The 144,179-nt window shown below is 43.1% G+C and overlaps 2 protein-coding genes across 14 annotated transcripts; one reads left to right on the forward strand and one right to left on the reverse strand.

Moving 5' to 3' along the window:
* The first annotated feature begins 25,040 nt into the window (after positions 1–25,040).
* On the forward strand, positions 25,041–65,991 carry PRPF4B (pre-mRNA processing factor 4B). Of its 12 annotated transcripts, XR_003796663.1 has the most exons (21): positions 25,041–25,222; positions 32,453–33,652; positions 36,362–36,538; positions 44,848–45,003; positions 46,340–46,421; positions 47,733–47,943; positions 50,990–51,063; positions 52,287–52,377; positions 53,099–53,246; positions 54,951–55,088; positions 55,740–55,893; positions 58,479–58,593; positions 59,154–59,305; positions 60,610–60,696; positions 61,398–61,675; positions 62,005–62,136; positions 62,651–62,696; positions 63,214–63,300; positions 63,558–63,630; positions 64,083–64,127; positions 65,801–65,986. XR_003796663.1 is itself a non-coding variant. In XM_029242455.1 (15 exons), exons 1-15 carry the CDS (start codon positions 25,086–25,088, stop codon positions 61,599–61,601), a joined length of 3,126 nt encoding a protein of 1,041 aa, XP_029098288.1. In that variant the 5' UTR covers positions 25,041–25,085; the 3' UTR covers positions 61,602–62,902. The 12 variants fall into 12 exon arrangements, 2 of the variants coding, with proteins under 2 accessions (XP_029098288.1, XP_029098290.1); XR_003796664.1 differs by lacking the exon at positions 63,558–63,630 and having other exon boundaries at positions 65,801–65,991; XR_003796659.1 differs by lacking the exon at positions 63,558–63,630 and having other exon boundaries at positions 61,398–62,136; positions 65,801–65,991.
* An 18,711-nt stretch (positions 65,992–84,702) lies between these two features.
* Positions 84,703–105,132, reverse strand: ECI2 (enoyl-CoA delta isomerase 2). 2 transcript variants are annotated; one of them, XM_029243548.1, is made up of 10 exons: positions 105,064–105,132; positions 101,847–102,009; positions 99,625–99,723; positions 99,229–99,417; positions 96,625–96,694; positions 93,205–93,307; positions 92,335–92,455; positions 87,777–87,866; positions 86,034–86,177; positions 84,703–85,394 (listed from the first exon to the last, which is right to left on the reverse strand). In XM_029243548.1, the coding sequence occupies exons 1-10, from the start codon at positions 105,117–105,119 to the stop codon at positions 85,239–85,241; spliced, it is 1,191 nt and encodes a 396-aa protein (XP_029099381.1). In that variant the 5' UTR covers positions 105,120–105,132; the 3' UTR covers positions 84,703–85,238. The 2 variants fall into 2 exon arrangements, with proteins under 2 accessions (XP_029099381.1, XP_029099382.1); XM_029243549.1 differs by having other exon boundaries at positions 101,847–102,024; positions 105,064–105,109.
* Positions 105,133–144,179: the final 39,047 nt, after the last annotated feature.

Raw genomic sequence — 144,179 nt, forward strand, 5'->3', positions numbered from 1 at the left:
CAGAGGTGCTGCTGGGCAACGCAGGGCACCGAGTCTCCCATCTTCCTTTGAACTGAGAAGTCCTGGGACTTCCCTGGCGGTCCAAGGGTTAAGACTTCAGTGCAGGGGGTGTGGGTTCAATCCCTCCTCTGGGAGGTAAGATCCCACATGCCTCGGGGGCCAAAAAACATAAAACAGAAGCAATATTGTAACAAATGCAATAAAGACTTTAAAAACAGTCCACATCAAAAAAATCTTAAAAAAAAAAAAAAGGAAGAAATAGAGAAGTGTTAGAGAAGAGGCTGACTAGGCTCATATCCATTCCATGGGACTCTAAATTGGTACATCTTAGTCTGTTCAGGCTGCTGTAGCAGAATACCATAGACTGGGTGGCTTATCAGCAATGGAAATTGATTTCTTCTAGTTCTGGAGGCTGGGGACCCTAAGATCAGGATGTCAGCATGCTCGACTTCTGGCGAGAACCCTCTTCCAGGTTGCAGAAGGCGAGTGTATCCTCACAAGGCAGAGAGAGGAGAGAGTGTTCTAGAGTCCCTTTGACAAGGACACAAATTCCACACAAAAGAGGACCTAATCACCTCTTAACGGCCCCACCTCCTAAGACCGTCACACTGGAGGTTAGGATCTCAACATATGAATTTCAGGGGGACACAAACATTCGGTCTATTGCATACAACCACTTTGGAAAGTGCTTGGTGTTATTTGTTGAGCTAAACATTAACAGAAATTCTACCCTTTGGTTTAAGCCCCAAAGAAGTTATTGCTTAAGTACAATAAAAAGTAGGAAAAACCTTGAAACAACCTGTCTATCAATAGAAGAATGGAAAACAAGCTCTGGTATAAACATATAGTGGGATGGTGTCAGAAGACTCCATATAATTTTGAAAAATTCCATATAGTATGGATATAATTCTTTTCTTAGTTAAAAACAAGTGTATTAGATAATATTTTAAGGAAATATATAGATAAAGCCATGTAAAGCAAAGGACTAACAGGCAAAAAGACAAGGGAATGATAAATACCTCAAATGCAGGGAGACCCGGAACAAGAGGGGGGTGTACTACAGAGCTAGTTGTAGGTTAATATCAAGGTTCTGGCTGTTGAATTGGATGGCAGCTTTATGGATACTTAATCAATATTAAAAATAAGTAAAAAATAAATGAGGACCTTGCGTGGATCAGTAGTGAGAACATGTCATGAACCAGAAATTATTATTCATCTATTTCTGTGCACCATTTGAGGTCCATTTGAAAAGACACAAAATGAAACAAACAAAATAATAATATTCTCAGATTAAAACTTTAGATTATTTCTCAAAATATAGGCATGTCACAAGGGAGAAATGGAAAAAGAAATCAGGCTAAATGTCTTTTATTTGAAAGTTGGAGGTTAGATACTGATTAATTCTCAACATTGATAGAAAGATATTTCAAATACAGCTAGTAAAAATTTAAACACAAGAGATTAAAAAACAAAACCATCATCAATGAAGTTTTACTGGCAAAGGAGAAAAAAGAAATAATCAGGAAATCTTAACAAATGAAAGCCATTAAAAATGTCAGAAATAAGAAGAAACATAATTATTACAATAAATTTGTGAGAATTAGTGAGGACGAAACAAGCTCGGTGCCTCAAATCTTATTTTATTTACTTACTTAGAAGACAGAAAACTGGAGTTACCAAATTAAGATAGGCCATTTGAGAAATTTCACTGCTGGGGCCAGGTTTGATCCCTGGTCAGGGAACTAAGATCCCTGCAAGCTGCATGGAGCGGCCAGAAAAAAAAAAAAGATAAGCCATTTGAGATAGTGAAAGATTTTAACATAATATTCACATGCATTTAATTGGCTTTACAAGTTACATAAATATTATGTTCATTAATTTAAAAATATAAAAGTAGCTACCTCTGTAATGGCCTATACTTTCATTTTTCAGACCCTTAACAGGATTTTCTTTAGGTAAGTACTGCCAAGACAGTAGGCTATTGGGTTAGTCTTTTCTAGCTCTATCTTTTAATTGTTCTCAGCCTCTCCAGGATATAGAAATTCTCCTGTTTATTAAAACCAGGCGAAGGAGGCATTGCCATTCTACCCACCCCCTTTTTTTATTAGATGGGGAAACAGCCTCGGAAAGGTTAAGTAGTCTCTCCAGGCCACACAGCTGGGAAGTCATGCTTCCAGCATTCAGACCCCAGTGGCTGACACCACGGCCAGCATTCAATTACAAAGCTGTCACTGAAACCACAGGCCGCGTGTGATAATCCACTCTGCAGTATAAAAACCACATGAGACCATATAGAAGATAACCTAGAAACAAAGTGAAGCTATAACCATGCCCTCTGTTATCCCTTACTCTTGGAAGATTCCTGATATTTCAGTTTTCAATGTGTAAGGTCTAAGACTTCGTACATAAGAACAAAATGAGAATGGTCCTTTGCTGCCCTCTCATGGAAGACGTCCACAGACACACAAAAATCCCCAGCCAGTAACTGCAGTGTCACTTTGTCATAACTAAATTATTTCAGGTGTACCCAGCTTTAAATGATAGATGAGTTTCTAGTACGATGCAACTAGTACATAAGAGGTACCCGATGAATATTTGTGGAATTGAACTGAAAGTTTTATCCACTGAATCTCTGATATGTACTAGGAGTTAGATTTTATAAGAATCCTATGATAAATTATTTATTTAGTTAAGTGACTAAACACCTTCCAATATAATCTTTATGGTATACAGACTGGAATATATTATGTTTATTTAAAATTATAAAATTGCATCATGTAGCCAATTTATTCACAATAAATAAATAAAATCATAAAATTTACAAAATAAATAAAAATCATAATCTAAAAATATTTGTTTCAAGCACCTTTGCTTCCTTTCTTAAAATTGAAGTATATTTGATTTACATTATTAATTTTAGTTTATTGTAAAACACAGTGATTCAATATTTTTATAGATCATACCCCATTTAAAGTTATTATAAAACAATGGCTATATTCCCTGTTCTGTATAATACATCCTTGTTGCTTGTCTATTTTATATGTAGTATTTTTTCTTTTAATCCCCTGCTCCTAACTTGCCCCTCCCCCCTTTCCTCTTCCCGCTGGTAACCACTAGTTTGTTCTTATATCTGTAAGTCTGTTTCTGGTTTCGTTACATACATTTGTTTGTTTTATTTTTTAGATTCCACATATAAGTCATGATATAGAATATTTGTCTTTGTCTGACTTATTTCACTAAGCATAATAGTCTCTAGGTCCATCCATGTTTTTGCAAATGACAGAATTTCGTTATTTTTATGGCTGAGTAATATTCCATTGTATATATGTACCACATCTTCTTTATCCATTTGTCTGTTGATGGACACTTAGGTTGCTTCCATATCTCTGCAATTGTAAATCATGCTGCTATGAGCATTGGGGTGCATGTATCTTTTTGAATTAGTGTTTTTGCTTTCTTCAGATAAATAACCCGGAGTGAAATTGCTGAATCATGTGAATCATGGTAGTTCTATTTTTAGCTTTTCGAGGAAACTCCATACTGTTTTCCAGAGTGGCTGCACCACTTTAATGTCATTTGGAGAAGAGCCCTCTATGGAATTGACATTTAAGCCAACACCTGAAGGATAAATTGTAGTAGTCTAGGTGAAGAGTGAGAAAGGAGAAATCCAGGCAGAAGAAATAGCAAAAACCCTAAGCCTTAAGAAAGAGCATGGCATGCTTTAGGGTTAACATAAGGCCAGTGAGGCTCAGAGATGAGACTGGAAAATAGAGCCTAAATTATCAAGGCTTTACAGGCCATGTGAAGGAGTTTGATTTCATTCAAAGAACCACAGTACCATTGAATGGTTTGGAGCAGGAAAGCAATGAGAACCTAATTCACGCTTTTAAAAGCTTACTCCAGTTTCTGGTTAGAGGATGGTTTGGAGCACAGCAAAGGCAAGAGTGGAGAAATCACAGAGAAATAAAGGAGACAACTGCAGGAGTTCCAACAAGATGGAAGCTTGGACTAAGGTGGTGACAACAGAATTAGAAAGAACACAGAGAATTTAATACATGTTTTAAAGGTAAAATTAATAGAACTTGATGATGGACTAGATGTAGACTGGTTTGAATGGAGGTATCTCATATACTGAGGTAAGGAAGACCAAGGAGCCAGTTTAGGCGGGTGGGGGGAGATTTCTGAGAGATATCCAAGTAAATCTGTCAAGTAGCCAGTCCATAAATGACAAATAATGGAAATGGATGAGCTCACTTAAGCAGATAGTAGGGTGAGAAGAAAAGAGACTCAAGACTAAACCATAGGGGAGGATAAAGAGGAAGAGCCCCAAAGACCCAGAGAGGAGGAAAGTCTGGAGACTGCTATGCCACCTAACTTTAAGTTTAGTAATTGGAGCTGTTAAAAGAATATATGAATAGCAGGTTAGTCCATTTGACCAATTTCTTTTAAAAAAAAAATTTATTTGTTTTATTTATTTATTTTTGGCTGTGTTGGGTCTTCGTTGCTGCGCGCGGGCTTTCTCTAGTTGCCGCGAGCGGGGGCTGCTCTCCGTCACGGTGAGCAGACTTCTCATTGCAGTGGCTTTTCTTGTTGTGGAACACAGGCTCTAGGCACGCGGGCTTCAGTAGTTGTGGCACATGGGCTCAGTAGTTGTGGCTTGTGGGCTCTAAAGCGCAGGCTCAGTAGTTGTGGCGCATGGGCTTAGTTGCTCCACGACATGTGGGATCTTCCCAGACCAGAGCTCAAACCCGTGTCCCCTTCATTGGCAGTCGGATTCTTAACCACTGCACCACGAGGGAAGTCCAATTTGACCAATTGCTTACAAAGGTCTTATAGAAGAATTAAACGCTCAAAACCAGCATATTGTAGAAGTTCACCCCCTAGCATTGTGATCGCATCATAAAATGGGGTAAATGGTTTTCAGTGGGAACGTGGGCCTCCTTCCTGTATTTTGAACACATCAAATGTATTCCTATCTCAGGGTCTTCACACTTGCTGGTGTTTGGAACACTCTTCCCCCAATGGCTCCCCTTTCATATTATTCAAGTCTCAGTTCAAATGTCACTTCCTCAGAGAAGCTTTGATGACCATCCTCTAAGTAGTCTTCTTCTACCCTGTCATTCTGCTTTATTTTTTCACTGCACTTACTATTATATGTTTCCTACCTACAAGAATGTAAGAGTGAGGGCCTTATACATCCTGAGTTCACCATCATTTCCCCAACGCCTAGAATAGTGCTTAAAACACAGTAGGGACTCCACAAATGTGGGGAATAAAGAAAAGAAATATATAATAATTTTCCAGTAAGCCTAGGGAATCACTGCTATTCATGGCTTGGAAAATATAATATTAAAGATAGATCTGCATCAGATAAAAGCAATATGTATTCTAGAATTCTGAATCGTTGTTGGTGTCTTATCTTTCTTCTAGTCCTGAGGACACACTGAGCTTTCATGCTGCACTGCTACTTTCTTCCCTTAGGTCACACTTGGCAATATCACTCTTCTCCTAATGAGGAAGCCTAGCTCAATAAGTGAATGAATAAACTGTGGTACATTCAGACAAAGGAATTTTATTCAGCAACAAAAATAAATGAATTATCAAGCACCCCTCCCCCTAAAAAGACACATAGGAAATGTAAATACCTATTGCTAAACAAAAGAAGCAAATCTGAAAAGACTACAAACTGTATGATTCCACGTATATGATATTCAGAAAAGACAAAATTATGGAGACAGTAAAAAGATCAGTGGTTGTCAGGAATTCAGGGGGAGGAAAGGAGGGATGAATGGGTGGAGCACGGGAGATTTTTAGGGCAACGAAACTATTCTGTATGATACTGTAATAGTGGATACATGACATTATATTATACATTTGTCAAAACCCATAGAACTGTAAGATGCAAATAGTGAATCTTGGGACTTCCCTGATGGTCCAGTGGTTAAGACTTCCACTGCAGGGGGCATGGATTCAATCCCTGGTTGGGGAGCTAAGATCCCACATGACTTGTGGTGCAGCCAAAAAAACAAAAAAAGTGTATTTTAAAGAGTGAACCTTAATTGAACTATGGACCTCAGTTAATAATAATGTATCGATATTGATTTATTAATTATAACAGATGTACCACACTAATGCAAGATGTTAACAGCAGAAGTTGCAGGGGTGGAGGGAGGAGAAGAATATGGAAACCCTTTGTACTGCCTATTCAATTTTTCTGTAAATTTAAAACTGTTCTAAAAATTAACATCTATTGGATTTCCCTGGTGGTCCAATGGTTAAGACGCCATGCTTCCACTGCAGGGGCATGGGTTTGATCCCCGGTCAGTGAACTAAGATCATGCATGCCATGCAGCCAAAAGAAAAAGAAAAAAAAAGGCTAAGGGAAAATAACATGTATTAATTTTAAGAAATCATATGACTTGGAAAGGAAGAAGTTAAAGTGTCTTTATTTGCAAACAAGTGATTAATATATAAGAAATCTTAACAGATCTGCACAAAAACCACTAGAAATAATGAGTTTAACAAAGTTATGAGATACACAGTCAATATACAAAAATTATTTATATTCTATATATAGCAGTAAACAAATGACAATTGACATTGAACAGATACCATGGCACCAAGAAATGTGAAACATGTAAGGATAAATTTAACAAAATATGTGTTAAGACCTATATACTGAAAACTAGAAAATGCTGCTCAGAGAAATTTTTAAATATCTAAATAAATGGAGATGTATACAATGTTCATGGATCAAAAGACTCAATATTGTTAACATGTCAATTCTTTCTAAACTGAACTACAGATTCAGCACAAATGCCAATCAATATCATAGCAGGATCTTTTGAAAAATCAACAAGCACGCTTCTGTGGTTTCTGGGCTGACATGTAAAATGGTTTTACATTGTCACTTCCATTCTTACAAGAGAAAATCTAAACAAACTGAAAATCACTAATTCTTCTTTGACACATCAGAGAATTGAGGTCACAGGGAAAACTGCTGCCCCCAAAGCTGGGGAAACAGACAGGATACAAAGAATCTGAGATACAAAGAATCACAGCTTACTGGGAACAAATACCTAGGAGCACAAGCTGGCAGCTGGTGCCAGTAATGGAAAGAACACCTTAAACCGTAATTGACGAATTGCTGGAGGCTTAGTGTGCAGAAGCTTGAGAGTTAAAATATCCTAAGAGAGCCCATTCTTGGGGGGGGGATCCCATACTTACATGAGTTTTACCTCCTGGAATCCTACCACTGTAAAGGTCAGACAAAAATCCTTTTGTGCTTCCAGGAGGGGATTGGGAAATGAACCACATAAAAGTGCACCCAGAGTATTTTGTTCTTGTTAACAAGGGAAACTGTTTTACCAGAGCCTACTGGCTGGGGTTTTACCTTCGCCTAACTGGCCAAAGGGCAGGGAAACAGCTCCGTCCTCCTGTAGCCTTCAAAGTGGGCAAAGGCAAATATGGACAATAGATTGCTTCTCCTCCCACATACCTTACCACAAAATCAATAGAGCTCCTCTATAATCACAGGGGATTACAGCTAAATTAACAGCAAGCGTCAGAACTTATTTAAGGAGTCTCTAGGAATACCCGGAGACAATCGGGGACACAAAAACAAGGGCACTAGAGGAGATTTTAACCTCTGACACCACAGCTACAGCCAACAGTAAACACAGCCTAACTCTAAGCCAGATAAACATAAAATCTCATTAAAGGCATATCTACCTCATCTTATCATATATAGCTTTCAACAAAAAATTTTAAGCCATGCTGAAAGGAAACAATGCAGTCTCAGGAGGTAAAGCACACATCAGAAGCCAACTCAGATACGGCAGGAAATTTGGAATTATTAGATCAAGAATTTTAAATAACTATGATTCATACGCTAATAATGAGAAAAGCAGACAACATGTAAGGAATGGTAGTGGATGTGGGAAGATGGAAACACTAAGAAAGAATTAGAAAGAAAGTCTAGAAATCAAAAACACTGTAACAGAAGTGAAGAATGGATGGGCCTGTAGACAGAATGGACAAGGAAAGAATCAGAGGTTGAAAACCAATCAACAGAAATTTAAAAAACTAAAATGCAAGGAGAAAAAAGAATGAAAAAAATGAAATAGAATATCCACAAAATATGAGACCACTGCAAAAGGTATAACGTAGTGTAATGGAACTGCCAGGAAGAGAAGAAAGAGAAGAAGGAACAGAAGAAATATTGGAAGTCATAACCGCTGACACTTTTCCAAAATCAATGACATACACCAAACCACAGATCCAGGAATCGCAGACAACAGGAAGCAGGTTAAATACCAAAACACCTCGGCATATCATATTCAAACTGCAGAAGATCAAAGACAAAGAAAATATCTTGAAAGAAGCCAGAGAAAAAGAACACTTTACCCATAGCAAAATAAGGATATGAATTATATCAGATTTCTCACCATAAACCATGGAAGCATGAAAACAGTGGAATGAAATATTTTAAGTGTTGCAGGAAAAAAAGCACCAACCCAGAATGTAACTACCAGGGATGGTAATTACAAAGTTTCTTCTGGGTGAGGATTTTAGGAGACAGGAGCTGGGAAAGACAGAGAGAAAAGGGAGTGGCCCACATAATCAAGAAAGAGCAAATGAAATAATGTAACATGGAACCTACACCAGGCAGGAGAGGAGCAAAAAGAAAAGAGGAAACGGAGAAGTCAGTGGTTTCTCCCACTGATCACACTGAGACTGAAAATGCTCATAGCGGTTGTGGTTGGGAGAGGGTGTTTGAATTACTGAGTTTGGGAGAGAAGCAGGTCCAGTGCGTGCCCTTGGGTGTGGTTGCCAAGCTAAGTAAGTAAAAAGACACTGGAGAAGACAGAGCATTAAGGTTAGAATTTGGGGTGACAAGACCTTGTTTTGTTTTATTTTCCCTTTCTTCTTTTTTCCAAATTTCTTTAAATAGTTAGAAAAATTAAATTAGCTTATGTCCACTGTAATTACCCACCCTTTCAAACCTAAAATAATCTGACTTTTCTCTGTTCTATTTACTTTTATGCTAGAATTTAATTTTGCTTAATATGCCAAGTTATCCTACAACTAAGTGGAGTTTGCTAGGTTTAAACAAGAAAGACATGCAAGGGAATTCCCTGGAGGTCCAGTGGTTAGGACTCCGAGCTTCCACTGCAGGCGTCGCGGGTTCGATCCCAGATAGCCGGGGAACTAAGATCCCGCAAGCCTCAGAGAGAGAAAGGAAGGGAGGGAGGGAGGGCGGGAGAGAGAAAGAAAGAAAGACATGGGATACACTACCAAACGTAAAATAGATAGCTAGTGGGAAGCAGCCGCATAGCACAGGGAGATCAGCTCGGTGCTTTGTGACCACCTAGAGGGGTGGGATAGGGAGGGTGGGAGGGAGGAAGATGCAAGATGGAAGAGATATGGGAACATATGTATATGTATAACTGATTCTCTTTGTTATAAAGCAGAAACTAACACACCATTGTAAAGCAATTATACTCCAATAAAGATGTAAAAAGAATAAAATAAAATAAGAAGTACAGAATATAATAAATGATAGTATTTAAAATAGAATAAATCTAGCTTTAAGAAAAAAAAAGTGAAGGACGTGCTGCAACTAAGGAGTCTGCCTCTTGCAACTAAGATGCGGTGCTACCAAAAAAAAAAAAATGAAGGAAAAAGGTGCAGTCATTGTGGAAAATTGCTTGGCAGTTCCACAAAAAATTAAATATAGAATTACCATATGACCTAGGAATTCTGCTCCTAGGTATACAGTTGACCCTTGAACAACACAGGTTTGAACTGCAAGGGTCCACTTGTGGAGTATAATAAATTGAAATTTATTTTTTTCGATAAATACATACTACAGTACTACACGATCCATCGTTGGTCGAATTCAAGGATATAGAATCACTGATATGGAGAGCTGACTATAAAGTTAGAAGCTGGGACTTCCCTGGTGGTCCAGTGGTTAAGAATCCGCCTTCCAATGCAGGGGACGCAGGTTTGATCCCTGGTTGGGGAACTAAGATCCCACGTGCCGCTGGGCAACTAAGCCCGTGTGCTCTAGAGCCCGCGAGCCACAACTAGCGAGAAGCCCGCACGCCCCAACAAAGAGCCCGCATGTCGCAACTAAGACCCAACGCAGCCAAATAAATAAATAAATAAATAATTTTTTAAAAATAGATGGGAGGGGAGTCTGGGGGAGAATGGATACACATATATGTATGTCTGGGTCCCTTTGCTGTGCACCTGAAACTATCACAGCATTGTTAATCGGCTACACTCCAAAATAAAATAAAATATTAAAAAAATAATATATTGAAAAATATAAACTTTGCACCTATTTAAAAAAATAAAATAAAATAGAGTTAGATGCTGATTTTCAACTGTAGGAGGGTCAGCACCCCTAACTCCTGCATTCAAGGGTCAACTGTATATCCAAAACGATTGAAAGCAGGGATTTAAACAGGCATCTCCACACCCATGTTCACAGCAGCACTATTCTCAATGGTGGAAACAACCGCGTCCATCAATAAATGAATGGATAAACAAAGTGTGGTGTATATATTACACAAAGGGATACTATTCAGCCATAAAAAGGAATTAAATGCTTATATATGCTACAACATGGATGGACCTTGAAGATATCCATGAGGTCTCACTAAGTGATATAAGCCAGACACAGAAGGACAGATATTGTATGATTCCATTGAGACGAGGTAGCTAGAATAGGCCATTCACAGACACAGATCAGAAAAGAGGTTGCCGGGGGGGTGGGGAGGAGAAAAGGAGGAGTTGGTATTTCCTGGGAATAGAGTCTATGTTGGGGATGATGACAGAGTCTATATGTTGGGTGCAGATACTGGTGATGGGTACACAGCATTGTGGATGTAAGTGATGCCCCTGAATTTACACTTATGCATAGTTAAGATGATAAAAATTATGTATATTTTACCACAATTTTTAAAAACTATTTTAAAAAAGGGAAGGAGAAGTAAACAGTTTCTCAGACAAGTAAAAATTGACAGATTCTAAAATTTATGTGGGAGTGGAAATGGAAAGGACCTAGAATAGCCAAGCAATTTTGAAAAATAACAAAGTTGGACATCTTATACCACCTAATGTCAAAACTTGCTGCAAAGATACAGTAATTAAGGCAGTGCAGAATTGGTGTAGGAATAGAAACGTTGACTGATGGAAAAGAACAGGCAGTTCAAAACTATACCCATGCATATACGGCCATTTGATTTCTCAGCACAAAGACAAAGGTAACTTAATGGTGTTGGAACAACTGGAAATCCATGTGATAGACTTAAAAAAAAAAAAAAAGGACTCTTGACTCTTATCTCACACCATAATGAAAAAAATCACCCGGACAAGCTAAAACCACACAATGTCTAAAACAAAACATCAAAGAAAAAAACTGTTCCCTTTACTGAAAGTACATTTCCTATGCAAGAAATTGTTTTATAACAGATTTCAAGAAAAAATGCAATTAGTCGCATATAGTTAATATTGACTTTAGAAGGGCATTGAAATAAAAAATGTTTCAAAGCAGCCTGAACAGTTAAAATAAGATGCTCTCCTAAAAGCAGTCAGCTGTATTCAGTAATGCTTTTTAAGTTCTCAAAGCACTTCCTGATTAGATTTATTTTTATACAAAGTTTAGAAAAGTTAAATTATTATTTTAAAAGTCTCTACTAGATATGTATTTACCTAAAAACTATTATCAACCACCTTTCTAACCAAATATTATATCTTAAGTCACAGAGATAAAAGTAACAAACTTCCCACGAGTGATATTTAGATAGCAATTAGCTAAACATTTAAAAGAGCAGAAAAAAGATCGTTAAGGAGATTAGTGAGAAAAAAATCACATCACTAAGAAGATAAAAGTCTGTACCAGTTTTTTCCTCCATAAATTACCAACTCAAGGACAGTACAAATTAATTAAAGATGTGGGCAGTTGTATTCCCTCTTTCATGTTTTCTGAAATCTAATTCTATTAAAAAAATAGAGAGATGTGTATAATATCCTAACACAATGAAAAAGGGACAAAATTATAACTGTGCGGGATCATTTAGTAGGAATGGTATGTCCCTAAGTTTTTAAATTAAAGAAACAGAAATACATGTTCCCTTGGAAGAGCATTTCCCGGGACCCAAAATTTGCTCTAATTCACACAGACAAATTGGAAGTGATTCAAAGTTCATTATTCTTAAAATCTTTTTAATTAACATGGAATATTGGAGGCCAGTGCAAACAATCAGAAAGAAAAAAGAATTAAAGGTAATTTGTCTTTACTTGTTTTCAAATCCCGTCTCTGCCACTCACTAGCTATGTGAGCTTAGGAAAATTACCTAACCTCTCTGTTTGCAGATTTTTCATCTGTAGAATGAAGATACTATTGCCTACTGCATAGACTGATTATAAGATTAAATGAACTAATATGTGTAAAGCAGTCTTTACAGTGCCTGGCACACAGTAAGTATACATGTCAGCTACCATCATTGTAACATTGTAACATTGTAACATTACATTGTTATCATTCTCCTGAACTATGCTACAGAAAATAGATTCCTCAAAACTATTTACACAAACGGTCAGGAAGGTAGATTTGGCATACACAGTCTGATTCCAATTTCCATGTTTGACTACAGTGTCCAAGCCCCCCTCCCATATCCCTCCCCGTGCCCCACATCTGAGCAAGCTGATGAGAGCATCGAATGCTCCTACTTTGGTGCAAGTTCAAACCACACAAGCCCAGGCTGGGTCGTGGGAACCCTACGCCAAACCAAGGCAGTCGCCCTCCCCTGCTCTCTTGAGCCACTTTCAAACCAGGCTGGGAGCCAGCGGCTGCTCGCCCCAGAAAACCTGACTATGTAAATAAACTTTTTTTTAATTTATTTTTTACTGAAGTATAGTTACAATGTTGTGTTAATTACTGCTGTATAGCAAAGTGACTCAGTTATGCATATATATATACATTCTTTCTCATAGTCTTTTCCATTATGGTTTATCGCAGGATATTGAATATAGTTGCTTGTGCTATACAGTAGGACCGTGTTTATCCATTCTATATATACCAGTTTGCATCTGCTAATCCCAAACTCCCACTCCTACCCTCCCCCACCCCCTCCGCCTTGGCAACCACCAGTCTATTTTCTATGTCCCTGATTTTCTGTTTTATAGACAGTTTCAGTAAATAAGCTTTTCCATACTCACTTGGTGTGATGGTGGCGTCATCCGTCTCAACATCAGAACCAGTTTCTGGGTGGGGTCCATCCTCCTTCTATTGCAAGGTTTTCCAAAGAGAGGAGCTAATCCAAACAAAAAATTATACAGAAAGGGTTGAAGAATGTTATGAGAACACCAAGAAGTAAACTGAAAGCTTCTGTGAAAGACACATATTATGGTGTAAAATATGTTTATGAATACCTGAAAAACAACTATCATAGTATTTCAAAACCTTCTAAAATATGTTAGTAGCAATAAAGTGAAAAATAATTATAACCGTCCCTTGGTATCTACAGGGGATTGGTTCCAGGGCCCCCTCAGATACCAAAATCCATGGAAGCTCAAGTAACTTATATAAAATGGCATGATATTTGCATATAACCTATGCACATCCTCCAGTATACCTTAAATCGTCTCTAAATTACTTATAATACCTAATACAATGTAAAGGCTTTGTAAATAGTTGCCAATGTGCAGCAAATTCGAGTATGGCTTTTTGGAACATTCTGGAATTTTCCCCCCAAATATTGTTGAATCTTCATGGATGCAGAACCTGCAGACACAGAGGATCAACTGTAGCAGGGTCTGAGGTTCTGTATTTTCATACACCTCAGGATGTTGTCGGTATATTCATAAAATATACTGATTAAAAGGCAAGAAAGTATACGGTTGGGGGGAGTGTGGTTCTGTACTTCTATGTCTAAATTCAAGGTCTGTTTTCTAAATAGTAATACAGAATATTTTAATTAAAAAGTTTTAAAGCTTTTTTATTTCATCCATTAAGTTTTGCCCTCCTTCACTGGTTCTACCTAAATCTTAACTGACTAAAAATAACCTACGTGTCACTTTAGATCTAGAAAAACCCAAAAAACTGTTTTTAAGGAAAAAGCCAGAAAAAGAGGGACTGGAAGGAAATATCAAAATGTTAATATAGGGACTATTTCTTGGTGGTAGGATCATAGATAACTTATTTTTCACTTTATAGTTTTCCATGGTTTCTAGTTTACCTATTAACAGCAAGTCACTTGCATATTGATGCAATCTTGTTGCTGTCGTTATTTTGTTTTGTTTTCTTCACATTCATTGGACAAATGTGAGTAGCAATTGTGGGTATGGGCATTGAGATGCTTGGGAATCTCAGGCAAATTTTTATCTGTCAAAAAAAAAAGCTCAGGAATATATATAGTATAGTTAGATGATCTGTAATCTTCAAAATGATAATGAAGACCAATCAGAAATACTCATTTTAACTCTATGAATTGTAGTTAGTACAGATACAATATAAATCTGTACCTATATATTTACAGATTCATATATATCCTATCAAAACTAAGTCCTGTATGGATGAAAAAAGCACAAGAACCAAGTTACAGTTTATAAAAGGGAGCAACGCTGAAAGACGGAAATCCTGTCTTGAAGATCAAAGTCCCCTTGCATAGTCACATCACCCTCATGTCTGTGTGTTAGGCAGCCTCCTCTTTCTTGCAAGTGTTTTACCCTTGTTCTCATGTCTTCCTCTTTCTCTTATGTCTTCCTCTTTCCTCTCGTGTCTTCCTCTTACTTTATTACCTTCCAGTAACTATTATTTGTACATACACTTACAGATTGCAAAGTACTTTTCACATGACTTGTGTGTTTAGGGAAACCGCTCATGTTACCCAAATAAAATGAGTAAGGCACAGCAGAACGTTTCAGATAGTCTAGAGATGGTTTCTTGTCGCAGCAATATTTATAATCTGACATCTGTAAGTTTTGTCCCTGGCAAGATGAATGAACTTACGTGTAGTTAAAAATTAGAAATCATCTCGCTGGCACCTCTCCAGTGTATACCATTTCAGAGTTTACCAGCCATTCTTACACATTAGGACAGTTAATCCAAAGCAATTCAAATTCTCCCCAGAATACTACCTAGAACTTATAACTTGAGGCAGTGCCCACTGACCAGAGGAAACAGGTGGCTTCCTTCTAGCAGGGTACACCAGAGGTGCCCTCAAGAGAGGTGAGAACGTCCCTCCAGTGAAGTGAAAAGGGCGAGTCTAGTAGCCGTTGTCTCTTGCAAGAATGAGAAAAACACAGGAATACTCCCCATGTAGAAACAGTGGAGAAATAATCCCGTTCTGTAGCGGATCTCTCTGCCTTTTGCATTCTCTATGGATAAGCCTATCGACAACAGGAAGTCGGTCACCAGTTTAACAAGCACCCAAAGTAGGCAGGATTCAGCATTATTTACTCCAAATAGTTTGTGAAAGTGGCGAAAGGCTCTAAGTAGGCAGAAAATAAGAGGAGGGGGCAGTGACTGGAAGCGACGACATGCCCCCCAGATACGAAGATGGCATGAGTCCCGGAAGTTTTGATTTTATCCTTTCTTCAGTCTTGAGGACACCTGTAATAGGTAGCTATCCAGCACTTACTTACTACTTTGGATTGACTGCTAGTTGGTTATAATTTTTAAATGAGGCCTCATTTCCTCCACTATTAATTTTTAAAAGCAAACATCTATACGATTAATTTTTTTTTTTTTTGGTACGCGGGCCTCTCACTGCTGTGGCCGCTCCCGTTGCGGAGCACAGGCTCCGGACGCGCAGGCTCAGCGGCCATGGCTCACGGGCCCAGCCACTCCGCGGCATGTGGGATCCTCCCGGACCGGGGCACGAACTCACGTCCCCTGCATCGGCAGGCGGACTCTCAACCACTGTGCCACCAGGGAAGCCCACGATTAAATTTTATAATAATTTTCAAGTGAGAAAACATTACTGGAGCTGTGAGCCTTTCTCATTCTGCCCCCAGCTCCCTGTTCCTCAGGCTAAGTTCCAGGAGGATGCAGCCAAGAGGAGAGGACTTTCTTCTGCCCAGCTCCCGTTTGTGGACTGAAGGCTTTACACCTCAAGTGTGGCACCACTGAGAATACTGGGGCCCTGACTGCCTTTGCCATGGTCCCAAGGCAGAGGCACTGGGAGGAGAGGACCTGTGGCTACCGTTGTCCCCTTCCGCCGAGCGCCCAGCCCCTAACACAGTGTCACTCAGAGAGAGGCGTGTCACTGCCCCACTCCCAGCTCCAGAGTCCTGGATCAGAGACTTTGCCAGGAGGCTACAGGAGGCTGTAAAACAGACAGCTTCTCATCTCCTCCCAAAAGAACTGGCTTCATCTGCAACAGAGGAGAGGAAGTTCGAGCTTCCAGATGCTCTCAGAAACAGCGGAGGATGCGGGGAAAGACAACCCAGAGGAGACTGGTAGAATCATTGCATATGGAGGTTAAACTGTAGGCCAGCCGTTTGTAACAGAGAACCAGGGATAGAGACTGGTGGTAGGAACCCACCTTGAGTCAGATCTCAGTCAAATCTCAGACAGTGACCTTAGAAAGTATCCTGTTAAATGTCCCTGAATTTGATTGGTTTAGTCTGTGGACCAATTTATGCCCCAGGGTAATGTTGAAAACAATACAGCACTCAGCCAGCACCTAGTGGAGCTTAACACACCGGAGTATGGCCAGTACAAGAAACAGGCAAAGGGAACCTTTCCAAAACCACTGTCATCCCAGAGCGACTGTAGGAATCCACAAGGCTGCACTCCCTCAGGAGCAACACCAGAGACTTCACACAGCATGGGGTGAGGAAGGAATAGACTTCACTACAATAACTCAGTCACTAAACAAATGAACAAGCATATAATAATAACAAGACTGGAGAAGGGTGGAAACCAGTAACCAGAGTTGCTAAAACATGCCAACTTCCAGCAAAAGATTACAAGGCATGCAAACAAACAGGAAAGTATGACCCCACACCATGGGAAAAAAGCAGGCAATAGAAACCGCTTGTGAGAGTAACTAGATGTTGGACTTAACAACGGCTTTCAAAGTTGCCACTGTAAACATGTTCAAAGAACTAAAGGAAACGTGGTTAAAGAAGTAAGGTCTGATGACAATGTCACATCGAATACAGAATATCAATAAAGAGAAATTATTTTTAAAAAACAAGTGGGAATTCCGGAGTTGAAAAATACAATAATTGAAATGAAAACTTCATTAGAGGGGCTCAACAGTAGATTGGAACCGGCAGAAAAAAAAATTAGTAAACTTGACAATAGATCAATAGAAATTATGCAATCAGAAAACAGAGAGAAAAAAGAATTTTTGAAAGAATGAACAGAGCCTTAGGATTGTGTGACACTCTAAAGCACACCAACATACATGTAAGGAGATTGCCAGAGAGAGAAGAAAAAGGAGCAGAAAAATATTGGAAGAAATAATGGCTGGAAGCTTCCCAAATTTATTGAAAAGCCATAGAACAAAGAACTCCAAGTAGAATAAATGCAAAAGAGATCCACATATAAACACATCACAGTAAAATTGCTGAAAGCCAAACACAAGGAGAAAATCTTCAAAGCAGCAAGAGAAAAACAATTCATCATTTAAAGGGGACACTGGGACTTCCCTGGTGGTTCAGTGGTTAGGATTCCAAGCTTCCATTGCAGGGGGCACGGGTTTGATCCCTGGTTGGGGAACTAAGATGCAGTGTGGCCCAAAAAAAGTTAACCTCAATGAGATTAACAGCAGGTTTCTCAGCAGAAACAATGGAAGGCAGGAGGCAGAGTAATAACATATTCAAAAGGGTCAAACAGGCTTCCCTGGTGGTGCAGTGGTTAAGAATCCGCCTGCCAATGCAGGGGACACGGGTTCGAGCCCTGGTCCGGGAGGATCCCACATGCCACAGAGCAACTGGGCCTGTGCGTCACAACTACTAAGCCTGCGCTCTAGAGCCCACGAGCCCCAACTACTGAGCCTGCAAGCCACAACTACTGAGCCCAAGTGCCACAGCTATTGAGACCCGTGCGCCTAGAGCCCGTGCTCCGCAACGGCAGAGGCCACCACGGTGAGAAGCCTGCGCACTGCAATGAAGAGTAGCCCCCCTTCACCACAACTAGAGAAAGCCTGTGCGCAGCAACGAAGACCCAACACAGCCAAAAATAAAATAAACAAATTTAAAAAAAAAGGGTCAAATAAAAACCTGTCAACCAATAATAGTATATCTAAAAAGTTATCTTTCAAAAATGAAGATGAAATAAAGAAACTTCCAGATAAACAAGAACTGAGAATTTGCTGCTGGCAGTCCCACCCTACAAGAAATACTAAAGGAAGTTCTTTAGGCTAAGAGAAAGTGACCACAGACAGTAATCTGAATCAACACATAAAAACAAACAGCACTGGTAATTAGGTAATTACAAAAGACAGCATAAATGCATTTTTGTTTTTTCTCTTAAGAGATTTAAAAAACAATTGTATATATTCATACAATCGAATATTATTCCTCCATAGAAAGAAATGAAGTACTGATACATACTACAATGTGAATCAACCTCTAAAACAAGTAAAAGAAGACAGATACAACTGGTCACATAATATATTATTCCATATAGATAAAATATCCAAAATAGATGAATCCATAGCAACAGGATGCTGACTGGTGGTTGCCAGGGGCTGGGTGGATAGGGGAATGGGGACAAACAGCTTATTGGGGACAGGTTTTATTCTGGAGTGATGAAAATATTTGGGACTAGACAGAGGTAGTAGTTGTACAAAATTGAGAATGTACTATAAAATTGAAAAAAAAAATACAATGATTGCCGAGAAAAGACAAATCCATAGGGAAAGAAAGTATATTAATGGTCACTTGGGACCAGGGGTGGGAATGGCGAGTGACTGCCAGTGGGCATGAGGAGATATCACAGGGGTGATGAAAATGCTCTGAAACTGGCTTATGCTGATGGTTCACAATTATGTAAATTTGCTAAGAATCACTGAAGTGTGCACTTAAAATGGGTGACTTTATGATATGCAAATTATACCTCAATAAAGTTGTTTTTAAGATGCACACATGAAAAAAGCAATTGTATAAAACAATACATTTTATGTATATAAATAATAAAATGTATTGTTGGGTCTATAACATATAGAATAGAAATGTAACATATTTGCTCACAGCAGTACAAAGGAGGTGGGTAGAAGCAAGGCTGTACTGAGCTAAAGAAATTACTCCAGATGGTAACTTGGATCCACAAAAACAAGAAATAAAGAGAACCAGAAATGATAAATAAGAAGGTCATGCATAATGAAAGCTATACAGTCGACCCTTGAGCAATGTGGTGTTTAGGGCACTGACCCCCCTCGCAGTTGAAAACGTGTTATAACTTTACAGTTTGCCCTCCATATCCAAGGTTCTGCATCCATGAATTCAACCAAGCACGGATCATGTAGTACTGTAGTATTTATTGAAAACAATCCACGTATAAGTGGATCCACAGTGTTGTTCAAGGGTCAACTGTAAATATGTATTGCTTTCCTTTCTTCTCTCAGTTTCCTTAAAAGATATAAAGTAATCATCATAACAATGTACTGTTGGGTTTGTAACATTTATAGATACAATATATATATAATAATTATACCACAAAAAATAGGCAAATAGAACAAACCTATACTGGAGTAAGGTTTTTAATCTCATTGGAATTACGTTAGTACAAATTTGGAGCTAATTCTGGTAAGTTAAGATGTATGTGGTAAGCCCTAGAGCAACCACAAAGGAAATAACTAAAATAGCGGGGAAAAAAATCACTTAGAGATTAAACTGCTACATTAGAAAATATTCACTTGATTCAAAAGAAAACAGTAAAGGAGGGACAAAGGAACAATACGACATGAGACATACAGAAAAATAAAATCATAGACATAAATCCAACTATGTCAATAACATTGAATGTGAGTGGATTAAACAAGCTCTAATCAAAAGGCAGAGATTAGAATAGATTTTAAAAAACAAGACCCAACTACATGCTGTCTACAGAGATATACTTGATTTCATAGTAAAAATCATGCAAGCAGCAACCACAGAAAGTGGGAATGACTGTGCTAATGTCAGACAAAATACTACAGAAAAAGAGGGACATTTTGTAATGATAAAAGTGTCAATCCAATAGGATATAATGTTTATAAACATGCGTGAACCTAATAACAAAGAACCAAAATACATGTAGCAAAAACTGACAGAAATGAAGGGGAAAATGGACAACAATAATTGAAGTCTTTAAGACCCCACTTACAATTAGACATCTAATAGACTCTGAAATCATAATATGACTGAAACAGAACTCTTCATTTGCCCCCAATCCCCACCAATTAAATCCGCTGTAAGTGGCAATTGCATTATATCTGCTCAAGCCAAAATACCTTTAAGTCACCGTCTCTCACACCCCACATCCAATCGATCAGTGAATTCTACAGCTTGTCCTTTCAAAATATATCCAGAATCCAACCACTTTTTCCCACTTTCACCCTGTTCTAAGCCACCACCTCCACTCACCAGGATTACTGAGTTACACTCCTAACTGGATTCCACCTTTCCTCCCCAGGTCCCCGGCTGTCTAGCTCCTTGGAGCAGCCAAGAAAACATTCTAAAATAAATTATGCCATTCTTCAACCCTGCACTTACTCTGTCCAATAAATTTTAAGTGAAATCCAAATCCTACAAACTCCCTTTCCAGCTTTACTTCCTACTCCTGTAATCACTGCACTCTCTCCACACTGGCCTCTTCGCTATCCTTGGCCCGTTATGAGACTGCGTTCATAATGCAATTGCAGTTTTTAAAATGTCATTAATATACGAATACAAGTATAAAAAAGTGAGAAAGGCTAGGTAGCCCTATTATAAAATGTGAATAATAATTATCTACAGGGAGTAGGATTACAATTTTCATTCTTTCTTACTGCAAAAAGTGCTTCTAATTTATGTATTATTTATGTGTTAATTACGTAATAAAATTATGAAAAGCTGTGTATAAAACCCCTTACACCCAATGTAGCAATTGTATGTAACTACATACAAAATCTGGAACTAAACAAAAAAATCAGAACAAAAGAAACAAACTAAAAAAAAAAAAAACCTTGCCTATAGAAATAGCTAGTATTTATCAATACATGCTCCAGGGACTTTCACTCATTATTTCATTTAATTCTTGTAATAATCCGACATGATGGGAACTATTACCCTCACGTTACTGAGGTGTAAAGTGAGGCTCCAAAGGTTAAACACGTGGTGAAGCCCAGGTCTTCCTGACCTGAATGGTCACGTTCTGAACACCACTGGAGTCACTGCTTCATCAGAGTCACACACAACAGAGCAACACTGACCCTACTGGACACCCAGTAACAAAGGAAAGGGCCATCGTGTAGTTACGAAGACATTTACTAAAGCTAGAATTATGTAAAAATTGATAGGCATGGGGCTTCCCTGGTGGCGCAGTGGTTGAGAGTCCGCCTGCCGATGCAGGGGACGCGGGTTCGTGCCCCGGTCCGGGAAGATCCCACATGCCACGGAGCGGCTGGGCCCGTGAGCCATGGCCGCTGAGCTTGCGCGTCCGGAGCCTGTGCCCCACAACGGGAGAGGCCACAACAGTGAGAGGCCCGCCTACCGCAAAAAAAAAAAAAAAAAAATTGATAGGCATGTTACGTGGAAAAGCAAACTATCACATTCCATACAGGAGTACAAGAAATATTTCACGTGGAAATAGGCCCCAATAGGCCCATACATGAATTTTGGTTCAGTTTGGGTAATGGAACTCTGGATGGTTTTCGTTTCGTTTTCTTTTGCTCTCTTGTATTTTCCGGATATTCGTGAATGCGTTGGAGCTGCTTTAAAACAAAGAACAAAAAACTATTTTCATGGAACAAAGGGAAAAGTTTTTGTTTTGTAATAAAGGAAAAACTCAACCCAGTGTCTTCCCAAGCATCTACAAATCCCGTCTAGATCTAAACTGAGTCAAACCTTACGTGTTACCTAAAAGGTCGTCGACATTCTTTGAATTGACATCTGGGGAGTCTGCGCGGGCCAGTTTTCCTCAAAGGACTTAGGATAGCTGTTTGTTTGTCTGCTAACGAGCCACGCTATAACGAGCCTATGAAGAGCTTGGCGCGATCAAGAACTGGGTAGCTTAGAAGGTCCAAGTTTAATACATCGCTTGGCACGGGAGGAACGTCACGCTAAAGCACCGCACTATTTCGGGAAGGTGCGTCTTGCAGGAAACCACTAATACTTGGAAAACGGTAAGAAAAAGTCCAGTGTGCGAAAATGCGTGCGTGCTTGTCCCCCAAACCTTGTCCTCGGGCCGGAGAGTGTGTCCGGCATCCGGGCGCTGCGGTCCCCGAGATCCGTCAGCAGCACCGAGCAACCCTCACGGGTCCGCTCGCAGGCGCGAGGCTGGCTGGGCTCCGAAGGGCGGGGCGGGGCGGGGCGGGGCTGCAGCTCTCCTCAGCTCCGCCCACCCTTTCCCAGGCGCACGCACGCAAGGACGCACGCACGCACGCACGCGCCTCCCTGGGCCGAGAAACGCGCGCTCGCCGAGGCCCCGCCCCTCCAGGGACTTCCGGTGGGCGGGGTCACCCCCTGAGCTCGCTCCCGGCGCGGGATCGACCCAGCGGCAACTACTGCGGCTGCTTTCCGGTGCAAAGGTTCCCGAACTAGGACAGGAAAAAGTAGCGAGGGTGAGAGGATGGGCTTCAAGTTTAAAAATGAAAAGCTGGGCTTAAGTTTGTCGCCTAGTAAACGTTTGCTGAATGATTAAAGTAATAAGTGGATGTTTGCTTTAACTCCGCCTTCAAAGAACCCCGTTTTTCCCAAAACTTCAACGGCAGTATAGTTCGGACTGAGTCCTTGACAAATCCTGTCCTAGTGCACCCTCCGAGAGTAGTACCGAGCGAGAGAAATGTGTTTGCCAGCATCATTTTCTGAAACTTGATTTTTACTATGCTCTTGTTGAAAAACTTGAATGGTTTGTCCAAGTCTAAACTTGAGCCAGTCATAATTAAGCCTGATAATCAAGCCTTCAAGCCTGAACCTTACATCCTGTGTTCCCCACCTATCCTTCGCCACACTCGGTATGCTTAGTTTAATGTCCACATGAAAGCTGCTGCAAAGAAATGCGGAGCGGGGGCGGGGGGGAGGCGAGGGAGGTCAGGGAGATCACGTTATGACTGAGGAAAGATTGGTTTATGAGCGTTCCACGAATCAGCAACAAGGAAGAGACCACAGCTTACGGACAGAGAAAATAAGGAATTTCTGGGTGCCAATCCAGTGCTCTTTCCGTTACCTTTATTCGAAAGGAGTTTGAAAACCAAAGAGCTGTGTGGGTGGGTGCTCAATAAGGGGATGCTAAACCAATGACATTTCTGTGGGAAGCAGCACAGTAAGAAGGAAGAGCACAGACTTGAGAAATTTCAGTTCAAACCGTGTCTTGGCACCTAGGAACTGAGTCATCACAAGCAAGTCACCTTACCTCTGAGTGCCAGTTTGCTAGGCTTCTTTGCCTTAAAGTATATTATTCTACTTTATATCCAAGGTGAGATCTCTTACAGGCTTGCCCTCAATTCCAAGAAGAGATCTGTAATGTCTGTTACACTCTGTTTATTTTCATTTTAAAATTATTTATTTAAAAATAATGTACTAATTTTCTGTTATTTTAATAACATATTTGAGCTATTCTTAACACAATGACACATGGCCTTGCCTTCGTGGGACAGAGAATATAATAAACTGTAAATACAAGGCTGCCATATACAAAATACCTTTGAAAAGATATACAGGGATGAGAATCCAGAGGTAGGAACAATTAGTGGAACTCTGAAATCCCAACCTACACACTATTCGTACATAGATAAATATATGGTTGAAAATATAAACCATTCTTAACATATTTCTGAAAACTATTTCCTTTGAAAGAAGCCTTCTAAGTTATTATACCTGGATTTGATTATTAAGGAGAAAGAGAAATCCTTCATAAGGAAAACAATATAATTAAGGACCATATAAAGAAATGCAACAATGGGTATGTGTGGGGGGAACCCACAAAAATCAATAAATATCCAGGGATTGATTTAGTGTTCCATGTTAATAAAGTCTATGAGGGGAAAATGCTTAACATTTTAACACATTTGGAATTCCAGCCAACGAGGGACTTACTTTGTAAGAGTATTTGTAACTCTTCCTCTCTGAAAATCAAGATATATATATAAGAAGCTCAGATATTCCGAACTCAAATTTCTAGGTCAAACCCAAACTCAGTGGATTATAAGAATAAAAGTGATCATCACCCTGCTTTCAGGTTCCAGAGTATGGAGAAAGATATGTCTCTTTTGAGAGACAGAGAATGTAAAAACTTGCATGGTATTGAAAGCTCTCCAAGAGACAGTAAATGTTTTCTCATACAATGTTTCATTTAATCTCGTTACTGTAAATTCATTATAGAAAAACAAAGTTACAAAGTTAATTCGGACCAATTACAGAACCAGCGAAACTAAACAGGAGTAACGGATTCCTGAATCGTTACCCCTGTACTTAGCAAAAGCTGAAACAAAGTTCAAAAGTTTCAAAGAAATGTATTAATAAAAATAGTTCCCTATGTTCTAGGTACAGCCCTACGTTTCCAGTACTCCTGCCTTTCTACAGTTTCCTTTAATGCCGCTTCACATTGACTTATCTAGACAGTAAAAGGCATTTAAAAGCAGTCATCTTGTTTGCCCCAGTTTGAGAATTTTAACCCATCCGTGGGCCCCACAATGTAACCAGTTCTCGGAACCGCGCTCGCAAGGCGGACACCCCCTTTTTCCACCGGGGTCCTAGAACGTAACGTCGGCTCTAACCCAATCAACGCGCGCCATTAAAGCCCCAGCCCTCGCCGCCGCAGCCCCGCCCCGTCGCGGAAGTGCGTCATGACGCTAGTGCGCCCTGTCCCCGGATGCATTTTATATCCGGATTCTCCGAGCGGTTCTGAGTTCCACGGTTCCCGACGCTGTCGGCACATGCGCGACGGCCCTGCTCCCTCTTCCTCCTCCTCCAGTGGCTTCCACCGTCCGGGCAACCACCGCCACCGCCGCCCAGGAGTCAGGAAGTTCAAGATGGCCGCCGCAGAGGCTCAGTCGCTGCGGGAACAGCCAGAGTAAGTAGTCTAGGAGCGCGGAAGGCCGGCGCCCGGGGTCGGCCGAGGGGGAACGGGCGGAGAGCTGCCCGGGCGGGCGGGCGGGAAAGTTCGGGCCCTGGGGCCGTGGCCAAACTTTGCCTCCCGCGAGGCGTCGTGGGGCGCGGGCGGGCGGCCTGCGCGCTCTGCTCGCCGGGAGGCCGCGGCTGCTGGGTGGAGGGCGGCCGGGCCTGCCGCGTCGTTGCCCCGGGAGGCGTGGGCGCGAGCGGCCTCTACAGGTCCCGAGCGCGCGGCTCCAGCGGGGGCGCGCCTGCCCGCCTGCAGTCCGCGGGGACGAGCGGGGCTCCCGGCGGCCTCGGTGCTGGCCCCCGAGCAGCAGGGCGGCGCGGGCAAGCCCTGAGACCTTCCCTCCGCAGGCGGTTCCCCCGGTGCTTCTGCTGCCCTTGTCAGTCTTAGGACCTGAAAGCAGGGAGGAGAAGGGGTGCCGGGGCCATGCTCCTTGACCACCCCAGAGCTGTAGTTTGCGGCTGGCGGGGTGCTTTTTCCTGCCACCCTGTACTCTACTCCAGCATCCACCCGATATCCCCCCCCCCCCCCCGGCCTATTACTGCAATTTGCCAACTTGCAAACTTGAGACAAAGTAAGATCAAGTCCTCGGTTTTGAGGCCTAGCATTTTTGGCCTGAGTTTATAGTGCTTCTTTGGGAGTACGAGTGGAAGAAGTGGAAATTGTTAGCTACTTCCAAACCCAAGCACTTCATGTCTGTAATTAAGCTAATATAAGGATCGATGCGGCCGAGCGAAAACAGACTTGTACATGCTGCAAGGGTGACTGTTGCTTAACTAAAAGCAGTATCTTGTTTTTCGTGTGTTTGTTAGGAAAACTCAAGAACCTAGAAGAGAATGGATTTTAAAACAGTATTCCTATAGCGATCTTTTTTTTTTTGCATCCGCATTATCTGATTTGTTTCCTGACATCTTAGGAAAGAGGTAGATACATTCTCCCAGCAACTTTGGACTGAGAGAGAGGAGAAATCTTTGCCACCAGCCAGCCCATCGCTTCATTGCTGTGCGTCCAGTTTTGGACTGCTCAGTCATTTGTTTTACTCAGCTAGACAGAGATATTTACGAAGTTTTTCATTAAAGGCCTCTGAAAGCTGCTTTATTATCTTCACTTCAATTTGACTTAAAAGAGGGCAAATGGATTCCGAAGTTCTGGGTAGACTTTGCCTCTTTTTGTTTCTCCTCGAGTTCACAGTGAAGCCCAGTTCCAGTCTTCATGACAAGATGGTCCAAACCTTAGGCAACGCGGCTCATTTTTCTAGTAATCTGTTTAAAGTTCTATAGTATGTCCATTTATTTGATTTCAGGGACAGTTCAGATTCCTTTTGAGGAGTGGCTCAGCCATATTTATTTACATATTCAAATAACACTAGATTTAATAATAATACTTATTTTGGCCCCTGCAGTATGAATGACCCTGAGATAGTCTAATTCCACCTCCCCCCTCCTCGACACTTGTTTTGCATGGAATGTGTGGTCTGTGTGTGTCCCACTTTCACTTATCTGAAAATGTTTTGCCATAGAAAATGACAGTTTGCTAAGAAAGCAGGTACCCTGTTGGCTGCCCGCAGTGAATGCTGCAATGTAGTGTCTTAATAGTTTATTCTGAGGGCACACTGAGGAGTTCCCAGTTACATGGAGTCTATTCCAAGTGGAACATTTAGAAAAGGTAAACGTATAAAATAGTTTAAGCTCCCTGAAGGCCTTTTAGTGGCTTTTACATCTGTCAGTCTCTTTAGCTCAGCCTTTTTCAATGGTTTTAAGCATTTAAATTTTTATATGCACTGACTTACTTGCACTTACCAAGACCAGGTACTGAACAAATCTCACCTCAGTCAGTCCTTCTAACAACCCGACGGAGGTGGATACTGTTATTTCCCCCATTTTACAGATGAGGCAACGGAAGTATGGAGGAATTAAGTTAGCTTGCCCAAGGTCACACTAAGTGACAGATGCATGATTGAAACCCAGGCAGTCTAGTTCTAGAGCCCTGCTCCTGACTTTTGTACTGTGGTCCCTCGCTATACAGTGTGGCTCCTTTTAAAAATAGCCTTTAACCTTTGAAATCATTTTTATTTATTTCCAGTGTCCTAGAAAGGTCCATTTTCATGATATGACAGTTCTAACTCTTTGAAACTTAATATCCCACTTGGAAAAGGTGGGGGGCAGAGGAAGGTTCGTTTTAAGACTAGTTGGTCTTTTGAATCCATTTTTATTTTTACATCTACATAGTCAGAGAAACAGGCTTAATTATTTTCCTTATACAATGCAGGGGCATTCATTTTGCTCCCCCTTGCCCCCAACTGCAAAGCATGAATTGAATGCTTCCCGAATAAGATGTTATTAAGAATATTCTTTGAAAAAAATATGTGAAAGAGGAAGTTAAAATATCGCTAGAGGTTGGTAACTGGTCACTATTTTAAAGTTGTTCCATGGCTATTTTCATTGTGCCAGATGCCCCAAGACCCTGGGTTGTTTGAAGGGTGAAACTTGTACATGTATTTAACCAAACACGTGAATGAATACTGTTTAACACTTCCGTACTGTCTGCACTTTGAATTCAGCTTTGTTTCCAAGTGAGATTTGAAGGATGTTACTCAGCTCTCAGTAAGTACTGGTTTATGACAAACCTGTTGTAGACCAGTTTAGTGTAGACATATACCTGCTAAATGTGTAGTGTTAGGTTGCAAGATGTAAATGTTAAAGTATAAATTTATGTATATGGGATTTATATATGTGTGTTTATTGTTAATATGAACCATCCAGGAAGATGATCAGGTTTCTTTACAAGAAACCTTTCCCTAAAGCTTTAGAAGAACGTTGTTGATAATGAACCTAAATTAACTGACCTAGCACAAGCTCGTGCATTATATGTGATATGTTACGAGTGTCACTTACTCGTTGAGTTCAAGTTTCCCTGATTTACCTAGTCAGACTTCACTCGTTATTTTCTTTGAAATTTGCCTTGAGAGATCAACGGAAGAGGCTGAAGGTCTGCTCTCTGCCTAACCCCAGTATAGGAGAACTCTGGGGTTAGTTATTAAGGTTAACCTAGCTGGCCCTAAGGCACTGGTAGCGTATCATTAGCAGCCTAGTCATTATTTGTTGAATTACATTCATTAAGTTACAAGGAAAACTGGGGTCACTCAAACTGGGACCCAAAACTGGGAATGACTGTTCAGTAACATTGGGTACCGCGATGTCAGTCTTCATTCTCAGAGGCTTTAGGAGCTTGATTTTCTTTTGAAGGAAATTACTTCCTCTGTGGGTAAACTCTTTTTTTTTTTTTTTTTTTTTTTTTGCTGTATGCGGGCCTCTCACAGTTGTGGCCTCTCCCGTTGCGGAGCACAGGCTCCGGACGTGCAGGCTCAGTGGCCGTGGTTCACGGGCCCAGCCGCTCTGCGGCATGTGGGATCTTCCCGGACCGGGGCACGAACCCGTGTCCCCTGCATCGGCAGGCGGACTCTCAACCACTGCGCCACCAGGGAAGCCCCCTGTGGGTAAACTCTTAAGAATTTTGATTTGAAACTCCTTGGAAGACTTTAAATTATAGGAAGCATTGGAAAAGGGTTAAAAGAGCAGATTTTTCTGCGGGAGGTGGTTAAATTTAAATCGTTTGAGGGTATTGCCGTCAAGAACTAGGCATGTGCACTGTATGGGGCACTGGGGGTGTAAGTGAGCGAAAGAGTTCGCCGTCAGGAGCTGCGAGTGGGTGCAGACAGTGTAAACCAGCTGTAGCCAGTGATACCGTCTCTATATGTTACTCTGTGTAGATCGCTTCTTTGACACAACAAATACTTACTGAGTACCTGCTCTAGCTTAGATCATCTTATGGGCCTCAGGGATAGAGCATCGAGCTAAACAGATTCAGATCCTGCTTTCTTAGGGCTTGTGTTACAATAGGGAGAGATGAATAAGAATTCTATTAAGTGGAGGGCAGTTAAGCAGAGAAGGCGCATCTATGTGGGCTAGGGTGGGGTAGCAGTTAAAAGGAACTGGTCCCGAGGCCTGGCTGAGGAAGTGTAATTTGAGCAAAGGCCTGAGGTGGGCGAGGGGCAGCAGCGCTGTGTCTGGGGGAAGCGTGCCAGGCCCTTTGGTGGGAGAGCCCCTGCTGTGGGAGGAGAGCAGTGAGGGTGGGAGGGAACGAGGGGTTCAGGGTGGTGGACGGGTTGGGCTGATAGTATAGGACTCATAGAGAGTTTAAGTTTTTGCTCTGAATAAGGTAGGAAACAGTAGTCAGTTTTCACTCAGAGTGGTGACATGACCTGACATTTTAAAAGCATCTTTGAGCAAATGCAAGAGCTCTGACTTTGAATGTAATACCAGCCTTCTCACCAGCCTGAGATACATCTGCCCTTAGGCGAGTCCCGTCCACCTCCTTGAATGTGAAGTCTCATCTGTCCTGGGGCCATAGGCAGAGGCAGTACTTCTTGAGCACTTTGTGTGACAGTTTAATTTGTATGAACTCATTGCTGCGACTCATTGCTCCGACAAACCTGTGATTTGCCAGTACTGTTATGTCCCCCGTTTTTACAGTGGAGGAAACTGAGGCACAGGGGAGTAGCTTGTCTAAGGTCACATTAGAGGTGTCCCATTGCAGGTGGCATTGGAACAAGGCCGTTTGGCTCGAGGATCCTTGCTCCCGCCAGGATTCCTTAAAATAACATTCTTAGTGTCCGTCTGCAGCTGCACAGTATCCACAGTGGGGAGCACATTTATCCAGTGTCTGAACAATAAGAACAACTTACTTTTGGGGCCCTAGGGTTGTGCTAGGCCTCGCTATCCTTGATGTCTGTTAACCAGCACTTTGCTGTCCTTACTGCGTGCCTTGAGGTGGGTACTGCTCCTTTCTCCATCAAGCTTAAACTCACCTAAGGCCACACAGCTAGTAAGTAGTGAGACCAGGAACTGAGCCCAGGTAGTCTGGCTCTGGAGACTCTACCACCCAACTCTCCTTTTCCTTGAGGGTACTCAGAGGGTCTTCAGACGGTTTGAGTTTGGTTTTTGCTGTGCTCTGCAGCTTGTGGGAGTTTAGGCCCCCAGCCAGCGATTGAACCCTGGCCCTTGGCCGCGAGAGCATGGAGTCCTAACCACTGGACCACCAGGGAATTCCCTAGATCAGGGGTCCCCAGCTCCCCGGCTGCGGACCGTTACTGGTGCGCCGGTGTGTGGCCTGTTAGGAACCGGGCTGCACAGCAGGAGGTGAGCGAGCGAAGCTTCATCTGCTGCTCCCCATGGCTCCCCGTGGCTCCCCATCGCTTGTGTTTCTGCCTGAACCATCCCCCGCGACCCCGTCCGTGGAAAAACTGTCTTCCATGAAACCGGTCCCTGGTGCCAAAAAGGTTGGGGACCGCTGCCCTACATTGTTTGGGTTTTAGCTTATTGACTACAATTTTGTACTTCGGACACTGAGATTTTATATACCTGAAAACCCTTCCCGACCTTAAAAAGGTTCTCCGTACCTACTTCTGTATCTTGAATTAGCCTAGTTCTGTTTTTCTCAAGCTTTTCTCTCTGTAACTCAAGGTTCAGAAAAACCGACACATAGCTCACCTTCTAGACTGTGGGCTGGGAGATTCTAGGGAAGGGAGGTGGTTACCTGTATGAGGTTGTAGTCTATACAAGGATCAAAGTTGAAATGTCTTTGTATCTTCACCCTAAATCTGTGATTTTCCCCCCTCCTTGATAAAGCCATGTTGGTTTTTTCTTTTTTAAACACAAAAATTACACTTTCCTTTTCCAAATCTCTGAGAAAATTTGATGATCCCAGAACACTACTTCATCTATTCTGTGTCTTCTTATACCACATTTGAGAGAAGTCAGGCCAGACTAAAACCTGACTCAGCTGAAGACACGGCTTCCTCTGCAGCACTGTTTAATACTTTCTCCTTTCCCACAGTGCGTAGTGCCAGAAATGGACATTGGCAGTCTGGCGCCCCAAATTCAAAGTTCGTGCCATGTGGTAGTTGTATGTTCTCCATGTTCTCCACACCCCCTCATTGTTGTGAGCGAGTAACTTCACAAGCATGCTGTGCTGTGTTGTGCTGCTCGCCCCGCCCTTCATCCCCCAAGTGTATTGAAGACTGAGACCTGGCTGGAGGACCATAACAGCAGTATCATTACAGACCATCCATCCAGTAGCTTAACCTTGCAGTTCCTGAGCCTCTGACTGTCTCAGCCGTGTGCTTCCAGAATCCCATACTATATCTTTTCATCTGGAATTGGTCTGCTTGATATCTTAACCTCCGTTAGACCAGTCTCTTCCACAAGTTTGACGCCCCGGTAACACTGATCTTTTTTCCTATATCTAAAGTACCCCTTAACCCTTGTGGTTAATTTCTTACTCATTCTTTAGGACAGTGTTACTCACCCTTTTTTTTTTTTTTTTTTTTTTTTTTTGCGGTACGCAGGCCTCTCACTGCTGTGGCCTCTCCCGTTGCGGAGCACAGGCTCCAAACGCACAGGCTCAGCGGCCATGGCTCACGGGCCCAGCCGCTCCGCGGCATGTGGGATCTTCCCGGACCGGGGCACGAACCCGTGTCCCCTGCATCGGCAGGCGGACTCTCAACCACTGCGCCACCGGGGAAGCCCAACTTTGAAGTTTTTAACCCTCGGGATGTGTTTACAATATCAACATCAGCCATCAGCCGCCTGTGCACATGGAAGGGACTCCGCTGCTTTTGGGTGTAGCTCTGTATTGGCTCTAGAGACTTAAATATGTGTACACTCCTGAATCCAAGTGGAGAAGGAGATGCGTGTCCCAATATATGTCATTACTAATGTTTTACGGAGAAAGAAAACGGGAGGGGAGGTCCTTTGGTGTTGAGTTGTGTGGGAAATGCTGGTTTAAAAACCAAGTTACTTGAGTGACTGTTTAAGGAAGTCAGCATTAACAATTTGTTGCACCTGGTTTGGATTCCCTTCCTTATTCTATTCAGTATAATTATGTTAACCTCCCCCATTATGTATTTCCTGTAATACTCTTGGTATTTGAGTTCAGCCATTAGAAACAAATTAAAGTTACATGACTGTTCAACTCAGTTCTTGCCGTATCCCTTTGAAATGAAATATTTCAGTGACTAACTTCATGTGTCCCGTTGAGATGCATTTTATCAGTGCTGTTATTTTGTTATGATTCTGAATGCTTGATAAACGATGTGACTTTTAAATGTGTTTGATACATTTATAGGATGGAAGATGCTGATAATTCTGAAAAGAGTGTAAATGAAGAAAATGGAGAAGTATCAGAAGACCAATCTCAAAACAAGCACAGTCGTCACAAAAAAAAGAAGCATAAACACAGAAGTAAACATAAGAAACACAAACATTCTTCAGAAGAAGACAAGGATAAAAAACATAAACATAAGCATAAACATAAGAAACACAAAAGAAAAGAGGTTATTGATGCTTCTGACAAAGAAGGTATGTCTCCAGCAAAAAGAACTAAACTTGATGATTTAGCTTTGCTGGAAGACTTGGAGAAACAGAGGGCCTTGATTAAAGCTGAACTTGATAATGAGTTAATGGAAGGAAAGGTCCAGTCTGGCATGGGGCTCATATTACAAGGTTATGAGTCTGGCTCTGAAGAGGAGGGGGAGATTCATGAAAAGGCACGAAATGGAAATAGGTCTAGTACTAGATCTTCAAGTACGAAGGGGAAACTTGAACTTATGGACAATAAAAATAGTACAAAAAAACGAAGTAAAAGCAGATCCAAAGAACGGACTAGACATAGGTCTGATAAAAAGAAAAGTAAGGGAGGCGTTGAAATAGTTAAAGAGAAGGCGACGAGGAGCAAGTCAAAGGAGAGGAAAAAGTCCAAAAGTCCCTCCAAACGAAGCAAGTCTCAAGATCAGGCAAGAAAGTCCAAGTCTCCTACCCTTAGAAGGCGCTCTCAAGAGAAGATTGGGAAGGCCAGATCTCCTGCCGATGACAAGGTGAAAATTGAAGATAAAAGTAAGTCAAAAGATAGGAAAAAATCCCCAATTATAAATGAAAGTAGAAGTCGTGATCGAGGCAAAAAATCTAGATCCCCAATTGACTTGAGAGGTAAATCCAAAGACAGAAGGTCACGGTCCAAAGAGAGAAAATCGAAACGGTCTGAAACTGATAAAGAGAAGAAGCCAATTAAATCTCCCTCTAAAGATGCTTCCTCTGGGAAAGAAAATAGGTCACCCAGTAGAAGACCTGGTCGTAGTCCCAAAAGAAGAAGTTTGTCTCCGAAACAACGTGATAAGTCAAGAAGAAGTCGATCTCCACTCTTAAATGATAGAAGGTCTAAGCAAAGCAAGTCACCTTCTCGAACTCTGTCTCCTGGTAGGAGAGCCAAGAGCCGATCCTTGGAAAGAAAACGCAGGGAGCCTGAACGGAGACGCCTTTCTTCGCCAAGGTAACTTGACTGCAAAGCTGTATTGCAGCAGATTTCAGAGGAGAAACTAGAACTTGTGGACAATAAAAATGAGATGGTAATGAGTTTTATAGTGTTATGTATAACCCTGTCCACTAACTATATTAACGTTTGCACTTTTTTGTCAGTATCTTGACTCTAGGTGATTTTTAATTTTATTGACATTTTTAAAGTTCTTAATTTAGTATTTGATGTGCAGAATCACTCCTTTAAATCCAAGTAATTTGGCTGATGAGTCTATGTATGCCCATTTTATGGGAAAGGAGATTGTATAGTTCCAGAGTAGGGATTGTTCTTTGAACAGTATGGGCTGACAATTTAAAAAATGGAGGTATCAGTTTAAGGATTGTGATCTGTCCATTCTTTTGAATTGACATGGTTTTGAATTCTGACAATATGATTGGAACTACAGTTGTCTTTTTTGGTCCCCAAAATATAATTAAATTAAAACTGGAAGTTTTTTTCTGTTACTAATTCATATACTTGTAATCTCATTGAAAAAAATAAATAGTACCTCTTAAGTTTAGGAAGAATAGTGTAAGAAGTGATTTTATTTCTTATCAATAATAATGAAAATATTTCATATACATTTGGTCCATCAATTCTTTTCTCATAAGCTCTCATGATTGTCTCTCATGAAGTGGAGTGATCCTCATACTTAATTTTTTTTTGTCATCATTTTTTTTTCACATCTTTATTGGAGTATAATTGCTTTACAATGTTGTGTTAGTTTCTGGTGTACAACAAATTGAATCAACTATATGTATACATATATCCCCATATCCCCTCCCTCTTGAGCCTCCCTCCCACCCTCCCTATCCCACCCTTCTAGGTGGTCACAGAGCACCGAGCTGATCTCCCTGTGCTATGCGGCTGCTTCCCACTAGCTATCTATTTCACGTTTGGTAGTGTATATATGTCCATGCCACTCTCTCACTTCGTCCCAGCTTCCCCTTCCCCTTCCCCGAGTCCTCAAGGCCGTTCTCCACATCTGCGTCTTTATTCCTGTCCTGCCCCTAGGTTCATCAGTCCCGCTTTTTTAGTTTCCATGTATAGCTGTTAGCATACGGTATTCGTTTTTCTCTTTCTGACTTAATACAGAGTGAAGTAAGTCATACCTAATTTATAAATGAGCAGATAGATTGAGAGGTTATCTAACTTACCTAGGGCCATAGAACTGATGAGGAAAGGCACAGGAGGGATTTTGGCGGAGACGGGAGGGTGTTGTTTAGATTAGTCCAAAAGCTACTTTAGAAACTGACTTTTTAATGTCTTTATATTCAGTAATTAGACATGAGAAATTACCAACCAAGTTTCCCTTAAAAGAATGTCGGCTTATACCATGCAAAGATAACTCTGAATTCCTAGCCATCTACTGTTGCATGTTAATGTTTCCTGTGTATGGGTATAAATCTGAACTGGCCTTGAAGTTTAAATAAATCATCCTATGTTTTGAGAAGCTTCAAGAATGCTATTTTCAAAGTGCTGTATCTTAAGAGATCCTGTTGACTCTTCTAAGCAGTGTAATGAAATGGCTCTGCCTGCAGCTCTGTGGAGACAGTGTTGCTGGTGTTATCTGACGTCGTTCTTAAGGTCCTGTTCTCTTTCTGTTGCTTTCAGTTTGAAAAGGAAATTCTGAGGAGGAGTTTATCAAGGACTAGAGTTGAATATTTGAAACAAATTTTTATTTTTAGTTGCAGAAGAGATACATGCTAATTTAAGAGAAATTTAAATCGTGCTGGAAGCCTGTAAATTCACTTTTTCCATCCCTCCTCTGCTGCCACTCCAAAGAAGACTGTCTCTTTCTAGCCCCTTTACTATGCACATACAATTGTATGTATGCGCTTTTTCTTAAAAATAGGATTCATACTATTTATGTTAACAGTGATTTTCTTTTTTCATGAAACACTTCTGTGACAATACATAAGGATCGTTTTTAATTCTTCATATATCAATAATAGCAACATGGTATTTCACAGTGTAGATGTACCATAATATATTTAACCATCCCCTTGTTGAAACTGATGAAAGTTGAGGTTGGTTCCAGTTTTTCATGATTGTTTGCGAAGACATCCATTGGTTCTGTGTTAAGTTTCTTTTAGAATAGATTCACAGAAGTGGAATTGCAGTCTGAGATTATGTACATTTACATTTTAGAAAGTTAACTGCCACATTTCCTTCCACATAAGTTGTACCAATATTTACTTCGATGACTAGGTGGACTATCCTTTTCCCTAAACTCTTACCTGTATTTCCTCTTCTGAGGTTAATGTTGACTTTTAAGGGGGGTTTTATTCTTAATTGATACGTTAAAAATAAGGCTCTTAATTGCAAAAATGTCAAAAATTTAAAAAGAAAACAGTATTCAAACCAAGGGAATGGAATGTTATTACTCACTTGGGCAAGTTTTATTTGTTTATCTGAAATTAAAATCAGTGGCTTTAACAATATGAATAATCTTTAATAATGCTTCAAATTGTGAGACCAGAGGAAATAGACCTTCTATTGTGTGTCTGCCGTAACACCAGATGTCACTGTGATCATCTGAATTTTTGTTATAAAACTTATTAATCTGTGTTTACTACCTTTAGGTTAATGTGCCCTTTCTTCAAGTGTTCTTTACATGCAGAAGAAATTCATTTATTCTGATTTGATTTATTCTTCTTTGAACTTGTATTTGGTCCCCTTAAGAACACGACCTCGAGATGACATCCTCAGTAGGCGGGAAAGGTCAAAAGATGCCAGCCCAATCAGTAGGTGGTCTCCAGCCCGAAGAAGAGCCAGTAGATCTCCTGTTAGGAGGAGGTCCCGCTCCCCCCTCAGACGGAGCCGATCTCCCAGAAGAAGAAGCCGGTCTCCTCGGAGAAGGTAAAGATACCCGTTTGATCCATCAGACTCTGACTGTTTTTGAAGCTCAGTTGGTAGGTTTTCTTAACAAGCAGTTTTCTCTGAAAAATTGTAGCTGTGACGCCATATAGTTTTCTATTACCAACATGTGATATTTCACACACACTGATTTTTCTTTAATAGAGTTTTCCTTCAAATTTATGTAAATCCGTGTTCATTAAAAACACAATCTTTTTTTTTTTTTAAGTAGGACATTTTTTTTCCTCTGTTTTAAAGAGAGATAAATACTAAATGAGCTAGGCTTATGATTTTTCTTTTAACTAGCAGGCTAGATCACAGTAATAAATAAGTATCCTGTCATTCCATAGTTGCAGCTCTGTATTTATTTTTCTGTGAACTTGTATTTGGTCCTCTTAAGAACACGACTTGGAGACGATGTCCTCAGTAGACGTGAAAGACTCTTTGGGTGAAGATCTCTTTTAACTCACAGCAGTAGAAACCAGTCTTTATGTATGTATCTTTGAATGTTTTTTGTTTTTTTTTTGCGGTATGTGGTCCTCTCACTGTTGTGGCCTCCTCTGTTGCGGAGCACAGGCTCCGGACGCGCAGGCTCAACAGCCATGGCTCACAGGCCCAGCTGCTCCACGGCATGTGGGATCTTCCCGGACTGGGGCACGAACCCGCGTCCCCTGCATCGGCAGGTGTACTTTCAACCACTGCGCCACCAGGGAAGCCCTCTTTGAATGTTTTTGTGTACTAGATTCTCAGAAGTGGAAATGCCTTGATAGTGTGTTTGTCTAAATTTTTTTAAGTTATTGCCATAAGTTTTGGTTTCATTAGTTTTTTTTAATACTGTTCCTCACACTTTTCTGTTCTGCCCAGTTTCATCACATTTCTTGCAGATGGACATGGTCGAGGTTAATGTAATCATTGTGATCGTATACATACCGTTCATTCCAGAGCAAGCAGTCGGTGGGAGAGGGGAAGAGAGGACTCTCATGCTCCCAGCCTTCTGGCTCCAAGCTGACGGTAGTTTGTGTAGGATTTGCTTCCCTTTTCCAGAGTCCCTTGTTCTTCTCTGACGTTGTGATTCCGTTTCCTGTATCCAGTTTCTTGCTTTACCTCCTTGTTTGCTAATGCATCTCCAATAGCTTTTTGAGGAAAGTGAACAGAAAGGACAATTTTGGGGAACTGTGTCTCTAAAAAATGCCTATTATTCTCATTGCTGATTTATCAAGGAATAGAATTCTAGTTTGAGATCATTTTCTAAAGAATTTTTAAATTGTTATTCCACTGATTTCTAGCTTCCCGTATTGCTATTCAGAAGTCCTCCTCTGATAAGTGGGCGTTTCTTACAGGACTTGCTTTTTTCTCTCTCTTTTTATAAGAAATGTCCTGTGTTCCGAAATTTCACTGTAATAATGCCTTGATGAGCAGCTCCTTCTTTTCCATTTATTTTGCGGGGCACTAGATAGGCCCTTTAAAGCAGGGAGATTATGGCTGCCTGCACTGGGAAATTTTCTCGTGTTTTTGTTTGCTTTCTCCCCCATTATTTTCTGGATTTTTTCCAATTAGACCTTATAAATTGTTACACTGACTTCCCCCTCTCTCATCTTTTTTTTTAAAAATTAATTTTATTTTATTTTTATACAGCAGGTTCTTATATGTCATTCCCAAACTCCACCACCACTGCCCCCCACCGCTTCCCCCCCTTGGTGTCCATACGTTTGTTCTCTACATATGTGTCTCTGTTTCTGCCCTGCAGACCAGTTCATCTGTACCATTTTTCTAGGTTCCACATATATGCGTTAGTATACGATATTTGTTTATCTCTTTCTGACTTACTTCACTCTGTATGACAGTCTCTAGATCCATCCACGTCTCTACAGATGACCCAATTTCATTCTTTTTTATGGCTGAGTAATATTTCCATTGTATATATGTACCACATCTTCTTTATCCATTCGTCTGTTGATGGACATTTAGGTTGCTTCCATGACCTGGCTATTATTGTAGGTACTGCTGCAATGAACATTGGGGTGCACGTGTCTTTTTGAATTATGGTTTTCTTGGGTATATACCCAGTAGCTGGGTCATATGGTAATTCTATTTTTAGTTTTTTAAGGAACCTCCATGCTGTTCTCCATAGTGATTGTATTAATTTACATGCCCACCAACAGTGCAAGAGGGTTCCCTTTTCTCCACACCCTCTCCAGCATTTGTTGTTTGTAGATTTTCTGATGATGCCCATTCTAACTGGTGTGAGGTGATACCTCATTGTAGTTTTGATTTGCATTTCTCTAATAATTAGTGATGTTGAGCAGCTCTTCATGTGCTTCTTGGCCATCTGTATGTCTTTGGAGAAATGTCTATTTAGGTCTTCTGCCCATTTTTGGATTGGGTTGTTTGTTTTTTTAGTATTGAGCTGCATGAGCTTTTTATATATTTTGGAGATTAATCCTTTGTTGATCAGTTTGCAAATATATTCTCCCATTCTGAGGGTTGTCTTTTTGTTTTGTTTATGGTTTCCTTTGCTGTGCAAAAGCCTTGAAGTTTCATTAGGTCCCATTTGTTTATTTTTGTTTTTATTCCCATTACTCTAGGAGGTGGATCAAAAAAGATCTTGCTGTGATTTATGTCAAAGAGTGTTTTGCTTATGTTTTCCTCTAAGAGTTTTATAGTGTCTGGTCTTACATTTAGGTCTCTAATCCATTTTGAGTTTATTTTTGTGTATGGTGTTAGGGAGTGTTCTAATTTCATTCTTTTACATGTAGCTGTCCAGTTTTCCCAGCACCACTTATTGAAGAGACTGTCTTTTCTCCATTGTATATCCTTGCCTCCTTTGCCATTGATTAGTTCACCATAGGTGTGTCGGTTTATCTCTGGGCTTTATATCCTGTTCCATTGATCTATATTTCTGTTTCTGTGCCAGTACCATATTGTCTTGATTACTGTAGCTTTGTAATATAGTCTGATTCCTCCACCTCTGTGTTTTTCCCTCAAGACTGCTTTGGCTATTCGGGGTCTTTTGTGTCTCCATACAGATTTTAAGATTTTTTGTTCTAGTTCTGTAAAAAGTGCCACTGGTAATTGATAGGGATTGCATTGAATCTCTAGATTGCTTTGGGTAATGTAGAAATTTTCGCAATATTGATTCTTCCACCCAAGAACGTGGTATATGTTTCCATCTGTTTGTGTCATCTTTGATTTCTTTCATCAGTGTCTTATAGTTTTCTGAGTACAGGTCTTTTATCTCCTTAGGTAGGTTTATTCCTAGGTATTTTATTCTTTTTGTTGCAATGGTGAATGGAATTGTTTCCTTAATTTCTCTTTCTGATATTTCGTTGTTAGTGTATAGGAATGCAAGAGATTTCGGTGCATTAATTTTGTATCCTGCAACTTTACCAAATTCATTGATTAGCTCTAGTAGTTTTCTGGTGGCATCTTTAGGATTATCTATGTATAGTATCATGTCATCTGCAGACAGTGACAATTTTACTTCTTCTTTTCCAATTTGTATTCCTTTTATTTCTTTTTCTTCTCTGATTGCTGTGGCTAGGACTTCCAAAACTATGTTGAATAATAGTGGTGAGAGTGGACATCCTTGACTTCTTCCTGATCTTAGAGGAAATGCTTTCAGTTTTTCACCATTGAGAATGATGTTTGCTGTGGGTTTGTCATATATGGCCTTTATTATGTTGAGGTTCGTTGCCCACTTTCTACAGAGTTTTTATCATAAATGGGTGTTGAACTTTGTCAAAAGCTTTTTCTGCATCTATTGAGATGATCATATGGTTTTTCTCCTTCAGTTTGTTAGTATGGTGTATCACATTGATTGATTTGCGTATATTGAAGAATCCTTTCATCCCTGGGGTAAATCCCACTTGATCACGATGTATGATCCTTTTAATGTGTTGTTGGATTCCCTTTGCTAATATTTTGTTGAGGATTTTTGCATCTGTATTCATCAGTGATATTGGTCTGTAATTTTCTTTTTTTGTAGTTCCTTTGTCTGGTTTCGGTATCAGGGTGATGGTGGCCTCATAGAACGAGTTTGGGAGTGTTCCTTCCTCTGCAGTTTTTTGTAAGAGTTTGAGAAGGATGGGTGTTAGCTCTTCTCTAAATGTTTGATAGAATTCACCTGTGAAGCCATCTGGTCCTGGACTTTTGTTTGTTGGAAGATTTTTAATCACAATTTCAATCTCATTGTGGTTGGTTTGTTCATATTTTCTATTTCTTCCTAGTTCATTCTTAGAAGGTTATACCTTTCTAAGAATTTGCCCATTTCTTCCAGGTTGTCCATTTTATTGGCATAGAGTTGCTTGTAGTAGTCTCTTATGATGCTTTGTATTTCTGTGATGTCCATTGTAACTTCTCCTTTTCATTTCTAATTTTATTGATTTGAGTCCTCTTCCTCTTTTTCTTGATGAGTCTGGCTAAAGGTTTATCAATTTTGTTTATCTTCTCAAAGAACCAGCTTTTAGTTTTATTGATCTTTGCTATTGTTTTCTTTGTTTCTATTTCATTTATTTCTCCTCTGATCTTTATGATTTCTTTCCTTCTACTAACTTTGGGTTTTGTTTGTTCTTCTTTCTCTAGTTCCTTTAGGTGCAAGGTTAGATTGTTTATTTGAGATTTTTCTTGTTTCTTGAGGTAGGCTTGTATTGCTATAAATTTCCCTCTTAGAACTGCTTTTGCTGCATCCCATAGGTTTTGGATCGTCGTGTTTTCATTGTCATTAGTCTCCAGGTATTGTTACATTTCCTCTTTGATTTCTTCAGTGATCTCTTGGTTATTTAGTAGCGTATTGCTTACCCTCCATGTGTTTGTGTTTTTTACGTTTTTTTCCCTGTAATTGATTTCTAATCTCATAGCATTGTGGTCGGAAATGATGCTTGTTGTGATTTCAATTTTCTTAAATTTACTGAGGTTTGATTTGTGACCCAAGTTTTGATCAGTCCTGGAGAATGTTCTGTGTGCACTTGAGAAGAAAGTGTAATCTGCTGTTTTGGGATGGAATGTCCTTTAAATATCAATTAAATCTATCTGGCCTCTTGTGTCATTTAAAGTTTGTGTTTCCTTATTAATTTTCTGTCTGGATGATCTGATTGGTGTAAGTGAGGTGTTTAAGTCCCCCACTATTGCGTTACTGTCAGTTTCCTCTTTTATAGCTATTAACAGTTGTCTTATGTATTGAGGTGCTGCTATGTTGGGTGCGTGAATATTTATAATTGTTTTCTCGGAGTGATCCCTTGACCATTATGTAGTGTCCTTCCTTGTCTCTTGTAACATTCTTTATTTTAAAGTCTGTTTTATCTGGTACAAGTGTTGCTACTCCAGCTTTCGTTTGATTCCATTTGCATAGAGTATCTTTTTCCATCCCCTCACTTTCAGTCTGTTTGTGTCCCTAGGTCTGAAGTGGGTCTCTTGTAGACAGCATATATATATGGGTCTTGTTTTTGTATCCATTCAGCAAGCCTGTGTCTTTTGGTGGGAGCATTTAATCCATTCACGTTTAAGGTAATTATCGATATTTGTCTTCCTATTGCCATTTTCTTAATTGTTATGGGTTTGTTTTTGTAGGTCCTTTTCTTCTCTTGTGTTTCCCACTTAGAGAAGTTCCTTTAGCATTTGTTGTAGGGCTGGTTTGATAGGCTGAATTCTCTTAGCTTTTGCTTGTCTGTAAAGCTTTTGATTTCTCCATCGAATCTGAATGAGATCTTTGCTGGGTAGAGTAATATTGGTCGTAGGTTCTTCCCTTTCACCACTTTGAATATATTTTGCTACTCCCTTCTGGCTTGTGGAGTTTCTGCTGAGAAATCAGCTGTTAACCTTATGGGAGTTCCCTTGTATGTTATTTGTCATTTTTCCCTTGTTGATTTCAATAATGTTTGTTTCTCCTTGGGTTTATCCTGCCTGGGACTCTGTGCTTCCTGGACTTGGGTGGCTATTTCTTTTCCCATGTTAGGGAAGTTTTTGACTATAACCTCTTCAGATATTTTCTTGGGTCATTTCTCTCTCTCTTCTCCTTCTGGGACCCCTATAATGCAAATGTTGTTGTGTTTAATGTTATCCCAGAGGTCTCTTAGGCTGTCTTCATTTCTTTTCATTCTTTTTTCTTTATTCTGTTCCACAGCAGTGAATTCCTCCATTCTGCCTTCCTTGTCACTTATCCGTTGTTCTGCCTCAGTTATTCTGCTATTGATTCCTTCTAGTGTATTTTTCATTTCTGTTATTGTATTGTTCATCTCTGTTTGTTTGTTCTTTAATTCTTCTAGGCCTTTGTTAAACATTTCTTGCATCTTCTCGATCTTTGCCTCCATTCTTTTTCCAACGTCCTGGATCATCTTCACTATCATTATTCGAAATTCTTTTTCTGGATGGTTGCCTATCTCTCCTTCATTTAGTTGTTCTTCTGGGGTTTTATCTTGTTCCTTCATCTGGTACGAAGTCTCTGCCTTTTCATTTTGTCTCTCTTTCTGTGAATGTGTTTCTCGCTCATCTTTTATGTTTGTCCTTTTGTTCTACTTTCAGTCTTGAGAAGCTTTCTCAATCTGCCTTCTTACCTTTCTGTTGATTTTGTTTTTCTCCCTTCTGCACACTCATAATTTTTTAAATTTCCAAGACCTTGTTGGCTGTTTTTTAATAACATTTTACTCTCATTTTATGGAAGTAGCATCTTTATGTCATAGATGATAATGAGTCCATTTTGTGGAGCATTTCTTCTCTGTAGTCTCTCCTCTTCCCTGTGTATTGTTTCTACCCAGATTTCTTTGGCTGCTTGTTTGCCTTTTCATTTGAGGACTTTCCTCCACCAGGTGGGTCCTCCCTTGCTGCCTATTCTGATTCATCTGCCTATCCTCTCCATGAGAGTAGGATCTTAGGTCTCTGACCAGGGATGGAACCTGGTCCCCCTGACGTGGAAGTACAGAGTCCTAACCACTGGACTGCCAGGAGAGTCGCAAATGATTATCGATTATTTATTTATTTATTTATTTATTTTTCTATTCTGGTTTAGGACGCTAAACGGAAGCTTTCTTCCATTCTGACAGCCTGGAGCTTGTGGATTGGTGGCGGATTAGCGTATCAGTGACTGTAGATCTTTCCTTTTGGGCTTGTGAGTTTTCCAGAATCTCCTCATCTGCTGGAGAGTAAGACATGGCCGCCAGTAGAGTTCCGGTCCTAAATAATGTGGGTCCCCCCTTAACCCTTCTTTTCCCAGTGCGGTGCCCTCCGGTACCGTGGGCCAGTTTTCACAACCACCACTACCTCTCTGTAAAGTGAATATTAAGTTTCCTGCGGTAGTGTGGGGAGGGGCGGCCGGTGGCATTCTCCACTGAGTCGGAAAGGGGAATATACCAAGTCAAGCTGTTCCTAAAGGATTTCAACCAATTCTCTTTAGCTTTTCCCTTGTATTCCATCCTTCAGAGGATACAGTATCTCCAGATCTTGAGACTTTCTGGGGCTTTGTGGCAGGCACCGACTTGTTTCTTATTTACTTTGTGTGTCCCTATTGGACTAAGATTTAGACTTGATCTGCTGCTGCTTTTCTGTCCACTTTGCATGTTTCAAGCTTTTATTGGTATCTGTTGTCACATCTCTTCACATTGCCTTTGACTGAAGGTTTTATTTTGTCATTGTTCCTTTTAATGTTGTTTTAGTAAGTTTTCAGAAGAAATCTGAGATAAACATGGTCAGATGTGACATGAACATAGTTTATCAGCCCTTTGTAGACTCACAGCCTTCTCTGTTGGGAGTCCCACAGCACTTTCTCACACAGACTTCCACCTTCATACTTGAACTCTGAAGTCACTTTCTATTTAGTTAACAGGGCATTTATAACAATGTCTGAAGGCCATATTAATTAGACTTACAATTTCTGTCACCTTTGTCTTTCCCGTACTTTATTCAGCAATGATCTTTTTAAAAATCAAGTTTATCGAGATATATTATTTACATAAAGTAAAATTCACCTTTTTTGTTGTAAAGTTGTGAGTTTCGACAGATGTGTGGTTGCACAGCTGCCATCATCGAGGTACAGAGCCCCGACAGTTCCCTCGCGCCCCTTTGTAGTTGATAAGAAGAGTAGCTGTGGTTTAGTTGTTGTCAGTTAGGCTGGGTATCCATATCTTATTGATGGTGTGTTAATTTTGTTTAAAAATTTTAACTGTTTTTAAAGACTTGACTTTTAGAACGCTTTTGGATTCACAACAGAGCTGAGCTTTTGAAAGGTACAGAGAGTCCCTGTACTACCCCTACGCCCAGCAAACTCACAGCCTTCTCAACTTTAATTGACCTTTAAAGTATGTCTTCTTCTTCTCCTCAAACAGGGACAGAGGTCGAAGGAGCAGATCACGCCTGAGAAGGCGGTCTCGGTCACGGGGTGGTCGTAGACGTAGGAGCAGAAGCAAAGTAAAGGAAGATAAATTTAAAGGAAGTCTTTCTGAAGGAATGAAAGTTGAGCAGGAATCTTCATCTGATGATAAGTAAGAACGGAACTTTCCTTTAATTTCCTTTTTCCAAATCAGAGAAACACTGTTTGACTTGGAAATCTTTAATTTCCTTCTGAATATTTTAAGCAAATACATTAATTTGACCCTGAATTTAAGTTCATCTTCTGTGCAGGTTTTATAGGTTATGTGACAGAGGTCATGGTTGTCTGAATTTGGGTTTGGCTGGGGTGAATATGGGCCGTCACTTTATCACGAGCCTTTCCTTCTATATTTTCATTAGGAACCATAGAGGTATCCTGCCAATCTCAGTTACCAGTTTTGGTGGGGGGATTTTTTTTTACTAAGTTTAGACTTTGCATTTTGTGTAAACGATACACACTTGCTATGCCTGTTACAGTGTTGAAAATGCAGAAATATTCAGTGCCTAATAAAATAGTGGGGACATTTTTTTAAATGCAAACTTCGTTGTCTAAATGGCACATCTCAAAAATAAGTGAGATGAATTTAGAGCAGTGGTTCTCAGCGCGGGGAGATTTGCCTCCCTGGCATGTTTTGGCAATGTCTGAAGACCTGTTTAGTTGTCATCTAGTAGCGGGAGGCCAGGGACACTGTTCTGCATCCTCCGGTGCATAGGATATGCCCCACCGCACAGAACCGTCCTAGTGTTAGCAGCGCTTGAGCTGAGGAGCCCTGGTTGGAGCTGGGAGAGAAGAGGGCTGAGAGGAGGGAAAGTGTCCTGCGCAGACCTGGTACCTTCCAAGTGCAGGTCGCTTACACCTCTGCAGTGAACACCCAGCAGGTCGTAGAAAGGGCTGCGCTAGGAGCGATCGTGAAGAGTGTGGGGTTCTTGGGGGACCATCTGAACCGCTCGGGGCAGTGTTTGCAGGGAGAGCCACTTTCCCTTCAGATTGTGTGCAAATGTCTACCTGTGCATTTTGGGTGGGGAAAGGATCTATAGCTCTCAAAGGCTTCTGTGACCCAGAAAAGGTAGCAGTTTACTTGTGTATCCCAGCCCCCCTCTTGTTGTATAGGTGTGGAAACGAGGGCTGCGGAGATGAAATGACTTTACTACAAGGCACAGCTAGTGATGACTTTTAAACTTAGGCATCTTTCTTTTGTTCCCAGTCTTTGTGCTATGATACAGGTGAGGAGAAAAATGAGACGTAGAAGGTTAAGTTACTTGCCAGGATTCCAAACCAGGACAGTTCGAAAGCAAGGATAGAGTGGGGTGGCTTAAGATTTTTCCTCAATGTACTGATGACCTACATTTTCCAGCTTTTATTTTTTTAAATGTATAAACGTAATGCTTTTGGAGTCTCTAAGTATGTTTGAAGTTAATTACACTGATGTATGTGTAATTTTTTCTAAGCCTTGAAGACTTCGATGTTGAGGAGGAAGATGAAGAAGCCTTGATAGAACAGAGAAGAATACAAAGGCAGGCCATTGTTCAGGTGCGTGGTTTCAGGAACATGTTGATCAACACTCCTTCACCACTATTGTAACAAAATTAAGGATTTTTACTTTGACAATGCAGTGACAGTAGTAGCAATTGAATAGGTCTTGAAAGGAAGGTGGTTCCTTAATAAAATTGAAACAGTTAATCTTTTTTGTTATACATGGGATTCTGTTATAAACCTCTTTTATAAGACAAAATTTGGAGTTTGCTTTCTTTTTTTTCTTTAAGTTGATGAACAAGAAAACCCTCATAAGTGAGTATAAATTGGAGGAATTTCCTTTAGCTCAAACTTATAAATAGCCTGTTAATATGTGGGAAAGACTTTTTAATGCCTAATAAAATGGCACGTTTTCTAGTGCAGATGTGAACGTTTAAATGGAACATCTCAATAATTGTAAGACTCCTTGAGAGCCGAGCGATGCAGGGATTGGGTGGGAAAGGGTGTCAAACTCAGGCCTGATGGTAAGGTGAGCTGCCTGGGAAGGCTGCCGGTTCTCCCTGCCATCCTGAGATGAGGCCTGGCTACTCCAGCCTTGGAGGACGGTGGTCCCTGTAAAGCGCCTTCTCTCACCATCATGTGATGGGGGTGAGTGATGGAGCTGAGAGGAAGAATTCTGGAACATATGAAACATACTTGGGTGCTGTTAGGAGGACAGCAGACAAGGAAAGGACAGTCGTAGCAGCTTGTGTAAACAGAGAGAGCAACCACAGCATTTCAGAGTGAGGGAAAGAATTTGAATCACCTGAGTACATAGGGCATAACTAGAATTCCAGAGGAAACTTACCTTTGTGGGGCACTGATGAAACTGTTATTAAACTGATATCCCTAAAGACTTGGTTGAATCTTTTTTTGTTCTTACCCAGGTCCACAATCCCTTATCTCCAACCTTTGGGGCCAGATGTGCTTCAGAACTCAGAAATATGTGAATGTTAGAAAGGTAATATGGTGCATATATGTGTATCCCTTTGCCCCGTCAGTGGGGTCTAGCACGGCACCCCATTACCAGCCACTAGGAGAGTTTTGCAGTGCGTGAGGTGCATCATGTTCACACTGGGCAGGGCGAGACTGTTCAGGACGCCACATCTCTGCAGCACAGATTTCGCCACCTAATGAACGTGCACCAGACATAGCAACGCTTTCAGAGTTTTGTGGATTTGGAATTATATATAAGGGATTGTGGATCTAATTCAGCTAAGACTTCAATACCTTTAAAACTTTTTTAGCATTACTTGACACTTAACTCTTCAGTTCAGGCCCTCTTAGCACCAGATGTTGCGACAGTAACACTCTGTGTCGTTACCGCAGAAATACAAATACCTTGCTGAGGACAGCAACATGTCCGCGCCGTCTGAGCCCAGCAGCCCCCAGAGCAGCACCCGTACCCGCTCTCCCTCCCCGGAGGACGTCCTGGAACGCGTCGCTGCCGACGTCAAGGAGTATGAACGGGAGAACGTTGATACGTTTGAGGCCTCAGTCAAGGCCAAGCATAATCTCATGACAGTCGAACAGAATAATGGTGAGTCAGTTACAGTTTTGTTTCAGCCATGCTTTTCTCTGAATTTGCAGCCCTGTTACTTCCTAAGGAGGGAGGTTATTTGGGGATGGGGGTGGGATGGGGGACAAGGAATGCTGCTTCTGCAACAAACTGCAGAGGACGGCAGGGCCCTGGGCGCCTCAGTGACTGCTCCCTGTGAGCAAGCGTGACCTGAGTGTCGCCCTGAACCCCACGTGCGTGCTCACCGCCTTCGCTTTGGCTTGCTAGGCTATTTTCAGGCAAATCCCAGCCATGATTTGATTTCATCTGGGAATACTTCAGTTTGTATCTGCTAGATAAGGACCTTTTAAAAAACATTACTTACACTTGATAAAGTTGATAATTTTTAAATATCTGATGTCTAAAGTTGGTTGGTTTGAGTCAAAATCCAAATAAGATACACATTATGTTTGGGGTATACATCTCTGAAGTCTGTTTTTTAATAGTTTTCTCATTGTGGTGTGGTCTGTCCCCTGCCCCCCGACGCCCCCCTTTACTTGTGAAGGTGCTAGGGCCTGTGTCCTGTGAACTTTCCTACTCTGATTTTGTCTGGCCACGTTCTTGTGTCATTTATTTCCTCTCTCCTCCGTATTTCTTGAAAACTAGTAGTTAGTGTTAGAGACTTGAATAGGTGTCGATTTAACTTTTTTTGACAGGAATGCTTCATTAACTGGCGGTATGTACTTTTATATCACATCTGGTGGCACGTAGGTGTGGTGTGGCTGTCCCTGTTTTTATTGGCACTGAGGTTGTGTGTTTAGGTAAGAGATTCCACTGAAGTTTCTGTTCAGCTGTTTGCCTCACGCTTTTAGCAGCCATTGATGGTTCCTACTTAGATCCATTATTTCATCGGGGGTGGCAGGGTTTCCAAAGTGGTGATTTTTAAAATCTCTATCATTCCTTTTGAATTATTAGCTCTAATTCTGTAAAAGAAGAGGTTTCCATTCTTTGGTTACCCCAAAATATAGTTCGTACAGGAAAGGCAGGTTAAATGCTCGATTGTTTTCGCTTATTGACCAGTTTTTAGCATAGCGTAGAGTTGGTGCCCCAGCGCCCTCCAGAGGTGAGCAGTGAGGTTTTGGTTATTTTGTTGGGTTTTACTATTTGCTGTCATTATGCTCTTGTGTTTGGATCCACTGCTGCCATTTTCTTTTTGAAGCTTAGATTGTTCTCTCTTCACACGAGGAGGGAGCCCCTTTTAAATGGGTTTCTGGTGTCTTTTTGAGGCAAACCCTGCAGTATTTATTTAACATGGCTGTTTTACTTTCTGGGACAGGGGCTTTCTGTAAAATATCCAATATTTTAGGCTTTTGTAATTATTTTAGACTTTTTTCTCTGTTCCAACTACTGAGCTCTGCTCTCGTGGTGCAGAGCGGCTGGGCCAGCACAGATGGATGAGCATGGCCACGTTCCCAAAACACTTGATGGACTGAAGTTCACGAGGTGTTCACGTGTCAGGGCCATACAGGAACAAGCAAGGGGCCAAATTCGGCCCAGTCTGTAGTTTGCTGACTCCTGTTACAAGGCAGTAAGACATCATAGGCTCACCTTGTGTGTATCTTTCCCCAGAGCAGAATCAGTTATTATTCCAGGGATCCTTGGTTCCACTTAGTAGGAAATGCCACTTGGAGACTACAGGGCACTTAGGGATGCCCATTATTGGTGGGCCTTTTCAGTGGACCAAACTAGGAAAATACATACGTTTTTGGAAAGGAGGAGTTCATACTGATTTGCCAATTCAAATTCGAGATTACAGGGTTTTTATTAACTTTCTTGACTTTGTATTTCTCTCTTTTACAGTAGAAAAACTTGGTTCCTAATAAACACAGGTACTTAGGTTATTTTGAAACTTTCATATGCAGAGTTAACGCTGCGATTGTCAGTATTAAATGTACTGAATGCAGTTTGAAAATGTAATGGTTTTGTCCTTAGGATATATTTCAAGATGTATACAAACCTGTGTTGTTTTAAAGTTTTTTGAAATAGTTCTCCTCTGTACGGTTATACCACCAGTTTGATTTGGTTTAGGCTTATTTTCATTTGCTTTTGATTTTTAGGAATATTTTGAGTGTTTAAAAAATCACTAAAACATCTTTCATATATGCATGTGTTTATATTCTGTCTACACATGCACACAAAGTATTATACACACTCATCTGTATGAAATGACCTTCATTCCTTTGTACAGCTGCATATCACTCCAGTGTGATGAGTGCACCGTAGTTGATTCAGTTAGTCTTCTAACGGTAGATGTTTGGCTCTTGATTGGAGCATTAATGATAATAGCGTTGTGCGTTGAATCGTTTTTTTCTGCTTGTTACTGTGTCTTTGGAATGGTTTCATAGAAGTGGGATTTCTGGGTCTGAATGAATATGTCATTTTGCTATATACTTCCAGATTCCCCTCTGTAAAGGTTATACAGTTTTGCCATCCCACAAGCCATGTCTGAGGGCTTTTTATCCGGGGCCTTGTTAACAGAATGTTGTCATACTTTTAGATTTTTAGCCAGTCTCATGGGATGGTATTTCATTGTGATTTTAATTTGCGTTTGAGTTGGGCGTTTGAGATCGGGCATGTGTTCGTATGATTAAAGCTGTTGCATTCTTTTTTTCCTTACATTTATTTTTTTGCCCAGTGTTTTAATGGGGTCATTAGGCGTTTTAGGAGAGAAATACGTAGATCTGTATTCATAGTGCGGGGTGCTAACCTTCTGAGAGAAATTGCAGTTTAGAGAGGAGCGTCCCTTGTAATACCTAATCGTTGCTTAGTTATTAGCACATTAATTCAACGTTAGTGGAAGGACCGCTATTAGGTCTTTCGACTTTCTGAAGTGCACGCTCAGTAAAAAGTGGATAGCTGTGTACGTCTTAGTGTCACAAGGTGACTGGAAGCTGGATATTGGTGAAAAACGGATGTGCAAGAGGAAAAAGAAGTTAGAATTGCTGTTAGTGATTTTCCATTGATACATTATTTGTGTTTCAATTTGTATCTCTTCACTTTTCAAATATTAATGCTAATTTCCATTAAGGGTCATCTCAGAAGAAGCTGTTGGCGCCCGACATGTTCACAGAATCTGATGATATGTTTGCTGCGTATTTTGACGTGAGTAATTTTAAGTCATAAAAACACAACTGTTAATCAGAAAAGGGTATATCACAAATATGTGTTTCAGTGGTATATACATATATAGAGAGAGAAGGATAAAGCAAATTAATGCTAACATTTGGACAGTCTGGGTGAAGTGTATCTAGAATCTCTTTATACTAGTTTGGCAACTTTTCTCTGTCTGAAATTAAATCAAATTTTAAAACAAGTACAGCAGAACAATCTGAGGGCTTCATAAAAGTTAAATAGCAAATGACTTAAATGTGTAGTTATTTTCTTTTTAAACAACTTGCTTCTTGGATTTACAAGCCTCTGTGTATGTGTGCTGTAGTTAGGGGAGACCAGGTGATGTCAGTAATTTTCAGGCCTAGAGTCCACTTTGGGCCTCTGCATTGTAGGCGATTGGGAACTTAAGGATTTGGAGCCTAATAGAAGTCATGGAAGAGTTGGAAATGTTATAAGGAGTGGGTTGAGAAATTTTGTACCGTTAGCCACTTTATCAGTGGTTTTTCTTGAGAAGATTTTCTTGAAAAATGGTCTCAAAAGTAGCAGACCATTTCCATCATAAATTTAAAAGAACGTGAGAAATACAGAGGCTTTGGTGAAGGGAGGTGGGAGAGATAAACATGTAACAGGGAGATTAAAAATGGACTAGGATAAAGCAGTGATGTCCAGGACCCTGAAGACACCGGTGATTGGCTTAAGTAACGTGTCCCGTGTGTGGTGTGCTGCCACAGGAGCACGCAAAAAAGATGGGTTAAGAAAGCGTGAGATGATTTTGAGCCAGTTAAAGTATTGGCACCCATCATCCACCTGGATGATGTTGAAGGGCTTTCTGGGTGTCATGGAGAGTGATGTGACTGACGTGTAGTGAAGACACTTCAGAAGTACCAGATATTCTTAAACTCATCTTCTGACACAGCCAGTGACATTTCATCCATAGACGGGAGGAGACAGGGAGGGGGTGTTGCGTGACTAGGGCAGTAAAAGAAATGTGAAGATAACTTGTTACTTTTTTTCTTGAGCATTATTGTGATTCAAGAGACTTAGATAATCATGTTTCTGCTGTGTTGCATTTACACAAGTCATAGAGTTCATTTAAGTTGGCATAAAATGTTATCAAATTTTAGCTGGTTCTACCTGTTTTTCTTTTAAAGGAAGTGCTTTAAATGTCTGCCCGTTTGGTGGCTAAATAGCTCACGTTGCTGCCTTAATTTCAGAGTGCACGTCTGCGGGCTGCTGGCATTGGAAAAGATTTCAAAGAGAATCCCAACCTCAGGGACAACTGGACTGATGCAGAAGGCTATTATCGTAAGTTCACAGTTTTTGGTTTCTGTTTCTTTAACTTTTTATTTTCTATTGGAGTGTAGTTGTTAACCATGTGATAGTTTCAGGTGTATGGCGGAGTGACTCAGTTATACATGTATCTATCCTTTTTCAATACAGTTCTTATTAATTTTAGAGTTCACTGTAACATCTTGTAAAAGTGCGTGGCCTAATGCCTTCACACTTGGGAGGACTCTGAAAGTCACATCCCAGTGCCGTCACTTCAAAAGTGTGGCACGTCTAGCAGCTTCATGAACCCATGTTACAGCCCAGAAGCATCACAAATTGAAGTGAGCTGAAGACTTGATGTGCAGCTTAAATCTGTTCAGAGTTATTTTCAGCCATGAGATCATCCTCCAGAGGGAAGGGGTGCCAGCCACGCAGACTGCAGCTGGAGACCCTGCAGTGAGCACAGTTCTTCCTTCCTCGGCGTTAGGACCGTCAGCAGTTGCTAGGAGAGCAGAAAGTCTTCCTGCAGCGGTTGGCAGCCGGCAGCTTTAACCGCATTACGCAAGAGGGTCACGACGGGGGCGAGGCCTTGAGTCTCCATGGTGTCCAGGAAGCCAAGCACGCAGCAGAGATTTGACACAGTTTTTAAGTGACTGCACTGTGTATCCTACTTTTCGACTTTTCTGATGTGTAGCTCACAGTTTTGTGCAGTAGTCTATTATGGTCAGAATTCTAATCTTTTAGCTTACCTTTTCAGGTGTGAACATAGGTGAAGTCCTGGATAAGCGTTATAACGTGTATGGCTACACGGGTCAAGGCGTGTTCAGTAACGTGGTCCGAGCCAGGGATAATGCGAGGGCCAACCAGGAGGTGGCCGTGAAGATCATTCGGAACAACGAGCTCATGTAAGTTCAGGACACAGAACAAAACCTTCACGGACACCTTCACGGGTGTTCACAAGTAAGCCTGTTTTTACATAGTGACCGCAGTCTGTGTAGGACAGGTATTGGGCTTATAAAACGACAGAGCAGCTCTGGGCATTTAGTTGACAGTCACGTGTTGCTCTGTGAGAAGCACTCGAGCCGTAGGCTGATTGTATTTAATTCATTTCGGTGCATTTCAGCACTTGCTTTGTGCACTGATGTCAGCTCAGACTCCCTCCGTCTACCGCTTGCCTTACGACCATCCTTTGCTGTGAATAGCTTAAGCTCAAGACGAAAGGTGAGAAATCAAAAGGTCAGATTGATCAGGTGTCACTGAGCATATGGTGGCCTGCAAAAGGCGTAAAATCAGATCGTTCTGGGAATTATCTGTATCTTTGTCTGTCACCTCCTCTCTTCATGAGCAAGGAGGTGATGGCCGTACCCGTGTGCTTTAATGCACAATCTATGCCACACACTGAGCTGGCATTAAAGTCAACTTGGCGCTGGTTTGGAAACGCAAGAAAGAAGTGTTTAGGTTTATACTGAAGTCTTAGGTTGCCTAGGCTTAGAAAGTTTGTTTGATGGAAGTCTCCAACTTCCGTATTATAGACACTAATTTTAAACAGTAGCCTATTGACAAATTATAACTAGAATTTCAGAGGATAATATTTACATCAAGACATCTTGAGATAAAATGTGCAAGATTGATTTCCGTTCAAGCAAGGTGGGTTTATTCCTCTATGTTTCTGTTTTGTTCATTGATTATTGTGGAAATTAACTCCATGAAAACAATATTTGGCTAAGAGTAAAGTATTGTGTGAATGACATAGAGACTTGTGTTCCTCAACAGTTCTATTATTAGTACTTAAAAAAAAAAACAGACTAAACACATCACCAAATAAATCCATATTATTTAGTTTTCCTAAATTCTTTTTTTTTTTAATTGGGATATAGTTGCTTTACAGTGCTGTGTTAGTTTCTACCGTACAGCGAAGTGGAGTTCCCTGTGCTATACAGCAGGTTCTTATTAGTTATCTGTTTTATACATAGTAGGGCATATATGTCAATACCAATCGCCCAATTCATCCCACCCCACACACCCACCCTGGCTCTCCCCCCGGGTGTCCATACGTTTGTTCTCAATGTCTATTTCTGCCTTGCAAACCGGTTCATCTGTACCATTTTTCTAGATTCCACGTGTATGCGTTAACATATGATATTTGTTTTTCTCTTTCTGACTTTTTTCCCTCTGTATGACAGTCTCTGGGTTCATCCACGTCTCTACAAATAACTCCATTTCGTTTCTTTTTATGGCTGAGTAATGCTCTATTGTATTTATGTGCCACATCTTCTGTATCCATTCATCTGTCACTGGACATTTAGGTTGCTTCCATGACCTAGCTATTGTACATAGAGCTGCAGTGAACATTGGGGTGCATGTGTCCTTTTGAATTATGCTCTTCTCAGGGTATATGCCCAGTAGTGGGATTGCTGGGTCATATGGTAGGTTCTATTTTTAAAGGAACCTCCATACTGCTCTCCGTAGTGGCTGTATCAATTTACATTCCCACCAACAGTGCAAGAGGGTTCCCTTTCCTCCACACCCTCTCCAGCATTTATTGTTTGCATAGTTTTCCTAAATTCTTGATGTATCCAATTTTGACCTAATTTTCTTTTTCATTTCAGGCAAAAAACTGGTTTAAAAGAACTAGAATTCTTGAAAAAATTGAACGATGCTGATCCTGATGACAAATTTCATTGTTTGCGACTCTTCAGACACTTTTATCACAAACAGCATCTCTGCCTCGTGTTTGAGCCTCTGAGGTACAAGTGTCAAAACCTGTACATTACCCTGAAAACTCAGCTTCTTCACCTTTGCCAACCTCAGTTCAGATAAATGCCATGATAAATGTTCTGGGTATTTGATGTGTTTTTTTCCGTTGGCTCTGGGTTTTGTTTTTTAACTATTGGTGAAGACCTAGCTTCTTGACAGTTGTTAATGTGTAAACAGTGATTGGCTGTGTACTGTGTGTCACACGCTCACCTAGTGTGGCCTTCAGCTCAGCAGAGAGTTCTCTGAAAATTAAATACTTCAAGAAAGGATTAAGCCACAGTGAAAAGAAATGAGAATAGTGGAGTAGGAATATGACGTCCCCCTTCAGAATTGTGGCTTCATGTTTATGCTTTCAAGCAGAAGCCCATTCCAAATCAGTAGGAATTTTAGCACTGCATACCTTCCCTTCTCTTCATTTTGAAAATTGTGTTGTGTACACACAGTTTCATGTGCTCTCATTTCAACGTAGGATAATTTATCAAACGTTTGGGCCGTGGGAGGGGGTTCTTGAACAGAGTGTTTTCATTGTAGTTCATGCTTTGAACTTGATTTTACTTTATGCTTGAAAATGGTTTTGCCTTCCTTAATTTCCATTTTGCATTTTAACCCCTAATTTTATTTGTTTTTCTCTTTCCTAAAAGTATGAATTTACGAGAGGTGTTAAAAAAATATGGTAAGGATGTTGGCCTTCATATTAAGGCTGTACGATCCTATAGTCAGCAGTTGTTCTTGGCACTAAAACTCCTTAAAAGATGCAATATTCTCCATGCGGATATCAAGCCAGACAATATCTTGGTAAGTCAAGCGATCAGGCTGCCTTGTTACGTCCATATAACTCCTACTGTAACGTGCTTACCACTGTGTTCTAGAAAGGACACCTCTGAAGAATAATTCAGTGCATTACCCATTACAAATGACTTTGCCAGTTTTTACTCTTCTAGAAATTGGGCCATGAAATTTTATAGTAAAGTATGAAGAGAGAGGAAGTAGGCTGCTGTCCCAATTTTTTCCTGTTGATTGATGGATTTGATGAGTGCACACAGACCCCAAGAATGCTTTGTAGTAACGATGGGCTTCCTCGGGTACCTGGAGAAATGCTGCAGTGTTGCTGTTTTGAAATAAGGAGTGTTCACAGTCTTTTGTTCTCTAGTTTTATAGACTGACAGAGCGAGGGACGTTTAAGGGAGTTACCCTCTCTGAAGTAGATGCATGGAGTTGAGTTTAGGGTGTCCAGGAATAATTCTTTTTCACTTATTCTTCATGATGTAGAAGCTGTGGCTTCTGGCGGCCACACCCAGGAAAGCTCGGTTGTTCTTGGGCCTTGTATGGAAGGGAGCCTTTCCCAGTCTTGACCTGTCCTAGCTCGTGCCTTCTGGTGTGGTAGATGCAGATTTCCCAGTGCTTATGTTTTTGAAACTTAGAAACACATCTCATCACAGTGGAGTGATTGGTGTGTGCGCGCCCCTTCCCTCCCCAGCCCTTTCTCTGTCATGCTGTCAGAGTCGGGGCTGTTCACAGCTGGGGGATTCTAGCTCGTCTGCCCATAACATGTTCCACATGTTTTTAAGAAAGATACAATCCCGTTAAAGTTTGTTTTGGACTCCTTGTCAGTAACTTAGCTCTTAGTTCAGATTTCCCTTTCTCTTCTTTTTTAAAATCTTAAAATATCTCCTTCCAGACCACCACATTAATGAGGCGTTCCATTTTGTACGTTTGGTCTGAGTTTCAAAGGAAGGTGCTGCATCTCTGATGTTACTTGAGGTTAGAGTGGCTGAGTAATTCCAGTGAACTGGCGGCCACAGTGTCAGCTGTAGGCTGCACAGTCACTTCATAGTTGATCTTTACCTCAGTTTTTCTTTCTCTTTTTTGAATTGTGAAGTACACCATCCATATCAAAGAATGTATAAACTATAAGGTAAAGGTAACTATGCACGGAACATCTGTGTAACCACCATGGAGGTTAAGTAATAAGACATTTGTTAGCATCTTAGAAGCTCTTGTTTTTAAAACTTCATTTTTCTTTGAGTTAGTGCTAAACTAGTATAGGTTTTCACATGGGTTTCAGACAGTTTGGCCTTCTTCCTGAGAAAGGAACAGACATCCGCAACCACGCGGCGCTGTTTGTTAATGAAAATCCGAAGCTTTTAGCCCAGGATTTCAGCCGTCAGTCTGGCAGAAGTGCTGCGTTCCCCGCGGGCGAGTGGAGGGAAGTGCCCAAGTGTGGGTCCCTGCTGCTGAGGGCATTTCACCCAGCGCGAGCACTCCCCTGACAGGCTCAGGTTTTAAAGTGGCCCCGGGGTTTTCTCTGGTTACTGCAGCTGCACCCTTAAGCGGCTGAATGCAGTTTATATTTAAAAACTTTAAAAGTACTTTTCCTGTATTATCTTAATTCCGTGGATGTCGTCTGTAGTGGACCAGTCTGTAGCACTGACCAGGCTTTATGGTATCCCAGGAGAGACCGCCCAGGGCTGCTTGTTTAAAGTGTTAACGTTTCTTTGGGGTGGGAACAGTAGGCCAAGTTCAAGTCCCAACTCAGAATTTGTGTGTGTCTCTTTCGAAGGGGGGAAGGGACTCTGGAATGTGGATTACCTTCACTTGTTAACCCTGAACATGCTCCGACTCATGAGTGTGGCAGTAGCTATGGGAGCACCTCCAGCCTCTCTCAGAAGGTGCCACTGTCGCTGTGTATGTGGAAGTGTTGACAAAGGAGAAAAGAGACAAATGACCAATACAGTGTTCCTGTTTATCCGTCTTGCCAAATATATTTAACATTTTCCTGACTAATACTTCCTTTACATTTAAGGGATTTAATGTTTTTTAGGCTCGAAGGGAGTGCTAAATTTGGGATGGTCTAGCAGCTTCGGATGAAGACTTGTTTTTATTTTCTTTTTGTCCAAATTGAATCTGAATCATTCTTCTGCTTTCATTGCCATCGTAATTTTCTGGCAAACGAAAGTTAACTTAAGTCAGTTGTAAGTTAATCTAAATCTGATTTCTTCCCAGTGACCGTCTTCGTGTTCCTTTAGGCAGTAACTTGATTGGTTCGGGTTTCCTGGGGGTTTGTAGAAGATGCTTTGCTTCAGTGCCTTCTGTTACTATTCCACCCTTTCCTAAATAGCTTTGGTTAAATTTACTTGGCATTATCTCTTATTTCCTCACTGAAGAAAGTTCTTTTCCTAATTTATGATCAAATATTTGAGAGCTCTTAATTCTTCACAATTAGGAAGTTGAATTATAAAATAATTAGAAAAGGAATTTTCACGTGAGTGACTTTGTTCTCAGTATTGGGAATAACTTCTCAGAGCCATTTTTTTTTATCTGATCATGTGTCTTAATTTCTCCTGGCGTGAGTTAAACTTCAATTATAAAATGTTTTGCAGGTTAATGAATCAAAAACTATTTTAAAGCTCTGCGACTTCGGGTCGGCTTCACATGTTGCGGATAATGACATAACGCCTTACCTTGTCAGTAGATTTTATCGCGCTCCCGAAATCAGTAAGTCCCTTCCAGCGCTCTCGACCTGGGCCGTCGTGTGCAGTGGGAGCGGCGTGCTGACTGCCTAAGCAGTGTTTTCCATCGCTGCAGCAGCTGCTCGAGCCATTCGTGAGGAAGGGAACGTAGCCAGTTCATGCTCCTCAGGCGGGATGGCCGTGGTTGTGGCAGGTGTGGAAAGCCCTCGGCTCTGGGAGACTGCTCTTACTTGCTCAGGGCCTGACTGTCACATCTGTGGATTGTCTGGGACCTGTGTTTTTCCCCTTCTTTGGCCTTGGCTGAGGCTGGTTAGCCCCTCCACCAAAGGCGAAATGAAAAGATAGAAGAGATGCACCCTGTCTTCTGCCCCTTCAGTTCCTTCCCCACGCCCTCATTTTTTTAAGGTTTTTAAGCTGAAGAGTCCCTATTAAGAATTCGTGGGAAAGAATATGAAGCTGATGTGAAAGTGAGGTACTCAGGCTGTGGTTACATAGTCCGAGCTAAATTGATTCCCCTGTTAATGGAAGTAAACAGTAGTTGACTGTTTTTATCACCATACGTTAAAATTTGTATTATGTTTTCAGTTATAGGTAAAAGCTATGACTATGGTATAGATATGTGGTCCGTAGGCTGCACCTTGTATGAACTCTACACTGGAAAGATTTTATTTCCTGGCAAAACCAATAACCATATGTTGAAGCTCGCCATGGATCTCAAAGGAAAGATGCCAAATAAGGTAGGATGTTAGTGTGAGCTTGTTTCCGAGGTCTTAGTGGCGCCTCCGGCAGATTCGTGGTTGCTGACACTCATCTCTAGTGGTTATAAAACAGTTTCTGAGAGGTGGGTACGTGGCTACTCTGATTCCTTAGCTCTTCTCATTTCTGGTGTTTAAATTAGTGGTTCTAATCGGCCAAGAGCTATCAAGAGAGAATAAGAGGATCCCATTTTCCTTTTCTTGTCTAAAATCTGTCTTTGTGCTTTTCTTTACTCTCCTGAAGTAAGCAGAAGCGTAGGGCCTATAGTTTAAGGTAGAATTGGAACTGAGGTAGAGAGGATACATGTGACTGTTTTCACATCTCTGTCCCTCCCTTGTTCCACTGGTTGTCATTCAGTGATGGGCAGAGCAGCAGCAGGGTTCCTGGGAGCACACCTGTATTGGTAACAGCTGTAGTGAGAAAAGATGCAGGTCCAGGTAGGCAGATGGTGGAGGGAAGGACTCAGTCATCAGAGAATGAGCGGGGGACTTGGCGGCAGTCCGTTTATAGAGGTTGGAAGCTGCTGGGAGAGGAAGAAGGTACCGAGAAAACTCACGGCAAATGACATCTTTTTAACGTGAAACTCACCCTTAATGCTTGAGCTGTAATGTTAGTTTGTTTGATTAACACAAATCAAGAACTTTATAGGCATTTATAAAAATGTCTAAAGACCGTATCTTAGGCTTTTATGATTTCAGCTTATGTGCTGACTTTCTGAGAGATTTACAGATTTTTCTCCCTGTAGGTCAGAAGCCATTATGTTTTTTAAGTTCTGTCCAAATTCTGTTATGTTGGACTCGTTTAGACAGATACACAGAAATTAGCTATGTTGGTACTTGTTTTAACGAGGCCTGACCTGCTATCACTTTAGGGCTGTTAGAACATAATTTTTTAAATGTCCTTAGGTTTCTTAACTGCCAAGAGAGAAGGCTCCACTTGTGTAGTATTTTTCCTTAGAACCACTGATGTAAGTCTCTGCTCACTTAGTCTTCAGTGTTGAATAGTGAAAGCACAGCATGGTACTTACTGTAATTGGTTTAAGTCACTGCCCGGGAAAATATAACTCCCTGTTGTTAAGTAGTCTTAGGTACAGCATTTGCCTGAGCTTTTCCAAAGGCGTTATTCTCTCGAGAACAAGGAATCGGAGATCATTCTCAAATAAGGAAGCAAACCCAGAGACACTAAACAGGAACACTTGTGTGACTTGTGTATTGGGGTCATCGGTAGACCAGACTACCAGTGTTGTCTAAGAGCTCAAAATCCAACTGTTCTGTTTTATTGCCAGATGATTCGGAAAGGCGTATTTAAAGACCAACATTTTGATCAAAACCTCAACTTCATGTACATAGAAGTTGATAAAGTAACAGAGAGGGTAAGTGTCCTTTAGGTGTGCTACATTAGATGATGATCTCATTGTTAACGGATTGCGTGCCGGGTGGTTCTAGGAGATGCGAGTATTTTAAAACAATAAAAATAATTCCTGTTGCAGTTGGCCAATTCCTGAATAAGACACGTCAGGTTATGGAAAAGATTTTAACATGTTTGCCTAGTATAATGAGTTTATTTTTATCGTATTTAGGCCCTTTTCTCTCTCCTTGGGTCCCTTTCTTGGTCTGGCTTCCCATCCTGCTTCCATACTGCTGCCAGTGATCTTTTTGAAAACAAATCCGATCGTGTTACTCTCCCTGCTTAAAAATTCTTTCTTGGCGCCCTCTTACCTATAAGATAATGTATTTAACTCCTCAGAAAGACTGCCGTCCTCAGCGGTTCCCCCTCCTCACGACTCCATGGACCCCACCATCCCACACCTGGCAGTAGGCCAGCGGGCATGCTGCTTGTTCCAGACCTCCATGCCTTAGTTCACACCCCATCCTGACCTTAATCACTTAACTATGTTTTTGAATTCTCAGAATTCCTTTCTGTTGTCATTCTGATCTGTTCATAAAATTAAATTACAGAATGATGTTTAAACTATCATAGCTAACTTGGGGTTGACCTTTTTCATTCAAGTTTTTTAGGTTATGTATGTTTAGTAATTTATTTAGAGATACACATTTAAAAAATTATTTGTAGGAGAAAGTTACTGTCATGAGCACCATTAATCCAACTAAGGACCTGTTGGCTGACTTGATTGGGTGCCAGCGACTTCCTGAAGACCAACGTAAAAAAGTGCACCAGCTGAAGGACTTGTTGGACCAGATCCTAATGTTGGACCCAGCTAAACGGATTAGCATCAACCAGGCCCTACAGCATGCCTTCATCCAGGAGAAGATTTAAGCGAGATGAAGAAGCTCCAAGGGTTTGAGTAATTAAATACAAAGACTGAAGAAATTTCACAGCAGTTTATTAATGTATATAAACTTATAAATATTTCTCCTGCAAATTTGAGGAAGCATGATATATTTGAATTAACACCAAGGGTGATATTTCTTTTAGAAATGTTAGTTAATCTGTTCTGTGTCGTATGTGAAATTTCACTGTAGAAATGTTTCAATTGCCAAGACTGCACAGAATTACAATGCTAATGTAAGTGGTTGCAGTTCACGTAAAAGACAAAAGCATCTGTTATAAAATGAGCAGTAATACTGGGTGGTTGATTTATTTTTAGCAAACTTGGCTTCGTTTTGGTCTCCAGGTAAAAAGGCCAGCGTAAATGCTGTTTATATTCACGTTTTCCTAGGTGTGTGTGTGCAGGCCACAGCAGCATGCCCTGGGTAGTCAGTGCCGAAGGGGCCTGTTCCTTCTTGAGCCTGCCTGCAGGGATGGTCTCCTCTTTTAAAGCAGGTTGTGTACAACATTCAGTACACTGAAGGTAAGCTAAACCATCAACATCACTGGTGTTTTAAGATGTTATTTTATTGGAACAATTGACAAATGAGGGACAGTAGCTTTGTGGCGGAATTCCCTGCATGTGTGATAACTGATCTTGTTTTATTTTTTGGCATTGCAACTGTGGCATAGTTACAATTTCTGTTCTGTTCATCACATTTGAAATTTGAAGAGTATGCGCTTGATGGATAGAGCGCCTTCAGTGTACTGTTTCTTATTAACTTTAATTTTTTTTAAATCAACTTGCTATAGACTTTATATACATTTTGTTTAAATACAGTTCCTAGTGACATAGAAACAATGCGTAGTTTTCATTTACTAATAACAAATGTTGAGGCCTAATTCTGGAAGTCCTCATATTTAAAAGTTAGATAGACAACATAATGAAGTTTTTAACTATTTGTATGTCATTTTGAAAGTGTACTGCTTTATGGTAAAAGTGTTTTTCATTTGTTCATTGTTTTCATTATTTGTGATCATGTTGTCTTTCAATACAGGCATAAACCTTCCACTCTTGAGCAAAGCAGCTGCTTTTTAAAAGCGGTAATTGCTTCTTTACCTTTTCTTTCTTTTGTAAATGAAGCTTTTCTTTAAGGATGTGGCGTTAAGGTGTTGTCTATTGCATAAAACAGTTGACACTCACTTACTGTACAGTGAAGATTGTTCTACTGCATGTGGCGGCGGACCATGCAGATTTCTGTACGCTCTCAGTATGCATCACTAGGTAATAAAGTCTTTTGTGAACAAGGCATTTGTAGCCATTTTTAAAAGTTGTTGTCTTCAGTGCTGGTAAGTCAGGTAAACGATATAGCGTTAAAAGCAACCTTGCGTTTCTTCCTTTAAGTCTTTAACTGAAAGAATTATTTGTTAAAGATGTAAACCTAGCCAGAAGTTTATCATTTTATTAATAATTAGGATCCTAATTATTTCATCAAAAAATTCTACCAGTATTGTCAGCTTTCAGTGTAGTGAGGTAATTCCTGTAGGTTATGGGGTATAATTCAGGATTTAACTAATGTTTCTGCTATTTTCTCACTTTTCCTTCTGATGGTGCGGAAAGAGAAAAAGGAAAACGGGGCACAGGCCACTCACCGCCTTCTCCAAGGGGTCTGATTTGCTGAGACACCAGCTTCACCTTCCTAACAAGGTTATTTCTGACAGCATGTGTAGATAAACATTTAGCAACAATTTAAAACAAAATCATGTAAATCGGTTTGGTTTTGCAGCACGAAGAAATTAGTATTTTTTAACATGATAGCAGAGAATTTTCAGAAATGTATGTAATCTTTTCTGTTTGGGTGGTAAAATTAATGCTTGTCTCCCTGAGGAATGTGGAAAATCATCAGATTTTAGGGGTTTAAATAATATTTTTAAATTGTAAATGGGATTTTTTTATTCACCCAGGCACCTAATTACAACAAGCATGCACATTTTGGTGCATTCAAGAATGGAAAATCAGAGTAGCAGCATTCTTCTGGTGGGTTTTACTCCATTTAAAGGCATGAAATGCACTACAGCCAGGAAGGTGATAGATGATACGATAGGCCAGCTTTGACTCTGTACCCCCGTCTCCTCGTGGTTCAGACGTAAACTGACATAAACGCCAGGTGGTTCTCATCCTCAGGTGGTGACGCCTTGTAAACAAGGCGCCACAGGTGCAGCTTTCCTACCTGAATGAAGCGGGTAGCGATTTTCCCCCGCTCTTTACTTTGGTGACAGTATGCTGCATGGTCAGGTCTCTCCTAGTCATTTTCACTCAGAATGTTGACAGTTAGCGCTTGTATGTTTCTGGTGATTTTCATGGCTCCATTTTATATACTTATTTAAGTAAGTTAACTTCCACTTAGAGACAGTTCATCTTATGCCTTCAAAACTGTTACGTGTTCTTTAAAAAACAAAGTTGCTTGTTACTTGTTCTTTGTGTTTTAGGTGCAGCTCAGTGGAAGACGATGACACCAGAAGACATGAGCTAAGGTTTCTGTCCTATAAAAGATTAAAAAAAAAAAAGAATCCTCCATTTAATTTTTGTCTAGTTTTTAGTTTTCAGCATTATGATTTGGGGTGCATTACTGTTGGGGGCTTAGAGTGGCGCTCCTGGGTTCACTGTAAAGTTTTCGCTTTATCACGCTTCCTGCCTCTCCCCCGCTTCCCCCCCCCCCCCCGGATGAGAATAGTGGTCAGATCTAGTGATGTTGGCCGTGTGGGTGGTGAGGTTCCACATCACACGTGGTTGCCAAAATTGGTCCCTAAGGATTATTAGAAAGACAGTAGCCAGCGGAAGAGCATCCGTCTGAAGGTAGCCGCCCACGTGCGGTGCCACGTCTCCTTGGCTGGTGCAGATGGTCGGAAGGAGCCCTGAGAGCGCTGCTCAGCGCCTGGGGCGCCCTCTTCTCCAGCTCACCCGCAGTGTCTGTGTTCAGCCGGTGCTCCGGGCGCGGTCTTGAAGTAGACCAGATACCCAGAGCACTGCCAGCGTTCCTTCCTAAGGGAAATGGCGAGGGCACGTTCCGTAGATCTTTGAAATTCCCGAACTCAGCATTCCTTGATTTATCTACTTGAACCCTGTAAGCAGTGTTTATCCACACACACGTAATTGTATCGGAGTCTGTAATGTTCTAAGGCAGAGAGAGACGTGGAGCTCCGCAAGCCCTCTGCTAGGTGGGCCCAGGGCATGGACCGTCCTCCGCAGACGCGCGGTCAGCTGCTGTGTAGTTACTCTCACGAAGGTCTCGCTGTATTTCACTTTATGGCAAAAATGATGCCAAGTGATTGTGAGACTTCAGGGTCCAGAAGTCCTAGGACATAACCCACAAAGATGGCATCGTTCTCTCTGTAGTTGGGGGATAGTTGAGCTTACACATTTTAGACACCGTGCTCTGGGTAGACCTGTTCTCGAAGGTTATCAGAAATTAGGCTGCAATGTCAGGGTTTTGAAGGGAGTGTCTTGTCATAAATTTTAAGACCCTCCCAGCATTTGTATTCACCCTCACCTTCAAGTCCTTATTAATAGCGTCCTGTTTCTTGATTCCCCAGTGCCTGCTTCATTCCATTCTACTTTTTCTCAAAATAATTTTGTGTTTAAAAAAAAATTGTTTTTTGCCATTATAATTACCACTTTCTTTTCCTGACTAAAACAAATACTCAGGACATTTTTACAGTCACAGTGTTTTGGGTATGTGGTGGAGGCAGTGAGGTGCAAAGTTCTCAGGTTTGTCCCTTTTTGCATTCTTCCGCCTCCCCTTCACCTGGACTTCTGTAGCTGGCCGGGGAGAAGGAGAATCTCTGAAAACGGGCATCACATGTCTTCAGATTTAGGCCGAGCAGTTGAGGGAATCCCCTTTTAAATGTCGAGATAGGAAAGAAGCCAGATATCAAATGCGCAGTTACTTTGTGTTAGTTATCATGACATTGTCAGAAACTGGGCCTCGTGAAGTGTTTTCTTTTTCATAGAATCCTAGTTCAGGCGTATATTTAACGTGAATTTTATCATTCTTTTCTGAGATGAAATGTCCTTATAGAAATGTTCACTACAAATTCATGTGTTTTACACGTCAATTCGTGTACACTAAATTGACTTTTAAAATGCTTTCCAGTTATTTTGATAGATATCATCATGGTATCTTTAATTTTTCTTCTCCTATGTGTAGGGTAAGGGACTGTTCTTCTGAAGAATCTTTCCGTTTAGTGATCAAGATATGGAAGCTCATCTCTGAAAATACTTGACATGTACCCTAATTATTCCCAGTGTCATTTGAATTGTAAGTTGCATTTCAGCAGCAATGTTCCCAGTTGACTTATTAGGAAAATGTAATAAAATGTGCCTCTTGTTACCATACTGCCTCCTGAGTTTTCGTTGCTCGAGTTTGGTATCTTACATTTAGCTTTAGGTCAGAAACACTCTTTCTTACCTGATCTTCATAGATGTGCTTTGCGAAGTGTTTTGTGCTCAGATATGACTGGGAACCGCCAGGTTAGGGAAAGTTGTCGGAAGACATCCAACAGGCTTTGTGAGTCTCACGCAGGGGAGGGTGGGGAGGAGGTCCCGCCGAGCGAGCGGACCTGCGCTCAGAACCTGCAGCCCGGAGACAGCCTGCAAGCCGCTGAGCGCAGAACACACGCCAGAGGGTGCTGTGTTCTCGCTCCCGCTACACATGCTTGCTTCCCTTTTCCTAGGGAGAGAAACGATGCGTAACGGGATGACCCCTTCCTGTAATGACTTAGATCAGTCAGTTCATTGCAGGCAGGGAAGCCTGACGAGTATTGGACCCCTGTCCGCTTCTGCCCATTCTTTATTTTCTCCTAAGGAACTGTCTTCAGCTTTAAACAGAACAGTGATGAAATACTTAAGAGGAACAGGGAGGTCGTGTGAACCTTCAGCACACGCAAAACAGGACCGGAGGGCGGCGGGCAGAGGCCCAGACTGGCTTTGTAGAGCACGTACGTCCGACCCAGCTGGAGCCCCTGCCAGCGGTGGCTGGCCAGGCCGTCTGGTCAGGTCGTGGTGGTTGGAGCGATGGGCTGAGTGGCAGCGGCTCTGGAGAGCCTTCTTGTCAAAGCCCCGGGTGTGTTTCCTGTTCGGCCTGGTACAAGACTAAGGGCTACGTAGTCATCTATCCAAAGTGATGGGCAGGGGTCATGAGATCCTGTTTTTATTTAGGGGAAGTAGTATGCAGGGTGGACTTAGGTTGATGGCAACTTTCAGCACGGGCTTTCTTCTACGGATGAGAAACTCAGACTCTACCTCAGTTAAGACCCGGAAAGGAGCCAAGAAGAAGTGTCAGTGCTGGAGGCTAAACGTGGGATCCACGAGCAAGCCGGAAAGCCAGAGTTAACTAGAATTTCCTGAGCAGGATTACTTTGTACGTGTCTGTTGCAAACTTTGCCAAATGTTTCTGCAAAAACAGTGGTAGAAGTTGACTTCCAGCAGGTCTGGGAAGTAGCAAAATGTCTTGAATTTGTTGATAACTGCACATCAACCCCCCCCCCCCCACCGTGGTGAGTTTTTCTCCTCACCGGTTTGTATCTGTTGCCTGTTTTCCCCCATCGTACGCGGTGCCTCGTTCTAGGGCCTCGGTTTAAACACCGGAAAGAGAATCCCAGCAACTCTGTTTTAACCAAGTGCTCCAGACATGTTACATAATTACTAGTCCCTTTGCCTCATAATTGAAGTCTTAGCAGTGCTGCTAACAGCGTTTACATAACTACATTTAGAGCGATTTGGGACTCTTAACTGAAAGCTATCTGGTAGGTGTTTCAGTTGTTACTTTCTTTTTATTTTATTTTTTTAGGTCCAATGGCATCCTAAATAAAACAGTCTGGTTATGTTCCCAATGAGAAATTTGCCATTACCTACCTCTTAAGACATCAAAGCCCAGAATCCGTGTTCCCGCACCCCTCACTCCAAGAGACGAAATCCTTCAGCGCAGCATTCTCGTGGAGCCCCCGGCAGACACTCCGCGCACGCCTCCTGCTTCCCGCCCCCCACGCCCGGTCCCACTGCTGGTCTTTCCGGAAGCCAGGGTGTATGTGCCTCACTCCATACCAGGTCCCCAGTGCCCGGCACGTGCCTCCCGAGAAGTGGGACGCTGACGGTCTATCGTGAGCTGTCAATCCAGTGACAGTCCAGTGCCGGGGCAGCCCACCAACCGCTCTGCCCTCCTGTGCCCTTCCTACTCTCCCTGATGACGTGCCTGAGTTTGCCAGGCACTTCATTCACTTGATCTCACTTGATTATATGAGATAAAAGGTATCCTACTCGCTTTACAAATTGGGTAAGTGAAGAACAGAGAGGTTAGGGAATCTGCCTGGGGAGTTGGGGCTGTTAGCGGCGGCGGAGCCTGGGAGCCAGTGCTCGAAGCTGCTTTGCGAACGTCACAGCCCTCTGTGATGGGTGAAGTCCACTCCAGTCAAACGCCTTAAAGGATGTCTACCACCTACCAAGCAGTGACCAGGCTGCAGCAGTGGACAAAATGCATGTCCCTTCCTGAAGGATTTACAAGGAAAAATAAGCTCATTCCAGCTCTAAAGGTGAGGGGCTAAAAATCGAAACACGTAAAGAAAGAAGAAAATGAGAATGGATACAAAGGGCTTGGTACGTAAGGTTCAGGACTCAGAATTGTAGGCAGGAGTAAAGAGAGCTGGTGGAGGAAACGAGGAAGGTCATTGCAGGTTGGAACTGAGTGAAAGTACAAGTCCATGTCTGTATTACAGTCTGTGAATGGGATGTTACGCCATTTGGCTAAAGACACTAATTATATGGGATTTAGGTAAAAGTCTATTATAATAAGGGATCCTGAACAACTAAGTTTATTTGTTACTGCTGTTGATGAGGTTCCAGAACGTTCTTTGAAATTAACCTAAAAACTAAGCATACTCTGACCCCTGCCTCTAAATACTGTTTGAGCCTTGTTCTTTTCCTAACGATAGAATAGAGGAAACAAGCTACCTCTTGTTTCAAACAAGTTGCCTCTTCAACATTTATTTCAATTGTCCCTTAAATCATCTCACCCATCCCTAACTCGAATATTCCATCTTATTTAGGGGGATGATATACAGAAGCTTAATACTGACTGCCTTAGTGCCGGGGAGGAGTTTGGGGGTGGGAAGAAGCCTTTCCCTTTTGGTAATGTTTGAAGTTTTAATCATGTGTGTGTGTTTTTTAACGTTAAATAAAAACTAATTTGAACTCACTAACCATCCACCAAAACCAAAGCCCACTACCCACCAAAGTATCCAAACTCTGATCCATGCGTGTTACATCGGGTTTTCCCCTTTACAGTGTTTTTCAAGTATGTTGTTCCAAGAACCACCTGCAATAAAATCACCTGGGATGCCTTTTTCTGCAAAGTGGATCCCTGGGCCCGACTCCCAAAGATTCTGTTTCCGTAGGCCTCCGGGAGAAACCAGGACTCTCCTTTTTTGTTTCCCTCACATTACAGCCAGTTTCCACTGAAGGTTTTTTGAAATCCCTTAAAAAATGATTTATTTAATGAATGGTTGGTTGCCTAGAATTAAAATGCTATTAAAATGATAATGAATAAGAAACCCTATCGAAGACTAGCTAATGTTTGGTTCCCAATGGCATATGTGTATCTATCTGTAACAGAAACATGTTAATTTTCAAATATGCTCTAATTATATACAGCTATATACATTTTTTAAAGTACAGGTTAAAACAGTAACTGGGCATCCCTTTGTACATGCACAGGTGACTAGATCATTATACCTACAAATGGCTAACTGGCTATGAATGGCCACTAGGCTGAAAGTGTCTAATTATAGCTATTTGCCTATGATATATTGTACGTTCAACTATGATGCCTGAAAAGGAGGCTATCCAACTCAAATTGAAATTATAGTGAAATGTTTATTTACCCAGAATTAGATAAAAGGAAACTCTCAAAGAATGTAGTTAGGTTACTTAAGAAGGGCTTCTACTTTAGCCACTGTGGTTTTTTAAAACGTATTCTAACAAAAAAGGAAGCAAAACAATGTCTATCAAACAAAAATTATCCCAGATAGAGTCTATTGTAATTTTCATCTGATTGTGCTCTTTTATTTTAGGACTAATACTTCTAGGTATTATATTCAAATGAAAACTGCAAAAAAGCCAGGCCACAGAATACTGAGTTTACAGTTAGTATTTGTTTAAAGCTTACTAGAAATACTGCCATGGAAAGACCTGATGCGTTAATTGACATATTTATAGCCCCATTATCTTCCTGCTGCTTTTAAAGCCAATTTACACTAAAGACAACAAAGCAGTCTTGAAGGATTTTGAAAAGTACAGAAAATAATAAAAAAATTTTTATTTAGCTAATAAATACTACAGCTTTACTGACTTGCCTCTGAAAAATCACAGGAAAATCACCTTAAATCTATAACCGATAACAGACACAATCCATGTAGTACAGTTTAAAAAAAAAAAAGCATGGAATCTGGATGTGGAAGACCTAAGCTTGAACCGCTTTGCCACCAACGAGCAAAATGGAAATTATAACACCCAGCCTGGAGGTGGTGTGAGAGGCAGACAATCATATGAATGTACTTTGCAAACTGTTAAACACTAAATGAAAGCTGTGGTGACTTGTATTCTTTCCTTGTTGACAGCATATTGAGGAGAAACATCTCAGTAGTAAAATGTCTCACTGACCCCAAGCTTCCAACTCTGCACCATCACCAGGCCTCCCCAGTATCAATCACGAACACCCACCAAACGCGTGATTCTGTTTAGTCCTCACAACAGCCCCATGAGGTCGGCAGTTTCATTCTCTACCTTTGACAGATGAGGGAACTGAGGCCCAGACTGGCTGGGGTCGCTCATCTCATAGGTGGTGGAGCTGGGGTTAAACCCTGGCATTGGGTCCCACGTTCACGTCTCCAACCCCTGCGCTCTGCCGACTCATTTACATCCTCTCACGTCACTTGACCTCTTCCTTTGAGTTCCTTCTCTTAAAGCAGGCTTCCTCCCCCCATCACCACCCGTATCCCCAGGACATGAGTCACTACAATCCCCTTCGCGCCTCTTGGTTCTCCCCTCAATGTTAGCGCCAGGTGAGCTGTGTCCCGAGCCACACGGGGAGAATCCTCAGCCGAAGAGACCGCAGCTGTCAAGGGACCCAACCACACAGTTGTTAAAACTGTGTTGACAAAAGAGAGGAACGCAACTCAGCATCCCCATTAAATAATACGCTATGTAAAAGCAACACCCGGCGGTGCTCGATACATGTCAATTTCCCAATAACAGTAACCTGCGTTTTGAAGAAGGCTTCTAGCTGGTTCTCACGCACACCAAAGTTTAAGAAGCAAAAAGTAAGAATTCAAATCCCAGGAAGGGACTGAAGCAGGGAAGGGGGTGTGAGAGCGTGAACCAAGCCTTCACATTCTGGTTCAACCATCTGGTACCTGTCACCTGCTTCCATGTCCTCACCCGTAAAACAGGGACAATGACAACAGCACCTCCCTTGCAGGACTGTCCTGAGGGTTAAACGAGTTAATACGCGTAAGGAACGAAAATCATTCCTGGCACGTGAATTATTACTTTCCTATTACGGTTCCTTTTCACTCGAACGGGAAGTCCAAACTCTCTCCATCTAGACCCTCCTGGTAAAGGCCCAGTCACCTCTTCACCACATACTGTGCTGTCTGCCAGCCATGTCCTATTTTAGGGCGCGTCGCTATAACTTCCCACTACTTGCACACAATACTTTTTTTCTTCTGGTTGTTTTTTGGCCTCGTACTTCAGCTGAGCAGTTAACTCATCTGTACTTAGATTTATTTCAGTAATTTAGGGATTTACAAACATAAATATTCTCTCACCTGTTCTCCGTGGCACTTCCTTTGTTGAGAGGATAACTCCATAACTGGAATACCCCTTGTTTACTATTCTAAGAACAGGAAAACCATGGACAACATTTTAGTCAGTAACTGCATGTCTTTTTTAAAAAAAATAATACTTTCAGAGTGTGATGAATAAAACCCTACCTGTGTTCTTTTGGGAGCATGCTCTGACAAAGTAAGTTCCAGCATGAGTTGCTCTACTGGAATTTCCATGGTTCTATAAAGCAGCATGAGTTGCTCTACTGGAATTTCCATGGTTCTATAAAGCAGCAGAAGACTTTTAAACACATGACATCTCTGTTCCCGACTCTTGTTCTAAGAATGTATAGTTCTTGTTCTAACCAAGCAATATATAGTAAAGTTCTATAATACTCCCTCATATCCATATAAATGGTTTTTACTGACCTCAGTAGGAATTAGTATAATCTGTTTATAAACATCAACTAAACAGTGTTAACTAATAAGCCTTGACTATCATTAAGATTGTCTTTATTTTATTAAGTTAACTGTTTCATTTTTGATCAAAAAAAGTAAATGAAAGATTCATTTTTTTTCACTACTTCAAAACAAAATATAACCATTTCAGCTGCTTCAAGATATCTTAAGGGCTGAGACCACTTCCCTTTTGGCAGTGACCGGAAAGCATTAGCTTCGCTACAATGTTAATTTCCATTTATAACACAGTTATGTTGAAAAAAAGTAATATAGTAAGATATTTAATGACCAATTTGCAGCCTTGTAAAATAGTAAATAAAGGCTTTGACTTGTTTGAAGAACTCTATAGAAATAAAATTTTAAAGTTTAACTTTGAGGAAAGAAATTTTATTTAAGGAGCATACATGGTAATGTTAAAATAATGTTTTGTGAATTACTTAAAACCAAACACCTATCCTTACCTTGTTCATTTTGTCTGAAAGAATGTGTATGAAAAAAAAGACAATTAATAGGTACATAAAACTGGTGATATTCAAAACAAGCCCCCCTTTAATATGAGTGGTTGTTCATATTATAAATTAGAATATAAATTTTCATATATTTATAAGTATAAATATAAATAGACACATCGAGGATTTCTTACCACCTGTGGCACCATCCCTTCCAGGTGGGAGGTTTTTATTTTCAGGAATGGGTACTTCTGTATCCAAATTCCAGTGAGATAAGTTCTAAAACAGTATTTGTTTTAGGATAAACATAATGTAAGAAAATTTTAAAAGCTCAAATACATAATTTTACAAGTCCCTTGGTTAAAATATAACAAAAGGCACAAAGTTCCATGACCGGCCCCCTCCCTCCTGTAAAGGACACTCAGCATTTGTGAGGAGTGGGCAATGTCCTCATCAAACTGTCATCAGATGGATAGCACCTCTTAGGAAATGAAAGGCTTTTATAAGAATTTATGATTTCATTCACATTTTGTTAAAATAATGGCACACCAGTTTTCAAAACTTGTGATTTAAAAAGTATGATAAAATGTGCAGTTCACAATGGCACAGTCACCAGAGTTCATATGTCTGAGTACCAGATCTGAAAGAGTATAAAAATCTTTCCGTCAACCGAACAAGATTCTCACATACTCAACACTGACCAGCCCACCTCTCATTCTAGACTCCAGATGCTGAGAAACACTTAGGAAATATTTTTTAAGGCAAAAAATGAATAAGGATAGGTACAATATCCATTGAGGATTTATGTTCCAGACACTGTGCTGAGTGGTATGCGGGAGAAGCGTGGGGTGTGCGCAGGAGAGGGATGTGATCATTTATCCTGGAAAGGGAAAGTGAAGAGGTGAGCAGTTAATTTTAAAAAGTGATCTTTGAGGGATGAACTCAGTTTTTTTTTTTAAATCTCAAATGAGAAAATCCTTTGCAAACCAAACTCCAAGCGGGTAGTACTAGGTATTATCTCTGCGCTAAGGAGAAACAGGGACAAATAAGCTTAAGTACAAGACGAGGATTTAATGGATCCACAGGGAAGTTATCTCTCGACAGGAAGGAGAGTTGAACATGGGAATGTGGGCTGCAGATTATCTTTCTCTGGAGGTTTTCATGAAAAATAAAATTAATAAAATTCTCTGCTCTCTGAGATAACAGGCATTGGATCTAGTCTCTGCATGAGAATCACCAGGGGAGCTCTTTAAAAATAATAGTTGAAGAAAATGGCACAGATTCTGATTCAGTAAGATGAGGCCAGATATTTGTATTTTTAAAGCCTCCTGACAGATTCTCAAGCTTCTCTCAGCTCTGTAATCCTGGTTCCCTAAGGTACAAAATAACCTGTGAGAGAAATAGCCTTACCTTAACATGATAAAGGGGAGGTGATGAAAACCATGCTGTTGAGGTCATAGAATAAAAGTAACCAAATTCGTCAGCCAGTAAGGAAGGCTGTCAGTAGTCCATGAAGTCAGCCAGACTGCAAACTGCCTACAGGGTGGGCATTGGTTCTACTATTTGATATCCACCTGCCTTACCAATATTTTTCACAAAACACGTGTGAGAAAATTTAAAAGGTGAGCACTGCCCGACGGTTCAAGGTGGCATGTTTCACCAAATCCAACTGCAATTAGAAATGCTTGGAGGACTTCCCTGGTGGCGCAGTGATTAAGAATCCACCTGCCAATGCAGGGGACACAGGTTCGAGCCCTGGGCCGGGAAGATCCCACATGCCGCGGAGCAACTATGCCCATGTGCCACAACTACTGAACCCGTATGCCACAACTACTGAGCCCGTGTGCCACAACTACTGAAGCCTGAGCGCCTACAGCCCGTGCTCCGCAACAAGAGAAGCCACCGCAATGAGAAGCCCGCGCACCGCAACGAAGAGCAGCCCCCGCTCGCCATAACTAGAGAAAGCCCGCACGCAGCAACGAAGACCCAACGCAGCCAAAAGTAAATAAATCAATAAATTTTTTTTTTTTTAAAAAAGAGAAATGTTTGGAGATTTACAAAGAAGCTGGTTAGCTTTTCCTTTGTTAAAAGACATAAAAATTTTCAGGGAACTCTACTCAACACTCAGTAATAACATAAATGGGAAAAGAATTTGAAAAAGAATAGATGTTTATGTATAACTGAATCACTTTGCTGAAACTAACCTGAAACGAACACAACATTGTTAACCAACTATACTCCAATATAGGATAAAAATTTAAAAGAAAAAAAAAAAAGAAAAATTTCCATTCGTTATCCCCCGACGCTGCTTCCTGGGCAGCTGCCATACCTCTCAGGAGACGGACGCGCGCAGCCTGGGGCCGCTGTCCTCACCATTTCTTCCCCCCGTCCCGCTTCTCTGTTTCCTCACAATCTTGCACAGGTGTGGGACAGGCACGCTGAGGGTACTGATTTCAAAGAGCGCGTGAACTTGGGCTCCGCATCCAAAGGAGCTCAGGAGAAAGCTTGGAACGCGGGAGAGAGGGCGTGGGGTGAGGCGGGGTAGCAACAGGAAATTAACTGGAAGCCAGAGGCGATCAGACAAAAACGGGGGCACAGAAAAAGCAAGGTGGAAGGTCTAAATGACAAAAGAGGAGGAAGTGAAGGTCTGAAGTGAGAAGGGAGATATTTTCAGACAGGACGATAAAACACAAATTAGAAAAAGTATGGTGAATTATCTGGAATTAAAACACAGGGTCATGAACTCTGCTTTTAATGATTTAAGCCAGGTGCTCCGTTTGAAAGCAGGATTAACCTTACACACGGGCACAGCCGACACTCCCATATGCCTCAGAGGTACCAAAAGGCCCGCTCCTGTTTAAGGCATAAGTCTCCGAGAACTACAGTGTCATAAAACAAGTGAAGCAATCTTTAAGGCGTTGTTTAAACGGATTAAGGCATTGCTTAGGGCATGGGTATCTGCAAAAAACCACAAAGTGAAGCCACCGCAGTACTCAGTGTCTTTCCTAGTCGTTTACAACTGTTTGTCCCCTAGAGGAAGGGTGGGTCCTGAAGACGCAGAGAACGCAGCTCAGGGATGCTTGCTCTGCATCAGTAAGAACCGATCCACCTGCGCCGCGCCCGGGCGGAAGGATCGGGAGGGAGGCGCGCGCGGGCGCTGGAGATTCGGCGCCGCGGGGTGTGCGGGGTGAGTGCGCGGCCCGGCCTCTGTGACGGGGACCCGGGGCGGGGCCGGGGGGTGGGCGTCCGGCAGGTGCGGGCCGGGCCGCCTCTTACCGCTCGGCGCCGCTGGCCACCGGCTCGTCCCCGGCGGCGTCTCCGCGGGCGCTGCCGCCCCGAGGCCCCGGCCGCTCCGCGTGCACAGCCTCCGACTCGGCCCGCCTGCAGAGAGGACAGAGGGCGGCACGCGGCCAGCGGGGCCGCGACCCCGACCCCTGACCCCCGACCTCGACCCCACCCACGGCCCCGCCCCTAGCCCGTCCCCTGACCCCCCGCCCCTGGCCCCGCCCCCTCCCCCTCGCCGTACCCGGACCCTAGGCTTCGGCCCTGTCCCCGACCTTGAGCCCAACCTCGCCCCCGACCCCGGCCCTGACTACGCCGGGCCACGACCCTGATCCCGATTCCGCCCCCGCGCCACCAGGCCGGGCTGTGTATCCAGTGCTGTCCACGCTGCCAACATGCAGTGTCCCCATAACTGACGTGAGAGCAGGAAGGTGTCCCAGCTGAGTGCAAGCCCGCCTCTGGGCGGGTCCTCATGAGTCCAGATTCGATTATACGACAAAGCACTGACATTTGAGCCAGAAATGGTGGTGGTACTAATGCATTCTGTGCGTGTAACACCCAGCTCTGGACTCAACCCCCTAAAGCCTCATTAAGCAGCTAAATGCACTGGATCTTAATATCTGGGGGGGAGGGATCCTTGGAGAAAAATGCAGATGCACCAGATGCTCACCACCATTTCGAGGGTTTCTCAGATCTCTGACTCCCGCCTCCACCCCCAGCCCCTAAGTGTGTCCCCCATTTCCATTTTCCTCTCAGAAAAGCCTTCCCTGACTCCACTTTAAAGAAGCCCTTAAGCAGTGCTCTTCAAATTTATAAATATTTGAAATAAAATTATGTGGGTAAAACACACACAAAAATAAAGAAGCCCTTCCCATGCACTTTACTGCATTTCAGAACCCCCATCTTTCTTTCTTCCCTGGACTCCTCACCACCTTGTTTGCTTCTTTGTTGTCTGTCTCTTCCCAGCAGAATATGACTCCATGAGGGCAGGGGCCCTGCGCGTCTAGTTCACTGCTGTATCCCCGTCACTTTAAAACTGTGCTGGGCTTTTTTCCATCTTGCAAGATGGCGGGTGAAAAGGCTGAGAAGCCAGATACTAAGGAGAAAAAACCTGCAGCTAAGAAGGCTGATGCTGGTGGCAAGGTTAAAAAGATAAAGCAGGGGGCTTCCCTGGTGGCGCAGTGGTTGAGAGTCCGCCTGCCGATGCAGGGGACACGGGTTCGTGCCCCGGTCCGCGAAGATCCCACATGCCACGGAGCGGCTGGGCCCGTGAGCCATGGCCGCTGAGCCTGCGCGTCCGGAGCCTGTGCTCCGCTAACGGGAGAGGCCACAATACTGAAAGGCCCGTGTACCGCAAAAAAAAAAAAAAAAGAAAGTTGACATTAAAATATCTGTAAAACACACTACAGAGTTTTAATAAGCTGCAGAATAAGGAACAATGATTCCATTTTTGCCAAAAGAAGACTATGTATTTGTAAATGCAAATATGTATATAAATGCATAGAAAAGAGTTCCAGAAGGAGACACAGCAAATTCAGGGTGGTGCCTACCTCTGAGGAAGGATAGAGATGGGAGGGAGGAAGATGTTCCCTTTGCTGTTGACTTGAACCAAAAGGACCGCCTGGTATTTCTCCAGCAAAGACGGGTTTATTCAGGATCAGAAGAGAACCGCAATTTGGGGTCTGCAACCTTGGTGAACCACCGGCAAGTCTCCACATGGCATGGGAAGGATAACATCTTATAGAGAGGAAAAGAAGTTAGGAGGGCAACAAAAATAGTAAACGAAGAGTCTGTGGTTGAGTCCTAGCAGGAAAGAAGGGAATCTTTCTTCTTTCTGGTTGGGCTCAGCTCCGAATGCAGGGGTGAGAGCTCCCCCTGCTGGTCTCTCGGCTCTATTTAACTGAGGATTCTGTTCATTAATTTTTTACACTATGTATACTTCTTTGTTTGATTTTATTTATTCCAGTGGAAATCTTTTCATGTGTCTTTAATTTTTGTAACTAAAATGCAATTTTAAAATCGAAAATACAGTGAGCATTTATGTGAGGTTGGAGAATTGGGTTTTGATTTCCCAGTGATATTCCAGTTAAATGTTGATTTAGAGTTTGTTCTCTTAGCCTCCCAGTGTAGACACGAATATTGATACATCTTTAGCAATGTGTTTAGGTAGTGTTCCTGCCGTGTAGACTGCTGTCCATTTCATTAGATGTGAAGTTATGACAACCAAAGCAAACCCTATGCTCTTCCTATTGTTCGGGCAAGCCTGTGGGAGCTGCTGGGCGGCCCAGCTGTGTGGTCACTAAGCCTTCACCCACTGGGCAGGAGCTCCATATTCCAGGCCTGCTCTTGACTCACTTGGAGTGGTTTTTCTGGCCTCTAAGGATCAATCTATTCATCAAGTCATTAAACCATTTAGTCCGAATGCCAACCTATGGTCCCTTGAGCCAATTCTCTGTCCCTTAGGTCTCTGTCAATTACCCTACCTAGGAGGGACCTTCAGGGATTCAGCCTGAGAAATAATGGGGGCCGGACAAGCACTGATCTAATTCCTAATCCAGTGCAGGGTCCCCCTGAGTCTCTCTGAGGCTCAGCTTCTCTTCCTATGGTTAACAGCTTATTTTCTATGCACCCAAATGGATTGCAGAGATGCTCATAGCACAGCCTGCAAACTGGCTTCCGCTTCTCAAATTGTCACCAGTTGGCAAAGAGATAACAAGCTTACACTACAAGATAACTCAGCTATGTCACTAAACACCCTGCGTGGTTCAACTGACTCCCCTTCTCCTTCCCTCCCTCCCTCCCTCCTTCCCTTCCTATCTCCTTCTCTCTGTCTCCCTCTTTCTCCTTCCCTCCTTCCTTCCTTCTTTTTGGAGAAGATGGTTTTAATGAAGGAAGGAAGTAGAGTACTGGATTACATTCTGGCACAAGCTCTTTGGGTCACTACGGATGGGCGATTTGGTTAGGGGCCAACTGAGGTCAGTGTGAAGCAGTGGCAGAGTGTGGTTAATATCGCTGAAGATAAAAATAGTAGTCCAGTTACTTACCATTCGTTTGAGAATCATGCAGAGATTACACCAATGACCTTCAGTACCTGTGGTAGTACGAGCACACCTGCTTTGTTCGTTCATTCACTCATTTCTTGCTGTGCATCTATTAGATGTCTAGAACCAGGCTACGGTCTAAATGTTGCTCACTGATATTTTTGGAATGAAGAAACGGCAGAGACCTCAATAGCAATTAAGGGGCACAAACAGTCTTTCTCAAATTAATGGCATCTTACTCTTGCTGTGCAAAGATGGAAAGGAACATTGAATTGTATTAATGATTGTTCTACTACTAGGTGAGAATTCTGAATTCTCTGGCTTAGAAAGGATCTTAGAAAGACATCGATTTCCCAAACCAAGCAGTATGCCCCTGTGCAGAAGAAAAGTCAACAACAATGCAAATCAGGGGTGGAAGAAATGCCATTTGTGGAATAAAAACACAAAGGAGCCTCCAGTGTCAACCATAGTTGTCAGGTAGGTGCCTAATTTTTGTCCTATGCGGGCATATTTAGAGATGGATAGGGTGACCACAAACCCTCTTTATGCCTTAAAAAGCTAAAAAATGACTTAATGTTGTCTTTGGCATATACGGTGAGTGTGAAAACAAGCATTGCTCTGTATAAAAGCACATGAGTCCCGTTTGCACACCTCCCCGTGTCTGCAGGAGCCCTCATTGGGAGAAAACTCATGGAGACTGGAGCAGGTGCGTGGGTTCCCCACGGGCCATCGCATTCCAGGTCAGTGAGCAGAGACCTAGCAGGGCTGGAGAGGGATTCTTAGGGACCCAACCACCGAGCTGTAGGGCTTTTATGCTGCATGAGTTGGGAAGCACCAGCCCACCCCAAGCATGACCAGGACCTAGGATGATATCATATGAGTGGCAGAACTTCGGCTTTACACCTAGTCTACAAGATTTCTTCTTTTAAACGTAAGCACGTACAGCTATAAAATTTCCGCTTAGCACTGATTTGACTTTATCCCACAAGTTTTGGTATGTTGTGTTTTTATTTCATTTGTTTCACGATATATTCTAATTTCCCCTTTGACTCATTGGTGGTTTAAAGGTGTGTTGTTTAATTGCCGTATATTTGTGGATTTTCCAGTTTTCCTTCTGCTGTTGATTTCTAGTTTAATTCCATTGTAATTAGAAAAAGATATATGATTTTACTCTTTTTAAATTTAGGGCTTCCCTGGTGGTGCAGTGGTTGAGAGTCCGCCTGCCGATGCGGGGGACACGGGTTCGTGCCCCGGTCCGGGAAGATCCCACGTGCCGCGGAGCGGCTGGGCCCGTGAGCCATGGCCGCTGAGCCTGCGCGTCCGGAGCCTGTGCTCCACAACGGGAGAGGCCACAGCAGTGAGAGGCCCGCGTACCGCAAAAAAAAAAAAAAAAATATATTAACACTTGTTCTGTGGCCAAACATATGATCTTTCCTGGTTAATGTTCCATGTGCACTTGAGAAAAATGTGTATTCTGTTGTAGTTGGGTGGAGTGTTCTGTACACATTGGTTAGGTCCAAGGGATCTATGGTGTTGTCCAAGTTCTCTATTTCCTTATTGATCTTCTGTCTGGTTTTCTATCCACTATTGAAAGTGGGGTATTGAAGTCTCCTACTATTATTGTAGGCTGTTTCTCCCTTCAATTCTGTCAGTTTCCTTATATATATTGGAGATCTAATATTAGTGTGTAAATGTTTATAATTGCTATATCTTCTTGCTGTCTTGACCCTTTTATCATGATATTATGTCCGTATCTTATAACAGCTTTTGAGTCTATTTTGTCTAAAATAAGAGCCATCCTCCTCTCTTTTGGTTACTACTTGTATGGAATATCTTTTTTCATCCTTTCACTTTTAACTTACGCACGTCACTAGATCTAAAGTGAGACTCTTATAGGCAGCACATAGTTGAACCTTGATTTTTTAATCCTTTCTGTCAATCTGTGTTTTTTGATTGGAGAGTTTAATACATTTAATTATCAATAGGGAAGCACTTACTTTTGCCATCTTGTTTCCCGTATGTCTTATATCATTTTTTTGTCCCTCATTTCCTCCATTACTACTTTCCATTGAGTTGATATTTTTGTGTTGACACATTTTGATTCCCTCCTCATTTCTTTTTGGGTATTTTCTATGGATATTTTCTTTGTGGTTACCATGGGGGTTACAGATAACATCCTAAAATCATGATGATCTGTCTTAAATTTTTACCAACTTAACTGCATACAAAAACTACTGATTTACAGCTCTGCATCCCCATTTTTTTTTTTATTTTTTATTTTTTGCGGTACGCGGGCCTCTCACTGTTGTGGCCTCTCCCGCTGCGGAGCACAGGCTCCAGACGCGCAGGCTCAGCGGCCATGGCTCACGGGCCCAGCCGCTCCGCGGCATGCGGGATCCTCCTGGACCGGGGCACGAACCCGTGTCCCCTGCATCGGCAGGCGGACTCTCAACCACTGCGCCACCAGGGAAGCCCTCTCCATTTGTTATTGATGTCACAGATTACATCTTTATATATTATATACCCATTAACATAGATTTATATCTTAAGCATTTGTCTTTTAAATCCTGTAGAAAATAAAAAGTGAGGTTACAAAGCAAAATTACAATAATAGTTTTTTATTTGTGTGCATGTATTTACCTTTGCTGGAGAACTTTATATTTTCATGTGGCTTTGACTTACTATCTAGCATCCTTTCATTTCAACTTGGACTCCCTTTAGCATTTCTTGCAGGGCACATCTAGTGGTAATGAACTCCCCCAGATTTTGCATAGGAATGTCTTAAATTTCTCCCTCATTTTTGAAGAACACTATTTGCCAGATGTAGAGTTAGCAGGTGACAATTGTTTTTGTTCTTTCAGCACTTTCAATATATCATTCCATTGCTTTCTGGCTGCTGAGAAATCTGCTCATCTCATTGGCGATCCCTTGTGTATGATGAGTTGCTTTTCTCTTTCTGCTTTCAAGATTCATGCTTTGTCTTTGACAGGTTTGATTATAATGTGTCTCAGTGTAGGTCTCCTTGTGTTTATCCTGCTTATAGTTCATTGAGCTTTTTGCATTGTATATCATGTCTTTCCTCAAACTGTGTTAAGTTTTTAGCCATTATTTCTTCAAATATATTGCTCTGTCCCACTGTCTCTCCTCCTCCTGGAATTCCCATTGTGTGCAAACTGGTCACTTGATGGTGTCCCACAAGTCCCTTAGTCTCTGCTCACTTTTGTTCTTTCTTCTTTTTGCTCCTCAAACTCAATAATTTCAAATGTCTTTAAGTTTGCTGCTGCTTTCTTCTTCCTGTTTGAGTCTGCTGGTGAACCCCTCTAGTGAATTTTTCAATTCAGTTATTGTAATTTTCATCTTCAGAATTAATTAAAAAAATAATTTCCATCTTTGTTAATATTATGTCACACAGTGTTTTCCTGATTTCCTTTAGCTCTTTGCCCATGTTTTCCTTTAGCTCTTTTGAACATATTTGACAGTTGTTTTAAAGTCTTTTTCTAGTAAGTCTCATGCCTGTGTTTCTTCATGGACTATTTGTGGAGATTTTGTTCCTTTGAATGGGTCACATTTCCCTGTTTCTTTGCATGCCTTATGACCTTTTCTTGAAAACTGTGCATTTGAAAGAAGAGCCACCTCTCCCAGTGCTTGCACACCTCTGTGCAAGACCTTGAAATGGTGGGCCCACGAGTCTTGAGGCCAGCCCAGGCCTTTTCAGGTTTAACTGCGCATGATTCCTGTCTGAGCCTGTGTATAGGTTTAATTTTTGGTTTTGTTTTTTTTGATCCTGCCCCCCCACCCCCCAACTGCTTTTAAATGTCTTCCCAAAGAGTCTCATTCCAGCTTCTTCTCAGGGTCTTAAATGCTCTATTGTCTTCCTCTGCTTGTAATCTCTTTCTCTGCATCCACAGGTGTGCAATCAGTTTGTACTTTTCACGTGTTTCAGTGCCTTCTGTGGCTTCTAGCCTGGGACCCAAACTATGCCAATGTTTCCATCTGAACTTTGAGTCAGGCAAGACAGCAACCAATCCCTCAGGCAACCCAGACAGGCCAGCATGTTGCAAACAAGTTCCAGTCTGTTCCTTCCATCCCAAGAGGAGGAGGTGGGAAGTAGACTAATTCCTTCCAACCACATCATGCAGTGGAGTAGGTGGGGCAAGAGTGAGTAAAAATGTCACAAAATCTCCTATCATTTTTAATGTAACTTATTTCTTGATTGGACATTCACTTGTTTGCTGTAGATGTCTGACGGGTTTCTGTAGTTGATTATTTGATGTTTCTGTTGGGCGATGAGGACCTGAAACTTCCAACATCTTGCTGATGTCACTCTGATTATTTTTCCTAGTATTTTTTTCTCTCTGTACTTCACATTGCTTAGTTTCTGTTGATTTATCTTCTAGGTTCTTTGACTCCTTTGTCATCTACATTCCGCTAGAGTCCCTCCAGAGAATTTTTTTTTTTTTTTTGCCACATCATGCAGCTTGTGGGATCGAACCCAGGCCGCCACAGTGAAAGTGCTGAATACTAACCACTGGAATACCATGGGATTCCCTAGAGAATTATTTTTAAATTTCAGATTTTCAGTTCTAAATATTTTATTTGGTTCTTTTTTTTTGTAGCTTGTTTCTCTGATGAGAATTCATGTAGTTTTAATCATTTCAAGTGTGTTTTTCTTTACCTTGTGGAGCAGTTATGAGAACTGCTTCAAAGTCTTTGTGGGACAACTCCAACATCTAGGTCATCTCGGGATTGACATGTGTTGTCTTTTTTCACCTTAGTGCTCACATTTTCATGGTCTTTTGTATGCTGATAATTTTGGATTGTATCATGGACACTGTGAATATTATGTTGCCTGGACCCTGAGTTTTGTTGAATGATCTGGAGAATGTTGATCGTTTTGTTTTAGCAAGTAATCAACCGGCTTAGGTTGAGACTGCGAGCTGTCTTGATCTTGTGTTAGTGGTGCTTAAATTCCCAGTTTACTTCCCAAAGCCTTTACCATGTTGGTTTGAGCCTGTCCCACTTGTGAACCTAAGCTGTGTAGGTTTATACCTAGAATTAGGGGAGCATCTCACTCCTTCTCTGCTCTGGGATTCTCCTCTCCAGCCCCAGGGAATCCTTTTCCTGGTTAGAGAGATGTTCTTCTTGGCCTCAAATTTTCTTTTGCCAGTCACACCATGGCAACCACTGCACTGCTGCACAGTTGGGCCTGCCTTTGGGGCATATGTCCCGTGCTTAGGACAGAGATCCCAGCAATTGTTTCCTAACGTCCCACAATCTCAGAAACTCATGGGCAGATGCTTCTCCACATTTTGATGCCTTACCATAATCCATCTGCTTTTGTTTAATGTCAGCAACCTCAAGCCATTGTTTTTCACCTTTTTTCCAGAGATGTTAGTTGAAGTCAGTGGGAGGGATGGGTGGCTCACGGGGACACAGTGGGGCTGGGACTCTCTGACCCTTACTGGGACTCTGACTCTGGAAAAGCTACTTACATCTCCATGCCTTGGACTCCTTACTTGTAAATGGGTAGCAGCAACAGTTTACCTCATTTTAAATTTTGGGCATTGTTTTTTGAGGACATGTGCTTATGGGCATTAAGCACTGGAAACAAATAGTAAGTGCTCAGTAAACATGAATGGGTTATTACTATTAATGTATTTCCTATAAGAGTGAACACTTTGGATTCGGATTACTGGAATAAAAAAATTAAGAATTAAGAGGTCTGGTGGGTTGGCTATCTGGATGCTGATGCTTGAAGGAGGTTAAAAAGGAAGGAGGACATTTAGAAGAGCAAAATCTTCCATGCCAATCCTACAGCCACTGGAATTAAACTCGTCAAGTGATTCATATGGCAGCCATCGAAACAGAGAGTCACAAGGACAGTTAAGGCAGCTTTCAGGTGTGCTTTTTATAAAGTACCACATTAAACGAGAATGAAGACTATACGATAAATGAGGAAATAATCACTGATACAGAACATCACTTTCCAATGAAACAATCCAATCCCTTCATCCCTTTTTATCAAATTATAGGGGGGGGATGAAACTAAGATTCTAATTCATCCTCTAGTAATATTGCTCCCTCTGTTTGCTCCCCCTGCCAGAGGGCTGAAAAAGAACATGCGACCCACTGAAGATGTTGACTCGGTCATCCAGAGACTGTCGGTGTTTGGGCCGATCAAGTCAGTGAGCCTGTGTGGACGGCAAAGTGCAGTAGTGGTTTTCGAACACACGGTCTCAGCCTGCAGCACTGTGAATGCCTTTCAGAGCAGGACGCCGGGCACAATGTTTCAGTGTGCCTGGCAACAGCGATTCATAGCGAAAGACGTAAGACTCCCCACTACCAAAAACCTACGTAAATTCTCAAAGCTGGTTTCACGTCGTTTGTTTTTCATCAGGGCTCTAGTGAAGTATAATTATCATAACTGGTATTTTAGCACTGAAAAAAGGCACAGAGAGGTTTACTTGGTTCAGGAATTGGAAAGCAGAAATAGTAGCACATCCCTTCCTTGGAAACGTTTAGCTTTGATGTGATGGCCATCACAGCTTTGCTTTTTTGGACAGGAAGCTCACGACGGCATTCATGCACTCATCTGACAGCCACCTCTCCCGCAGGATGTTGCTTTCTTCAGCATTAATTGCGTGCAACTTTTCTTTCTCCGTATTTCTGATGACCTGTTTTGAAATTCTCATGGCCTGAAAAAACAAAACCAACAGTGAGGTTAAGAGGCATTCTAAGAGGAGTGAGATTATTCTAGAATTCTGATGCTTGTTTCTCTGTCGTTCATTTGATCCTGTGACACCTTAAGAAATATGTGTAGATAAGACACTGTTCCTCAAACGTTCGTGTGTGCACACATCCTCCCAGGAGGTGTGGGGCAGGGCTTGTGATCACACATTTCTAAGAAGCTGTAGATAGAAACCAAAGCTTCTGGCTCCAGGACATTTTGAGCAGTGAGAACATGAGAAAATCAGTCACCAGCTATCACATATAAAAACGAAGGTGCTGTGTGGTCAGAATCTCCTCAAAGTTAACCTGTCTGGCTGCTCACCTGGATTCAAGGATGAAAGTGCTGGCAAAGGCTGCCTATCAACCTCCTCAAAGTGGTGCCCAGAGAGAACCGTCCCTCGGTCTCCACAGCAATGGAATGCCTATTTGATAAGTTTTGTAAAAATCAGTATTTCTAACATTATTATGCTTGCTTTTAATCTCAGATTTAGATGTGCTCAGAGCCAGCTGTCTTGTTTTTTAAACTGCTTATTCTCTTAAGGCAAACAGATGATTTCCATGGTTCTTACAAGCAAAACAAAACAAACAAGAAAACGAATACTAACATTTGGGGGGAGCTTTGAATATGCTTTCAGCCTGACCCAAACTTCTTTCTGAAAAGTGCTGTCGGGAAAAACTTCAGTAACAAGTCCTTGGGTACATGCTTCCCGGGCTGTTAACTTCTTCCCAAAAACGAGCATCTCTGTTGCCTGCAACGAAAAGCGGGATTGAGACGTTAACGCAGTGAAACAAGGCTCAGCTAACTTCAGAATGAACTGCTTTCAGTAGACACAGGGACATCTCCTTCTGGCCTCTGAGGCTGCCAATATTTCTCATTAAGGGAGAAACTGATGGCGCCACAGGCAATGGTTTGCCAACTTTGGGCTGAGACCATTGGGCTTTCTGGACAGTTTGTAGAGGTTGCTGCTTCTGTGTTTGTCTACGATGTGGAGCAAAAAGAGCTGGGAGCCTGGGGCAGAAAGGCTGTGAGGCAGGTGTTGATTCTACGACACACAGCAGCAATGAGTTCCTGTTTTATACACTATAAACAATTATAAAACAAAAAGAAAAATCACCATCATAGGAAATGCCAACCAACATTTAGGCACACCAACTGTCAAAATTCCCTTCCCCGGGGAATTCCCTGGTGGTCCAGTGGGTAAGACTCCACGCTCCCAATGCAGGGGGTCTGGGTTTGATCCCTGGTTGGGGAACTAGATCCCGCGCGCCTCAATTAAGAGTCTGCATGCTGCAACTAAAGATCCCACGTGCTGCAACTGAGACGCGGCGCAGCCAAAATAAATAAATAAATAAATAAATAAATAAATAAATATATATATATATATATATTTTTTTTTTTAAGTTCCTTTCCCTGGAAATTCACACAGTGGTCTGGCTCTGACAGTTTTCTTTACCTGCCCAGGTACTCCAATGAGCTCCACTTAACTGAAGGAAAGTGAGGGAGACTGATGTTCAGTTTCTAACAATACTGGGGGCACCAAGTGGATATCCTTTCCCATGTTTGCAATTTCTCTTCCAGAAAAGGAAAGACGGTTTCAGAGTCAAATGTTCTAAGCCTTAGGGTCGGGTCTGCCCAAATTTTCAAAGTTCAAAGCTGTATAAGAATTCAGGGCACGTGACTGAAGAAAGAGATTTAAAAAGGGAATTCCTTGGTGGCCTAATGGTTAGGATTTCAGGCTCTCACTGCCGTGGCCGGGGTCGTTCAATCCCCAGTCGGGGAACTGAGATCCTGCAAGCTGCATGGCATGTCCAGAAACAAAAGAAAAGAGATTTTAAAAATATACATTTTTTTCAATGAAAACCTAATAGCAACGAACAGAGGCTCAATTCCCACTCCCCCCCTTTCAGATCCCGAAGGATGTTTGCTAAGCCTCTCCCTACCCCCGGCTCTCGGTCTTGTCATGATCCCCTTGGGGTCCTGCCCATCAAGGGTGGGCACCTAGGTTTCCATAACTGCAGGGACAGACCTGAGCAGCCACTGGGCCCCTTGGAGCCTTGCTGCCCTGTGGGACAGTCTGGAGGAAAGGCTGTGGGGGCCGGGAACGGCGCTGGGAGCACGGGGCACCCAGCTGAGAGTCACCCCCAGTTTGGGGACAGAGCGTCTAAATTTCCCTGCGGACCAGACGCTTCCCACAGCCTGGTTCCTCTATGTTTAAAACTCTTGGAGTTGGGGAGCAAATAATTCGCTTCCGTCTGCTGCCTCTACTATAGAGGGAAAGAACAGAGTGTGGGGTTACTTTTGGAATGGAGATGACATTACCTTTCATTTTAAGGTTTCCAAAAATTACCTTGCTTGGGCCCATTATCTTCGGAAAAGTGTAAGAGGAGCATCCTTCTGGACTCTGGCCTAGGTGACTGAATGGAGTATGAAATGTTGCCTTTTTGAAAAGCGAGAAAAAAAAAAAAGAAAATCATCTCTTCACATGTGATTTCAAAAAATTCACTATTTGTTTCTATCCTCCTTACAATACTTAACTGAAGAACTTTAAAAAAAATTATGGTTATTGTATTATTATACAGGCAGACCTCCTTTTATTGTGCTTTGCTTTATTGTGCTTCGCAGATACCACATTTTTATTTTTTTTTTTACAAATGGAAGGTTTGGGGCAACCCTAAGTCGAGCAAGTCTGCTGGTGCCATTTTCCCAACAGCGTTATTTTTAAATTAAAGCTGTTTTAAAATGTCTGATTGTTTTCTTAGACATAATGCTATTGCATGCTTAATAGGCTACAGTATAATGTAAACATAACATTTATATGTACTGGGAAACCAAAAAAGTCCCGTGGCTCACTTTATTGTGATATCTGCTTTATTGCGGTGGTCTGGAACCAAACCCACAATCTCTCTGAGGTCTGCCTGTATACAAAATCCACTCTTAACGTATGCGGTTTGATGAGTTTTAAACAAATGTATACAGTTATGTAGCCACTACCATGACCAAGATATAGAATAGTTCTATCACCCCCCCCCACGCCAAAGTTTCCTCACGCCGCTTCTGCAGTCTGTCTCTCACCCTCAAGCAACCACTGATGTTTTGTTCCTACAGTTTTGCCTTTTCTAGAATGCATATAAATGGAATCATACGTTCTGTAGCCTCTTCTCCTTTTGTGGGCTTCTGTCCTTAGCAGCAGGCTCTTGAGTCACCACGTTGTTACTGCACATATTAAGGTCTGTTCCTTCTTATTTCTGGAAGTATTCCATTGTACGGATGTGTCATAATTCGCTTATCCATTCACCAGTTGGAGCCACTGTGGTATTTCCAGTATTCCGGATATTATGAATAAGGTTATGATGAAGGTGTATTTTCAACTCTCTTGGGTAAATGCCCAGGCATGCAATTGCTGGGCTGTGTGGTTCACGTGTGGTGTAACTTTCTGAGACGTTGCCAGACTATTTTCCGAGGTGCAGCAGGGAGTTCCAACCACTCCGCGTTCTCCCTAAACCTGTCGTTATCCTTAGTCTTTTCAATTTTACCCACTCTAGTAGGTGTGTTGTGGTGTCTCGGTGTGTTTTTTTTTTTTTTTTTTTTTTTGCGGTACGTGGGCCTCTCACTGTTGTGGCCTCTCCCGTTGCAGAGCACAGGCTCCGGACGCGCAGGCTCAGCGGCCATGGCTCACGGGCCCAGCCACTCCGCGGCATGTGGGATCTTCCGGGACCGGGGCACGAACCCGTGTCCCCCGCATCGGCAGGTGGACTCTCAACCACTGTGCCACCAGGGAAGCCCTTGGTGTGGTTTTAATCTGCTGTTCCCTGATGACTAATGATGTTGAGCATCTTTTCGTGTGTTTATCAGCCATTTGCATACCTTCTTTGGTGAAGTAGCTTGCAATACTTTGCCCACTATTTTTAAGTTGGATTGGTTGTCTATTTTTAAAAAATTAATTAATTTATGGCTGCATTGGGTCTTCATTGCTGCACACGGGCTTTCTCTAGTTGCAGCGAGCAGAGGTTACTCTTCTTTGCAATGTGCGGGCTTCTCATTGCCGTGGCTTCCCTTGTTGTGGAGCATGGGCTCTAGGCACACGGGCTTCAGTAGTTGTGGCATGAGGGCTCAGTAGTTGTGGCTCGCGGGCTCTAGAGCGCAGGCTCAGTAGTTGTGGTACACAGGCTTAGTTGCTCCTCGGCATGTGGGATCTTCCTAGACCACGGCTCGAACCCGTGTCCCCTGCATCGGCAGGCAGATTCTTAACCCCTGCACCACCAGGGAAGTCCCTACAAGTCCTTTTCTTAATGGTGTCTTTCTCACGTGGTTTTTAAGAGCCATTTATACTTCCTTTTCTGTGAGCTATTTATTCCTCTCTGTCGTGTATTTTTATATTAATTTGTTGATCCATCACTTTATAGACACATTTTAAAAAATACATTAGAAAGGTTAGCCTCTATTGTGAGTTGAAAAATTACTTCTTCAATCTGCCATTTGTCTTGATTTTGCCCCGGAGGTTTTTTGATTGGTTTTAAATACCAGAAACTACTTTAATATTGGTTATTTAGACTACAGAGTCATTTGTAGTATTTTTCTAGATGTCAGAAATAGTTTTGTGTGTTTCTTGATGAATGAAAAGTTCTTATGAAAGGAAATTAACTTATAATCAACAATTCCGTAAACAGCATATTTAGACTTCATTTCCCATAATCAGGTATGGTGGGGTTTTTTTAAATGAATATTGCTAGAAGATATAAACATATAATGTACAAAGCATACAAATCAAAATAATAAAAGTATAAAGTAAACAGTTATTAATGTCACCTGTCTTCTCTTTCCCCCCCTAAAAGAAAGCGTATTGGAGAAAATGTGCTGAGAAGTCACAGCCTAAAGAACATGACCAGAAAACTGAAAGAAGAAGCCAACCTTGGTAAGAGCCACAAACAGGTGCGTGGAAAGCTGATAATAAGCAGCATTTAATTCACTTATAAACATTATTATAAGCAATGGAGCAGTAGATGTAGTTAAGGGTTAGATGCTGGCGTCAGGCTGCCTGGTGACCCTGGAGCTTCTTAACTTCTCTGTGCCACGGTTTTCTCATCTGTAAAATGGGGTGAGAGCACCTGCCTCGCAGGGCAGTTAACATGGGCATTTACTGAACACATATAATTGCATCAGCAGAGTGCCTCCTAGATACTGAGCGCTCAAAGATCTATTACTGTTATGATTTCTGCCTTTTTATTAACTCAAAGAGGAAATGTACTGTTTGCTGACAGAGAAGCTAATAGGCAGAGGCACTACTTATTGCCCATAATAAAGAATAACTTGGTTATATGGGTTAAATGTTAACCCACATTTAATATGGTATCTATTCATGAAGCCAGAAATGAGAAACCCTGTAAAATGAATTCCTCTCCACAGCTTCTTTCTTCTGTGTCTTTGCCTGATTTTAAATTGAACCTTGGTTTAATTCAGTTGGGTGAACTCTTAGCAGTGGTCACTATTTGTCAAATATTTTACTTTGGGCCCAATCTTTTAGCATACATAATATATATGCATTTCCCTCTGATTTCAATTTTAATTCAAATTGTATCGTAAGATGGGAGTCCTAGAAATCTTTAAAAAGATGATGTACATGACAATCATTTGGAATCCAGTGGGAGAATCGGGACAAGATTCAAATATGATGATACTGGCCTCCAAGTACTGAAGAATGAGACCCCCAAGGTCAGGTCAGGAACTCCTGATCCCACCCTGCTCAAAGCAGGTCAATTAATTGGTCATTTAACACACAGAATGTGACCGAAGACTGTTAATTTCTGCCTTTGAGCAGAGACTTCCACCTACAAAGGTTAGGTAGCCTAGCATCTAGACTTCCATTTGCTATTTTTATGGGAAAATTATTAGTAAAAATTAGATCCGACAATATGCCCAACCTCATTGAAAGGAATCCAGTAAAAGGTGAGCCACAGAGTTAAGGACCCTCATATACGGCCCCATCAGTGGAGAAAACACCTCCAAACAAAGCCAGGAATCTCTTCAGCGGTAAAAACCAAGTGTTCCCGGCAAGGCTGTATGTACATTAGCAAATTGTACTGCCACAAAAGCAAAAGTCACTCCAAGAATCTGATAACCCTAAGAGGTGGTTATTAGTTCTACAGTAAACGTTCTAAGACAAACGTTCATCACATTTTTGTTTATAAGGATAAAAACTGGAAATATTCTAGGGTTCCAGTGTCAGGGACTGGTTAAATTAGATAAGTTAAATAACCCAAATGTTAGCACTGCTTATCTGAGTGGTGAGATAAGGAGTGACTTTTAAATTAACTCTTTTCTTTGTACTTCTCCATATTTTCCAAAATTTTATTTTCTACTATGACATATATTATGACTGTAGTAGGAAGAAAAATTAAAATCTATATAATTCAATGGTGAACACGACTTCTCTGAGCTTTGGTTTTCTTATCTGCAAAGGAGGGAGTGAAAGTAGAATAACGCCTGAAAGTTCTTCCTTATTCTGGATTTATAAATTCCACGATTCATTTACTTGGAAAAACTGATCAAATAACTCACTTGCATAACCTCCAAAGCAGCTATTTTTTGCCCCCTGCTAACAAGCTTTGAAGGTTCCTGACTGTTTTAGAGTAAAAATGAACAAGTGTTGTGTAACGGGATTAGAGCACAGAACCAAAAGAGCTGGGGCAAAAATGTTCACAACAATATTCGTGTTTAGGAAAATTCAAGTTAATAGTAAAGGAAAAAAAAAAGCGTCATATTAGACTAATTCTTTGGGAAAAATTTAAATTCGGTCCATTCTACCATAAACCATATGTAATCTGTTTACTACTAGCAACAATAAAGGAGAATTCAGAGGATCTCTTTTTAACTTGTATAACTTCATACATTTCTGGGAGCTGACTTACCCTGTCGGTCGCATACACGATATCAAATAGCCCGAGAATGGTGACGGAGATTCCTACAGCTGGTCCATTTACCACTGCAACCAGAGGCTTCGGAAAATCTATAAAACGGTCGACAAAATCCCTACAGACGTGGAAATATAAAAGCATGTTTAAATATGCCAAAGTAGCATCACTGAAGTATGCAGGCGAGACAGGGTGAGTCTGGAACGTGCTTTTCTGGCCAGGCTGGTGGATTTCCCATCGCCCAGCAGTGCCTCTCTGCCCTGCCACCTCCCCGGCCTCTCGCACCAGGTTCCTCCCATCTGAACGGCACTTGAGGGAAACTCGCAGAGTCCCACAGGTCAGCCTTGGTTCAAATCTTGTGTTCTAGGCATTCGGTCAGGGACGGAAGCCAGCTGTAGACTCAGAGGCGAGGGTGGCTGCCAGCACGTGCTGCAGTATCACAGCTCAGTGGGCACCAGAGATGCAGCGGGGACTAACGAGGCGGGAGGAGACGCCTTCACGCCCTCTGCGTCTTCCCAGACCATTTCAAGTCTCCTATGAGCAGCGATCATGGCAGTCACGCCTTCCTCTGGCCAGAGGAGAAGTTGCTAAACTCCTCTGCCTCAATATGGGAGAATTTAATTGGTAGCGGTAGTTGACTTGTATGCTTTCCAATCAAATGTGGTGTAGGGAGGCCAGGAGAACGGGTAACAGAAGTTACAGTGATGGAGCAAATGCCCCCTACTGATAGAAGCTTGGAGAAATATGCTTGCCTAAAGTCACAGCCGATTACACGGAACCTAAGAAGTATTTATTTTACTTTGGCGCAGCTGAAGACCCCACACCGATAAGGATAAGCCCCCCGGGATGAGACAAACGTGCTCTCACCTCAGTAAAACGGCCCCGCTTCTGGCTTTCTCCTCCACTCCACCAGGGGGAATATCCGTGAAGTTGGTCAGATCATTCCCACTACAATAATAGTCCCCATTGCCTGTAAACAAAATCCATGGATCCAGCACTCACTCACTCTGCAGTAGTCACTGGGCATCTTGTATGTGCCAGGCTCTGTACCAAGCTCTGGAAATACACTGGTGGACCAGCTGGGGTCCTGCCCTAATTGACAGACCAGGGAGTCAGCTGGACCTTGATTTAAAGACACATGAATAACTGTAGGCAATGCAACTATGATGATGCAAACGGACACGAGGACAGGAGAGCAGGCAATGGGGCTCTGCTCTCGCCTGGGGGTTCAGGGAGGGACTTTGCTAAGGCGGGAATGACTGGACTGAGATCTGAAGGACACGGGCAGGGGTAGATGGAAAGAGGGTGGGGGGAATACTCTCCAGCGGTGACAGCATGTGCAAAGGCTCTGGGGAGGGGGGGACCCAGCGTAGCATGGGCTGAGAGAAACAGATGCCTTTAATTTTCTTTTTTCAGTCCAGACAGATAAATTAGAAAACAGAATTTAGGAAATCTATATAACATGAATTAGAGAGGCAAGTCTAATTGATATAATTGTAACTCTATACCTTAAAAATCAAGAATGAACTTATAATTTTTAAAAATTTTTTTTATTTAAAATATTTTTTCATTACTATTATTTTTTGGCTGCACCGTGTGGCATGTGGGATCTTAGTTCCCCGACCAGGGATCGAACCGGTGCCCCCTGCACTGGGGACATGGAATCTTAGCCACTGGACCACCAAGGAAGTCCCTGAACTTACTTTTTAAGTGTCCCTGGATGATATAAAATATTGGCCATTTTGTTGATTCTTAATCTTCAAGGCAGAGATTTCAATATATAGCTAATATACACGAAATTTTAATAGATTCTAAAAAAAGTAGAATTAGTAAAACCAATCATTTCTGATTATTATACAATAAACTAGGAATTGATAACAGAAATGGAAAACCAAAAAAAAAAAAAAATCCTTTCTGGAAATTAAAGGACCTACTATTACAACGTTGAGATCAAACAGGAACTAGAAAACGAACGTGAAGGATATACAGAAAATCACCACAGGAAAAGTGCTATTTATCAAAACCTAACCTTTCGGTTTCCTCACCTGTAAGATACGAGTAATAATAGGGCCTAATCTCACGGGGTTATTGCAAGAAAGCTTAGAAAAGTGAAGAATCAAAACGCTATCAGATGAATTAAAATGCTTAGACCAGTGTCAGCAAACAGGAAGTATGATAAAAACGTTAGCCGGTATTACCATTATTATGAAACCCAGCAACTTCACTTCTAAGAACATAGCCTTTGAATTTTGCGCATTCACTGCAAGACATGTGTCCAAGGATACCCTTGCAGCATGATTTTAATAGCAAAAGACTAAGTACAGTCTACCCATTCAGCAATACAGGAATGATGAAATAAATTATGGAATCCCAAAACTTTCGTACTTTGTAGTCCTGCAGAGAAAAACTTAGATGTATACATGCTGACAGAGAACCATTTTCCGGGATATGCTGTTAGGAGAAGGTGGGTATAGCGTGTATGTACTATATGCTTCCTTTTCTGTTTACAAGAGGTGGAGTACACACACATACACACGTAGGCAGTTTCTGGAAGGCTCAAGAAAAGCTGAGTTTTTCTAGGAAGCAAGACTGGGGTTCCAAGGAGAGTGAGATTTAGTTTTGCTATACGCCATTTCACAATCTCTGGATTTTCTAAAAAACCATGTGCCTGTATTATACTTTTAGTTAAAAAATTTTTTATGTATATGTATAGCTGATTGACTTCGTTATAGAACAGAAACTAACACACCATTGTAAAGCAATTATACTCCAATAAAGATGTTAAAAAAATTTTTAATTAAAAAACCAGAAAACATTCTTCTCCTGTATCAAGCCAACGCCACCTCTAGACTGATTTTGTTGCCTCCGTTCTCCGAGGTGTATTTGTGAAACACAAGGGCCATGCTCAACTCTTCCCTTTCCTTCACCCCCCCTCATCAGCTGTTAGGTATCTCTCTTTCTCCTCATCTCCCTTTTTTACTGAAAGATCTCTGATATCTCTATATAATATTATATATTTTACAAATTTTAATGAAAATTAAAAGAAAATAAAATCACTCTGGGAATTCCCTGGTGGTCTAGTGGTTAGGACTCTGCACTTTCACTGCCAAGGGTGCAGGTTCAATCCCTAGTTGGGGAACTAAGATCCCGCAAGCTGCACGGCGTGGCCAAAAAAGAAAATAAATAAAATAAAATAAAATCAGTCCTGCTTCCACTGCGTCAACAAACGGTAACAGCTCCCGTCTCCCAAGTACCTGCTGTGAGCCCTGCCCTGCACTGTCTCGTGCCACCACCTCGACCATTCTGTGGGGTTAGGAAGACACTGTCTTCTCCATTCAGGAAGCAGAGGTCGCCCACAGGTAGTGAGGAATGAAGCCCGGATTTAAACACCAGTTGATCCGAGTCCTGACCCTCAGCTTGTACCACTACACGCAGTGCCCCTTCCAGGTTCAATGACTTCCATTCTCTGAGTTCTCATCAGCCCAGGCCCAGAAGCATCCATCATATTTTCCACTTATTATCACAGTGCTGATATAATTGCTAATGCTTTTTATTATATCTTAAACGTTTGCTATACTGTCGGTTTTTAGAGTTGTAATTTTTAATACTTGTACAGTATATAGTCTACTGGATGTTCTATAATGTGCTTTATTATTCTGTCACGCAGCATATTTACAATGTTTTAACATTTTCACAATTATAAGTAATGCTGCAAAGATTATCTTTCTTGCATGAGACCTTTCCTTTTTCTTGGATAATTTCCCTAAAATAAATTCCCATAAGTGGGATCCCTGTATCAAAGTATATGAACATTTTACATACTGTCAAATGCCCTTTCCTTAGCTACTTACACTTTTTATAGCCATCACGCTGCTGTCAGCAAGGGAGTAGAGGCATTTATTCTTCCATAACCTTGTCAAAATTGGGTATAACAGGAAATTTTGCTAATTCAGGTAAGTATAAAGTGGTATCTCATCATTTTGATTTCTGTTTATTAATCTGGTTGCATTTTCCTTGTTTCTTTTATGCCTGTACTTTCTCATATAAATTATCTGTTCATTTTACTCACCCGATTATCTAATAGGTCTTAGTACTTTTCTTACCAATTTGTATCTGCTTTTTACGTGATAAAGATATCAATCCTGTGTCTATCGTATTTTTTATGTATTTAAGAAGTAGAGTATCTTAGCACTAGGAAAGATATTAGAGCCTATTTACTCAATTTCCTACTTAGATGAAAATCCCCCCAAATAGAAATTTAACTAGAAATCTAAGAAAATGTCTCACCTGTTAAAACAGTTATGGCTGAATCATCCTTGCTTGCAGCCTCAAGTGCAAGCATGATGTCGTGATACATCTGTGTGAAAGGGGGAAGACGAGGAAAAGAAAAAAACTCTGAAAATGGTAACCATCACCCAGGGTCTTCACTAAACATCAGTCTGCAAAGCCCACCCTCTGCAAAGTGCCAAACACTTACGCTGGCTGTATTTATAGAGCCAGAACGAAACACTGAAAGGACTTCCATTCCTTCTATGATTACGTGGTGCGTATTCTGTACCAAGTGCTATGTAGAAGATGCTGGGGAACATATCCACGTTTTTCCCCCAAAATGAACAAGTAAGACACAGTCCTTGAGCTTTTGGAATTAATAGACGGGGAGGGACAGTTCTAAAATGGGTGGAAAGTACAAAGCAGCAGAAAGCTCAGAGGAGCTGCCGGTCCTTTTCTAGGGTGGGTAGGACGGGGCGGGGAGCAGAGAAAGATTTCCAGGAAGCAGTTTTTTATTTGGGACGTCAAGACAGCATGAGTGTGGCAGGCAGCCTGGGAGTGTTATGGAGGGTGAGAGGCTGGACTCCGTCAAGAACAGTGGGCCCAATATTTCAAATCAGCAACGTCTCTGAAAATCTTGGACGTGTAGCTCTCATAGCTTTCAAGGCATTTAAAACAGGTGCAGTTTCTACCTTAGATGAGGGAGAGAATGGTGAAGAGCGCTGACGTTTACAGATACACATCCTTTACTGAAAAAACAGACGCATGGACTTTACATAACGTATGAATGGAGGTGAAATCATTTCTACTGAGGGAGGGAATGAGGAAGTAGTTCCACCATGACTACCGGGATGATGATGAAGCATGACAGGGTATCTGGGAAGAGCCAGGCTTAAGGGATGGAGAGATCGTGGCTTCAACTTAGATCTTCCTGGTTATTAGTCATGTGAGTTGGAGCAAATAAGTACTTAACCTAATTATTTTATTGTTAGGTAGCATTAGTGGTCGGCTCCTTGTGGGAATTAAACCTCTGTGTGGAAAGTATCGACACACACGCGCCACTCTGTAAAGAGTAGTTATTACTATTACTATCATGGATATATAAAAACGAGTCAGTGGGCTTCCGTGGTGGCGCAGTGGTTGAGAGTCCGCCTGCCGATGCAGGGGACGCGGGTTCGTGCCCCGGTCCGGGAAGATCCCACACGCCGTGGAGCGGCTGGGCCCGTGAGCCATGGCCGCTGAGCCTGCGCGTCTGGAGCCTGTGCTCCGCAACGGGAGAGGCCACAACAGTGAGAGGCCCGCGTACCGCAAAAAAAAAAAAAAAAGAGTCAGGAGAAAAGGAAAATGTTTTGAGACTCGAATGCTTTGTTAACTGCATAGTGCATATCCAACTTCATGGAATCCTTATTTAAGACTATTTTAAGGTAGTGTGCTTTTTCTACTACAATAGAGGTGATACGTCCAATGAAAAGGGGTTACAGCCCTTTTGAATTTTACTCCCAGTTCAGCACCAAGTATCCAATTAATTCTCTACTTTTTTTGTCAAGGGGAAAGGGCTGAAGTGGCTATTTTTTCCTTAAACTTCGGTTTATTTTTTTTTTAAATGATACATATGTTTGTTTCGGGTGTATAACATAATGATTTAATATTTGTATACATTGTAAAATGACTGCAATAAGCCAATGTCCATCACCACACATTGTTACAATGTTTTTTCTTTGTGATAAGAAATTTTAAGATTTATTGTCTTAGCAACTTTTAGACACGGAAAACAGTATCATAGTCGCTGCGCTGTGCAGTATATCCCTGTGACATTTTCATTTTATAACTGCAAGTTTGTACATTTTGACCCCCTTCACCCCACACCTCTGACGACCACCAATCTGCTGTTCTCTGTATTTGTAAGTGAGGTCATACGGTATTTGCCTTTCTCTAAGCTATTTCGCTTAGCATAATGCCCTCAAGGCCATCCACGTTGTCACAAATGGCAAGATTTCACAACTTTTTATGGCTGAACAGTATTCCACTGTGTATATGTACCATGTTTTCTTTGTCCATCATCCATTGATGGATGCTTAGGCTGTGGAAGGGGTTATTTCTATTATTGTTCTAGTTCAATGACCGATTCAAAGACTAACAGTGCCCTTGTGAAGCAGCTCATTTCAAGCAGAGCTGGGTTATGATCTATTTAAGTTCTTCTCTCCTTTTTCCCTCTACTTGTACAAAATAAAGCTCCATGCAAGTAGATTAGTACTCACTCTCAAGTCTAAGTGACATGAAGATATGTCCAGGGAGCGTCTACGCCAACCTTAGAGAAGCCCTCTGCATCTTCTCTTACTGTGACATGTGTTTCATTTATATTCACATCATTTATCTGAGTTTCCATCATCAGAAAAGTTGCAGTGCCTTCTGGGCATGCAGAACCTACCCGAAGCCCACGAATTCTAAATAACGAATGTCCCACTCTGCTGTATGAAGTAGCCACAATCATTAATCTTCTGTACAAATCAAACATGAGCTCTCACAGAAACAGGAAGGATGCTGACACACTATAGTTTTTGAGTGAAACAGGCAGAGGAAGAAAAGAAAAGCAAGACGGACTCTTAGGGCAGGTCGTGTTACCTGAGTGGTGAGTGCATTTTTTTTGTCGGGCCGGTTCAATGTGATGGTGGTGATGCCATCTTGGGAGGTCACCACCAGGGCGTCACTTCCTGGTTGCTTCCTGTCTGCTGCAGGTGTCACCTGGATGGAGGACTCAGATGAAGCACTCAAACTGGACACCAAGTCCACGTAGTTATGCCTGGCGGTTTCCTGAAGAGAGATGACAATTTCAGCCCACGGTCAGTGAACAAGCATTCTGAGAAACTTCCTGGCAATGAAGAAAGAACAGAGATTCTGGTTCGGTAGAGGGGTCTCAAGATCTAGAAGGCTCATCTGTAAAGGCTTAATAATCAGAAGCAACCCCTTCCTTTAGGAGCACAGCAAATGGAATAAAAGCAGAATGATAAGTAAATGTACCTTGGGCAGACTGCCAAGAGCATTCCAAGCATCCCACTTGGCCTTATTGATAAAGTCAAGCACACCTGGTTTGGGCACATTACAAGGTCCTTCAGTGGCCTGTGAAAAGGAGAGGGGCAATTATTGGTCAAACGCCCATGCAAACTGGAGCCTTAAATAGTTAAGACCCATAAGATGCACGCTAGCGTGAACGCACCTTTCCCTCCCAAGGTACATAGATTTATTTGAATTTTCTTCTCCCTTTGATGCTGTTGCTAAAAATGCACAAGCAAGAGAAAAAAGACTGGAGGGACAAAATATGCCATTGGCTATCAGTCCCTAAAATAAGTTATAACTGCCTGTGCATGAAAATAACGCAAGATTAGGGTTTGGGGAAAGTATTGAATACTTTTTAAAAAATCATCATCGTTCATTAGTTTTAGCGATGGTCACATTCTTCATACATGATCAAAATCTTCAAGCAAACAATCTTCAAAGGTAACTCGCCCACAAACATTTTGAACACACAGTGTATTCTGAAAGCCCATTCAAAAGGAACACCCTCCCCAACCCAGTTCCATGGCAGATATCTGATAACTGAGCAACACAGCTGCAGCTGCGTACGAGGCGGCAGGGGTGGGGTCATCAGAGCCGCTGGCCCTTAGGACACTTAACTGAAGGACACGCAAGCAGAAACCAAAAAGCAACTAAAGTTTACTTGTTTGAGGGGAGGCGCACTGAGTGTTTTGAGATGAAAAAAATACGCACTCAGTTATTTTCAGAGATGGCGATTTAAAACTCCATTTAATAACCATGCTTTTCAACTTTGTAATATAACTAGCTGAAAGAGGAAAGAAGAAAGAGGCTTTGAAAAACAAGGGCAGCAAAGGAGGCTAAGACTCTCCAAAGAAAGAGAGATAAGACTCACCTCGCAAGAGTTAGCCATCTGAGAAATTAGAGGCAACGCAGGCCGTAAGACTGCCCCCCTCCACTTCTGACACCAAGTGCGAGACTGGGGGGCTCCCGAAACCACCCTCGGGTTCAATAATCTGCTAGAATGACTCACAGAATGTACTGAAAGCTGCTGTACTCTTGGTTACTGGTTATTAGGGGGAAAGGATACGGATTAAGGTCAGCAAGGGAGGATGCAGAGGGTGGAATCTGGGGAAGGTGTGTGTGTGACACCCCAGGCCGCCGCCAACCGGCCACTGCGGAGTCAGGACAGCGTACTCTTCCAGTCCCAGACTAATGAGTGACAACACACAGAGTACTGCCCACGAGCGAAGCTCATTCAAGCCTCAGTGTTCAGAGTTTTCACTGGGGCTCCACCACCTCGGCATGATTAAAGTGTAATCGCAGCCCCTACTCGAAATACCACTGTTAGGCTCTACAGGCGAACAAAGACACTGCTATCGCGCTTGGCATTTCAAGGGCTTAGAAATTACCTCCCAGAAGCCAAGGGCGAAGGTCAGACCTCTTTGGGGGCAAAGTTAAGTTCTTTACTATACACACCAGTATGAAAGTAAGAGAGGCTCACATGCGTCACAGGAAGAGAAAAATAGAAAACACACAGGAACCCAGAGGGGCTGGCTTCCCAGGACATTTTTCAGACATTGTAACTTAAAAACTTGAGTCTTAAAATTTTGTAATAAAAAATTTCAAACATATACAAAAGTAGAATACTGTCATGAACTCCCAATCTTCGTCACCCAAACTCAGTAATGCTCATTTTTGCCATACTTGCTTCATCCACCCTTTTCTTTCCTTTTTCGCTTCATTATTTGAGAGAATGCCAAACACCATACTATTTTACCCCTAGGTACTCAGTATGCATTCCTAAAAAAACAAAAACAAAAACAAAACATTTTCTTATACAACCATGATGCCATTAAGAATAATTCCTAGGTAACACCTAATACTCAGTTTCTAATCAAATTTCCCCAATTGTCTCAAGAGCACTTCTTCAGCTGATTTATTTTAATTAGTGGCCAAATAAGATCTACACCTTTGGTTGTTATATCTTTTAAGTCTCTTTTACTCTGGAGTGGTCCTGAGGAGTTACTTTTTGCCTTAATAATATTTTGAAGTCTAATATAATAAACTCTCACGTATACACTCTTGGTAGGAAAGGCAGCAACACAATCCCTAAAAGCATTAAGGCTGCATTTTAGTACAACACACAGCACGTCTGTCTGAGGACCTATCCGCTCAAAATGCCTTTATATCGCACCTTAGGCATTTACCTGCTTATACAGTGCATACAGTTTTAGCTTCACTTCATTTCCTGGATCCTTCTTCAAGAGTTTCACCTGATTCGTGGCATTTTCAAAGTCCTTCTGGCTGGCTCTCATTGCTGGGCCACACAAGTGCAGCTGAAGTGCCGGGAAACGAGTGACCTGCAGAGGACTGCAAACAGGCAGGCTGACTGCTAATCATTCCCAGCCCTTACACGCCAAAATGCTACGTTTCTCCAGAAATAGTTTCCCTATACTTCCCCAGCCACCTGGCTGTGAATGGTTAGTGGTTTCCAAAACTGTCCCGAGATAAGAAATCAGTACAGAAGCTAACGGCAGTCATGTAGCCTTCAAATCAAACAGAGAGAAAGCAGCCAGAAGCCGGGGAGCCGTGGAATTGTGCCACGGGCAGGAAGTCAGTAGAGGCCTGTGGGATGGAGGAGACCCGGAGTGCTGCGCGGGGTGTGAAGATTGCAGAGCCACTTGCGTACAACTGAAGTGAAAGCAAAAACCCAAAAAGTTGTTTTTAGAAGTGAAGGGGTTTTGATATAAGAATGATGTGAGCTGTGTCAGGTTGACATCTCATCTTCCTGGCTGGTAGCCGCTCGGAGCTCAGCGTCTGAGGGGTCCTGCAGGGGATGTACTTGTAAGAGCAGATGAAGTGACTATATGCAGAGGGGTCACTGAGACTATAAATCCCCAGAGTTTGTGAGGACCGTCCGAGAGTGTCAGTCTGGGCAAGGCTCCCCTCTGCTGATCCAAACAGCTCTCCAAGACCTTGGGGCACTAGCTCCTGCCATGGTAAAGGGGACTCTTCGATCAGCAGTGGTGAAAGCCATGTAGCGGCCACCGAAGAATCAGCCTGCCTGGCCACATCAGCAACCTGCTCCAGCATCAAGGGACTTTTACTTGGGGGCTGGCAGCTGGACATCAGCTCTTGGATGGCAAAGTCAAAACTCTTTACTGCCTTATGAAGAGGCATTATCCTGTATGCTACTGGCTTGTGAAATTATTACTATTCCCACAGTGAACCTGGGTTAAATAAAACAGTGGCAAAGACAATCTCAGTCTCTGAGTTTAATATGCCTGCCCCACCCCCAGACAAAATATAAAGATACTGAGACCAAGGGGGTAAAGTACAAAGAATTCAGTCATTTGGGCCCCAAGGTCCAGAAACAGCCTCTGCAGTTGAAACTGAGCCCCCCTAAAACCGAGTTTCCTTACCGAGTTTGTGAGTCATCCCTCTGTCCAAAACTTTATTCCCTTTCTTGTCTCCTCTGACCTCAATCCTGGGCTAACTGAGCACTAATCAACCAGAGTCAGATGACTAAAATTGCTGCTGTCAATAACATCGTTTTTGTACTAAAACTGCTATTATAGACATCATTGTTAACGTGCAGACTCAGGTTGTTTCTGCAGAGCCGGACGAACTCACAGACCCCTGTGCCATGGACCACCTGGCCAGAGAGTTATAAACCAGAGACACGCAATGATTAATAAATGTCACAAGAGGATAATTAATTTCAGCTTCTTTGTTCTTCCCCTCAAAAAAAAAAAAAAAGCCTGTAACACAAAGATCAATTTGGAGTGGACCTGAGGCTTGTCCTCCCACTGCCTTGCTTAGTGCCCTGCAATAAATCCTTACTTTGCTGCAAACTCCTGCTGTCAGAATTTGGTTTTCTGCCCCTCAGGCACATAAGCCCTTTGCTCAGTCACATAGTCACTGATCAACAAAGTATAAACTTTTATCAGGTCAATTCCTTACTCTGCTCAGCAAACATGTGTGTCCCAGCACACACACAGGTGAAAGGAGGGGAAAATGAAGATGTAAGAAATGTTCAGAGGAGGGCTTCCCTGGTGGCGCAGTGGTTGAGAGTCCCCCTGCTGATGCAGGGGACACGGGTTCGTGCCCCGGTCCGGGAAGATCCCACATGCCGCGGAGCGGCTGGGCCCGTGAGCCATGGCCGCTGAGCCTGTGCATCCGGAGCCTGTGCTCCGCAACGGGAGAGGCCACAGCAGTGAGGGGCCCGCGTACCGCAAAAAAAAAAAAAAAAAAAAAAAAAAAGAAATGTTCAGAGCAGAGATGAGCAGTTGCTGGCATTCCAGATAGAGAGCACTTCTTTCTTAGGGAGGTGAAAGACCTACCTGGGGGAAATCTACCTGCCTTGGATGCTAGGCTGTGAAGCCTGCTGAGCAGACATACTCACCCCTAACCCAGAGATGTCTAATGAGCCAGGTGCAGAGCAGAGACAGCAAGTGCTACCAGGTAACTAGCTTTTTAAGCACACACAGTAAGCAGAGGGGAGGGGAAAGCATCAATGCACAGCAGTGAGGTCACAAACAAACAACACTGTTGTTTCACAACAAATGACCCTGAGTAATAAAGTTAAAGGCATCAAAGATGATTAAAATAATAGTTACAAATAAAGCCCAAACCTAACAAATGTATCACCTCCTCTGCAATAATGTAACTTTCAAAGAGTAGGTTCAAACCTTGAATTAGCCTCATTCAGTAAAATTAGCCTTCTATGAGTTTTACATTAAATAATTGAATCCGTTTTTTTTTTTTTTCCAAATAGGGAAAAAACTGCATCTTACATGAATTTGGCACCTGGCAAGTTACAAGCAGAAAATGAAAGGAAAACTTAAAATGTACATAAAGGGCGAAATGTGCAAGTTCTCACAAAATATGGTGCAAACTTATTTATTTTAAAATAGAGTTTTTAAAAAATTACAAAACACGACCGCTTAATATATAAAATCGGAAAAATCATAACTCCACCCCCGAAGGCAACCGGCACGTTCCAAGGTTTTCCCCTTGCCGGTGCACAGCCCGGTTCTGGTTTCCACGTGGCCCGGCTGTGCATCCCGCCACCATCACTAGGCAGGACGTTCTCCACGAAGCAGACGGGTCACCCCCACCTGATCTGGGGGCACGCTCCCACGGCGGGCACGAGCCCGCACGGCCGCTCACGCGACCCCCCCAATTCAGCAAAGCATCTCGGAGCCCGGCGGCGGGGGCGGGCGGGGACGCGCGCGACGAGACCCAGCTCGGCAGTCCTGACCCTGCGGCCCAGAGGAGGGCGAGCGGGAGAGGGACACCTGACGTCACGCTCTGCTGGAAGCCCGCAAACCCTGCTGCTACCGAGATGCGATAACAGACAGCGCGCCCCCCGCAAGCACAGCGGCGTCCGAGGGCGACCTTGGGCCCGGGCTCGGCACTTACCTGCTGAGAGCGCCCGAGCACCACAGCCGCGCCAGCCTTCCGGCCACTCCAGCCATGGCTGTTCCAGGGCGTGGGCGGGACTGAGGGCGGGGTGTGGGGGTGGGGACTGACTCCCGGACGGGGCCGGGACACCATAGATCTGAGCGGGGCCGGGGCGGGGCGGGGCCTGAACGCGATAGGTTGGAGCGGGGCCAGGGGCGGGGCCGGAGCCCGGGGAGGGCGGGCTGGGGCGGGGCCTGAAGGCGACAGGTGGCGGCGGGGCCGGGGGCGGGGCCCGAGCGGGGGGAGGGGCCGGGAGTGATAGGTTGGGTCGGGTCAGCGGCCGGGGCGGGGCCGGGGCGGGGCCGGGGGCGGGAGGCGCGTGGCTCTGCCCTAGGGCCCTGCGGGGTTGGCGGGAGCACCGGCTGACCCGGCTTTAGAGGCCGGAGGCGGGGAGGCAGCCGAGGGCGTGTGAAAGGCACGTGTTCGCTCCGCAAGGTGAACTACTCGAAGACCCGGTAGAGTGGGGGCGTCAGACGTTCTCTGTCGAACAGTTTAAATCCAGCATTTCACGTCAGTCACCGTCTCAGGGTGTTTTTGAGTTCTGCCAAAGCATTTAACAAACTTTTTATGGGGAAGAAACCCTGAGAGTTGGAGGGGCCTTTGTCGCCTCGTCCAGGTCCCGTAGGAAAAAATTCCGATTTTTAGATGAAGGGAGTTGACACCTGCGGACCAGCTAGAGTGAGCCAGGCTCGTTGTTATCCTCTGAGCAGCCCTGCAGGGAATATGCTGTCGCCCTCTTTTGCTAATGTGTAACGTGAGGGCCGCGAAGATTAATTAGGTGACTTCCCCGAGGACCTGAGACTTGCAAGTGGTCAAAGTCCCAAGCAATTTTATTATTTGTGCTTCATCATAGGTGGGGGGCAAGACTGAAGGCCGTGTAGAACAGTTTGGACTTATTCTGAACCCTTTCTCCAGATGTTACAAGATGATGGTTGGTAGGCTGAGCTGAGCCTCTCAAAGACCTGAGACCCTCTCTCAGGCTGACTTAAGTAACCCTCGGAGGTAATGGAAATGCCTGAGAAGAGATTGAGATACTGGAAGACTCACTGGGCTCCGGAAGGTGAAACACCGCTCACAGAAATATTAATTAAAAAAAAATTCCTTACTGGTAAGCATATTTGGATGGTGAGACTTTTCGTAAGACAAGTGAAGTCTTCTCAGGCTTATGCCTACTATATTTTACACAGAAAAGTGGGGTATGGGAAATTTGCTGTTTTTGTCAAAGTATCATTTTAAAAATATAGGAGCATGTGTCAAAGATTTACCTAACCCATTAATTAGGGAACCAGCAGGATGATAAAAAAGAATTTGAAACACTGGTTTATAGAGTCAGTGTAAAAACGTGAGCCATGGCCGCAGAGCCTGTGCATCCGGAGCCTGTGCTCTGCAACGGGAGAGGCCACAACAGTGAGAGGCCCGCGTACCGCAAAAAAAAAAAGATAAAAAGAAAAAAAAAGAGAAACGCGGAAGCCCAGCCAAGACCTCACCTAAAGCTGTAACCATCCTGTAATATGAGCAGGTTCCCCCAGTGCTTATGAAGGCTTTGGGAGGGGGACGTCCCATCTGGTTAGACCTTAGAGTATTGATTGCAGGGGAGGCGTCTGCCTAGGAGGGGAGTTGATCCTGTTCTGCATGCAGAGAATCCCGGATACCCCCTCGTGGCCGCAGGTTCCCCGGGAGGAGCTGTCCGCAGCTGTAATGAGTCTTAGGGGCACAGTGTTTTGCTCAGTGTTGGAGCTAAATGTTTACTTTTTAACATTACAGAGTAGAACCTACCATGTTTGACACTCCTGCAGTCGTAGTATTATTTTAATTTCCGATCTTTAAACCATCAGGTGCTGTTATAATGATGTGTGAAAAGCCTGTCGTGCTCAGTCACGAGGGACATTCTGACATCGTTGTTTAGTTAACCATGCAGACCGGGAGCCGGAAGCACCCGGGCTCCCTCTGTCTCACTGACACATCACTTCTGTTGATTGCTATGTCCTGGTGATCCTGCCTCCTAAGTATTTTTTCACTTCCCGCCCTTTTCCCCTACCACTGTCTTACCTCAGGCACTTATCATGTTTGGGTTACTGTTGCTTAGATTACTGGCTTCCTATAACAGCCACTGACCGGTTTTGCTGATCTCAGCCCTGCATCTGCAATCCACTCTCTTCCTGCTTCCTGACTGATCTCCCTACCTTGTAAACCTGACACGATACTCATAATTCTCCCCTAATCATCCCCCGCTTGGCTGAAAATCTCACAGTGGGACCCCTTCGCCTCCGAACAAATCCAAACTTCTTAGCCTGACGTATACGGTCCTCAAGACTTGGCCCTAGCCTACGGCCCCGTTTATCTCTCACCAGCCCCACACTTGAACCTTTTCGTTTCCGGTGAACTTGGGATGCTCAGTTTCTCTCTCTGTATTTGCATGTTCTCTCATTCCAGGCACTATCTTACCTAGGAAGTCTCCCCTGACCCTCCACTGGGTGTGTCCCCTCCTTCTGTGATTTCACAGGAGATCTCCGGTGATCTTCTCAGGCTTCTCTTTCTCAAAGTAGCTGTCACTATGTTATGTGTGTGGTGAGTCATTTGTCTTATTACTCACCCAAGGGACACCCGGGGAAGTCTCCTACCCTTACGGTAAACCCCACTGCCCTTCTCCTGACACACTCCATGACACAAAATACCCTGTGAATGTGTGTTAAAAGTTCTTATCTCCGCCATATTTTTCCATGTTTGATAATATGTTGTGAGTAAATTGCTACCTTTTTATTAAGTTGTCAGAAGGAATTAACATCAGTGTTTTTGTGCTTTGAAATATTTCTTTTTCAGTGAGTGGTAGCTCACGGAGAAAGAATTTGACTATTGCTAGGTTCCTGCAGTAAAACAAGCTAGAAAAAGTGGTACCAAGGAAACTATGGTATTATTAACTCTATAAATTTCTGGGGGGAAAATATGTTATGTCTTCCGTTAGTCGTTAAAGATCGTTAGTCACGTTCTGTGTTCTGTATCGCTACTGTTTCCTGCAATGACATTGCTTGAGATCAGTTAAACCTATGCTGCTATGATGCTTTCTTTTCCAAATTAATGCTCTTTTTTTTTTTTCCTAGTTAGGCTTTGTGTCATCTTCCTACACAGCCTTGTATGTTCATGTCAGAGATATTAATGGTAGTCTTCTGGAATCTTATATGCATTTGAGTGTTCTTTCCTAGTCCCAATAGTTGTGATTTAGAGAAGAAAGACATTTCAGAAGTCAACATTTGACCCACTGTTCTACCCCTGCTGTAGTTCTCATCACCTGTGGGATGTGTTCATTCACCCAAGGCTGGTTTTATCCACTTTTTGGGGGTGTTTGTGCAAACATTAAACCAGCCTCGGGCTCTAGGATTACTTTTCAACTGGCAAAGAAATCTCCCTCAGGCATCCCCGTCTGAGAATGATTGGAACGGATAGATATTATTGTGTAAGAAATGGCAGGTTTTTTCCCAGGGTCCCCCCAGTTCTTCATGTTTACACCAAAGCTTAACTTATAACCGGTCCAAATGCATAGAAAAGAACAAGAACAATGGCCACAATAAAAAGTCAGCTGAAAAGAGCCACAAAAAAACCATAAGCTCTGTATTCAGCACAGTGTTATATAGTATACGTTGGTTCCAGGGTTTTGAAAGAGAGCATCCCTGTTTGGTGGAACAGAGGGCATCCTTGCTGACCAGCAAAGGTGACCCAGACTCTCCTTTCTGTATAAGAAAGTTTAAAGTTCTATTCATAAATCACCACTTTAAGACTTTAAAAAAAGATTGAAAAGACACAGTCCATCCTCACTATTCTCAGATTCTGTATTTGAGAATTCACCTAACTTGTGAAAATTTATTCGTAACCTCAAAATCAGTACCCCCTGGGCTTCCTCTGTTATTTGCAGACACGTACAGACTTGAGTCTCCCTGCACGCGTGTTCCCAGCTGAGACTGATCAAGGAGACCTCTGCCTTCTTGTTCTATCCCACACTGTAAATACATGTCCTTTTTGCGGTCTATTTAGTATAATGTTTTCCACATTTTTGTTTTTTGTTGTTGGTAGTGGTGGTGCTGGGGGTGATTCTGCTGTTTAAATGGTCCCCAAGTCTAGTGCGAAGTGCTGTCCAGTGTCCCTAAGAGCAAGAAGGCTGTGACATGCCTTACGGGGAAAATACATCATTCAGGCATGAGCTACAGTGCTGCTGGCATGAGTTTGATCCTAATGAATCAACAATATATATTAAATAAGATGTCTTTAAACAAAAATACATATCAAACAAGGTTCTGTGTTGACCAGTTGATGAAAATGTTTTGACCAGAGGCTCACAGGAACCTGGCCCGGTGTTTTTCCTAGGAGCCATGGGTCGGTATCCGCTAATTCAGTATTCACTAACTACATTGACTTTGGAGAATCTAACTTCCATGAATAACAAGAATTAACTGTCTATGCAGTAGTCAGAGCTTGGGTTCTCCTAGAAGCAGACCCCAAGAAAGGAGTTTGTTTGGGAAATGATCCCAGGAAACATTGGTGTGAGGTAGGAAAGTAAGACAGGAGAGCAGAGGCAGCCAGTAAAGGGTGAATTATCAAGCAAATTACTTCCATAGGCAACTGATGGTCAACGCAGGCAGCTCTGGGAGCCAGTGAAGAACATGTGCCTTGGAGTTTAATTCCCTTATGGTCCAAGAACAGAGTTTGTATGAATTCAGTTCCTTTAGATTTGCTCAAGTTTGTTTAGCAAACCATACGTTGAGAGCATATGGTCTATCTTGGTGACGTTTCCACGTACCTTAGAAAAGAATGGGTATTCTATCACGGTCCGATGGGTATTCTCTAAATGTCACCTACTGATTTTCTGTCCGCTTGTTTTGAAGATTTCTGAGAGAGGGATGTTGATGTTTCCAAGTACAATTGTGAATTTACCTATTTCTCCATTCAGTTCTATCAGTTTCGGCTTCATGATCTGTTGTTAGGTGCATACAAATTGATGATTGTATGTCTTCTTGATGAATTGACTGTTCTATCATTATGTATTGTCCCTTTTAATCTCTGATAAATAATTTTCCTTGATATGAAGCATAATTTATTTGATATTAATATAGACAATACAGCTTTCTTTTCTTTGGGATTTATGTGGTTTATCTGTTTCCAAACTTTTAATGTATGTATTGGATTGGCCAAAAAGTTTGTTCGGGTTTTTCTGTACCAGCTTATGGGAAAACCCGAACGAACTTTTTGGTCAACCCAATATATCATCATATTTAAAGTCGGTTTCTTGTAGACAGTATATAGGTTTCTTTGGTTTAAATCCAATCTCACCACCTTTGTTTTTGAAATGGTGTGATGTAATGTGTTTATCCATGTAGTTGAATTAGTCCCACCATTTTGTGATTTTCTGTTTGTTTCCTCCACTTTTCCTTCTTCTGTTCCCCCTTTCTGCCTTCCTTTGAGTATTTTTTTAGTATTCTATTTTAATATATCAGTTAGTTTTTTGGCTGTATCCCTTTGTGTTTTTTTTAGTGGTTGCTCTAGGGATTATAATACACAGGTCTAAGTTTTTACAGTCTAGCTAGAGTTAATTTTTTGTTTTACAGCTTCAGGAAAAACCTAGAAGGCTTGCAACCACATAGGTCTCTTTACCCTCCCCCTTTATCTTACGGTGTCACATGTATCGTATTTACATACACTGACAGCTTCCCAGACAATGTTAAATTGTTGCTTTCAGCCTTCATACATATTTTAGAGAACTTAAAAAGAGAAAAATATCACTTAACCAGACATTTATCATTTTTATTGTGCTTCCTTCATTCCTGAAGTTCCAAGTTTCCCTCTGGGAACATCTTCCTCCAGCGGAAACTTCCTTTAGCAATTTCTCTTAGAGCAAACATACCCGCAGTGAATTCTTTTGTTTTCCTTCACCTGAGAATACCCTTATTTTACCTTCACCCCTGAAGGATGTTTTCACTGCATATAGAATTCTGCGTTGGTATTTCTTTCAGCCCTTTAAAGATTTCACTCCACCGCTTTTATGAATTCTGACAAGGAATCCTTTGTATTCTCTAGCATCTGTGGTATTTGATTATTATCCCCCTACACATAATGTATCATTTTGCTATGGCTGCTTTCAAGACCTTATCTTTGGTTTTTAGCAGTTTAATTTTGATGTGTATATGCATGGGTTTATTTATTTTTTTGAGTTTACCTTGTTTGGGGCTCACTGAACTTCTTGAATCTCAAAATTTATGTCTTTCACTAAATTTGAGGAGTTTTTAGTCATTATTTCTTCAAATATTTTGACTGTCACATCTTTCTCCTCTTCTTAGGGACTCCAGTGATATGGGTGTTGTCCCACAGGTCCCTGTGACTGTTTATGTTTCAGCCCTTTTTCTGTCTGTTCTTCAGATTGGATCATTCCTATGGATCCATCTTCAAGTTCAGGGAACTTTTTCTGTCATCTCCATTCTGCTCTTGTGCCTCCCAAGTGCCTTGTTTCTTTCAGACATTCTGTTTTTCAGTTCTAAAATTTCCATTTGGCCCTTTCTTATAGTTTCCCTTTTTCTGCTGACAGTTTATCTTTATTTTCGTTTTAGAAGTGCTCACACTTGCCTCGTGGAGGAAGGTTGTAATGGCTGCTTCCTGTTGGTTTTATTTTACATTGCGTCATTCTGTTTGGTCTCTTGCATTTGGCCCCTTGGATTTTCTGTTTCTGATGCGCCTGCTTTGGGCTGCCCGTCCCTCACTGCCCAGTACTGCATTGGGCAGTGCTGCCCTTGGTGATGCCATATCTTGGGTTCTCAGCTAGGCTATTAGATCTCTGCTGATTAGAGTAGGACCATTGATTCTCCTTCTTCAACAGTGTCTTTGATCCCGCTGAACAATTTGAAGTAAGCGGATTCATTGTAGAAAATTCACAAGGCCAACCCAGCCACTGTAATACTTTATTACAATATGATTATTATCTTGAATAACTCTTTTCGTTCTAAGCATCTGTGGGATTTCATGGGAAAGAAATATGGTGCACATTCCCTACCACCCAGCATTTTCAGCCCAATTAAAACTGCAGGCAGCCTTCATGAATATCATTGTGTGCTTTACAGAGACTCCACAGGTACCCAGCCCAGATGGAATTAACCCATTAGTGTTGCTGTCAATCACAGGAAGTTGAGACAAAGTGTTTATTAACATTATTGACCTAAAAGGAAGGATCTGCCGTTCATCTGCCATGGTCACCTGCTTCATTAACTTATTGGTAGCATTTAGCAAGGCTGGAAAATTGACTGGTTGATTCATTCATTCATTCCCTCCTTCAGCAGACATTTTTGTTTTTTTTCTTTTTGCCATGCTGTGCAGCAGGCAGGATCTTAGTTCCCTGACCAGGGATGGAACCTGCGCCCCATGAAGTGGAAGCGCGTAGTCTTAACCACTAGACTGCTGGGGAAGTCCCAGCAGACATCTTTTTTTTTTTTGCGGTAGGCGGGCCTCTCACTGTTGTGGCCTTTCCCGTTGCGGAGCACAGGCTCCGGATGCGCAGGCTCAGCGGCCATGGCTCATGGGCCCAGCCACTCCGCGGCATGTGGCATCTTCCCGGACCGGGGCACGAACCCGCGTCCCCCGCATCGGCAGGCGGACTCTCAACCACTGCGCCACCAGGGAAGCCCCTAGCAGACATATTTTGATCGTTCATTATGTGTCAGGCGGCAGCAGCAGAGGATTCTGCTGGAGTGCAGCTGAGCCCTGGGTGCCCACGGAGTGATGAGTTTGTTGAGGAGAAGCTGTGGAACGGCAGGTCTCCACTCTTTCTGCTGAGGCAGAGAAGGGAGAGTGAGGCTCCAGTAGAACTGGTCCAGGAAGCCACAGGGGAGGGAGGGTCTTAGGACCCATATTTGCTATAACAACATCAGTAGGAGTTCAGTAACTCTTAAGTTCAATACCTTAAGTTGAGCGATATGGGAAAGCCGCAACGTGCCACACGTATCATCCAGCGTTACCAGAGAGGTCGGTACAGCTCTGTTTGTTATTTAACAGATCAAGAAATTGAAGCACAGAGAGCCTAAAGAGCTTGCCCAGCGTCTCCCAGTTACTAAGTGGATGATCTGCTCTGGAAGCTCAGACGCTGAACCACAGTGTTTTCTCTGTGTGATCAGAGAACCAAGGACATGGATTATGGTGAAAACATACATACAGAGTTTCTGGTAAGCAATACTTTTTTTAAAGTCAGAAAATACAAATATTGTGTCAAAAAAATCAAACACCTTATTATTTTAATCCAAGTGAGTCTACTCTGTGTTAAATTGAATTCAGATAAATGAATTTGATATAAATGGAAAAGGATTACAGATTAGAGAGGTTTGATGGAAAACTCCCAGGAAAATATGTTTATGGGTTTAAGACCATCTGACATTAATATGTGGAGATTTTTATTAAAGGAAAAGGATGAAATTAATGAATTGTAATTATTGCTGATTGTTTTTTTAAATTGTGCCAAAATACACATAACATAAAATTTACCTTTTTAAAGCCTTTTAAGTATACAATCCAGCTGCTTCAAGTACAGTGACAACACTGTGCATCCAGTTGCCAAAAGTTTTCATGTAGCCAAAATGAAACTCCGTACCCATTAAACAACAACTCCCTATTCTTTCCTCTCCCAATCACTTCTCTACTTTCTGTCTGCGAATTTGACTGCTCTAGGGACCTCATATGAGTAAAAGCATACAATATTTGTCTTTTGCAATGGGAATATTTCACTTACCATGATGTCTTCAAGGTTCATCCACATTGTAGCCTGAGGTGTCAGAATTTCCTTCCTTTTAAAGGCTGAACAATATTCCACTGTATCTGTAGATGACATTTTGTTTATCCATCCACCTGTTGATGGACGCTGCTTCCACCTTTTGGCTGTTGTGAATAATGTTGTGTGAACTTAGGTGTACGCTACTTTTAGTTCTTCTGGATATATGCCCAGTTGTTGATTATTTTTAACCAAGGTTCTCCAAATAGTTCTGAGTCTCTTTCCCAACAGATAAGCTATCTGTTATGATAAATAGGGAGAATAGGTAATTTCTGCAAATTTTCTGGGGGGGGGGAATCCTCTCTTGGTTTACAAATTGTATGACTTAGCTTTCCATTTTCCTTTATTTTTTTCACTTTTTTTCTTATTGAAGTATAGTTGGTATACGATATGAGCTTTCCGTTTTCTACTAGAAAAGTAAGACTAGAAAATAATTGTCCTTCATTGAACCAATTGAGTTAAGAGAGTTGTGATTAACTATTAACTCGGGCCCATAATTTCTGCCCCAGAGCAAGTTGAAAGGCTCTGAGAACCTCCTCGCTTTGGAGGATGTCCCACCAGAGTGAAGACATTCAGATGGAAAAGACTGCTGCCTTGGTCGTCACCTGTCAATTAAATACAGAGCGCCATCCAGACCCCCTTCAGGCAGAGGGCTGGAAGCAGTGCGGGCATTAGCTGCCTTGGTGTGGGAATGAAGGGACCATGAAAACCCTTTGGGCCAGTCTCTGACCTCTGATATCCTTCAGTTTCCATTCCTCTTCAGTGAAAAGAATCAGATTGGTCTGAGAGGAGAGACCACCTTCTTGTTTTGCAGGTCTTAGGAGAGTTGAGGAATCTTTTTTTTTTTCCCAGCCTTAATCCACGTGGCACATGTGTATTTGGATGAGAAAGGGTGCCTCAGCCGGGCATATGCAGCCCCATGAGAACCTGGCTTGGCGAACTCAGCTGGCTTGACTTCAGCCCTGCCTTTTGTCCCTTCGTCCAGGTGCCCTGAGATAACACGCACCCGTGCACACCTGTGCTTGTTTCACGGCCCTCTGGTGGCCCTGATGTCAGGTGCGTTATGAGACAGTAAATGTTTTGTTCATTATGCAGAGTGCCTGGTTGTTTGGCCCAGTGAAGAGTACGGAACTCTTCCGACAGGCAGACTCGGGAGAGCTGGAGATGGGAGCTGCCACTGTGGTCCGGGGTGGGCAGGGGAGGCCTTGGGGCTGTGGAGAGATGTGGGTATGTGGCAAGTGGGGAAAGATGCTCTATCTTCAGAAGATATTTTATCCGATTCCTGTTGTGAGCCAAAGCCCATACTACCCAGTACAGAGCAGGCCTTTAGATCAGCAGTAGGCACTGTTGTAGGGTAGACACTATAGTATGCTTTTTTGATCTTCTTTGGGAATGCCATAGAAGGTAGAGAGCTCTAAAATTATGTGTCTTTCAGAGGATTCTACTCTTTAATATATTCAAGGGAATAAGGACTCAGTGGAAGTGTATATTTTCAAAGAGAAATAGTAGATAAAACTTGAGATGACCCATGGGCTGTTTCACCTTTTCTGTCACTAATGCTGGGTATTTAAAGGCAATAAATTCCTTCCTAACTCAAATAAAGTAATGGCAGATACACCAAAGGCCATAAATCTTTTTAATGTAGCTGGGGTTAATTCGCTTAATTGTATATTCCTAAGCAACGATTTCTTAAAACTTTGTACTCAATTGATTTTCAGAAGCTAGGATCAACTCTGTCGCTGCTCTACCTTTTTGAATTCATATTGAGTACTAATTGCAGATCTCAAGCTCATCAAGAAATGATTACATTGAATCTGGATAACTATATTCCTTTCCATTGAAATTTTCCACAGGAAAATGTTTACTTTTTCTGATAAATTACAGATATTGAAAATTGCAGTTCATTCCTCAGCGTCTTCGGGAGGTGCTTATGAGTGGTTGCCGTGAGCCAGGTGTGTCCTAAACACGAGGAAGATGGTGGTGAACCAGAGCCTTGCTTCCAGGGAGCTCACATTCTGCTGCAAGGAGGTGAAAAATAGTAGACAAATAAAATAATTTCAATATTAAATATCGTGTAGAAAATACACCAGGGTCCTGATTTTAAAAGGTGCTGGCTGGGGCTTTGTCAAGAAAGACTTCTCAGAGGAGGTCGGGTTTGAGTTGAAAGCCAGATGATGGCAAGAAGCTACACATACGAATGTCTGAGGGGAGAAGGTGCCCAGCAGAGGGAACCAGTGCCAAAGCCCTGCACCAGGAAGAAGCTTGGGAGTTCAAGGAACAGAGGAGAGACTGCTGAGGCTTTAATCTAGCAAGAGATGGGGAGGAAGGACAAAGCCAAGGAGGAAGAGTAGGAAATGACCATATCATTTAGGACCTTGTAGGTTATGTTCAAAGGTTGGATTTTATCCTGAGATTAAAGAGAAATTATTGGAAAAGTTTAAGTAGGAAGATGTCTTGAAAAGGCCAGTCTGGAGGCAGAGTTGGAAATGGATGGAGGAGCGAAACAGCAGTCAGGGGTCAATTTAATTCAGATAAGAGATGAATTTGAACCAAGGTGGAGCAGTGAAGATGGAGAGAAGGAAGTCGACTTGGCATGTGTTTTGGACAGAGAGCCTTCAGGACCTTAGGACGAATGGATGGCTGTGGGGTATGAAAGAAGGATATGCGTTAAGGATAACTTCTAGACATTGGCTTGAAGGTATGTGGTGGTGCTATTTAGACAAAATTGAAGACTAGGAGAAGGACAGTGGAATGAAGTGGGAGTGAAGGATTCATCTTGACGTGCTACCATAAGATGCATCCCAGAGCAGTGTTAGGGGATAATTAGAATAGATCATGATGCCGCTGTTATAAGAAATGCACTTCTGACTTCCAAGTGGAGGAGTTAAGTTGCAGTTAAGATACTTAAGTTCAGCCATAGTTCTTGTGCTTGATGCTGAGAGGGACCAAAGTGAAGCAGACAGCATCTCTGCCCTCAGCAGCTTTTCGTGTACTGTGGGATTCAGATAACTAGGTAAGTTAACAGGAAACTTTAACGTGTAGGAATTTTAACTGCTAGAAGCTGCCCTGGGAGCCCCATGGCCTGTAGAAATGTGCCGGAGAGGTATGCGCCTCCTGAGGGCGGCTGGGAAGATGGCTGGCTGGCCTCAGGCTGAGCCGCACGGCTGGGCTGCAGCAGAGTCACTCACACTGGCCTCGCCAGGCTGCCTCGGATCTTATCTGCATCTCAGCAGTGTCTCTGGTTTTAAGGTTTCCAGTGAGCTCAGAGCCATGGGGAGGTGAGGTCTGAGCAGGGCCCAGGGGGATGGGAAAGTCCTATTAGGATCTCCACTGCTACATCGGCATCCTACAGATTTTGATATGTTGTATTTTCATTTCCATTGTGTTAAAAATACTTTCTAACTTTCCTTCTGATTTACTTTTTATTATTTTTTAATTGAAGTATAGTTGATTTACAGTTTTGTATTAATTTCTGCTGGACAGCAAAGTGACTCAGTTATACATATATATATATATATATATATATATACATTCTTTTTAATATTCCTTTCCATTATGATTTATCCCAGGACATTGAATCTAGTTCCCTGTGCTGTACAGTAGGACCTTGTTGTCCAACCATCCTATATGTAATAGTATGCACCTTTTGATTTATTTTTGACCCATGGATTGTTTAGAAGTATACTATTTAGTTTCCAAATATTTGAGGATTTTTTTTTCAGAGATCTTTCTACTATTGATTATTAACTGTGGTCACAGAATGTACTTTATATGACTTGCATCCTTTAAAATATGTTGAGGCTTGTTTTACGGCCCAGAATATGGTCTGTCTGGTAAATGTTCTGTGTGCACTTAAAAACGTGTATTTTACGATTGCTGCATGCAGTATTCTATAAACGAATTCAATTCGGTTGATTTGGCTGATGGTATTGTTCAAGTCTTTTGTAGCCTGTTGGTTTTCTGTTTATTTTTTCTACCGCTTGTTGGGAGAGGGCTATTGAAGTCTCTCACTATTAGCGTGACTTCTTCTGTTAATCTTTGTAGTTCTATCAGCCTTTTCTTCTATATTTTAAAGGTTCCTTATTACATGTGTAAACATTTAGGATTGTTATATTCTCTTAATCATTATCTTGACACCTTTATCATTATAAAATAATCCTTTTTATCTCTGATAATATTTGTTGCTCTGACACCTACTTTGTCTGATGTTAACATAGGCGCTTCGGCTTTCTTTTGATTACAGTGAGCATGATGTATCTTTATCCATCCTTTTACTTTTAACTTATTTATGTCTCTTTACTTACAGTGAGTTTCTTGAAGGCAGCGTGTAGTTGAGCAGTTTTTATCTTTTAATTCAGTACAGCAGTCTCTGCCTTTTAATTGGGGTGTTAGACCACATACACTTATTGTGATTATTGATATGGTTGGGTATAAATCCACCATCTTGCTGTTTGTTTCCTATTTTTTCCATCTGTTTTTGTTTGTTTGTTCCTTTGTTCCTCTCTTTTCTGCCTTTTTTGGCAGAAAAGATTGATTTTATTTTATCTCATTTTTATTATATATTATCCCTTTTGTTGGCTCATTAGCTATTACTAGCTGTAAGCTTTTGTTATCTCAGTGGTTGCTTTAGGGTTGACAGTATGCATCTCGAACTTTTATCACGGTGTATCTTCACATGATACTGCACCGCTTCACATATAGTATCAGAACCTGAAACTGTACACTTCCATGTATTTTCCCCCTTTGACTTTTGTGCTATTGTCACATCTTTCACGTCTGTGTATGTTATAAATGCCACAATACACGTTTATTGTTAATTATCTTTTAAAGAGATATAAATAATAGGAAAAGAGTCTTTGTATTTACCATGTAGTCGCCGTTTCTGGTTCTTGGGTTTTTGATGTAGATGCAGATTTCCATCTGGCGGCATTTTCCTTCTGCCTGAAGGATTGCTTTGAATACTTCTTGAAGTGCAGATCTGCTGGCAATGCATCCTTTCAGCCTTTGCATGTCTGAAAAAAAAAAACAACCTTTATTTTGGTTTAATTTTTTAAAATTTTAGAATAATTTTAGATTTATAGAAAAGTTATAAAAATAATAGAGAGAGCACCCATATGCCCGTCACATGGCTTCCCCTGATGTTGATAACTTACGTTGCCACTGTACGGTATATGTGTCAAGAAACCAATATTGATACATGACTATTAACTAAACTCTAGACTTTATCCAGATGTCACTTGTTTTCCCACTAATATCCCTTTCCTTTTCCAGGATCCCATCCAGGGCACCACGTGGCATTTGGTCATCACATGTCCTGAGTCTCCTCTGGTTGGCGAGTTTCTCAGCCTTCCTTTGTTTTTCATGACCTTTCCAGCATTGAGGAGTACCAGTCAGGTATTTCACAGAATGTTCCTCAATTTGGAGTTGTCTGATGTTTTGTTTATGACTGGACTGGAGCCATAGGTCTCTGGGGAGGATCTCACAGAGGTGAAGTGGCCTTCTTCTCGCATCGTGTCGGGGTGCTTTCTGCCAACACAGCTTCTCACTGTGATAGTAACCCCAATCACTTGGTGAAGGCAGCGTTTGCAAAGTTTCTGCGGTACAATTACTACTTCCCCCTTTTCATACTCTGTTCTTTGGAGGCAAGAACTGAGTCCAGCCCGTGCTTGAGGATGTAGGAGGTGAAGCTTCATGTTGTGGACAGGGAGTATTTGCTTAAGTGATTTGGAATATTCTGCAAGGAATATTGGCCTCTTCCCTCCCATTTTAAAATTTGAGCCATCATTTATTTATATCACCAGGGTAGGCGGAATATTAGCCCCTCCAAAGATGGCCACAGCCTAATCCCTGGAGCCTGTAAGTTTGTTACCTTACACAGCAAAAGGGATTTTACAGGTGGGACTGAGTTAGGGATCTTGAAATAGGAAGTTATCCTGGTTTATCTGGTGGGCCCAGTGGAATCATAGGTATCCTTTTAAGAGGCAGGTAGGAATTTCTGCACCTGTCTCGTTGTTCGGCTCTGCTCTCTGATGCTCAGTCCTGTGAACTTTAGCTGCCTTGGCCTCCTTGGACTCCCAGTTCTAATGTCTCCTCAGCTCAGCGAGACCCTGGGCTCTGACTGGGTCTCCCTTTCTGTACCAGGGTCTGGAAAATTTCTCAAGGCAGGAAGCTGGAGGTCATTATAGACATCATTTTATTTGTTTCCCTTCTCTCTGGGGTGACTGTCCTGTGCTACCTGTTATCCAGTGTCTGAAAACCTCTGTTTCATGTATTTTGGCCATTTTTCCAGTCATCTCTGGTGAGAGGGTAAATCTGGTCTCCCTTGGCCCATCTTGCCTGGAAGTAGAAGTCTTCTTATTCTTCCCACAAATAATTTTTAATGAATGGCTGAACTATAGTAAAGTGTCTGTTGTTTATGACTGCTGAATGATTTTCATTGTATTGATGTGGAATCAGTTATTTAACGGGCAACCTATGGTTTGACATTTGGGTCAAGTTTTAGTTTTCCTTTTTATAAACACATCTACGAGACTATCTTGCAGCCACACACTGTGACCTGCATGCTTATTTCCTTATGATATATTTCTAGATACGGAAGACTGGCTCGTGGGGTGTGCAGCACCTAAAACCAGCCTTGTGTTGTCAAGTCGTGCTCCAGAGAGATGGAGCCAACTTACATGTTGCCCATGTGTAACTTCCTCAAAGTCACCTTTTCTCTTGGCTTTTTCATGTCATCTTCTTTGGTACAAACCTCCTCATATTGGTGGGACCCTCTGTCATAATAATTCTGAGTTCCAGACTTATAACATCTGACACTTTGAAAAGATGAATATTTAGACCATCCCATTAGTCTTGATTAACCCTATAGTAATTACATTTCATATTTCTGTGAAAATGTGTAATCTGAGCCATGAAGGAATTAAAAACAAACAAACATGTCAATAGCTCCTAACCTCTCGGTTGGGCTATAGCTGAATGTGACGGTGTTAGGAGGTGGGGCCTGTGGGAGATGATTAGGTCATGAGGGTGGGGCCTTCATGAATGGAATTTGTGCCCTTAGAAGGGGATTCCAAGGAGCTCTCTCTCCGCCTTCTGCTCTGTGGGGACACAGCGAGAAGATGGTCATCTGTGAACCAGGAAGCAGGCCCTCAGCAGACATTGAATCTACCAGACCTTGACTGGACTTCCCAGCCACCAGAACTGGGAGAAAAAGGCTAGCTATGTGACAACATAGCCCCCAGTCGATGGTATTTTGGCTACAGCAGACTGAGCAGACTAAGACAGTAGGCCCTCAAATTAGAAACACGTAGAAACGTGGGCCAATAGAACAACAGCAAAGAGTGGATGCATTCCACCTGTCTGATCAAACTGCAGCCGGAGGTGAGAGACAAAGCCAGGCTCTCTGGTTGGTGCGGGGAGATCGGGGATGGGAGAATGTGGGGAAAACCAACAGCCCAGGACCACACTGCAGTGCTGGCAGGCAAACTGTACCCTGTCCCTTTTCACTGTGTGTGTTTCTTAAGAAGGGTTTATATGTATTTTTTTAATTCCTATTTTTTTTATTGAAGTGAAATTCACAAAACACAACATAAACCGTTTTGAAGTGTATAGTTCTGTGGCATTTAGTGCACTCACAATGTCAGGCCACCATCACCACCAGCTGGTTCCAGGACGTTTTCATCACCCTGAAAGAAAACCCCATTAAGCAACCACCAGTCTGCATGTGGTCTGTATGGATTTACTTATTCTGGAAATTTCATACAAGTGGAAGCATACAGTATGCTTCTTACGACTGGCTTCTTTCACCAAGAATAATGTTTTCAAGGTTCATCCACGTTGTGACACGCATCAGAACTTCATTCCTTTTTATGGCTGAATAATATTCCATTATATGGATAGACCACAATTTGCTTGTCCATTCACCTGCTGATGGACATCTGAGTTATTTCCACCTTTTGGCCATCGTGAATAGTGCCTCTATGTACATTAACATACAAGTATTTGTTTGAGTATTGGTCCCTATTTTTAACCCAAGTGGGGACATTATATTTGCCTCGATATTTCCCACATTGCAGCTTTGGCTCAACTGTCTTGCTCAGGGGTTCTCAGTACTGTATGCACATCACCCAGGGAACTTTTAACAAATGTATGCTGGGACCCCACCCCCAAACAATGAAATCAAATCTTTGAAAGCTCCCCAGGTGACTGTACCTTGTGGCCAGAGTGGAACAGCATGGGCCCCTGGCCCAGCGTTCTGAGTTTACCATGCAGCAGACTCACTGGGAGGCCTTGTGAAAACACAGATTTTTGAGATTCTGTCTCGGTAAGTCAGGGGTGGCACACACGTTTGTATTTCCAGTAAGTTACCAGGTGATGCCGATGCAGGGGCCACGCTTTGGAAATCACTGGCCTCTTGCCCATCAGAACGAGGTGGGGGCATCAGGGTCATTGGGAAGGTCTGGCAAGTCCTTCCCGTCTTTCATGCTTTGCTCTGGTTGGCAAAGGCAGCATCTGTATTTTAGAAACTTCCCAGCTCACTTTGCTCACCCCCTCTCCTCCCACTTGCAGTTGAGAACCATCCTTCGAGCTTCCATGTATTTCTGGATACGGCTTCTCCATCCATCCTGTTTCCTACCCCTACCAGCCATGTAAGCCCTCACCCTTGTATTCACGTTGTTCTTCCGTCTAAAACGCCTTCCTCCTTCTGTTGTTATGCTTTAGTGGGTGTCTTTCACCCACTAAAGCATCACCCTGATATCTTCTCTGACGTGCTCCCCAGTCCCTGAATTCTCATTGTATCTACGAGGCTGCGAGGTGCTAGGGTGTAGAACACAGTGTACTGTTTTCAGTTATTCACAGATTGTTTCATCTGGGCAGTGAGTTGCTTTGTGTTTCTTTCATATTCTCCTTGGTGCCTTTTCTTGTGCTATGTACTTATTAGGACCTCAGTATAAAGGAGGAAAAGATGTTAGAGTATTTCTCTAGGAGAGCATTTGCCCAGTCGTCCTATTATACAAAGATTGCTGAGTGAGTGACCTTGAATTCTACCCAAGGGGCCTGGTTACCAAAATGCCTTGTCGCAAGGCAACTTGCCTACAAAAGGCTCCACAGCACAGACACCAAAGGCAGGGTTTTTGCAGTGGCCAGCTGTGATACTAGGTCTACTTTTTCTACGTACAAACAGTGCACATTACTAATTAAATAATAAACAATTTAGAATCGTTATTTTCCTTGGAAACCACGCAGTATCTCCCACAGGGCAATTAGGAGAAAAATCCCTGTTTTTCTCAGAAGCAAATTGGATAAAACATAAAATGAGGTGTCAGGTGTGGTGATACCTAAAGCCTTGAACTTGTTCTGACTTTTGTCTATGTCCACTCACTGGGCCTGTAGTTCTCACCTAGAATTTTACGTGCTGCCCAACTAATGACGTTGAGAAGGGCACTGTGGATGAAGCTCTGTCAGGGGTCGGCAGACTGCGGGGCCTGGGTCACATCTGGCTCCCACCCCTTTTTTATTTTATTTTATTTTATTTATATTTTTGGCTGCATGGGGTCTTAGTTGTGGCACGCGGGCTTCTCTCTAGTTGTGTCGCATGGGCTCCAGAGCACGTGGGCTCTGTACTTTGCGGTGCACGGCTCTCTCGTTGAGATGCACGGGCTCAGTAGTTGAGGCGCGCGGGCTTAGTTGCCCCAAGGCATGTGAGATCTTAGTTCCCCGGCCAGGGATTGAACCCGCATCCCCTGCATCATTGGAAGGCCGATTCTTTACCACTGGACTGCCGGGGAAGTCCCTCCCACCCCCTTTTGTAGACCAAGTTTTACTGGAGCGGTCCCATCCATTTGTTTACCTAGTGTCTGTGGTGGTTTTCTCTGTACAAAGGTAGAGTGGAGTAGTTGCAACAGAGACCGTGCATCAGTCTGCTGGGGCTGCCGTAACAGACGACGTAGGCTGGGGGGCTTAGCAATAGAGTTGTCTTCTTACAGGTCTGCAGCCTGAAGTCTGCAGTCCAGGTGGCAGCAGGGCTGGTTTCTTCTGAGGCCTCTCTCCTTGGCTTGTAGACGGCCGTCTTCTTCGTGTCCTCACACGATTGCCCCTTAGTCTGTGTGTGTCTCTCTTCTTGTGAGGGCATCAGCTGTATTGGATTAGGCCCCTGCCTGATGGCCTCATCTTACCTTAATTACTTCTATAAAGACTCCCATCTCCAAATAGTCACACTCTAAGGTATAGGGTTGAGGCTTCCACACATGAATTTGGTTGGGGGCACGATTCAGCCCATTATAGACCGAATGGCCACAAAGCCTAAAATACCTGCCATCTGGTCCTTCACAGGAGAAGCTATTGACCTCTGTGATACACTTTGATTTCTCCTATAGAATACAGTGAAATACAACTCCAGACAAAACCACTGGAGTTCTTCTTCTCCTCCTTTTTCTCTTCTCTCCATGAGCAGCATTGGTCACTGTGACAGTGTCTGGGCCACGCTGCCACATCTCTGAGAAGACCTTTAGTGGATCCATTCCCATCAGAGACCCCAGAGCCACAGCCATGCTGTAATGAGCTAAAACCTCCACCTTCTGGAAGAACCGTTATTTCCTTACACCTACTGAGGCAGGAGATAGATGGGCTCCAGGCCAACTGGCCTCCTGTTCACACCTCCTGGGGGGAGGAAGAAGGTGGGCTCCAGGTCAGACATTCGTTACCAGCCCCCCGTTTACATTTCCTGAGGCAAGAGACAAACGGGCTCCATGGTTTATGACTGGACTCCTGTCTATATTTCGAAATCTGCCCTTTGATATGAAAAACAGCAACAGGAATTGGGTAGATAACCAGACATTGGGCACTTTTACAGCAGGGACAGAGAGGCTAAACCCTGTTGAAAGATCAAGAGGTTGTATATTTTCCATCCTTGGGGCGAGGGAGACATTGCACATGTGCAGAAAGGTTCCTTGGTGGTCAAAAAGGAGGGGATGCCAGACCATAGTAAGTCTGCTGTCTCCCCCCCCCAGAGGCCTTTGCAATGAAATCCATCTTGATTGAGGGGTGCGTGCACACCCAGGGGAGGGTCCAGAGACAAATTAGCCTTGGGGTCAAAACAATATGACTGGCCAAGAAGACAAAGACCTGGAAGACTGCCCCCTTAAAAAGGATTTAAACCCCCCAGAGGCACGACTCTCGCGATGCTCTCACTGAGCTTGTCCATGCGTCTCTCTGCAAGTATTTGCTTTTCTAATAAACACTTTATTTCTTCTATACCTTCCGTCACCTTGTCAGATTCTTCCTTTCAAGATAGGCAAAGGACTGGGGACTTAGATTCTGACTGCTGGCCCCGTGCTCTAGCGGTTGAGATCCTGGTTTCCATCCAGGTGACCTGGGTTCGATTCCTGGTCAGGGAGCTAAGATTTTGCTTCCAGCTAATTCTCGCTGCTGCTTGCTGCAAGCTGCCGCGTACTGCCACCTGCGTCTGAAATCACTATATCCCTTTTTATTCAACTTCCACCACCAGCATCAGCATTAGACGTTTGGGGGAGCTGTTTCCATCGGAGAAGTGAACTTTTTATCCCTCATGATGGTTGGCTGAGTGTGCCAATGAGAGAGAGAAGAGCAAAGTGGTTCCTCTGTAGCTTCTGCTACCCAGATGGGGCCCCAGAAAAAATCACCTGTTGTTCACAGGACGTAGAGAACTGTTGGAGAGAACTCAACACTGTGTTGTGAACTAAGAAACTGACAAGCTTCCTCCATTATTATCATTCGAGAAGTAATTCACCTGGGCCCTGGTCAGTGTAGGTCCATGAGAGACTCAGCCGTGGCATTCTAAGGCGAAGTTTAAGAATCTAGGTGAACACTCCTATTATTTTCTGTTTCCTTTGGAGACTGAGATACGTTAGGTCTCCAGCTGGGATGGGGCTGCTCTCAGGGCCCGTGTCCCTGGCATTATGACCAGTCTTCAGGACCAGTAGAGACTCTATGCGTCCAAACCTCCTCTTTCTGCTGAAGAGGAAACCAAAGCCAACAAGTGAAGGAAGAACTGAGGGAAGGTCACGTCAGATTGGACCTGACCCTGGGCTGGCGCCTCCCCTCTGCGCTGTCCGGTGTCCCTGGAACGTGCCCTCTGGCCTGCTGCCCTCTGAGGCCACAAAGCGTCCCCTGGGCAAAGTCACTCATTGCAGGAACTTGGAAGCTGGCAGAGTGACAGTGTCGTGGTGGAGTTAGGTCAGAGATGGAGAGGACTGTGTGTCTGTTGTGACATGAAGGGCCTTCTGAACGCGGGTGGCAGCCCGGGGCACTGCAGTCAAGATGCAATGGAACAGGTCCAAGGGAGCTGGTTTTTGCAGGTCAGAAGCATGAATTTGCTGGAAGGACATTTGCAGAAAGAACAGGTGCTGTGGTGCTCCAGCGCTCCCAAGCTCTCCTGTAAGGGCCGAGAAGAGCCGCAGACAGTGGGGCCAGCTCAGGGCACCAAGAACCAGGCAGCAGGACACTCTGGCCTGCACAGCACACAGCTTCACCGTGGAAGAGAGATGGGGCCGAGATGGACATTCACACGGCCATTCATTCAGCTGTTGAGCTCCTATTGTATGCAAAGTCCTGGAGTTGTCCTGCTGAGCGCAGCCCTTTGTAGCTTTCGGTAAAGGGAAGAAGGCAGACATTGATGAAATCAGCTCAGGAGTAAATGGAAAATCAGGTGGTGACCGAGGCCCTGGAGGAAGGGTGGGTGCAGGGTGGAGACTAGAGAAAGGGACCCCCCCCTCCCCCGAGACAGGATACCGAGAGAGTGGTACAAACTGTAGCTGCCGCCTGGACTGAGCCTCCCCTAAGGGGTCTGTTCCCAAGGAGTGCTGACTGTGAGGCGTGTGGAAAATGGTTTGTTGTCATTGCCGAGCGTTTGTATGAGAAATGGGATCCCAGACCCAGAAGGGGCTTCAGTGTCTTCTGATCCAATATCCATCCAGCTCCAAGCGACAGTCATCTCTACAGCATCCCTAATGGGGGTTACCCCGTCACCTCCGGGCATGGGGAACAGAACACTGTGTCATTGTTCTCTTAGGCTTCTTGGGACACAGGTCAGGAAGTTGGGGACAAATACTTGGCTGGGACAAAAGCAGTCCGAGAAGAGAGAAGTGAATGCTCTGAGCTGGAATCCAGGCCTAGGGGTACCTGGGACAGTGGAGCCATGAAAATGCACATTCAGAAAACAAACCGCTCTAAAACTGGCATATCACTGCCTTTTGGGAATGCCAAGGAAACGCCATGCAAGTGGACCAGAGTACATTTGGGACCTAACAAATTCCCCTCTCCTCCCGCCACTGAGATTCCTATCCTAGTGTTTAATTGAGAATGATGTATTCAAATCAGTTCCACTCTGTGTTGTGCTTATTTTTTTATTATTATTACATATTCCTGTTTTTATTCCTATCGTAAATATTTCTAGAAGTGGGTTAGAAGTTATGCACACTTCAATTTTAATAAATTATACAAGTGGTGTACTTATTTTTATTTTTTATTTTTTTGCTGTACGCGGGCCTCTCACTGCTGTGGCCTCTCCCGTTGCGGAGCACAGGCTCCAGACGCGCAGGCTCAGCGGCCATGGCTCACGGGCCCAGCCGCTTCGTGGCATGTGGGATCTTCCCGGACCGGGGCACGAACCCGTGGCCCCGGCATCGGCAGGCGGACCCTCAACCACTGCGCCACCAGGGAAGCCCTGTACTTATTTTTGATATCAGTAGATGCCATGGTGGTTTGACATATTTGATGCCAAGAGCAAACGCAGCACAGTCACCTAGACCAAAGAAAGGTCAGTGATTTGCTTCCAAAGCCGGGGGTGGGGCAGAAGTCACAGTAGTCCCTCTGCTGCCACATACTGGCGACAGCACTGCAAAGTGCTACAGCGTCTTTTGGGAACAAAAAGTTTTAAAGCACATTTATCTTTCCAAAAGGAAGCTTGTAATTCCTTCCTAATGCTCTATCTTGACTAAAATTAAAGATCATTTTTAAACTCCCAAAATTCTTGTGCATGTTTAAAAAAGATCTGCGCTGTAAGGGATTCATCATCACTTTCAAGAACCTAAACGTTTTGATCAGCATTTCAGAGCGTAGACAGAAAATGACTTTAACCAAACAGTCTCTAAACAAGCTGCTGCATTTATCTAAAGAGCATGTCTCTGGCTCTTCAGCACGTAAATTCCTTTATACCCCTGGGTATAGTCACCTGAAGGCTAGGGGCTGTCAAATTCGGTCCCCAGTTGGTGGTCTATAGCTTTTCCTTCTATAGCTTTCTCTTTAAGTGGTGTCTGAAAGGATTTTAAAAATAGTTGTGATTCTGATGTCTGGGTGATGTTTCCAAGTTATGAGAAAAAAGAAAAGAAAAGGGACATGAACTTCTGGCTCCCTAGGGGAGGTGGCTGTGCCTTATTAATCTCTGTCCATTGTTCCAACACCAGCTGGGTTGCAGTAGGTGCTCAGTAAGTGCTGATGAATGTGGAAGGGGAAAGAGGCCGACACATGCATGGGTCCCTCCTGGGTGGTCCAGGCTGGGTTGGAACTTTTTAGTACGGTCTCTCCCTGCCATGCTCTCGGGCGAAATGCAGCATGGTTGGAAGCCCCTGCCTCTCAGAGGTGGGCGGAGGTGGGCACTGAAGGGAGAGAAGGGGCACAGAGAGACTGGGGGGTGGTGCGGCTACGGCTGCCCGGCTCCTTCCCCCTCTCCCTTCTGCTCCAGAAAGGGACAGTGCTGGAGACGAGACAAGCGTGTCAGGGTTCTCTGGAGAATCAGAACCGACAGGACGTGCGCATATACAGAGAGAGAGAGTTTAAGGAATTGGCTCACCTGACCGTAGAGGCTTGGTAAGCCCGATATCTGCAGGGTGGCCAGAAGCTGGAGGGCCTCGGGAAGTGTGTCAGTCTGATCCAGAGGTGTCTGCGGGCAGAACTCCTTCTTGTTCTGGGGAGGTTAGTCTAGGTTCTATACAGGCCTTCGAGTGATCAGAAGAGGCCCACCCACATTACGGAGGGCAATCTGCGTTACTCAAAGGCTACTGCTTTAAATGTTCATCTCATCCAAAACACTCCTACACAGAAGCATCCAGAATAATGTCTGACCACCTGTCTGGGCGCTGTGGCCCAGCCACCTGGACACATAGGATTAACCATCCCAGCTGGCACCAGGAATCACTCAGAAGATGCGTTCAGTGGTCACTGGTTGGACACGGTGGGCCTGCCAATAGAGAGCCCGCTGGCTGTCGACCCGGAGCACAAAGCCCTCTGGGTCAGGGTGGCTAGGAAGGCTCTGCTTTCACCTGTGCCTTTACTCTCCACAGCACCGTACGGTGTAAGAGACATTGTCACAGTACATTTCCCAGGGCGAGCTTCTGCCATCGTTTCTTGAAAGCGGGACTGCAGGGATGCGTGTGTCTATGAATATGGAGACACGAGAAGTTATCCTCCGGGTCGGGGACTGGAGAAGAGCAAGGGGAAGGAGGTGGGGACCCGCAGGAGTTTCCAGACTTCCTGCCAGGATGTGCTTCCAGGCTGCTCTGGGTCAGGGCACACGGCAGTCTTGAGATGACTGGGCTTCAGGGAACAGCCTGGCTCTCTATCAGGTTATGTTTTCACCAACCTGCTGTGTATGCAGCTATTTTGCAAACCCTCTTCAGCTCCTGGGTGTTTAGCAATGTGACGCATACACGTGTGTGGATATAAATACACTTATTAAAACAAACTAAAACGAATTATGGAGGAAGAATTTGGGGTAATTTCATGTCTTTACAGTGTGAACGCTGAAGGCCTTCAGAGTGTTGAAAATATGCAGTTCTGGGGCCCCCGGAAAAATGACTTCAGGAGTCCATTTAAAATTGTCTCTGTGCTCTGTGATGGCCTATATGGGAAAAGAATCTGAAAAAGGGTGGTTATATGCATACATATAGCTGATTCCCTTTGTTATAAAGCAGAAACTAACACACCATTGTAAAGCAATTATACTCCAATAAAGATGTAAAGGGCTTCCCTGGTGGCGCAGTGGTTGAGAGTCCGCCTGCCGATGCAGGGGACAGGGGTTCGTGCCCCGGTCCGGGAGGATCCCACATGCCGCGGAGTGGCTGGGCCCGTGAGCCATGGCCGCTGAGCCTGCGCGCCCGGAGCCCGCAGCGGGAGGGGCCGTAACAGTGAGAGGCCCGCGTACAGCAAAATAAATAAATAAATAAATAAATAAATAAACAGAGAAAGTAATCTGGAAAGTACAGTTTCACACAAATCAAGGAAATAGATGCTTACTTTTTCACCATTTTTAAATTTGATAACAGCTTTAATAACTTCCCACAATAATATAATTTTATACACATTTACGCATTAATTTGGGTTATATGTCTTTTTTGAGCTTAAGATATCATGACGTGTGTGTGTATGTGTTTTGTTGGAGGATGAATCTTCAAATCTCTCTCACATTATTTTTATTATTATTTTTGTTTTAATAGTAGGGGGCTTTATTTTTTTATTTTTAAAAATTTATTTATTTGGCTGCGTCAGGTCTTAGTAGCGGCCCACGGGATCTTTCGTTGTGGGCGCGCGGGCTCAGTAGTTGTGGCTCGTGGGCTCTAGAGCGCAGGCTCAGTAGTTGTGGCTCACGGCCTTAGTTGCCCCGCGGCATGTGGGATCTTCCCCGGCCAGGGATCGAACCCATGTCCCCTGCACTGGCAGGCGGATTCTTAACCACTGACCACCAGGGAAGTCCCTCTCTCACACTATTTATTTACTTGTTAACATTTTTGTTGGGGTATAGTTGATTTACAGTGTTGTGCCAGTTTCACCATTTTTAATGAAAATCTTAAAAAAATAGATAAATCCTCTGTTTTAAACAACATAAACTGAACAGACTTCAGCCTTTCCTTGATGACTTGGTGCCTCCCCTCGGCTGCTCTGAGCTGGCATGCGATGCCGCCCTCGCACCTCCTGAAGTGTCTGTAGCCTCTCTCCTGTCGCCACTGGATTAGCCCTTGTTTGTTAGTGTTTTTGTTGATACGTTATTCAACACATTTTTTTATGGAAAGCATATCACGTGCCAGGCCCTGGGTTAGGTATTAGAAGTGCAAAGATGTGGCCACAGTTGTATTCGCAGGAGATCGCAGTCTGGGGAGGGGTCAGGCAATTGACCAGAAACACAGACTAGAGATAAAGGTGTGTGCTGGTGCCGGGAGCACATGGGCAGGCACTTAATCCAGACAGGGAGGTGGTCAGAGCAAGTTTCCTTGAGGTGAGCCTCGAGGGAAGATGGGAGTTATCCAGGGGAAGAGCTTTGTGGACGAGGGCTGGGAATCTGTGTTGGGGACACCAACCCCTTCCCTTCCTCTGGGAACTCTGGTTCTCCAGGGCGCTGCCATGTTCCTGGGGTGCTCTCCCCTGTACCCCACACAGGCACATGGTACTGTGGGTGGGCTAAGGGGAGCCCCCATCCCCTTGACCACAAGTCAAGGTGGGCACGCCGAGAGTCCTCCCCCATCTGGAATATTTGAATTGTCCCTGGGACAGAGAGGCTCCTTCTGAAGGGGGTACTCAGGAGTCATCCCATGTGGGGAAAGCTCCGTAGCCAAGAGGGAGCATGGGGGCTACTGCAGGGAGACACAGACAGAGGTGGAGGGTCCTGGTACATCCAGACGCTGGCTTGTCATCCCCGTTTTTCTTACGGCTTGCTGGTCGACCCTTCCCTGGATCGCATGAGGCATTCTAGTACCTTCCAATAAATTCTTAATTATCTAATAAGTAATTTATAATAAATAAGTTCCTAAGAAATAGCTTAAGCTAGTCTCAGTTGGGTTTCTGTCATCCACAATCGAAAGAGTTCTGACAAACGCAGTGTCCTCACCCCTGGGACCGTCACTCGTGAGTCCGTGGGAGCGGGCGGACAAGGGCTGTAGCTGAGGAAACCAGCCTGCCTTACGGAGGAATGGTTTCACGGGCATGGTGGGGTTGTCATGCCAACAGTGCAGACGGGTTTATGAATCGGATTCATTGGAGCCGTGCTGGAGGCCGTAGGGGCATGCGGGCTACATTACTTAAAGACCATCAAGGGGGGCGGCCACGCGCTCAGTTCTGAGACCTGGCCACCCAGTACGAACCCCGTCTCCCGCCCTGTGCCCTCGATCTCAGACCACCCTTGGCGTCAGAGGATCGCAGCCCTCATCCAGGTTAGAGCTGTCTGCGCCTGACTCCGCCCTGGACCCCAAGCTGCTTCTCTATGGCACAGCCTTGGATGACGTGCCTGGTCATTCACTAGTATGACCGCACTCTGAGTTACCTTTTCAGCTTTGACTTCTTATGTCCACACTGAAAACTTAAAGGGACCCATGAGCCACGAGGGGGCCCTACCTGTGTGGGAGCTGCTCAGGGGCCCTCCAGACACTCAGTGGCTGAAAGACATGAAATCATTTACGGTAACCCTTCCTGGACCTTCAGAACAGCTGCAGCCCAGCAGGCCACAGGGGATGATGATGGAGCCTCTGAAGAGTGAAAAGCAAAGATAGTTTTTAGCAAAAGTAGCTAAAAGGAGAAACATCTGGGCTTCATGAGGAGAGGGTAGGAAGATAACTGGGGGGTCTGGGTAGCTACTGGGGCCGAAACCCTAGTGAGCTGTCATCTAAGTCCTTGATTGCCCCAAAGCTGGTATGGTCTGGGGGAAATGAGTCTTATATCCATCCTTGTTTTGAGATTTTCCAGGCAGCCCTGGATGACCATCTGCACCCACAGTTGGGGCTCAGCCCTGGGTCCCAGGTGCTGACGAAGAAGTTCAGCAAAAGCCTTGACTCCAGTCCTCATGGTGGGAACAAAGTTCAGTCTAGTTTCAATGCCAATGTCAACTCTGTCCTTGCACTTTGCTCTCCCCCCACAAGCCTCTTAGTGGCACAAAATAGGTCAGGAAAAGAGCACGTCTTTTGAGACACTTTCATCTCAAAGTGCAGAGCTGAACAGGCTTTCAAGGGGCAAATTTGCCACGCGGATTCTCTTGTCCCTTCCTAAGCTCTACTTGTCCAAAAACACAAAGGAGTTTTCTCCCCTCCTGGAGAAGTTTTCTGGAAAGGACTTTAATGGGCAAAGTGAGGAATAACAGACCTTGACCCCTGCAGCCTTCCCTCTGCCTCCTTCACGGCGCTGGACGCTTACCTGACGCTGGACCATTGCCACCTTCTTCCTCCTCCTGCCAAAAGAAATTTGGAGGAGAGATTAGACAAGATATTTTGGTGAAACAGCTTTTAAATATAGAGTCAGCTCTCTCTTCTCTGAGGTGTAAGGAGCTGGGGGGCTGATCTTGGGTGGCCTCGGCCTGCAGCGGGTTGAAGCAGGATGTCGGTTCCCTGGCCAGAGATTGAAGCCGGGCTGCGGCAGTGAGAGCGCTGGATCCTAGCCACTAGACCACCAGGGACAGTGGCCAGCGACAAGGCCCTGGCCCGTCGGCTTTGTGGAAATGAATTTCCACAAAGAGACAGAAAGTAGTGAAACAAGTAAAGTGTTTATTAGGAGGGAAAAGAGTGCTTGTGAATAGACACACACAGGCGGGCTCAGAGAGAGTCACGCCCTCATGACAGTTTGAATCACTTATATGGGGCATTTCTTCTGGGTTTCCCCTGGCCATTCATCTTGCTTTGCCTGGTTCTGAGTCCATATTTGGTTTATCTCGGGGTCCTCACCTGTGTGCGTGCGCATCTCTTAGCCAAGATGGATTCCAGCGAAGAAGCCTATGGTTAGGTTGACGTCACCTGCTATGGGGTGGTGCCTCCTCCCTTTTGACCCTCAGGAGCCTTTCTGTGCATGTGTAGTCGGGAAAGTCTCCTTGAGCTCGAGAATGAGGAATGTGTGGTCTCTTATCTGGGCAGGGCTCCTCTCCTCCTTCCTGTTATCTTCATCTTGGAGTACCATCCACAGGGGACAGACCCCAGCTGCTCAGCCTGGGGCCCATCTATCTCCTGCCTCAGGGCCAGGGAAAGCTGTGAGGTCCTGTTTGGGGTAGCAGCCTCCAGGGCACTGAGTGGGGATGTGGCTGAGAGGCAGTAGCCGGAGGGGTCAGGAGGGAAGTGAAACAGCCCAGGCAATTCTCAGGCGGAATCCACCCTCGAATTAACAAAACACGGTGCTGGGTTAAATTGGAAAAAGTCGGGAGAAATGCTGAATGCTGAATGACTCACCTTGAAAGAAGTCGGTAAGGCAGGTTCTAAAGTCTCAGCAGAAGCCTGGGGGGACCGGGTACAGGCGGTACAAGGAGTGGGAGCTGGTGCTCAGCCAGGGACTGACACCTGGATCTGAGTCAGGTGAACCGGCCTCGGTGCAGCTCAGATGGCAGGAGGTCCCCAGCTCTATCCCTGTCAAGCCTGGAAGTGATGGCTCCAAGGGACAAGCCCCTCCTAGTTCCCAGGGAAAGGCGCAGTGTTCCAAGCAGACTGTGAGAAAATCTATGGATTATATTCCAGTGCAAGTAAAGGCATCTTTCAGAATTATTATTTAAATTATATACAGGCTGTTCTCCTGCCTGTGTATTTATTGAGACTCTGTAATGGAGTAGAAGCTAGAGGGTGGCAGCCACGTAGGGGTGAGACCTCCAGTGAAGGGGACCACGACAGGCTGGAGGCAGCTAGGCAGCTCCCTGGTTTCGGCTGATAAGCCTTTCATCCGGCTCCACACCAGCTTCACCTCCCCCCGGTGTGTCTGCCAAGAACAGGGGGCTGAGAGAGTTACTGCAGGGTCTCCTCAGGCTAGAACGTAGACGGGGAGCCTGGAAAACGGGCTGTGTGCCCACTCACCCCCGATGACTCCCTGGCCCTGACTGCTGGGCCCCTGACCATAATTCGTGAGTCTCAAGCAACAACTCTGCAAACTGGCTTTTGATGAATCAGCCCTCTAGTGACTTTGGTCATTTCGTGAATTACTTTCTGGAGAATTGATCTTTGGGGGAATGCGGGGGACCCCTCCAGGGCCTGTCTCGGGTCTAGTGGACGCGTTGAGATGGGAAAGTTTACCCAGACAGAGCTCGGCCTCTGGGTTGAGCTGGAGCTTAAAGGTGATGGGTTGCGAGTGGGCAGAATTTTCCCTAGGGCTCTGTGCCCTGCAGTCGCCCGAGGCTGGGAGCTGCGCTGCCGCAGAGCAGAGGGTGGGTATGCAGGTGCAGGCGAGGTGAAGAGCCTGCGAGAATGGACTCGAAGTGAGGGTGCTGGGTCAGGGAGGAAGGGAAGGAGCTGCTGGGGGAGGGCGGGGGAGGGAGGGGTCCCACGGAGCACCGTGTGTCTCTGCTGCTGGGCTGGGCGTGTGGGCGAGCCTCCCTCCCTCACAACCCTGCCTTTGGTTCTCTGCTTGCGGAGGCCGTGATTATCTGAGCCCGCCTACGCCTCCCTGGAGGGAAAATGCTCCTTGGTCAGAGGGCCTGGCGGCTCTCCCGGGCTCTCAGGCTGCTGTCACTCAGGATCACAGCCAGCCCGGCCCTTCCCACAGCAGTTTCTTCTTCTTGCCCTGGGTTGTTTGTCATTTTCTCTGCAAAGGTGTGCTTTCTGCTCCCCAGATGCCTGCCTCGCCCCCCGCGCCCCTCCTCTTATGAAATGAAGTTGAGGGACTTCCAGTTAAGAATTCTTACGTTTGTGCAGCAGATGGGCTGGGCGCAGGCCGGGGACTCGCCGCCACACCTCCCCCGCCCCACCCACCCCCGGGGAGGAAGCTGGGGTTCCCCGTTCCTCTTCTTTCTTTTCTGTACAGTGATGGGAGTGGAGCTAAATATCTTTACATTCTCTTTATTGTTTTAAAACATCTTTATTGAAGTATAATTGATTGTTAACCATATGGCCTTGAGTGAGGTCTAGGGAGACCACATGCAGATCAAGAGAAAGAAATCAGGTAGAGTTTTACTGTTTTGTTATACTCACAGCTCTCTGGAGACAGTGCACACAGGCAGGGCCACATGGGGAAGCGCCAGGTCCATCAGGAGGCCAGGGAGGGGTGAGCTGTGGGAAGAGCCTCTATTGTGGTTTCAGTGGGAAGGAACAGGCAAGGCGGGGTGAGCAGGCATAGAATTAGCCAGTTTGAGTAATTTCAGAGGACTCTAGGGCACAGGGGGTGTCCTGGTTGTCTCGTCCCTGGTCCTGGGGTGATTAAAGCAGGTGGATGGTGGCCCAGTGTGTGACAGTCTGATGAGGGAGGTGGTAGGGGTGTGGACTTAATTAGCTGCTAATTAAGAAGGGGAGCTGACCAGCTTCTAGCCAGGGCCTCAAAACTGGGTCAAGACGGTGTTAAAAAAACTACATTATTGGGCTTCCCTGGTGGCGCAGTGGTTGAGAGTCCGCCTGCCGATGCAGGGGACGCGGGTTCGTGCCCTGGTCTGGGAAGATCCCACATGCCGCGGAGCGGCTGGGCCCGTGAGCCATGGCCGCTGAGCCTGCGCGTCCGGAGCCTGTGCTCCGCAACGGGAAAACTATATTACTTTGACATAAAATAAAGTATACAGTTAGATGATTTTTGATATATGTAAACACCTGTGACACCGTCACCACAATCAAGATAGTGAACATATTCATCACCCCAAAGGTTTCCTTGTGTCCTGGGGACCCCACCTCCCCAAGCAGCCAATGATCTGCTTTCTGCCGCGGTAGACGAGTCTGCATTTTCTGAATTGTACATAAATGGAGTCACACAGTATGAATTCTTTGTCTGATTTCTTTCACTCAGCATTATGACTTTGAGATTCGGCCATGTTTTTGCATGTGTCAGTAGTTTATCCCTTTTTATTGGTGAGTAGTATTCATTGTACAAATGTACCATTTACCCATTGGGTTAATGCACATTTGGGTTATTTTCAGTTTTGGCTGTTACTACAAATAAGGCTGCTATGATATTCATGCACATTTGTGCTCATACATTTGTATGCATATATACTTTTGTTTCTCTTGGGTAAATACCTAGGAGTTGAATGGTTGGCTTGAATGACCCATGTATATTTAACCTTTCAAGAAAAAACTGTTTTCCAGAGTGGCTGTACCACTGTAGATCCTCACCGACACTGTGCAGGATAAGGGCTCCAGCTGCACCACATGGGGTGCTAGCACCTGGTGTGGTCAGTCTTCTAAATGTTACTCATTCTAATGGGAGTGTAGGAGTATCTTATGATAATGCTGCTATGCATTTGCCTAATGACTTTGGATGGTGAGCATCTGGTCACTTGCTTATTTGCTGTCAGTAGACCATCTTTGGTGAAGTGTGTGTTCAGATCTCTGGGGTACAATTTTTCTTATGAGTTTAAATGAATTCTTATTGTTGAGTTTTAAGAATTCTTTATATAATCCACATACAGGTTTTTTGTTGCATATATGTTTTGTATATTTTCTCATAATCTACGTCTTACTTTTAAAATTTCCCATTCCTTCCCTTTTGAAGGGCAAACATTTTCGTTTTGATGAAGTCAAATTTATTGTTTCTTTTGTACTTTGTGTTTTTGTTTCGTATTTAAGAAATCTTTGCCAAAACTAAGGTCAGTAAGATTTTCTTTTCTGTGTTCTTCTAGAAATTTTATAGTTTTAACTCTTACATTTAGGTATATGATCCATTTCCTTTCATTTTTATTATTTTTATTTTTAAAAATGTTTTTGCGGTACGCGGGCCTCTCACTGCTGTGGCCTCTCCCGTTGTGGAGCACAGGCTCCGGACCATGCGGCCATGGTCAGCGGCCATGGCTCACGGGCCCAGCCGCTCCGCGGCATGTGGGATCCTCCCAGACTGGGGCACGAACCTGTGTCCCCTGCATCGGCAGGCGGACTCTCAACCACTGCGCCACCAGGGAAGCCCCTTCCTTTAATTTTTGTAGTGGTGTCAGGTAAGGGTCCAGGTTGATTCTTTTGCATGTGGACATCTAATTGTTCTAGATTATTCTTTCCCCCTTGAATTGCCTTGGTACTGCTATCAGAAATCAATTGACTGTATCTACATGGGTCTATTTCTGGGCTCTTCTCTTCTAGTCATCGATTCCTCTTTTACACTAAAAATACAGCATCATATATTGTAGATTTATAATAAGTTTTTTCTTTTAATTAATTTATTTATTTTTGGCTGCATTAGGTCTTCATTGCTGCGCACGGGCTTTCTCTAGTTGTGGCGAGCAGGGGCTACTCTTCATTGCAGTGCACGGGCTTCTCCTTTCAGTGGCTTCCGTTGTTGCGGAACACGGGCTTTAGGTGTGCGGGCTCAGTAGTTGTGGCTCACGGGCTCTAGAGTGCAGGTTCAGTAGTTGTGGTGCAGGGGCTTAGTTGCTCCACGGCATGTGGGATCTTCCGGGGCCAGGGCTCGAACCCATGTCCTCTGCATTGGCAGGTGGATTCTTAACTACTGTGCCACCAGGGAAGCCCCGTAATAAGTTTTGAAATCAGGTAGAGCTGTTCTTCTGACTTGGTTCTTCCCTTTCAGAGTTGTTTTGGCTATTCCTACAGCCTATTCTTTTGGCCTGTGCCAATGCCACCCTGTTGTAACTCCTGCGGAGCTGTCCTGTGCCTGGATGTTTGTCAGGACTGGTTCCTTCCCCGTGTGCTCCTAACCACTCAGAGGCAGAGGCTGAGCCCCCCCACCTGCAGCCCCCAGCTCATGCATTGCCTGGATTCTCCTGTCCCCGGGAGGGCCTCGGGGCCCTGAGGACAGAGCTGAGCATGTGCACAGAGGAGGACGGGAGAGGTCTGCCCTTTCTGCACAGGGCGTGCCTGACCGAAGGGTGTGCTGAGTGGTAGAGGAGCCAGCATCCAAATGGAAAGATGTGGTCAGATTCTGCCCAGAGGTCTCAAGATCTGAACACTTGAGGCATAAAGACACGTTTGTTTGGGGACCGGTGGTGAATAGCAGGGGGAGTGTGGGGGAGAGGTTCCCATGGCTTTTCTTTGAAATTCTTTCACAGCAGCATGACAGGATTTGTGTAAAGAGGGAGTTTATTGGCAGATTCTGAAGGAGAGAGAGAGACAAGCTTGTTATTTTCAGGCGGCCGGTGATCTTCCGTGTGTATGGTGTTTCTTCTTCACGGATTACAAGATGCTTTACAAAGGTTAAATTGCCAGACAGCCATCAGTCCTTCGAGCATCCCCGTGAAATGAAGAATGCAGTCGAGTGGTTTGAGATGAATGCAAATTGCCTTCCATCTATGCCTGCCCACCCCCGCCCCAAATGGAACAGTGAGTGATGGAGTTCCTCCATCACTCTGTGCTGGTGGGCTGCTGATGGGGGCCCCGAGCTCCCGCCCAAGGAGCTCCAACCATTCACATTATGCCCGATGCCCATTATCTAGGAGGGTCTTGCCAATAGCCAGACAGACATCCCTCTGACAAACTTATGCATCTTTTGGGAAAGAAGTCCTGCAACCTCTCTAGGTAATCCTGTTCAGATAGAAATATGTGATCTTTTTTCTATAAAATCTCCTTTTATTTTATGGACACATATGCACATTTATGCAAATTTACACATTTACAAATTGTTCTTCAGGAGACAGAAGGAAGAATCATTGACCACAGGGGGTGTGAGGACTGGCTCGGAGAAGCCCTGAGCTGCTAGGGGAACAAAAATGGGGTCATGTAGGGAGAGGAGGGAGGTGCAAGGCAGGAACGGGCAGTCTGAGCACTCCTGTTGTCGGGAGGGCCCGTGTTCCGAATCTGACTACAGCGCCGAGGCCCAGAGGGAACCACAGGAGCTGCAGGGCTTGACGGCTCACTTTACCGCAGGGTGCCACCCGCTGATAAAGACGCCAGTTAACGCTGTTCTCTCCTGAAACTGAGATACACCCCTTTGATCTCTTCATCTCTTTTTTGAGAATTCTTTTATCTCCCCTCCGATACACATCCTCAGAATCAAAAACATAAAGTGATGAAAACTTGAGGTCTCCGGGTGGACCTGTGAACTTCTTTCCTACGGTCCTTTCCTACGGAGCAGTTGCCCACAAGGAAGAGGCTTCAGACTAAGACAGACTTGGGTCTAAATCCGCCTCTGCTCCCTGGTACTTGTGAGACCCCGACCAAGCTCTGTAACTCCCCAGCATCAGTTTACTTATCTATAAAATGGGGACAAGAGTAAGTATAATAATTATATATAAATGTATAGTTCTATACATGAAATTATAAAATATAAAACGTAACTGAAATATTATTATATTACAAATATATTTTATAGATATATAATTATATATATGTATAAAAATAGAAATAAAATAATTGCCTAGAGGAGTTATATTAGCTATGATCATTTGGTTATTTATTAATGAAATAACAGAATACATCACAAGGTTGGCTTATCCGGAGCTTTGCAAATTAACCTGATGGAAACCGGTCACTTTGGGAGAAGAAGAGCGACATGGTCAGGTTTGGGACACGTGTATCAGGGGCTCTCTCAGTGATGCAGACACTCTCGAGAGTAAGGACTACCTGCTCCTGGGGAAACCCCCGGGGTGAGACCCCAGGCTGACAGCTCAGACACGCCACAGCTGCCGCTTCTGACTTAGTGACACGTTAACATCTTAAATTGTGAACTATTTCAAACATCCCCCAAAATACAGAAATATAACAGGTACTTATATGCCCACCACTGATGGTAAATGTATGTTAAGATTTGGCCATGTTTGCTTAGATCTAAGAAGCCTTAAGACATTCCTCAACAGCTGTCTTCCTCCTTGGAACCCTCCCTCTCCACCCAGTTCCAGGCACCACCAGCATTCCTTCACACATGGCTCTTGTATCCATAAATAACCACACCATTTGGGGTTTGCTGAGAAACTGTAAATAGATGGTGTAAATGGTACATTCTAAGTATTCTTTGCAAATGACCTCTTTCCCCCACTGGACAGTGTGCCCTTGAGATTTCATCTTGTTCATTTGCATAATCTACCTCATTTTAACTGCCGACCAGCACTTCACATACAACCAAACGTGTTTTATTTATCTGTCCCTCCCCCTCAGGAACATGGAGACTTTTCCTCCCTCCCCACTCTCTCTCTTTCTTCTCTCCCCTTTTCTTTTTCTATTACCACCAGCCATGGGCAATCCTTCTGGCTGTCTCCCGGGTCACATGTGCGTTTTGAGGGCACCTCCTTAGAGGCGGGGCTGCTCCTGACTCTTCCTCTTTATCTCATGGCTGCAAAATTGCTTTCCCTCGCCTGCCGGCGACGTACTGAGTTCCCACTTCTCCACATCCTTGCTGATCACTTGGTGTTATCAGACATAGGTATCCGCCCATCTGATGGGATGACGTATTGTCTTATTGTTTGAATTTGCATTTCCCTGAGTTTGAACATCTTTTTCGCATGATTATTGGACCCTGGTTTCCTTCTCTGTGAATCCTGTTTATATCTTTTGCTCATTTATCAACTGGGCTTTTTTCTTGTTGATTAAAAGGATAACATATATCCTACATATTAATCCTTTATCATATTTGTTGGCTGCCAATAATTTCTTTACATCTGTCGGCTGGTTTTTCATACTGTTTGTGGTTCCTTTATGATACAGGTGTTTTCATTTTAAGAAAACCAACTTAATATATAAGTATATATATACGTGTTTCCTTGATAATTTATGAATTTCACATCTTAAGAAATCCTTCCATATCCAGATGTCATAAAAATATTTGCCCATGATTTTTTACGTATTTTTTTCCTTTTTCCTTTTTTTACATCTAGGTTTTTAATCCATCTGGACTCTGTTTTTGTGACTAGTGTGAGCTAGGGAACTAATTTTAACTTTTGCCATACGGCTAGTCACTTTCCCAGCGTCACTTATGGAATAGTCCGTTTTCCCCCCACTCATGCGTAGGGTTACCTCTTTCATGTACAAATATAACATATAAATGCTGTGCCTTTAGTGCTCTCCTGATGACTTCCAACTTCCTGTTTTATCTCTGTGCCTGAGGACTTTACAGAACCACGAGCCTGGAAGTGCTGGGCGTGAACCTCCCGTGGGAGCAGTTCCCAGCCCAAGTCTGAGAGGCCTGGCTTGTGAATGTCCCAGTACCTCCTCACTCCCCAGGTGGGATAATTCTGGGACAGAGTTTACATCCCTTCCCAGAGTTTCCGCACGGGAAGCGGCACCCCAGCCCACTATTCACCCTTTGCAGACTGTGCCTCTCTGCCCACCTCATTCCCTGCACCTCCCACTTCAGCCGTCTCAGAGCTTCTGGAAGAGCTAAACCCACGTGTGTGGATGTGCTTCCAGCTCTCTAATCGACCCCACTCCTTTATTTGTCTGTCGTGGCCCCGATCAGCTTCTTGAAGCCAGTGAACTCAACCCCGTGTCACACAGCAGGTTGACATGAGAACCAGCCTCCAAATCCTCACGTCATCTTCACGTTGTCCTCTGCCACGAAACTCTTCTCTGTTGGCCTTTGCATCTGGCTTTCATGTTGATTCTCCTGGCCTTTGCCCTCGTGATTCACCTCACCTGGCCCCTTACCCTGTTCCTCAGCAGCGTCATTTCTCTCAGTTGAAACGGAGCAGGACCCTAGGGTCCTTGCCCCCCATGTCCTCCGCCTGCCTTTTGTCTGTAGAAAAACTTTAGCCAAAGAATAAGTTTAATCAGAGAAGTGAGAAAATGCAGAAACAAAGGAAAACAGTCCAACAAGACTAAATAATAATAGTGTCGTCATTAAGCATAGTCAGGGACCTTTAGTTCCTTCTCAAGGGCTGTAGATAACGTTCTGAGCCATATCCTGTCTTGTAAATACTGAAACCTCCACCAGGTGGAAGAAGTTAACTGCATGATAACCAGACTGTAGCCATGACACAAGCTGCCACAATTCGGAGAATTTGCCTCGAGGAAATGGGAACCAACCGACCCTGGAACTGAAGACTAACTGCACCTAAAACAGTCAAGATGAGGCTGGTCAGAGCACCAGTGACCAAGTTCAAGACGGCCGTCAGAGTCGACTCTGCTGTTTCTGCGTGTAGCCCCTTCCCTCTATCTATAAAAGCTCTTGCCCACTGGCTGTCAGTTGGGGGGAGTCGGCCTTTGGACAGGAGTCCCCCCCCTTCCCCTGGTTGCCGGCATCTGAAATAAAGCAAACTTTCCTTTCCACCAGGCTTGCCTGTTTATTGGCTTTTGAACGGCGAGCAGCTGGACCCCTCTTTCGGTAACACAGTGCCTTAAGATAATTTGGATTTTCCTTCAGGCTATGGCTCCGGTAGATGACACACAGTCTATCGTGAAACAATAGAACCAAACTGGAGCAGCAGAAGAGTGCAGATAATTGGTGGTTGTCAACATGGTGCCCCTTGGGGTCCTTCTTGGGTCTTCACTGTGTATCTCAAAGAAAAAGCTGCAGCTTTTTCTCTGAGATACAAGTAGAAGCCTATGTTGATTTCACAATGTACTGTGTTAGTCTTGTTAGGCTTGGAGAGATTACCTGTACCCTTTGCCTTTCCCCGCTGTACCTCACTGAGGAGTGATATGGGACCCGCAGGGGAAGTCTCAGTCTATCTCTAGTTCCTTTGGAGGAACTAGAAATTGACCTCAGAACACACTGTACCTCCTTTATTACCGTATGTCATGATTGGAACATAATTCTTATTATGCAGTGTGAGTATAGTCATTCTCAATTAATGCTTTTGTAGTCTTCTTAAAGTCTGGAGGTTTTTTTTAAACAATACCGCTATAGTTATATGTAAACATCTGGACCCTAACCCCCGCAATCATGGTTAATGATCTACAGTCCAGAACCAGCAAAACCGGGTAGAGAGCCCTCGCGTAGAATTCTTAACACTTCCTATTTCTGTTGGAGAGAACTGCAGGTGTCTACAATATAGGTGACACATCCGAGACCAGGAAGTGACCATACAATTGTAGGAAGTGTACCAATGTCAGGGAAAGGGCGTGGTGCAGCCAGGGTAGGAGAATTAAAGGTCAGGAAGAGCCGCCTCATTCATTCCTCGGTCAAGTTTGAGAGCGCTGGGATGTGTTATCCTTTAGGAGCTCCAACTCTGCCCAGTTTCCTTGTTCAGTTCTTCTTCCTGGGCTCTGGCCCATGATCCCTCTCAGCCCTGAGCAGAGCTGAGTTAAACTACACAGAGAACCAGAAGTATAAGCTGTGATTCCAAATCGTGTGGTAAATCTAACAGGACTATTCTGAAGCTTTTCTGATAACTGGTTTTGTCGGTGGCTATGTTGTTTTTTTTATCTATAATAAACATTATTCTTGTGACACAAACACAGGAATTTTACTTACCTTACATATATGTTTCCAAAGCTAGCTTCAGACACTTTTTTCTTTTCTTTTGTTTTTTTTAAATTAATTTATTTATTTTTGGCTGCAATGGGTC

This window comes from Monodon monoceros, unplaced genomic scaffold, assembly GCF_005190385.1.
Source record: "Monodon monoceros isolate NGI ecotype Baffin Bay Population unplaced genomic scaffold, NGI_Narwhal_1 Super_Scaffold_3, whole genome shotgun sequence".
NCBI classification, from domain to species: domain Eukaryota; kingdom Metazoa; phylum Chordata; class Mammalia; order Artiodactyla; family Monodontidae; genus Monodon; species Monodon monoceros.

What these genes read in the sequence shown, in the direction of transcription:
- PRPF4B (XM_029242455.1), top strand. Translation starts at nt 25,086, where the DNA reads ATGCGCGACGGCCCTGCTCCCTCTTCCTCCTCCTCCAGTGGCTTCCAC. An exon ending in GACAGTCGAACAGAATAATG is followed by an intron (nt 47,944 to 50,989) that starts GTGAGTCAGTTA and finishes ATTTCCATTAAG; the next exon opens with GGTCATCTCAGAAGAAGCTG. An exon ending in AAGGAAAGATGCCAAATAAG is followed by an intron (nt 59,306 to 60,609) that starts GTAGGATGTTAG and finishes TTTTATTGCCAG; the next exon opens with ATGATTCGGAAAGGCGTATT.
- ECI2 (XM_029243548.1), bottom strand. Translation starts at nt 105,119, where the DNA reads ATGGCTGGAGTGGCCGGAAGGCTGGCGCGGCTGTGGTGCTCGGGCGCT. An exon ending in CTCTTGGCAGTCTGCCCAAG is followed by an intron (nt 99,418 to 99,624) that starts GTACATTTACTT and finishes ATCTCTCTTCAG; the next exon opens with GAAACCGCCAGGCATAACTA. An exon ending in AAAATGCACTCACCACTCAG is followed by an intron (nt 96,695 to 99,228) that starts GTAACACGACCT and finishes CCTTTCACACAG; the next exon opens with ATGTATCACGACATCATGCT.